Genomic DNA, 142,875 nt, shown 5'->3' on the forward strand with positions numbered 1-142,875 from the left:
TGACCACTGCAGACCAGGAACATCCCACAAGAGCTGCAGTTTTGGAGATGCTCTGACCCAGACGTCTAGACGTCACAACTTGTCAAACTCGCTCAAATCCTTACGCCCATTTTTCCTGCTTCTAACATCACCTTTGAGGACAAAATGTTCACTTGCTGCCTAATAAATAAATCCACACACTAACAGGTGCCATGATGAAGAGATCATGAGTTTACAAAATAACCACGACAAATCTTTGTTCTTATAAAGAAACTCCAAGAGCTACCTTTGACTGCCATATTCATCTATATCAGTATCTCAAAAGTTCTTCAGTTGTCCAATTGGAACAAAATATGAGATTCTGTTCATTACCCTAGGGTTCCTTATAAGAAAGAACCCTTATTCATCCAATGAAATCTTGAAGAACTCTTAAAAAAGTACCAACAGTTCGAAATTGCTGAGGCATTTTAGGAAAAATAAACTATTTTACCAATATTTTGCCATTTGAACAGGAACTCATAGGAAGCAGGCAGCTGGGGTCAGCAGTCTCTAACCACTCTTACCCTGGACACAGACTTTTTGAGTTAGTCCCCCCTGGCAGGAGACTGGGATTCATCAAGTCAAGTCAAGTTTATTTCTATAGCGCTTTTCACAACAGACATTGTCTCAAAGCAGCTTTACAGAAATCAACAGTGAAGGTGAATGGTGTGTGTTTATCCCTGATGAGCAGCCATGGCGACTGTGGCAAGGAAAAACTCCCTTAGATGTTATGAGGAAGAAACCTTGAAAGGAACCAGACTCAAAAGGGGAACCCATCCTCATTTGGGTGACATCAAGAGTTTGATCATAAATCTTTCAACAATACAGAACACTGGAGAGTGAGAACTAACATGAGTACTGGAGTATAAGATTATAAGTAAATGTTCTTTCTACAGTCTTTGGTATAAAAGTAGGAGCTACTGAGCTCAAAATTTGTGATCATCACAGATCCAGCATCAGCTTCTTCATGCCAGAGCCTTTAAACACTCCAGGAGGTCCAATGTCAAACTCCACACATGCAGTGGGATCCAATTGGCACTGGTACGTCTCTAGATGGTTCAGGATGTTTGCGAGTTTGGCATCTACTTCTTTAAAGTCCATAATTTTCATGAGGTGAGACGTGACTGGAGCTGGCCAAACCTCAGGAAGCCTCGGGATGGGGAGAGGAAGAGAAGTAGTGGAGAGGAATTAGCGTAGCTGCTGTTCATGATATTAACAGCACAAGTTGATAATGTGCATGTGATCAGATGTTCTGGAGCACAAGGTTATGATGTGATGGTCCAAAACCTCATGGCACAAAATAACCCAGCTCCTTTCCATCCGCAAATGACCTCATCAATAATACCCGGGACCTACCATCATCTCTGAGAAGCCTCAAAAAACACTGACATTACAGTGATGAAATCCCGACACTGTTCATTTAATATGGTTTACATTAACGCAATCAACAAGCAGTGGTGTACATTTTTTGACGCAACATTGACTCTCTACTCAACTACACTTATGATTTCAATATATGTACTTTTTACTCCACTCTATTTTAATTGACAATGAGCGATACAAATACTAATTTTGCACCTCTGTTGAAGATGTCATTAAGGCTCAGCACTTTCCTACGACATTTTTTTTAGCAATGCTGGCCTCATTTTCAGTCCAGAAAGAGCTCGAATAAATTATAAAAACTTTGAGAAACAGCATTTGTTGATATAATATAATAATATAATATTTTTAACACCACCCATGTGATAGAAGAGTGAAAAGGAAAGTTTATGGGACTGTGGTGAGACCTGAGATGATGTATTGTTTAGAGACAGTGGCATTGAGTAAAAGACAGGAGGTGGAGCTGGAGGTAGCAGAGCTAAAGATGTTGAGATGTTTGTTGGGAGTGACGACGATGGACAGGATTAAAAATGAGTTTATTAGAGGGACAGCGCATGTAGGACATTTTGGAGACAAAGTGGGGGAGGTTTGATTGAGATGGTTTGGACATGTGCAGTGGAGGGACATGGGATATATCAGTAGGAGAATGCTGAGGATGGAGCCACCAGGAAGGAGGAAAAGAGGAAGACCAAATAGGAGGTTTATGGATGTGGTGAGGGAGACATGCATGTAGTTGGTTTGAAAGAGGCAGATGTAGAGGACAGGGGGGTATGGAGACGGATTATCCGCTGTGGCGCCCCCTAATGGGAGAAGCCGAAAGAAGCAGGAAGAAGAAGAAGTATTCAGACATTAACTTTTGAACAAATCAGCATATTTGTTTCAGTTTATTTGAAAAGCAAACGTTCTGGGCTACACCTTTGTAATATTTTTAACATCACTCATATTATGTGTTTAAAATTTGTTCGCTCATTATTATTACTGAATCATAACAATAATAGTTGGAAATAAACTATATTGATCTATGTACCAAACAGGCATGTGCACGGACAGCTTAAAGCAAGCAGGAAACCCAAGTCAAGGACCCTTGGATTACTCTCAAAAGACTCTGTAGTAAACATATAGTGCACTATGTAGGGCGTGTAGGCTGATGATGTATACACACTATGTAGTGCACTTGTGCAGGAAAGTAGAGGCTATTTGGATTTCCGCCATTGGGTTGCTGGATAGGGGCCCTACTGAGGTGTTTTACATACACACACATTTAGGAAGGAAATATAGATATATACAATAACAAAGTAAACATTTTGTTTTGTATTTATGTCTCGTTTGTTGTTTGCGTTTAAAAGCTACACATGATATCCATACACTAGCCGGTTAATTTGCAGAAAATGGCAGACGAGGCTCTTTTTCAGTTCCTCCATAATGAACTATTGCAGTATGTGAACAACACAGAAGGAGGAGAAAATGTAAGTATTGTAAAGATTATATATATATACACACACACACACACACACACACACACAAATAATTTGTATATATATAAAATACAAATAATGTGTTCAATGTTATGTTGCAGTCTGATACTACAATCGTTTAAATTGATGTTGTGAAAACAATATTAGAAATGTTTGTCTTTATTTTTCAAATATCACATGTACATAATGATAATAATAATAATAATAATAATAATAATAAGTTTAATTTATATAGCGCCTTTCCCAAGCTCAAGGACGCTTTACAAGGTACAATATTTCAATATATCAAGATGAACATACATAAACATGAACATATTCGTCGGACATTTGCCCAGAATACATAAGTATTCAGACCCTATACAACACTTAATTTTATTTGCCTCCCAAGTCTTTTGATCATTGCTGAGATGTTTCCACAAATTGACTGCATCTACCTGTAAAAAAAAAAAAAAAAAGTTTTATTGATTAGACATGTATAATAATCATTTTGTATGTGTTTAGGAAAATGGACGGTGCGTTTCAAAGCTGGAGAACATGGGATTTCGGGTGGGACAAGGTCTCATTGAAAGGCAAGTGAAGATTGAAGGGACGGAGACGCCCAAACTAGGGTCTGAGGGCTAAAGTCGGCCCCTGGGGGACCTTTGATTTGGCCCTTTATGTCATAGATGAGGGGGCAACAATACTTGATACAATTATGGCAAACGCTATAATGCCAAAGACGCCCTGATTCAGGGCAATTTACAATTTCAAGGTGGCATTAAAAGGTTTAGAGTCTAACGGTGCTACCTGGAGGATGGACAGGATTAGAGGGACAGCGCATGTAGGACGTTTTGGAGACAAGGTGAGGGAGGTGAGATTGAGATGGTTTGGACATGTGCAGAGGAGGGACATGGGGTATATCAGTAGGAGAATGCTGAGGATGGAGCCACCAGGAAGAAGGAAAAGAGGAAGACCAAGGAGGAGGTTTATGGATGTGGTGAGGGAGAACATGCAGGTAGTTGGTGTGAAAGAGGCAGATGGAGAGAACATGGGGGGGTATGGAGATGAATGATCTGCTGTGGCGACCCCCGATGGGAGAAGCCAAAGTTTTTTTTTTTTTTAAACGACTGAAAACTCCGTCTCGGTGTGGACGAAAAGCAAAACAGAGAGAAAAATATGGGTTTTCCAATGAAAAGTATTAATGTGGACAAGGCCTAACATACAAACAACAACAACAACAACAAAAACGCTTCAAACTGCAAACCCTTGAATCCAATTCTATGTGATCACGGAGTTGGTTGACATCTCTACCTTCTCTGTAGGTTCACCAAAGAAACGGCGCGTTTTAAAGACGAGCTCGACGTCATGAAGTTCATTTGCAAAGATTTCTGGACCTGCGTGTTTAAGAAGCAGATTGATAACCTGAGAACAAATCACCAGGTGTGTGCAATCAGTTCGACTTAAATCATCATCATCATCATCATCGTTTCTTCTCACAGTTAACCAGTAGTGAAACTTGTATTGACACAGTAATATCTTATGTACATTCATATTACATCGAATACACGAGGAATTAGTGTTTAATTACACTCATTTTCAACTCTCTCTCTTCTTCTTCCCAGGGTATTTATGTCCTACAGGATAACAAGTTCCGGTTATTGTCCCAACTGTCTGCTGGTAAACAGTATCTGGAACATGCTCCAAAGGTACAGTTTTTTTCTTTTTTTTGTTACACTAAAATGAATGGATTTCACAAACCTTGACTGAAAACACACACCGTCTTATTTTCATGACTAAAAGTTGACGTTTGTTTCGTCCTGTGCAGTATTTGGCGTTTACCTGCGGCCTGGTGAGAGGCGGTCTCTACAACCTCGGTGTGAAGAGCATCGTCACGGCTGAGGTGTCCGTCATGCCTGCTTGTACGAAGAACAGTTTATATAGTTACACAAACACACACACACAGATATTCACACTGGCAAGAGACCGGAGAGCGAGAGAGACAGAAAGAGAGGATGGAGACATAAAGAGGGATAGACTGGAGACTGAGACAGATTGGAGATTGAGAGGGGGAGAGAGGGAGGGGATAATTTGTTTAAAGAGAAGCAGAGAGAGAATGGAGAGAGATTTTGACAGATATGGGGAGAGACACAAAGACAGGATGAATTTTGAGAGAGACAGAAAAAAAGGGATAGGGTGAAGACCAGTACAAGAATGAGACAGAGACAGGTTTCGAAGATTGTGTGTGTGTGTGTGTGTGTGTGTGTGTGTGTGTGTGTGTGTGTGTGTGTGTGTGTGTGTGTGTGTGTGAGAGAGCGAGAGAGAGAAGAAGAAGAAGAAGACGGGAGTGTTGTAGGGAGGGGAGGAAGAGAAAGAGAAAACAGATGGAGTCTAAGGGATAAAGAGAAAGAGGGAGATAAGATGTGGGGAGAGACACAAAAAAAAGGCAGGATGGAGATTGAGATAGTGTTGGAGAGAGAGAGAGACAGGATGGAGAGAAAGTTTTCAGTCAGATGTCAGAGTGCGATAGAGAAATATTAAGATGGAGAGAAACAGGATAGAAGCTGAGACACAAAGAGAAAGAAAGTGGCGGCTGAGACATAAATAAAGGAGAAGACAAGATAGAGAAAGAGGGTGACTTAGAAAAAGACAGAGAAGAAAAGAGACTGGATGGAGCCTGAGAGATAAAAAAAAAAAAAAGAGAGGATTGCGAGAGATGAACGGATGAGAAGGAGAGAAAATGAATATGTGAGATGAAGACAGAGGAACAGGATATAGACACAAGATGGAGAAGGAAATTGCGAGAGAGCGATAGAAAGACAGAGAGGCAGAGCAGAATTATAGATTTTTATTTATATTATATATCTTTTTTGAGAATTTGTGATCTCTGACTGAATATGATTTTTCTTGCAGCTTACTGTCACACACTAACATATGATTTTGTTCTTCTCATTTCAGGTAAATTCCAGGTGATGATCCAGAAGATGTAAAACACGGAGCATGAGAGCAAATTCCTTATAAATAATATATACTTTTCTGTCATTCTTTTTTTTTTATATACATTTAGATTTTATTGTACTGTTTTCATTTGGTTTTCAACTGAATCCTCTTAAATCCCTTGCATGCAATCTCCAGTATGTTGAGGTCACTGTGTTCACTTGTACCATAACCTTGATTTATTATTGGTTTTACACTTTATCTATAAAATCATATTTGCACATGATGTCATTAAAATGTGTCACGTTGGCGTTTTACATTGTGCTTTATTTAAATGTGGGATATAATATCACAGTTGGTTAAATTAGGTTTAATAAATGTTAAGCGGTGCCTCTGCAGGTTGTTTGTTTGGTTATCGTGTAATATTTTAGCTCACTAATGAGTGGTCTCCTGGAACAAAGTCACCAACCTGAACATTCAGACGACAAAACAATGAGCTGTTTTTTTATGGCTCCTTTTTTACAGCCAAACTTAAGGCATTTTCTACTAAAGCTCCATCATGTTATGGAGAGAATGCTGTTAATTGTCCAAAATGGCTTAGAATTTACAGTGTGTCCTCTTTTTGTACAAGGAGTTTATCTTTTAGCTCAGCTTGTTTTGACACCAAGTCAAGTCAAGAAGCTTTTATTGTCATTTCAACCATATATAGCTGATGCAGTACACAGTGAAATAAAACCACGATCCCCCAGAACCCTGATGCTACATACAACAACAATCGCAGAAAACAGAAAACACAGTGGCTAAGGCCTAGTAAGTGTCCTCGCCACATAAAGTGCATGTGTGCAACCTGGTGCAAACAGTGCAAAGACAACACAAGACAAATACACAAAATAGCTCCACCAGTAAACCTGTTGTAAAGAGACAAAGTGAACAAAAATGTAAACAAAATGTGCAAAGAGCAAATAGCAGCAATCCATAAGAGATGTGCAAAAACGGCATGTTAACAGTTTATGGTAATGAAGTGATGTAATGTGAGCAGTACTGAAGACCAAGGTCTCTATAAGTGTCTGCCATCTCAGCGTCCAGACCTATGATGCTAATGTGGCTGGTTGTGGTCCTCTTGGTCTTGAGGTTTATTGTACAATGTTGATCTGTAACCATAGGGGTCCATGTACTCTTCGTCTTGCTCAGTGGTGGACCATAATGAAGTAAATGTAATTTGTTACTTAAGTAGCACATTTTTTTGCTTATCTGTACTTCACTGAAGGGTTTCCATTTACGGAGACTTCACTACATTTTAAAGTCAAATATCGAACTTTTCACTCAACTACAGTTTGCGTTCCTTTTTGTTTATGAGTGGATAAAAACGTTAATTTTTAAGCACCCAGCAAGCCCCCAGTCAGGGTAGCAACACCTTTTAGAAGGTGATTTGTACGTCGCTCTGGATAAGGGCGTCTGCTAAATGCCACAAATGTAAATGTAAGGTGGCAGATCTGTACTGGGAAGTCTGCAGTGTAATGTTGAAAAGTGTGGTTGGGTTGGAAGCATTTGCAAGTTTCTAAACAAGTACTTGTGGTTATTAAGAATAAATAATACCAAGACTTATTTTGATAACAAGTTGGACGTCCCATTACAAATTTAGTCCCCTTTTTTCTAATAATAATCCTCAACTTTTCAGTCAAGGCTTTTCAGTAGATTTTGGAAGATGACTGCCTTTTAACCCCTAGAGGATTATTGAGATTGAGCACTCATTTCAGGAAAGAAGGCTTGATCTAGTTAGTATGGTTGTGGTCAGGGCTCTGTGTAGGGCCTCACATTGTTCACCACCAACCTTGCTGAAGATTTTTTTATCAGTAGTAAATTCTAACCCATATTTATTACTTAAATGGCACAAAAATGAGCTGGAAATAAATATATGACATAAACTATATAATGTGGCTTTTAGTTTCAGTGAAGGGATGTTGTAATTCTTCAGCATAGAAAGACATCGTAGGAAATTGAATGCTTCCAACTTTGTGGCAAAAGTCTGGGGGAAGGATCACAAAGTGTCGCCATTAATTTGATCTATCGATATTTGATGATTATCATAGATGTGCTTTCCATGTGTGTAAACAATCAGAGCAAGTTTTACTTAATATACAATAGTGTTATGATGAGGATCTGAGAACATTTTTACAAAGGATTCGATTTTGAACACATGATTGCATTTATAACGTTTTGGCTTTAATTCTTTCAGAAAAGTATAATGATTTATGTAATTGATTAATATTCCCTCTGGTGTGATATGATTTACTACCATTTAGATTTAGGAGGACCTACAAAAAAAGTAGGCCACAGAAGAAAAAAAAAAGCCTGCAAGTGACTGGTAAATATTATTCTTTATATATAATGTTATTCTTTTAACTTGTTTTGTTGCAGAAATAATTATAGCCAGCTTTTAAATAACTATTCAGGATAAACAACAACAACAAAAAATGCATAAAACGTGCCATAACATAACAACATTATTACCCCAATTGTGTTTTTTAAATACCCCGGAAGTAGGTAATCTTTAGTGGAGGAGCAAGAGGGAGATCACGTGATGCAAAGCGCTCATTTGACGTGACCAATAGGAACACGAGTTCACGCATTACGTCTTCGCCATTGGTTGATTTTTAAACGCGCAACCAACGGCGCTGATATTCAAACTCATTCGGACTGTTGGGTTTCGGACGCGGTCGTTGGCTCCAGTTGGTGCTGATTCGGTTTTGTGTTTTGTTTGCTGACACGATCCAGCAGTGATAGAAGATTATTTCGAGGGTAAGGAAACGATTGAATTGATTTCGGGATGATGGTGTATTTATACGCTTTAGTAATGTAGGTAGTTTGTAACGGCAGTTTGTGTGTGTATGTCCTCCATCTTCTGTTGTAACGCGGGGCTCGTGCACTAATTAGACACGCACGAGCGCGTTAATCCACCTTTTAACTATTGTTCTATAAATGTAGGAAAGACGACTGGTTCATTTTATTGTCATTTTATTTATTTTTTTTATTAAATTTTGTATTAGTTCGATAGCTATTTGAGTTAATTAGCTAACCCATCTGGTTTTGCAGACTCCTCGAGTTTAGAAGATGGACACCCAGCAGCCTGGAGACTCTGCTGATCCGTACTTATTCGACGCCCCGTCTCATGTAATGCACGATTTTAGCCCTGATTCTGAAGATAATGCAGATCAGTGGTTTGGTAAGTTAAATATATTATTTTTAGAAGATTAATGTCAATTTTATGCATCATGTCTCTCTTTTTGCCATCGAAAGTAACCTGGTCATTTTTCACAGCCTCCACAAATCTATTTATCTCTCTAAAATGCATTTAAAAAGGTTTAATTTTACTACATTTGGACACCCAGATGCCTTTTTTTTTATTTTTATTTTTTTTATCCAGAGCAACAGTTAAGGGCCTTACTTAAGGGCCCAGCAGTGGTAGCTTTAATAGTGGTGGAATTTGAACAGATGTCCAACATCTTCAAATGAAGTGTGTGTGTCTTCTTAAGGGAAGATTTCTCATATAATTAAAAAGCTGAAGTGAACATATAAATGGTTTGACATGCAGGATGCTTGAAAAAGAATGACTAAGTGGATTGTTTAATTGTTATAAAACCTATGATTTTTTTGTATGCAGTGTTTTTATGCCTGTAGAAGACACAAAGCTTATGTTGGGTTATGTAGTGCTTTCTAAAACACAAATGGCTCTACTGTAAATGTTGTGTATCAGCTTTTCTCCTTTTGTCCTCTTTTAGAAATAATGGCTGCCCCGATAAATGGGGAAATGGAGCAACTCATAACCCCCTTGAGGGGGCCAAAACCTTTTGATGGAATGCACAGTGAAGATCTGCCTAAAGCCATTGTCTCACCCATGGTCCATGTGGCTGTGACCAAGTCAGCAGGTAAAACTTGTATAGTGTGGATTCGATTCTATTTAAATGGAAATTGTACAAGAGTTTATCAAGTTTTTGAATGTTCACATTTAAACATGTGTAAATAAACACCGGGTGTTCTCTTTCCCTGACCCCCGCCAGATGATGTCCCTGAAAGGACTGCTCCAGAACCTACATCTAACATTGTGACGTCATGGGGAGACGGACGACCAGCTGGAGCTCCTAGTCAGGCTCAGAAGAAGAGTGTTCCAGCTCAGCCACGCAGGTACAAAGCATTTATTTTTATTATTTTTTTTAAACCAAGTATTCACTCAAGGTAATTGACACTTTCATGCTGGTGCGCACACACATGACGTAACTCAAATCAGGTGGTATTGAGGCCACGTGTTCTGAAGTATTCTGTTGATTTAACCGCCGTTCTAAAAATCTGCTTGCGTAGTCCAGTAGACTGACTGTCAGACTTAATTTCTGTTTATAATCCCCCCCCATTTCAGAGTATCGAAGCGTCCTGTGGTCAAAGACCGACCTCAAGCTCCTTCGACGCCTCCTGTGATGAAAAAGAGAAGGTAAGACCATCTCAGGAATAGAACGTTAGTGTGGCTTTATTTCAGTGTTCAGCTAGAGATGCTGTTGTTTACAGAGTTATTCCAAATCCAAGAAGAACCGTTCTCCGTCCACCGAGAAGGTAAAACTGAGTGCGTTGTAGGTGTGGTGCACAGGGTTAATGGTGACTGCAAAATGGGTTGTGATAAACGATGGTAGGCTTTTATAAATGCGTCACACGTTTTTGTGCATATATAAATACTTTTATGGCCAGCGTTATATTTTTATTTGTACATAATAAGGAAATATTGCTAAATATGTGGGTCTTTTTTCCCTCTGCAGGAGCTCAACGGGTACAAAGCAAGTTCGTCGTAGCACTGCTGCGGCCAGACGCAGCATCAGGCTGAAGAACAAGCCGCAGATGCCTTCAGCTGCTGTTCCTGCAGCTGCCCATGCAGCTACTGCCTCTTCCCACCAGTAAGTGGCAGCAATGTTAAGCTTTAATATTTGTCAAGCGACAGATACGATAGTCATTCACTCGCTTTACTTTCTGACCTGCAGGCAGAAGAGCACCGAGCAGCAGGAGCTGGAGCGCATCGAGGCTCTACAGAAAGAGGTGGCGGAGCAGCGCAAGAGGAATGAAGCCAGCTTCAGAGCTGCGCTGGCAGGAAGTGAGTATGCAACCATTTGCTGGTGTGAATTTATTTATTTTTAGTTAAACCTGACTTCTTCTTAACCGTCTTTCCGTAAAGGTCAGCCTCCTAAGAAACAAGTTCTTTCCTCCACCATTCCCAAAGAATTCAACTTTCGCTCCGATAACAGGCTGAAAAACCACACGGACGGTTCTGAGACTTCATATAAACAGTGTGACTTCACTTCACAACTGCGCAAGCACCCTTCCTCACCAGTGAGTATCTGATCTAAGAGTGGGATTGAACACCTAGGTCGGGTGTGTTAGGCTTAAAAAAAAAAAGTGAAGGTCCCTCTAAGCAGCTTATATGAAAAAAAAAAAAAAATTAAGAGGGCGATTAAAATGAGTGATGTGAAAACTCTAATTAGTAAATGCTATTTGATCTTAGTATTTTTTACTTTCATTGGTCAAAATAGATTCTGCTCCTGAATAATGTGCAGTAATTTAACCAGCAGCCACAAGTCTTAGGCAGACAGGGAGAGAAAATGATTCCTTAAAGCTGTAAACAGGACCGTGGCAACTCTTCAAACTTACAAGTTTATTTCTGATTGTGGTTTTTCAGTTAAAGGCTCATAAGGGCAGCACAGTCCCCAAGCCCTTCAATCTCTCCATCGGCAACAAGAGGAAGCTGGAGGAAACCAGTTCCTACGTGTCTATGGCTGAGCAGATCGAACTGTTTCAGAAGCGCACCCCAACCCGTTATCATCTGCGCAGCCGGCAGAGTCAGGAAAGGGGTGAGTCAAAACTATGGTTCTTTGTGCTGGTTAATGTATAATGTCTAACAAGCACTCGTCGTGTACAGGTTAGATTCTTTCTCCGGTATGTTCCCCACACTTTTATGCCACAGTAAAGAAGGGAAGATTTTATTTGCTTTGTCCTCAGGCCCATCACCAGTGAAGACCGAGAAGCCCAAGGTTACTCACCCTCATACCCCCCAGCTTTTGACCCGCCAGAGGAGCCGCCCTCCCACAGTGAAGAGCGCTGCTGAGCTCGAGGCAGAAGAAGCAGAAAAACTCCAGCAGTATGTATCTTTAAAGCCCATGCTATCAAAATACATCGATTTAATTTACATTTAGGAAACTTGTGTACCACCACACCTACAGAAGGTCCATCCTTGTCCGTTCTCAGGTTTAAGTTCAAAGCTTTAGAGCTCAATCGCAAAATCCTCGAAGGGGCCGTGGCTCCAAAGAAACCTGCTCCTAAAGAAGCAACTCGTCCCGAGGGTTTCCAGCTGGAGGTGGAGAAACGTTTGCAGGACCGACATGCCGCTAAGAAAAAAGAGGAACCGGAAGACCACACCTTCCATTCCAAACCTTTACCAACCCGTATCCTGGAGGAGGTTGTGGTAAGAGGGGAAAATTATTCATACCATATTTTTCTGTATACAGTTATAACGCTTTGGGCTGATAGCTTGTCTACAGGAAGTAGATTTTCTAGGTGGCCATTTGGCAATTGTTTTGTTTGTCTTTCAGTCTATTATATTCAAAAGGACTCTTTCTAAAAATGTATTTTACCATAGGGTGTTCCAGAGAAGAAAGTCCTGAAACCTACTGTCCCCGAATCTCCTGCTTTTGCACTGAGGAACCGAGTGCGTGTGGAACGCAAGACCGAAGAGGTACAACCCAGTTTTGGATTAACACAAGAATTTATAAGAACTGTTTCCTTTAATGTGTATGGACATGCATTCACAGGTGAAGGCACCAGTGCCTCTGAAGGCACTTCCTGTACCCCACTTCGTACCCTTCCACCTCAAACCTGCAGCAAAGAACCACGTAGAAACGTGTCCTTTCTCTTTCGAGCAGCGTGAGCAAGAACGCAGGGCTCAGAAGGAAAAAAAACTGGAAGAGTTGAGAAATGAAGAGGTAACATTTCCTTAACTGTGTATTGAGCTGTGGCCCTCTGCAGTGGACTCCTTTACCACTTCAAGAAAATAGAGATTACATGCCATGTATTTGAATAAACTTTTTTTTTTTTTTTTTCAGGCGCCTAAGTTTAAAGCTAGACTTCTGCCCCACTTCGATGAAGTGAACCTTCCAGAAAAGAAAGTAATTGAACCTACCAAACCTGCTCCGTTTAATCTGTTGGTGGATGAGCGCGGATCTGTGAAGAGCGGACGTTGGGAGCAAATGGTACTTTTTTCCTCGGTCCTTCGCATTCTGCCTTTCGTAGTTTCCGAACAGACATTCCCTAGAAGTGCTAAATCCAGTGCATGAAGGAGATGCCTGCTGAATTCAGGTGTTGGTAGAGGTCAACCGATTTTACCAATAGCTAGGTTGGATTATTCTCGCTGATAACCGATTAATCAACCAAAATGTATATATAACGCTCAATGGTAAATAGTACTGAATCATGATGGTGTGATAAATGAAATAAATCAGTCACACATTCACACGACATGTAGTGAAATGCTTTTCATGACTGCAGCATGTAATGTATTTTTTTATTACTTTATAAAGCATAACTATAAAATATGGGTCGTTATAAAATGTATACATAAATTGGACAGATGTTTGAATGACCGATATTGACAGTAGTCTAGTGTCCCAGAGTGATTGTCACTAAAGTGTTCATGTGCTGGTATTAAAGCACCAGTCCAGTGTTGGTGACAATTTTGCAAAAGGAAAGGTAGCGTAACACTTTAAATAGTTGCATTAAAAACTGAATAATAAAAGACTTGGGAAGCCCAAATTTGCAAAGCTGGTGTGCATGGTGTCCAGTGAGGCTGTTTCTCTTGGTATCATAAAGCATGTCCACAGAGTATGTGGTAATTGTGATTTGCCTCTAGAGGCCGCTCTCGTACTTTATAATGACTGCATACCTTTTTGGCCGCAACCTGGAAAAACTACCTGCATGGTTACCACATTTAATTTTTCTGGATTTTTCGGTAAAACCGCTGAATCTGTCAATCTCCACTAAAAGGTTTCCTTTTTTTTTTTGTCTTTTCTAGATGAAGGAGGAGTTGAAGCAGCAAGCAGATGCAGCCTGTTTCAAGGCAAAGCCGAACACAGTCGTTCACAAGAAACCTTTCATGCCCAAGAAAGAATCTCGTTCCATCTTGGGTATGTTGCATATGGAAATTGTATAGCAAAATGGTTCACAGCTGCCCGTTTTGATACTCGACACCTCGCTGCTGGTTCTGCTTCACTGTGGTTTTGTCTGTGCGGTCCATGCCGAGCTTGCTGCCCTAACTGTCCCCCTCTTCCAATTTCCCCCGACTATTCTCTATTTTTTCTTCTCTCTACTTTGCCAATCCGTTTGGTCATCTCTTATTTATTCTTAAGCCGATACTACCCATTCTGTAGTTGCCGAGGGTTTCCAGCTTTCGACGGAGCGGCGGGCCAAAGAGCGGCTGGAGTTTGAGAGGAATCTAAAGGAAGAGGCGGCTCTCAGGGCGCAGATGGCGGAGCAACAAGCCAGAGAGCAAGAGGAGCGCGAGAAGGACGAAATCGCCAGATTACGGAAAGAGCAGGTATGTCCCCATTTCCTGTAGTTTCCACTGTCCAGCAGAACGAACGTGATTCCATTTCTGTGTAACTAAGCTTGAATTCAAATTGAGTGCACTTGCCAACCATTATATTTTGTCTTACTTCGAAAGGTGCATAAAGCCCAGCCAATCCGACATTACAAGCCAGTTGAGCTGAAGCACAGCGAGGTGGCTCTCACTACGCCCCAGTCTCCAAACTTCTCCGACCGTTTTCGTCTATAAATTCGCAAAAGAACTGTACATAATTTTCTCTTTTTTATAAATTTTTTTTTATTTTTGCTTTTCTTTAACAGCTTTTTAAAGTTGTGGCCTTTTTTTTTAATCTGTTCCCTGCCCCATGGCAGTCGATTGTTCTACACTCAGACTTGGATGCTTGTTTACGACTGTGATCTATTAAATTGTGAACTATTGTACCATATTTTCTCTCAATACTCTGTTCGTGTAACCTGAACTCTTTGTCTTAGCATTTCCTCCTCTCTTTTTTTGTAATGTATTAAAGGTGTGCTAGAACATTTGTGTGGTCTTTATTTGAATCATTTTCTCTTCCCACATTCTTTTTGGAGAATGGTGTCGAATATAGTCTTATTTTAAAATAATTGTTTACAAATGACCGATTATTCATATTTGACGATTTAATCGCTATGCTTAGTTGATTGTGGCTGAAAAGGTCGACTTTGATTACGAGAGCGGCCTCTAGTGGGGAAGCATTGACTATACCTGCTGTTTGTACTACACGAAAAGCACTATTAGATTTATTTATTATAATTAGAATATTTATTTCTTTTAGCTCGTTTTCCTGACCCAGTCCTTCAATTGACTAATCGGTTATGGGCAAATGATACAAATTGGATAGCGGTAAAATCCACAATCGGTTGACTAAAAATTGCACTCTTAGTCTTTATACTCAAGGCATAATCCAGTTGAATGTATTGGAGTCTGTTCTGTCCTAAAGGACTGGTCTTCAGTTTGAAAACATCTGATAGTAAATTCAATTGAGTGAGTAATCTTTTATGAAAAAATCAGGAAAACTGCCTGAAAGGATTGTGAGAAACTTTATCCAGACTCGCACCAGCTAGTGCAATTTATTTTTTTATATATATATCGGTATATATATTTTTTTTCAGTAGTTTTTTTTATACAATCAAAATTGCAGTTTTGTCACCAGGAGATTTGATTAGACAGTTGATGAGACAGTTTAATCATGTCTCATGTTTAGCAAAAAAATCAGTAATTGTTCACTTAGACTTTGTAGTGTTAATGAAAATGTGTGCCTAGATTAAACAATAGTTCAGACTAAATCAAATCTGGGTTAAGTTTACAAGGTGATTCTAGTGCCTATTTATTTTTTTTGATAACCCAGAGGTTTGTGTATATTAAATCAAAATTTGTCACCTACACATGCATACAGAGTACGACATGCAGTGAAATGCTTTATCATCTTTCTACATTGTGTGTGGGGACCTGAGGTGAAAAGTGTAATAAAATATTCTACTCAAAAGTACTGTCACTTCAAAGAAATTTCAATTACGTATAAGTAAAGTTTCCGGTCTAAAAGGCTACTCAAGTAAAAGTAAAAATATATATTTTTTTGGTTTCTCCCATTAGGGGGCGCCACAGCGGATCATCCGTCTCCATACCCCCCTGTCCTCAACATCTGCCTCTTTCAAACCAACTACCTGCATGTCTTCCCTCACCACATCCATAACCTCCTCCTTGACCTTCCTCTTTTCCTCCTTCCTGGTGGCTTCATCCTCAGCATTCTCCTACTGATATACCCCATGTCCCTCCTCTACACATGTCCACCTCCCTCACCTCATCCTACATGTGCTGTCCTGCTAATAAACTAATTTCTAATACTGTCCATCGTCGTCACTCCCACCAAAAATCTCAACATCTTCAGCTCTGCTACCTCCAGCTCCACCTCCTGTCTTTTACTCAATGCCACTGTCTCTAAACCATACAACATCTCAGGTCTCACCACAGTCCAATAAACTTTCCCTTTCACTCTCACAGATACTCTTCTATCACAAATCACTCCTGCTATCACTCTTCTCCACTCACTCCACCCTGCCTGCACTCTTTTCTTCACTTCTCTAACACACTCTCCATTACTTTGCTTATTAAAAATGTATTAAGATTAAAATTTATTAAACACGTTTTAAGGTTGTTCTGATAACTACTGAAATCCAATAACAACAACAAAAAAAAACAGTCCATTACTTAAGTCTAATGTGCGTTATGCACTTTTGCAAATGAAGATTCAGAACTAAGACACTAAGCATGTGCATTGAACAACTTTGGATTTAACTGCATTTCACGTTCAGCTGAGTCTGCATTACTGGTGTCTGTCTTGTCCATCTCCATCTTTCATACTTGTGAATTTAGTGTGTTTGTTCTCCGCCCATCAATCAATCAGTGCACTAGATTTCGGGGTGTGCCCCCTCCCCCCCCACTTAATTAAACATAACGAAGTAAAAGTAAAAATACAGATTTTGAAAACTAGTTCAAAAGTAGAAGTACACAAAATATATTACAGAAACGTTACTAATACGTTGCAATATCATGATTAACAGAGAACTTTAACAGTAACCAGAGCTTTTAACCTTCACTGGTAATACTTTAGTTTGCTCAGTGGTTCATTTTAATTAGACGTGCATAGGTGTGTTTTCTTATCATTGTTCTACGTCTGTGTGGAAGATCAGGCTTCAGGAGTCAAGTGTGCCCCCTAGTTGAGCATGGCCAGCTTTACATACCTCATTTATCAGTTACTATTCGAAACTCCCCTCCAATCATGTCCTCTGCCTGGTCCGGCTATTTCTGGTGTGGTGGCCACTGGGCTCAGATAAAGGAAAAATCTGAAAGGTTGTTGCATTGGCAGGCTGAGGAGGGAAACCAGTATTTGTCCCTCTGAGTTTGAACTATGTTCCTGAAGACTTGATCATAGACTGCCATCTCAGTAGGTAAGCGAGTGTGTGTTTGGAGATTTGTCTTTCCTTTTTTGTCTTTATTTTATTCATACCTGCTCATTTTGTGTTCTGTCTTTGTGTGCGAACAGAGGGTTATGATTGTATTCAGAGAATGTATTTATGTAGAGTTGAAGGTCAAAGTGTCATCACTAGACCCATGCCAGTTAGGCTCCTACTGTATATGTATCTGAGGTTCAAAGGTTAGACGTTTTGTCACAAACACCTGTGTACTTTTCATCGCTTACAGTTGCCTTTATTGCAGCTTGTTGCCTGTTCCTGCTGACAGTTCACTTTGATGTTTAGTGAGTATGCTGTCTGTAAAGTGGCCTGCTTCTCCTGCCTGTGACCCAGCTACTGTGGAGGTCAAGATAGATGACCTGCACCGTAAACTAGACCAGCTTTTAGCACGCAGTTCCGGCGGAAGCTGCCCAATGTGTGGGGCCTGTACCCAACACAGCCGGGAGCAAGAGGCTACAGCCAGCCAGCTCTCAGCTCAGGCCAAGCTCCTCGAGAACCTGGAGAGGGAAGTCATTGACCTGAGGACATCACTGGAGGAATTAACACAAGGTAAGGTCATTGATATAATGTGACACTCTTTCTGCTATTGCTGTCTTTAAGAGCATAGTGAGATTTCTATTTTACTGAAGCATAAATGCCATTTGCTCATGTCCCTTAAACATTAAAGCACTAGAAGAAAAGTCATGTGACAAAATTCCTGTACCTTTGGCGGCTCTGCAAAGAAGGAAATCTTTGCCTGTACGGACATCAGTGGTAAGTAGTTTTGGATTTATTATTATTTTTTAAATTCTTAGTTCCCTGCATACTTGCTTCACAGTGTTAATGTGTAATAAATGCCATTATTTTTAGTATCTATATTATAATCTTTTAAATGGTGCTAGGTTTATTAGTTTTATGTGGCTGCTTCCTCCACAGGATGAAGTCTATGTACAGCTGGATAAACTTAGAGATCAAAATATAATCCAGCATACTTTTAATGCACCCTGTGGGAAAGGTCAGGAAGGTACCAAGCTTGTTTTCTATAACACTGTCTGTTAGATACCATTCACTTGGAAAGTTGGCATAGATCCATTTCTGTTCTGATGTGATACTATAAGAGTGATTCACTGGTATGTTTAACTATAGCCACCATGTCCCAGGACACACCTGTCAGGAGTATAAAAAGCAAATGAAATCACCGATAGCTAGCATACAGTGAGTTAGCATGATTGAATGTAAAAGGAAACTCCACTTGGCATGAATGTTGGATGCCCAATGCTTTTTTTGTTCTCTGTTCAGACATTCTGATGGAAGACATAGAAGCTGAGGGGCTAAGAGGTAGCAGATCTCCACTTAGAAAGGATTGTCCAGAAAACAAAGCTCTGCATGATCCTCACTTACACAAAGAGGTATGCTGGGCAACACCACAGCCTGGGACTATAACACAAAATGCAGCCAAGATCAGTGAAGCAAATTCACCACTGAGCCAAAATAGTTCCAATACAACACTGTCCTGCTGTACAGCTACAACAACCTCAAAGAAGATGACTACATTAAAACCAAACATGTGCACACCCAAAATGGAGACAAATACACCTTCACTAAAGGTGATCGCTCCACCACAAAAGGCTGTACCAACAATTTCAGCTACGAAAAGTACAACTGCTACAACACAAATACTACCACCAAAGACCACACATGTCCCTGTTTCCTTTAAGGCAACTGTGTCTTCACCTACCACAACAACCACAACAACTTCAGTAGCACGCTCTACAGCACTAGCAACAAATCAGAAGATCCCTGCTATATGGACCGCCCCAGGCAAAACATCTACAAATCTGATTACGGCCATGTCTAGAAATCAAACAAGACTTAATTTCACAGAAAATACTGCACCACCATCTACCATCCAAAGTCTTCAGAAGGCAAGTTTAGGAGTTCCTGATGTAATGTCGCAAGGAATGTCTTCGTTTAAATCCCTGCAGTCACCTGCGTTGGAAACGGTCGGCTCAAAAGTATCCCAGCCAAATGGTATTATCACAAAATCCTTATCCACAAAAGATGAATTGCTACCACCCAAGACAACCGGACCTCCTCTCACAAGTTTGGCCACCTCTATGCCCAAATCTGTTCCAGAATCCACAGCTACAGAGAACATGGAACCAGGCAATAAAGTTCCATTGAAGTTTAACACTTTGAACATTGGTGCTCCTCTAACAGCAACACCACAAAACATTGGCAAGCCTTCATCAGTTGCCCAAGCTACAAAAACTATAGCAACTAAATTGTCTACATTATCACCACCCACACCATCAGCAGCAACCTCCTTTCTCAAACACATCTACAGCTGTCCTGATTCCTTGCAAAGGTAAAGTGAGCAAGTAAGAATGAAACAGGCTTTCGCCATGTACTAAAGTTTGCATTCATCTGGCCAAAGCTATGCCTTTTACTGTTACCTAGCCTTCAGGCCACTGGAGGGAAGGCTGAGTCTGCTACCAGGGGAACAGCACCATTTGAGAAGCCGGGCAATGTATCGGCAGGATCCACATGCAGCAGGCCGCTAAAGACTGGAGGAATAGAGATCAAAATAAGTCCAGAGCCTGAGAGATATACAAATCAGACCAAAATCCCACCCAAAACCTGCTTCAAAGTTATAGGTAAGAAAAAAAAATGTGTGTAACAAAAATCTGAAACTAAGCCAATGAATAGTCATTAAGCCAAGACATAAGTGGTGTCCAACATTTGTTTCTTTGGTTTTGCTACTAGCATTATCTATTTAAATGGTCATGGGACCCCCCTTGAATCTGGAATCCCTTTCTTCTGCCCTGCACTTCTGACTCTGGTAGAAGGCATGGTAGACTTCAGTAAACTTCAGACTTTTAACACATGGTCCTTCCACAAACAGACCTTTGAAAGAAAAAAGATTAAATAAAACCAGACGTTAATTTCCTGTTCTGTCTCCCGGAAGATGCAGCTCTACCTCTGCCATGTTAATCTGTATTCTATGTGACTCTCAGGACACGCCTCGGTCTCCGTAGTAATGGATGCATCACATTGTTAACTTTTATACCGATGCATCAATGAGTGATTTAGTGAAATCCATGAATTCACTAAGAATTCATGGATTGATGGACCCTGAACTCAGGTTACTCTCTGAGTTTTCCATGTTCTCCCCATAAGTTACTTATAGGTTCTCTGTATTCCTCATGTTGTCCAAACCATTTAGGTACCATTTTACAAACCATGGAGCAGTGTCTAAAACTAAATTGCTCGTATGTGTGAATTAGTGTGTGAGACCAAGTATGATTATGGTGCCCATAACTGGCATGCAAACTGGTTTAGATTTTCTTGGCTTGTGTCTAGTGTTCCTGGGATATTCTCCATCTCTTTTGCATCCTTGACCTGGAAAAATTAGTGACTAAAGATAAAGTAGCTATATGGTTAAGGCTCTGGGTTACTGATCAGAAGGTCGCAGGCTTAATCCCCTGCACCACCACCTAGCTGACACTGTTGTCACTGTAACTATTTACTGTATGCTCTAGGGGCGCTGTATCATGGTTTGTTATGGTGTTATGAGCTTTGTGGAATTTTAAAGATCGCTAAATTGGAAAATTGACTCGATTTGTTGCGCTTCATGGAGCTTTTACCAAATAAACAAAATTATTTGCGTGTTTGTAGATTTGTGTCCTCATTAATATCAAGTAGATACACACCAAGCGGCAGTCAAAACAAGTTCTAAACAGAGCCCGTGCTCTACTCTGATTGGTGGCTTGCTGCGTGTTTGACCAGTTAAATTATTACCCACTAATAAATTAAAAGGAACGACAGATTTCAGATATTTGACTTTTAAATGTAGGGAAGTTACAGTCTGCACTAAATGGAGACACTTTAGTAAAATACATATGCCCAAAAAACTACTTAAGTACTGTAATTAATCACATTTAATTTGTTACTGTCCACCACTGATAATATCTGTAGACAAACAATTTTTTCGTTAGTTTTAGACATGTTTAAGATCATGGACTGAATGCAGGATAACAAGATGCTTATATAATTGTTAACATGCACACATTAAAATACATAAATCAAGTTTCTGAATTTGACCTTATGAGATGTGGGGTATCCAGAACAGTCTAATCCCTGCTTCATCGCAGCCCTGTAAACATTACCTGCAGCTGTTCAGACCCTGGTACAAAAGTGGGACAAATGGACATGGATTCGGGTGTCAGCATTCCCAGCATGCCTACTTTGTTGTGTTGCGTCATACAAAATATCTCTACAGCACTCAGACACTTAGTTATATTTATTAATATCTAATGTCACATTAAGTTAGTTAAGACAAACTGCTGACTCGTTATCTAACCTAATTATTCCTAATCATCTCAGACTTGTGACTTTGCTCAAACCTCAAACTAATGTTTCTCCTTTTTTACATAGATGATGTTCCACCGCACCCTGCCCCTTTCCCACATCGGTGTGTCTCTCTAAAGGCGAGTGCACCATCTGACTTCAGCATTCACACTCGAGAAGTTTTGGGAGGGTGAGCTCAAAATCCGACTAATTACAAAATCCTTATAGCAGCTATAGAACACTGTAATATACTATATCATCAGTAAAATGAGTCATATGAACATGAATTGAGAATTTCTCCATGTATTATTGTGTGATTACTCTGTATTATTTTAACACTTTTAAATTGTTTATAGTAAGACAGCGGTAGCTTAGTGGTTAAGGCATTGGATTTTGAATTTGAAGGTCGTGAGTTCAAATCCCAGGGCCCTAAACAAGGCCCTTAAGACCATAGCTGCCCAGTTGTATGAATAAGATAAATGTGTCGACCTGGAAAAGGGTGTCTGCCAAATGCTTTAAATTGAAGACATGTTTAACATCATTATGATTGAATTTATTTGACTTGAATCCCAAAAATACATCATTTACATATATAAATTCTAATTTTAGTGGTCGTTTTGGCAAAGTGCACAAATGCACAGAGAACAAAACCGGCCTGAGACTGGCAGCAAAGATTATTAGTTCAAGAAGTGCCAAAGAGAAGGTGAGTGCTTCATCTTCCTACGTCACCATCTTCCTTTTAGTTGTAAAAAAAACAATGAAATGAATGAAAGTTTGACATTTTCATGGCAGGAAATGGTGCTGAATGAGATTGAAGTAATGAACCAGCTGAATCACGCCAACATCCTTCAGATGTTTGATGCATTCGAGACTAAAAATCAAGTGGTTTTGGTAATAGAGTTGTAAGTATCAGCCGGGTTGTTGCCTATTTTTAATAGACTGAATGAGAGTAATTAACAGATACCTAATAAAAAAATATCGGAAATTCTCATCATCAATATCACCTTCTCCCATTAGAAACAAACATCAATGCTCCACACCTTTTTGTACCCTTTTATGGAGCATTTTCTTTTGCATTATGGCAGCCAACTCCGTGTTGATAGCTAGAATTCATTGTTGGTTGTCATGGTATTTATCAGAGGTAGCTACAGAATGCATGTAAATCCACTCATCTGACGCTCTGTCTCACTGCTTGCCCTGTTTTTATGAGATCACGAGCTAAAATCCCAGCGATTTAACAGCCATCCCTGGACGACAGCCAAGAGAACACAATTGGTGATGCTTTCACGGATGTCATACTTTGTCAATGCCCATCAATCACAGAAACATTAGCCGATCCACGGCACCTGTGAGCACATGTTTGTTATGAAGCCCTGTTTCAGCATGAGCAGCAGTTTAAAAAAGATGGGGTCTGCTGGAATTTAATGTTGGGTTTATAATATAATTTGATCAGCACTGATCAAATCAAATGAACAGTTGCTAAATTCTATGTGGTGTCAGGATGAACCAGAATTGGGATTGCATTGCACCTGTAATTCTACTGCTATATTGCTATGCCTCTTCAAATCTTGATGCTGTGTGGAATTTGACATTCCTTATCATGTCGGTATGGGTTTCCTCAGTGTTCTCTGGTTTCCTTCCACCTCCAAATACCGATAGCAGGGTTGGATCATTGCCGATAACCAATTAATCATCCGATTAAAAAATGGATGCTGGATAAAAAAACAAACACTCCATGTAAGATAGTACTGAACTTAATTGGGGAAAAAAAATAACAGTACTGAATTATGAAAATGTGGTAAAGAAAATAAATATAATTATATTTACTAATGGACATAATTATGTAATTGATAAATTATCAATAAAAAATGTAATATATAACGTCATGCAGCGTGCAGTCTCACATGTAAAAACCAAACAGCACGTGGTGTCAGTGACTCGCCCCTAGGGGCCACTCTCGTAATGACAGCGCACTGGTACCCGGAAAAGCTATCGGTATGGATTAATCACAAAACGGATTAATCAATCGATCCCTACTCTAAAAATCCCCAGTGTGTGTATGTGTGTGTGTACATAGTGCCCTAAGATGAACCATGTGATAAACACCAGAAATAGACTCACTATCCAATATTACCTTGACCAGGATAAAGTAAAGAAAAAGAATGAATGAAATAATGAATGAATTTGTTAATTTGCTAATTAATAGGAACTGCTGATCATGTTAAGAAATGGTAAAAATATCATGGCCTTTTATTGAACAACACAACGCATCAGAGCTTTAGAGGTTCAGCTCAGTGGTCATAAGGACCTTCTGAACGATCCACAGTGTGGAGGGAGGGGAGCTGTTCGAGAGGATTGTAGATGAGAGCTGTCCCCTGACTGAAGTGGACGCCATGGTGTTTGTGAAGCAGATCTGTGAGGGGGTCCATTACATGCACCAGATGTACGTCCTGCACCTCGACCTAAAGGTATGACCCGTCATCACGCGTTAAACAGAAGTAACACAAGTATTTCATCCTGGTTGTCTTATGAACTGCTTCACTTTCAGCCAGAGAACATTCTTTGTGTGAATCGGTCGAGTCATCAGATCAAGATCATCGATTTCGGTCTTGCCAGAAGGTAGAGTGTTATCACATGCTTGTAAATATCTGCCAGAGTGTTCGAAATCTGATATTGTTTCAATCTGAATAAATATTTTGCAAGGAGGATTCATGTGAAAATTCTAAAAGATTCCACTTTTGCAAACAAGTGGAATGATTTTATTAACTTTTAACACTGTGTGTTTCATTCACTTCAAAGATTTTTTCATATTAACCCACAACCAAGATTCTTATGGTTCTTCTTCAGCGGGACATCCGTCTCCATATCGCTCTGTCCTCTATGTCTGTCTCTTTCAAATCAACCACCAATTAACCATCCATAAACCTTCTCCTTGGCCTTTCTCTTTTTCACATGCTTGGTGGCTCCATCCTTAGCATTCTTCTATATCCCATGTACCTTCTCTGCACTTGACCAAACCATCTCAATCATGCCTCATTCACCATGTCTCCAAAACGTCCTACCTGCACTGTCCCTCTAATAAACTCATTACTAATCATGTATATCCTCGTGCCTTTTTAATGAAAATCTCAGCATCTTCATCTCGTCTTCGTCTTTTTATTAACACCACTGTCACTAAAAGTTTTTTTAACTATTACTTTTTACTATTTAATTTTAATAATTAATATTTTGAGTGCAGGCAGATGTAGAGGACAGAGTAGTATGGAGACTGTAATCCGCTGTAGCGACCCCTAACGGGAGCAGCCGAAAGAAGAAGAATATTTTGAGTGCAGAATATTTGCAAAACTTCTACCATTTATTGCAAATGTTAATATTCAGGTTCAACTTTTACACTATGAACTGTATTGAAGCTACTATTAAAAAAACAACAACAACAAAACAGATCAGGTTCTTAATGGAACTGAAAAGAGGACCTTTAAATCGTTTAAGAATTATTTACTGAAAGACTCTTTTAGGAACCAAAAACGGTTCCAGAAAGAACCTTTATTTTAGTCGTTCCTGCCACTGATTAAACCAATTAACTATTATAACTGTAGCTTCGGTTAGATTATATTTGGTCATTATTACCACCTGTTCTTTTCTCCTGCAGGTACAAACCACGAGAGAAGCTTCGAGTTTCATTCGGGACACCCGAGTTTCTGGCACCAGAGGTGGTCAACTTTGACTTTGTTTCGTTTCCTACAGATATGTGGACTCTAGGAGTTGTCACATACATGCTGTAGGTCACTCATATCAATTTCCATAATTTTATGTACTTTTGTGCATATGTGAAAATTAATGTGTGTAAAATTTGAACTGGTTGTGTAAGATTATAATAGAAAGCCCAGTAGATCTAGGAATTCTCATTATCCATGATACATGGTGGTGCAACTGAAGATGCCTGAGCTTGACATTATTCAGAGACTGTGAATGACAATAGGGTATATGTTCATACGGTGTGAAGTTATTAAGTCACTGAGAAATTGTGGAGAAACCTGGATAAATTGTGCCAAACTGTTTTTCTCTCATGCACAGATTAAGTGGTCTTTCTCCCTTTCTGGGTGATGATGACAGCGAAACCCTGAACAATGTATTAACAGTCAACTGGTACTTTTATCCTTAATTCTTTCACAGTACATTTTCAGCTTATTCTCTCTATACAGCCTCGGTAGAATATGTGCGTTTACATGTACAGTACATATATGTTAATAAGATTAACAAATTGAAAAATATCGTTAATGAAGTTAAACAGACAAACATTTATAAATATATTTTTAGAACATGTACCTACCAAACATTTGGAAACATCTAGTCTTTAGTGGTTTTCTCTGGTCCTTTTGTTAATATGCAACAAACTAGGTAATGCTATGATCATCTACTTTGACCAAACAAATATAAAATGTTCAGATGTTCCACTTTATTTTCACAAAACCCCCCAAAAAACATTCAGCTGAAATACTTTCCCATGCCTCTAATACAACTTGACAATAGTTTTTTACACTAGTTGGACATTTCTGTTTGACCTTGTGGTCCAGTTCATCCCAGAATAGTTCAATAAGAATTTCGGTGTGGTGATTGGGCTGGTCATTCCATGATATATAACTCCAGGCGAGTACATATGCTTCAGGTCTTGTTCTAAGGTGAAATTGAAGTATGGAATGGTTGCCATGTTGGTTCAATATCCCTTTCACTTGAAATAAGTCTCCAATCGTACCTGCTCCAAAACGACCCCAAACCATTAAGCTTCCACCTCCATATTTGACTTTGCAGACGAGACAATCTGATAACATCTTTTCTCCTGGTCTCTGTCTTACATGAGTTCAGCTGTTAGAGCCAATAATGTCAATAAAATGGACTCATCTGTGCACAGAAGTTTCTTCCAATCATTCACTGTCCAATTGTTGTGTGTTTTTGCCTTTTACTTTGTTTCATATAAACATGAGGAGCATGCATGTGTCTCGAAAGCCACTAGGTCTTTCCAAACCTTTGACAGGTTCTGAATATACAATATAGCTGAATAACATGCAGTTGTAATTTATGCTTTACAAGAGATCATTTATTCTTCCAGACATAAGACTACAGTATTAGTGAAACTTTCTCTCGACACCTTTAATGATTAAATCTAAGAGTTTTAACTGTTTTTATACGTGAATTTATTACGCAAAATTTACTGAGTGTTATTTCCCTGCACAGGTATTTTGACGAGGAGACCTTTGAGCATGTCTCAGCTGAGGCCAAAGAATTCATCTCCAATCTGCTCATCAAAGAGAGGGGGTGATTTTTAGCTTCAGAAGCTCTGATGCATTTATTAAAATTTGCAAATTGGAAGTTGGTGCTTGGAATGACATTAAATGGACAAAAGTATTGTGACACCCGTCTTTTACAGCCATATGTGGTTCTTTCACAAACGGTAACTTTGGATGCGGTAGCATTAAATTCTCCCTTCACTTGAACCAGGAGACCCAAATCTGTTCTAGCAATGCCTCTGTTCACAAAGCCAGCTTCATGAAGATATATTAACAAGGGTTGGAGTGGAAGATCTTGAGTGTAGTGCTATAGAATTTAGACCTTAACCCTGTTGAACACCTTTGGGATGAATTGGAACGCTGACTGCACCCCAGACCTCCTCACCTCACAAACATCAGTACCCTGACTTTACCAATACCCTTGTGGCTGAATGGGCACAAATCTCTACAAGCAGACTTTCAAATATAGTAGAACATCTTCCCGGATGAGTGGATGTACTTTTAACAGAAAATGGGAGCTAAATAGGAAATAGGACGTTCAACAAAAGCACATGTGCTTATTATAGACAGGTGTCCACCAACCTTTGCCCATATTGTGTTTGTAATTTCAACCTCCACCTTTCAAGCTACAAAGTGAGGGAAGAAAAACCTCACTGATGTCTTTATACAATCTTGTGTATTATTTGCTCTTTCTGGGCACTAAAAGCTTATGAACTAGCATCAAGCTAGGCAGTTAACATTATGGATAGTAGTAATTAATGGTAACTTTCATGTTATAGCATCTCAAAACAGAGAATTGATAAAGATTTAACAAACTACTAACAAAGTAACTTGACTCAGCTAAAGGTAATGCAACAATATAATCGGTTTAAAAAGAGTACAAGGAGTGCTAAAGATATAAGCTAATAATCATGTACAGTGGTCTTTTCTTGGAATGTCTAGACAGATCGATGTTTAGATGTCCAGAACGATGTCTAGATAGACGTCTAGACGTCTATCTAGACATCGTTCTGGACATCTAAACATCGATCTGTCTAGACATTACAAGTCCAGATAGATGTCTAGATGTCCAGATAGATGTCTTGATAGATGTCTAGATGTCCAAATATATATCTAGATGTCCAGATAGATGTCTAGATGTCCAAATATATATCTAGATGTCCAGATAGATGTCTAGATAGATGTCCAGATGTCTAGATGTCTAGATGTCTAGATAGATAGATAGATAGATAGATAGATAGATAGATAGATAGATAGATAGATAGATAGATAGATAGATAGATAGATAGATAGATAGATAGATATTACATTTTAGAATTTGCTAGTTGACCCCTCTGACTTGACTCATTTTTTCATGATGTGGAAAAATCGGGTCAGATTATGACATCTTTTACACCAGTCACCACACCAGTTTATATAACCATGAGCCCGACAGATCTAATTAATCTCACTCTTTCACTTCCTGCTTTCACAGTGGACGTCTTAGTGCTGCTCAGTGTCTTAAGCACCCCTGGCTGAATAATATATCAGAGAAAGCAAAGGGGAGTAATATCATCCTAAAGTCTCAAGTTCTCCTGAGGAAATACATGGCCAGACGGCTTTGGAAGGTAAAAAAAAAAAAAAAGTAATTATTCATACACATGAAATAATAATCAATACTAAAGTCTTTTTCTTCTTTTTTTTGCTCTCTATAGAAAAACTATATTGCTATAGCAGCAGCCAATAGGTTTAAGAAGATTAGCAGTTCAGGATCTCTTACGTCAATGGGATTTTGAAACCCAAAGAAAAGGCTTCAGAGACACCAAATCAGGATGCAAATCAGGTTTTAGGTCCGGTGCCTAAAAAGTAAACCTCAAACACACACAAAAAAGAAAAATGTTTCTGTGTAGCTTTTTTGTTTCCTTTTAGCTGCAATAAAAATAAAAAATACAACATCAGAATCTCTTTAGTATGAATATGAAAAGATACTTCATGTCTTGCTTAAGATTAAAATTAAACCAGGTCTTATAACATGTCTGTTTCTTTTGCACATCAAAAAGCTATTACTGTTTAATCAGAATTACATTTCTTTATATACTTTAGTTAATTTTTACCTATACAACCTATTAAAAAAATGGCACAGTAGACTACACAGTTGTAAAGTGGTCTTAGGTACAAATCTACAGCATCCACTTTTTTATTTCCCCGATCAGAATTTTAAATCACTACAACACGGCATTGTTTGTTTGTTGCCCCCTAACGACAAAGTCATTTAACGTATATTAGAAAGTATATACTGGAAGGTGGAAGGAAACCCGAGAAACCTCAGGAACCCTGAGCAATAAGTATTTGGTTTTACGGCACTCGTAATATCTATTCATTCTAGTTATATAATTATAATTATTAGATTTTTTTAAATTAGTTTTGCTTACATAGCAAATCAAAAGTATTGCTATTGCACATACTTATTTTTGTTATTTTGAATATGAGCAAACATGTGCTGTGCGATATGGTTCACACGGTTGAAAAGAGGTGTTTCATGAGCAATCAGATGAAGAAATTACACAATTTCTAAAGAATAAATGAGGAATCACGGTCAGGTGTTACAACTCCGACATCGTTTGTGACTTGCGGCGATGATGCGATGGCTGATATAATGCCTTCTACCTTTTACCCTTTTGCATCATCACATGTTTCTATCATGTTTGACACGTATCTTCATTCAATGAAGTGATTCATGTGAGATGAGATTCAGCATATTTGAAGCACCAGTATGTGAGCACAATTCTCTTGCTCTTAAGGGCTGTTTGATTGATTTGTCAGGAGTAATGAATGTGTCAGAAGAATAGATGGTCAGATTTTGAGGTGGCTTTCATTTAAAAGGCCATGAACAGTCTAGTGAAGGATGGGTTCTGCCTCTATAATTTCATTAAATTGGAAAGAATGTGGGTATTCAAAAATGGTGGTGGATGAGGTAATAGTTGGCAATAGAAAAAATGGGAGGGACTGTGTTTCTGTGTGCTTCCATGAAACTGATTGGCTTCGTTTCAGCTGAATAAAGTCCTTCTTCTCGGTCACCTCAACCCTGGATCCTTAACTTTGTTTGGTTCTTTTGCTTGGCATTTTGAGTTTGTTATTGAATTTGCTATTGTTATTTTGATATGAACTGGCCATGACAGTGACCATTCATTTTCATTGACTTTCAGCAAGATGACCTTTGGTAACCAAATTGTCGTCTTAGTTGACTGTTTTACTGGGCATGTCCCGAAATATAACAAATTTGATAAAAATGTAACTTTTATGCAAATATGGAGCAAACTAGTGCAGCGACTACCAATAGGCATGAAGCCTATATGAGTGCACTTGATCCATCTCCTGATTTGCTGTCAACACCTATTAGCAGCTTTATAGTACCGTAACTGGCAACTCCGGACAAACAATACCAATTTCTTTTCGATCAGATTCCAAGTATTTCCAAGACCAGTATCATCAATATTAATACTGATAGCAATACTTCTTCATTTGTGATTTGATAGTCTTATATAGATTTTACAAGTCATGATTATTAATATGTAATAATCTGCAATGTTCTTTAAACTGTCCTGCTTTTGAAAATATTCTCTGAAAAAGTACAGATGATGCGGATAAATGAAAAAACGCCACCCCAAAAATGCTTTTTTTTTTATTTATTAAGCTGTAAATCATCCTCCCACACACTTTAAACACACACAGAAAACATTTGCAAGAATACGGTAATTATATTTTTATTAAAAAAATTCATTATTTCAACATAAAACTCCATTAAAACAATTTCCTTTAAGTTTTTTTTGTTCTAAAATCCGCAAAAGACTGGGAAAACCTGTGAAACAAATAAGTTTTGTGGCAAACGCAATTCCGTGATAAACCGGGGGCGCCAGATTCGAACCGTGTTAAATTGGGGGATCACGATATAATTGTCAATGTGCAGCTTGTATAGCAGTACAGATTTACTGTCCCTTGAAAATAACTCAACATACAGCAATTATTGTCTAAAAAACTGCCAACAAAAGTGAGTACTACACTAAAATCCCCCACCCCACCCTCCACTGTCAATAAAAAGTACTAGTAAATTTGATGAGATACTTTTTAATTTTACTTGTGTAGAATATTTTATTACTTTTCCATCTCTAGTCTAGTGGACAGTAAACAGGCAAACAGAAACACTTGGAAATCTTCAGCACCCATTAGCTAGTCCCAAACAAACTCTACAAGCGCCCCCTACTGTCCGGCATGTGCAACTGCATGTCAGGGTCCTCATATGTTGCACACCCAAAAGCACCACTTGCACACGTTTTCATACAAAATAAAAATTCTACTTTTGCCATGATCTTTCTATGAAATCTTTCTGTGTATTTGTTCCTTCCCTCCTTGAATGCATGCTGATAAGCAACCAGTAATTCATGACATGAGCAGTATTTCTGTAGGATGAGGGTGGAGTGAGTGACCATTCCCCTTTAAAAGCAGGGCAAAGAAGCAAACCCTCATTTCTATTAACTCTTTGCTGCTTCTCAGTCCGTTTCTTAAGCTCAAGGTAAGTATTTGCAGTCTTGTCTGTTAGGATTGTGATTATTATCTATTTTATTAGGTATACACATTAATTGTTAATAGTTCAGGTGTTTTTCTGTGTGTGCTTTTTTTGTGTGTTAGATATTTTTTTCCATGCAGAATTAAATGTTATTTTGGTGTTGTGTTTTTTTGTTTGTTTAGTTTTTTATTACATTGAGTTCTGGAAAGACTACTGTTTGCTGAATTACGGTATTTTGCTTATGAATAGAAACCTTGTGTTGTTTGTGCTGCACCCAGCAGTCAGTAGGATACTTTTTTTTATTTTTTTTTTATAATAAAAATAAAACAAAAATAGGTCCACTATGTATAACATAAACTGGCATGAATTTGAAACTGGAGCTCAGATGATTTTTGTGCTCCAGTATTCTTGATTCCTGACCAAACCACGAGGGCTGGTGTGTAATGGAGGAGCTACTCCCTTTTTAACCCTTTATATAATTAATAACATTAAAATGCATGAGATAACGCCTATAAAACATGTAAAGTCACTACAGGGAGAGGCTGGTGGACTTGTATCTGTCCTTAGAACTATAAAAGCATTGAAAGCAATGTAAACAATGATCCATGTGTGTGAATTGAATGCCTGAGTTGAATACACATGCTCCCTGAAAATCGCGTTTTTCATCAATTGCACTCAAATGTATCGGAAGTAAACGTAAGGATTTGGAAATAAACCTCTATAATGGCGGTCGTCGTCATTTATACAAACAATTTTGTTATTTATTCAACGCAAGATAAGTTGAACCGATTCATTTAAACTGATTCAGTTGAACCGATTCAGTTGAACCGATTCCGTGGTACTTTATCAGTGTTGTACTTTATTTAGATGTTAGCCTGGAGAGGGTTGCCAAGTCGTCCCATAGCCATTTAGCCCACACATGTGGGACCTTATATAGCAAAGTGTGTGCCTTTCAAAATCATGTCCAATCAACTAAATTTAATACAGGTGGAGTTGTAGAAACATCTCAAGGATGTTCAGTGGAAACAGGATGCACCTGAGCACAATTTTAAATGTCATGACAAAGGCTGTGAATACTTATGTACATGTGATTTATTTTTAATTTTTTTTAACAAACTTCTTTTACTTGTTATTATGGGTTTTTGTATGTGGAATTCTGAGGAAAATACTTATTTTTATCCTTTTTTGGAATAAAGTTGTAACATAACAAAATGTGGAAAAAGTGAAGCGCTGTGAATACTTTCTGGATGCATACTTTTTCTTTTTTTGGCTGCTCCCATTAGTGGTCGCCACAGTGGATCATCTGTCTCCATACCCCCCTGTCCTCTACATCTGCTTCTTTCACCCAAACGACCTGCATGTCTTCCCTCATCACATCCATTAACCTCCTCCTTGGTCGTCCTCTTTTCCTCCATCCTGTTGGCTCCATCCTCAGCATTCTCCTACCGATATACACCAGGTCCCTCCTCTACACATGTCCAAACCATCTCAATCAGGCCTTTCTTTCTATGTCTCCAACACGTCCTACATGCGCTGTCCTTTTAATAAACTCATTTCTAATCCTTTCCACCGTTGTCACTCCTAATGAAAACCTCATTCATCTTCAGCTCTGCTGCCTCCAGCTCCACCTCCTGTCTTACTCAGTGCCACTGTCTCTAAACCATACAACATCGCAGGTCTGACTAAATCTAAATACTAAATCTAAAATCTAAATATCCACCTTCTCCACCTTTTCTCCCTTAAACCGCACCACTCCACTCCCCTCCCTCTTATTCACACACATGTACTCTGTCTTACTCCAACTGACTTTCATTCCCCTTCTCTCCAGCATGTACCTCCTCCTCTCCAGGCCCTTTTCAACCTACTCCCCACTTTTACCACAAATCACAATATCATCCACAAACATCATAGTCCACAGAGACTGACCTCGTCAGTCAACTTGTCCATCACCAATGCAAACAGGAAAGGGCTCAGTGCCGATCCTTGATGCAGTTCCACCTCCACCTTGAACCAGTCTGTCGTTCCTAATGCATACTTCACTGCTGTCACACTGTGCTCATACATGTCCTGCACCACCCTCACATACTTCTCTGACACACCTGAGTTTCTCATACAATACCACAACTCCTCTATCTGCACCCTGTCAAACGCTTTCTCTAAATCCACAAACACACAATGCAGCTCCTTCTGACCTTCTCTATACTTCTCCTTCAACATTCTCAAAGCACATAATGCTCTTCCTCGGCATGAAACCATAATGTTGCTCACAGATGGTCACCTCTTCTCTCCGCCTGGATTCTACTCTTTCCCATAACTTTATGGTGTGACTTATCAACTTAATTCCCCTGTAGTTACTGCAGGTCTGCAGTCTCCCTTATTCTTAAAGATCAGTACCAGGCATTAGGCATCCTATCACCTTCCAGAATCTTGTTAAACAATCTGGTAAAAAACTCCATCTCTCCTAAACATCTCCACACTTCTGGATGCACTGTATATATATATATATATATATATATATATATATATATATATATATATATATATATATATATATATATATATATATATACACAGTACAGACCAAAAGTTTGGACACACCTTCTTATTCAAAGAGTTTTCTTTATTTTCATGACTATGAAAATTGTAGATTCACACTGAAGGCATCAAAACTATGAATTAACACGTGGAATTATATATGGAATTATATACATAACAAAAAAATGTGAAACAACTGAAAAATGTCATATTCTAGGTTCTATAAAGTAGCCACCTTTTGCTTTCATTACTGCTTTGCACACTCTTGGCATTCTCTTGATGAGCTTTAAGAGGTAGTCACCTGAAATGGTCTTTCAACAGTCTTGAAGGAGTTCCCCGTGAGATGCTTGGCACTTGTTGGCCCTTTTGCCTTCACTCTGCGGTCCAGCTCACCCCTAAACCATGTCGATTGGGTTCAGGTCCGGTGACTGTGGAGGTCAGGTCATCTGGCGCAGCACCCCATCACTCTCCTTCTTGGTCAAATAGCCCTTGATGCCTTCAGTGTGACTCTACAATTTTCATAGTCATGAAAATAAAGAAAACTCTTTGAATGAGAAGGTGTGTCCAAACTTTTGGTCTGTACTGTATATGGTGCCACAAGCTTTAATTATAAACAAGATTCCTCTGCAGTGTATCGGCCTGTTTTACAACAATTTATTGTCCTATAGCAACACACTGTAAATTTCTTTCTCACATTTACATATCTGTCTAAAACAAAATGGTTACTGTAGTCTGAACAAAAGAGGTAGTGTTCAGGCCTACTCTATTTTACGTCCCAAAAAGTCATGCCTTGAAATGTTCCCATCAGGCCTTTGTTCTCAGTGGTAACCTGACTTCCCCTATGGAACTATTTTGCGGACTATTTTTAAAAACAAATTGCAAATACCTCCAAACGCCCCGCCCCTTTACTTTTCACAGACATAAAAACACTGAAAAATCAGCCACTGCCCTGTCTTTAATGAGGTTGTTTATGACAAATCATCTACCTTGGTAATGGATCTAAACATCCAGACATCACTGAAAATCACAGCACAACTATGAACAATTTTTTAATTTCTGATGTAACTTTCTTGCCTCTTTTCAGAATCTAAATTCAACACATTATGGCTGTCGAGGGAGGAATGAAGTTCATAAAATTCCTGATTTTTATCTTCAACGTTTTCTTCTGGGTAAGTCTTCATGTCATTGTAATGTCATTGTAGCATCACTGGGAATTAGACATCGCAACATCATTAGTTGCATTTCCTATGTTTGTTCTAATATCTGCCTGATTAGCTTATTTTCTCTGACTTTCTTGTGAAAAAAAAAGGGAAATATTCCTATAGACTTGGCAACCACTTTGAACCGTTTTATTGCTCGTAACTGCTGAGAAATTAGACACCGTCAAGTGATCACCATCTGGGATTCTCAGTGAACTTCCTGTAATATTTTTTAAAGCCAGACAGCTGAAATAAAACAGTGGATAATCATTCTTGTAATAACACTCCAAATTCAGTATCACAGACACATGTGACTTGCTCTAGAAGGAAAATAATCTGAATCAGGATAATGAGACATATTTTGTATTGTACTTTATTTAAATGTTATCCTGGAGGGTGTTTAGAGTTTTTTCAACTTAAGGACAAGTTTAATTGTCCTATTGTTAATGCTGTTATTACATGATTAGATTCTAGAGGTTATGAAGTAAGTACAGTGGTTAAACAACGCCAAATAGCCTTCCTTTGCCATGGCTTCTCTGGCAGGTCTAAGAGAAAAAACTAACTGCTGATTGTCAGTAGCCCAAAAAACAATGTGTTTAAAGTATTTGCTGACCAGAAATGAATTGAAATTAATTTTAATCAGGTTATTAAGATGTATTTACTGAATCAGTGTTGTACATTATTTAGATGTTACCCTGGAGGGTGTTGCTAATAGGTCATTGCAAACACGTTGCAAATGTACAGTTTGCCTGGTAATGTCCTATTGTTAATGCTGTTATTACATCTGGAAGTTGTGTGAATTGGTCTTAGGACCAGTCTAAAGTTTGTTCCAACTGTTCCAGGAAGTTGCCATGGCTTCTCTGTTAGTATAAGAGAAAAAACAAACTGCTGATTGTCAGTAGCTCTAAGAACAATGTGTTATATTGCATTCCAACACAGTCTCATGGCATGTTGTGATACAGTCATTATTAATTAATCTATTGATTCGTTTACATGGACACGAATTTCTCTCTTTCTTCGTGTCACTCAGCACGACTGGCTCTGTCTGGCTCCGTCTCCATGTCATCATTGTATCATGGGTAATGCTGACAGAAATGTGTTTGGGTTACGGTTATACTGTAATAAATGTGTTCGTGTCTAATTAACGCAGTCTCCTTAATTAACTAGTCGAATTTATTTACTGAATTCTGACAAAATTTAAGATTTTAACTGATTAAATGTTAAGTAATGGTGCTTGAAGATTAATAAATCAATAGCAAATGAGAAAGAAAAATAACACAGCACACCTAGTGGCGAAAAGAAAAAATACTTCTTATTGAAATACATTACCGGTACATGGAAAGTATAAATGTCATATTGTAGGTTCTTCAAAGTAGCCACCTTTTGCTTTGATTACTGCTTTGCACACTCTTGACATTCTCTTGATGAGCTTCAAGAGGTAGTCACCTGAAATGGTCTTCCAACAGTCTTGAAGGAGTTCCCCGAGAGATGCTTGGCACTTGTTGGCCCTTTTGCCTTCACTCTGCGGTCCAGCTCACCCCTAAACCATGTCGATTGGGTTCAGGTCCGGTGACTGTGGAGGCCAGGTCATCTGGCGCAGCACTCCATCACTCTCCTTCTTGGTCAAATAGCCCTTGATGCCTTCAGTGTGACTCCACAATTTTCATAGTCATGAAAATAAAGAGAACTCTTTGAATGAGAAGGTGTGTCCAAACTTTTGGTCTGTACTGTATATATTTCTATATCTATATACGTGACTATATTACGAAATGCCGTGAAACTGGGATCTGTATTCGCTGATCAGGGATTAAATTTGATTTGAAGGGACCCATGAATTCTTTTTCTTTTGATTCTGGTTCCTCTCAAGGTTTCTCAGGAAGCTTTTCCTTGCCAGGGTCAGCAACGACTTTCACATCCAGGGATAAGCTTTATCGACTAATTCATGAATTTAAAATGTAACTTTCTAATCTACTTATTTCTGCAAAGCTGCTTTGGGAATATGTGGATTATAAAAACAAATAAAGCTGAATTGAATTACACATGTTGAATGCATCTGATGTTAGGTGTGCTTTTTAAAGGTATGGATCGCTCCACACAACAGAAAGTACACTATAATCAGTTCAAAGCTATATTTGGCAGTGAATCCTTAGCCTTCCAGCTATTTTTAGACACAACATACAATATCTGCATGCTCGCTTTCTATTTTAAAGGGACGTGTCAGAAATGAAAACAAGATTGAGTAGTGCTGTTTTTGAATCATGTTTTGAACAGCGAACATTTCGCTTTAGCTTTCATTTTGACTAGTAGCAAAATGTTTTGTCTGATTTGAAATACAGCTTATATACAGTCATATACAATTTTTTCTGAAGCACTCCTGATTGTGAGTGAGTGAGACTGTAATGTCACCTCGTAACGAGGTTTTATCAGAAATCATGTGACATATGTCAGTATCGATATTCTTCTGCAGCCATTAATCAGAGGTTCTGGGTCTGGCAGAAGGCCTGGAAAAAGAGAAAGCTCCTGGGTTATTCAGGAAGCTGTGCAAAAAGTAGAAGGGGCTCGATTCCAGCAGCTTGATTCTTTGTCCGATCTGCTGCCTGCTTTTTACCCAGAATATAGTCTGGGAAAATATTCTGTTTGCATCTTTCAGGGATGACACAGCATGCTCTGTAGCGAGATGTCTTGGGCTGGATAATGAGGAAACTCATTCTAATTGCATATGCTCACTAGCTAATGGCATTATAAGGGAAGTGAAATAGCTTGCTGGGTAATTAGGAATGATTTTGCTTTGTAACTGAATTACAACATGGAGCAAATGGATTTCTGAAGCGAAAGAAATTATTTAACAGAGATAGACGTCCAGGAAAGTCCCTTTTTTTTTTTTTGTGAGGTAATGGAGCTTCTCTGCACTTGGTTTTGCAAAACAAATACAGACAGATTTAACATTTGAATTCGAATCTTCTTTGGCAAGAGTTCTTTTTATAGTCCATCATGTTGAAGTTCCAGCTGCTCGTTTGTTACTCTTGCAGATGAGTTATTTGATTCAAATTCAAAATTTTCCTACATTTTATTTAGGAAGAATTAGATTGATGTTAACTACATCTACATTTTGTTATCATTATTATGACTGCTCTGAATTAGCTGTGATAGGCCGGCAGTGCAATTTGGCCAAGCTAACACTATCTAATGGTGTATCTGTAGAAGATCCTTATGGCTTGGCATCGTGCCAGAGGCTAAATGATCCCAAACATTGGTTCAGTCTCCAGTGACTAGACATACAGTATGTCATTGAAACGTTTATACTGGACAGAAATTTAAGGGGTACGAGTCACACATTACATTGTGCGTTACAGTGCTCCCCGAAAGAGACGCTATAATAATGTTTCAGAAGCTGTTTAGATTGTAAGAGAGCTGTATGCAGAGCTGCATTAATAGGCATATTAGTGAGCTAGCAAGCGAAATATGTAAATAATGTGTCTTAAACAAACCAGCCAGGCTGCTGTTTGTGTAACTGTTTCTTCTGTAAGTGTAATTGATAATAGAGGCGATGCATTTATTTTAAATATTTAGTTCATTGTTGCTGTCTGTCTAGCTTTGTGGCCTGGCTGTCATCGTGGTTGGAGTTTTAGTAGGGTCGACCCTGAAGAGCCTCCCTGAGGTGGAACAGACTGCTAGCAAGGGCACCTCCGCTGTGATTATCGTCATCGGTGTCATCATCTTCTTAGTCGCGTTCTTTGGGTGCTGTGGAGCATGGAAAGAGAACTACTGCATGGTCACCACGGTAAGGCAAGAAGCACAAATGAAATGTTTACAGTGGTTAATGTATTGTAGGGGAAAAAATGAGACATTCTTGACCAGAATGGAGTGAACTGATATTTACAGACATAACACTATGGCATTATAACATTATGACTGGTGAGAAAATAACACTGATTATCTTTTCATCATGGCACCTGTTAGTGGGTGGGATTTATTAGGCAACAAGTGAACATTTTGTCGTTAATGTACAAATGGGCAAGCGTAAGGATTTGATTGAGTTTAGCAAGGACCAAATTGTGATGGCTAGGCGACTGGGTCAGAGCATCTCCAGAACTGCAGTTCTTGTGGGGATACTTTGGGAAATACTTATAGACAGAATAATGACCACTGTATTTTTAATTCAGTTTAATAAAATGTATACAAATTGTTATAAATTGTATTACGAATTAAAGAGCAGTCCCACATAGCGAGCTATAGAGATTCTTTCACAATAAGCTGAAAGGGATGTTTTTTAAGACTCAAGCTTTAAAAAGAAAGCCTTCTATGTGCTAAGGATAACCTCATACAGTGTCTCATGGTTTTGCTTCATGGTACACTCTTTAGGTCCAGCCAGATGCTTTACTAGGTTTATTGCTTCAGTATGAATAGATCCTGTTATAAGTTTTTACATAAAGCAGCTGCACATTGTAATGCATGTCTGAACAACAGCATTTGAAAAATGATTACTTCTTGTTTCTTCTCCAGTTTGTTGTCCTGCTTTCCCTTATCTTGATCGCTGAAATTTTGCTAGTCATCGGTGGCTATGTCTTAACTAACACGGTGAGATTTTTAACAATTTAATCCTATGATGTGCTTTTCTTTCATATTTTACCAAAAAACAATTTTTTAATTTTTTTTTCCAAACTACAAACACAATCCAGACAATCCCTTATTTTTCTTCTTACAGGTGACCATGGTAATGGACGAAGCTGTGAAGTCAATGATAAAGGAGTACAAAACAGACAAAGAGTTAAAGGAAAGCATGGACAATCTGAACCAAGAGGTTTGATTCATTTTCTATTGCAGCAGCTTTAAAAGTAGTTCCGACAGCAAGGCAAATTTCAGGATAAAATGAATGCACTCGTTCAAAAACAGTGGCAGGACAAACTATTTGCCCCTTTATGATTTTTTTGAAAACATTTTTTGTATATTTCTTACATTTCAACCTATGCAGAAATGCAATTTTAAACGGATCATTTCATTCACTAAAGGAATTAGCAGTAATTGACAGGAATTTTTCCAGCAATGTGAAATCATTTAAAACGACTAAACAATGGTGCCTATAGTCCATGCGACAATGGTCTTTTAAACCTTTGCTTTCGTCACTTACTCATCATAAACACTCGCATGGAAAACAGAACATGACACAACGGGAATCATGGTACCTTTCCACTGCAACCAAACTCAAGACAGCTTGCTCGAGGTAGTCTCAGTTTCGGCACTGTGGTCTGTAAGATAACTTTCACGTTGCCAATTTTTGATATGAACTGCCCACTGTTTCGGACTGAACTGTATGCTGAACTGAACAAAGCCCACTATGCCGGCATCCATAAAAATAGAAGGACTGTAATCAGAAATACAAATCAGTTTGAAAAATAAACTGGGAAAATAAACCTCAACCAAACCTTGTGATGAATCTCCTATGAAGTAAGCAGCCTACTAAAATTTACCCAAGAGCACATTCACAGCTCATGCAGGAATTGACCCATATGAACATCTAACATATGGCGGGTCTCACTTGCTTTAGCTAGGCTCAACAGTTTTCATTGCATTACTCAAAAGGTGAGTGGGCAAACTGGTTTCCATCTTAGAACTGCTAAACAAGAGGATCATAAAGGGTTTTTAAAGAACACCAACAGAACTGTATGGTACCATGAAATGGTAATGAAAAATGTAATTTGGTGTAAAAAAAAAATGCTTTTATTGAAAAAATCAGGTTGCTAAGTAAGTTTTCCTAAATAACACAAGGCGACCATGGAATGCTGACAATTGTTTGGAACCAGAGCGCCCTCATTTAGACCCCCTCGCCCTTAGTTTTAATAGAGCAGTGGAGTGGTGCACAATGAGCATTCACTGAAAAACCTTTTATAAGATTGGTGATAGTGTGAGTGCTGCGTAAAGGGAATTTCTGCATCATTGCCAGTAAGGACGCCATGATTGCTTCCCATCTGCTAATTTCGAAAAAATTAGATCAGCCTTAAAAAAGTCCAGGTGGTGTTTCGAATAGTCTACACACCAGAGAATATCGAGGCTGTTCGGGCTGCAATCGTGAGGAGCCCTCGCCACTCCTTTTCATGACGGCAAAAAACGAAAGCTTGAAGCACCTCTTGACACTCGTTATAAGCCAGTGCATTATAACTAGTGTCAAGGGGTTCTGAACAAGGTCTGCACTGGGTGCAAACAATTGCTGACGCCCCAGGATCGCCAACTCCTAGTTCCATAGTTTCCTGTTGCCTGTTTCTCCCTGTATTCTTATATAATTTATAACTTATATAATAACTTTTATAATAACTTCTATAATACTCATTTAACATACTGCAATTTATTGTAAATAGGCCATTATGCACTTCTGCTTAGATGCTAATGGCATTTCATTGGCTCTGTATATGTACTTTGCACAATGACAATAAAGTTGAATCCAATCGAGTCGATGAATTTGCTAATCATCAAGCCGTTTCTTTGTGTGCAAGTGTAGATGCAATGCTGTGGAGTAAAGAACGCTTCTGACTGGGTGGACTTTCAGCCTGACAATATATCTGTCCCCGACTCCTGCTGCAAGAACGTCACGCTGAACTGTGGAGCCAGAGCCATGAAGGACAGCAACAAAATCTACACCGAGGTGAACCCTCTACTTCTGAACCATTATTTTTCAGTTATTTTACTTTGTAAAAGGCACTAATGTTGATCCTGGCTTGTTGTGCTGTAGGGTTGTGGGACTGTTCTGCAGGATGTGCTCAAGGGAGTCATGCTCTGGGTTGGAGTTGTAGTTCTTGTCACTGGCTTCATAGAGGTAACAGTTTTCTTTTTCACTGCTATCCAAGTCTACAAAATTCCACTTCCTCTTCTCACCTCTCTTTTGTTTTCTTTTGTGTTTGCTTTAGATCTTGGGTATCGTGCTTGCCTGTACGTTGATGTATGGAATCCGCAAAGGCTTTGAGGTGAGGTGAATTTCAGAAGAATCTAATGTATTTTGTAACTGCAGAGTAAAAGGTGAAAATGTATTCCATTAAATCCAATACATATGAAGGTTAGTTTTCTTTATGAAACGTTATTTTAGAAAGGTTTTTTTTTTTTTTTTAAACCTGCCTGTATGTTAATTTCTTTTTAAAGTTTTAAGAGATTTCGGAATATGTAAGAAGTTGTCACTATATTATATATTTTTTAATTAACTTTTAATTAACTTTTTAACTTTTAAAATTTTTTAATAGATTTTTTATTTAACTTTTTAGTAACATATTAACCAGAGAACAATATAACTGGAAATATAGGAGAGAGGAAAATGCCATAAATGTAAAAGTTAATCTATGCCAATGCCAAAGTCTGCATATAATCTGTCAAATGCCAATACCAAATTTGCATAATGTCAGCCAAATGCCATAACTGTGAATGTAAAAAAACAAAACAATGAATAGACCTTGTACAGGCCGAATTTTATAACAATTATGACCACTGATTATCTCTTCATCATGGCACCTGTTAGTATGTGGGATACATTAGGCAGCAAGTGAACATTTTGCCTTCAAAATTGACGTGTTAGAAGCAGGAAAAATGGGCAAGCGAAAGGATTTGAGCAAGTTTGACAAGGGCCAAATTGTGATGTCTAGACAATTGGGTCAGAACATTTCCAAAACTGCAGCTCTTGTGGGATGTTCCTGGTCTGTAGTGGTCAGTATCAACCAAAAGTGCTCCAAGGAAGGAACAGTGGTGAACCAGTGACAGGGTTACGGGCGGCTGAGGTTCATTAATGCACGTAGGGAGAGAAGGCTGGTCCGCTTGGTCCGATCCAACAGACGAGCTCCTGTAGCTCAAAATGCTGAAGAAGTTCATGCTGTTAATGTTCGATGTGTCAGAACTGTTTTGTCATTAAAAAAATATCACTGAAAGGGATACTAATAAAGATAAGATGTTCAGGTACGATAAAAAGTTTCAGTCGAATGAATAACATGCTACAAATCCCAAAGATTTATAGACTTATACCAGCCTTTTAACGAAAGAAGGTTATCATTGACCAGATTAACAGTATATTTTTATGCAAGACAAATCTAGAATATAAAAAAACTAGCAAATGTATCTAGTAATTACCCGACTGATACCAAACTCAAAGACAAACGATCCAGATCTAGTTCAAATCCAAATATTCTTCTCATAGCACGAATGACCAATAAGTCTTAATGATGCCATATACAGTAAATAACTCCTACCTTAGCCTTACTTTTAGCGCATGCTAATGCTACTGATCAGTGTATTGTACCTTAATAGCTCTAGTAGTTTTACATATTAAGATCTTACATTTACATTTATGGCATTTGGCAGACGCTTTTATCCAGAACGACAGTCATTTATATATCCAACATCTTAACCACTAAGCTACCACCTCTCAGGCTCCCGTCATATTTTCCCCACACTTTCCTCCTCTGTTACGTTTATTTAAAGCTCCCTCTCCCATAGCCTTTTAAGGTCCTGCATTCCTGCTACCTCATGTAAACAAACGGACATTTGAAGAGAAAAAACTAAGGAGATTGTTGTAAGAGATGTTAAAAATGTAATCCTAATTTGGAAAAATCCCAAAAGGCAAATTTTTTTTTTTAAACCATTTTTTTTTTTAAACATGAGGAAACTTTTATTAAAGAGTCTACAGAGTTAGTGTGGCAGATTTTACATCCTGGATCTGAGATGTTCCACAGAAAGTTTTGGCAGAGTTGGTATGGATGTTATTGTGTCCTGAGGTACAACAGAGTGTGCCTTTAACATATTAAGCATAATCGGTTTTGCACAGAATGCTGCCATTTATTTGGGATTTCTCATAAACAGTAAATCTATATACAGTGAGGAAAATAAGTATTTGAACACCCCACTATTTTCTCCCACTTAGAAATCATTGAGGGGTCTAAAATTGTCATCGTAATTGCATGTCCACTGTGAGAGACATAATCTAAAAGAAAAAATCCAGAAATTACAATATATGTTTGTATGATACAGCTGCAAATAAGTATTTGAACACCTGTCTATCAGCTAGAATTCTAATCCTCAAAGACCTGTTAGTCTGCCTTTAAAATGTCCACCTCCACTACATTTATTATCCTAAATTAGATGCACCTGTTTGAGGTCGTTAGCTGCATAAAGACACCTGTCCACCCCATACAATCAGTAAGAATCCAACTACTAACATGGCCAAGACCAAAGAGCTGTCCAAAGACACTAGAGACAAAATTGTACACCTCCACAAGGCTGGAAAGGGCTACGGGGAAATTGCCAAGCAGCTTGGTGAAAAAAGGTCCACTGTTGGAGCAATCATTAGAAAATGGAAGAAGCTAAACATGACTGTCAATCTCCCTCGGACTGGGGCTCCTTGCAAGATCTCACAAGGAAGGTGAGAAATCAGCCCAGAACTACACGGGAGGAGCTGGTCAATGACCTGAAAAGAGCTGGGACCACCGTTTCCAAGGTTACTGTTGGTAATACACTAAGACGTCATGGTTTGAAATCATGCATGGCACGGAAGGTTCCCCTGCTTAAACCAGCACATGTCCAGGCACGTCTTAAGTTTGCCAATGACCATTTGGATGATCCAGAGGAGTCATGGGAGAAAGTCATGTGGTCAGATGAGACCAAAATAGAACTTTTGGGTCATAATTCCACTAAACGTGTTTGGAGGAAGAAGAATAATGAGTACCATCCCAAGAACACCATCCCTACTGTGAAGCATGGGGGTGGTAGCATCATGCTTTGGGGGTGTTTTTCTGCACATGGGACAGGGCGACTGCACTGTATTAAGGAGAGGATGACCGGGGCCATGTATTGCGAGATTTTGGGGAACAACCTCCTTCCCTCAGTTAGAGCATTGAAGATGGGTCGAGGCTGGGTCTTCCAACATGACAATGACCCGAAGCACACAGCCAGAATAACCAAGGAGTGGCTCTGTAAGAAGCATATCAAGGTTCTGGCGTGGCCTAGCCAGTCTCCAGACCTAAACCCAATAGAGAATCTTTGGAGAGAGCTCAAACTCCGTGTTTCTCAGCGACAGGCCAGAAACCTGACTGATCTAGAGAAGATCTGTGTGGAGGAGTGGGCCAAAATCCCTCCTGCAGTGTGTGCAAACCTGGTGAAAAACTACAGGAAACGTTTGACCTCTGTAATTGCAAACAAAGGCTCCTGTACCAAATATTAACATTGACTTTCTCAGGTGTTCAAATACTTATTTGCAGCTGTATCATTCAAATAAATAGTTAAAAAATCATACATTGTGATTTCTGGATTTTTTTTTTTTTATTATGTCTCTCACAATGGACATGCACCTACGATGACAATTTCAGACCCCTCCATGATTTCTAAGTGGGAGAACTTGCAAAATAGCAGGGTGTTCAAATACTTATTTTCCTCACTGTAGATCGAGCCAGATAGATTCAGGATGCTCTTCGTTTTTGTTTTTCACTCAAGCAACAATTCAGTCCTTTTATCACTTATTTTGGTAGCAAAATTAAACTAAAACTATAGGGTAATAAGAACCTTCCATTAAATGGTTAATCCTTTTATAAAAATACAAATATTTCTATTATCATTTATACTTCTAGGAACAACTGGAGAGAATCTTAGAAATATTGAATTATATGACTTTCAACATTTCTATCAGCATTTGGTGCTTGAGCTTATGTGGACTCTATATACCGATCGAAAGGTTGGGGTTTTAGGCCCTGGTATTGCCAAGCTGCCACTCTTGGGGCCCCTGAGCAAGGCCCTTAACCTAAATAAAACAGGCGGTGCTGTATCATGGCTGACCCTGCACTCTGACCCTAGCTTCCGAACATCACTGGGATATACAAAAGAAAGAATTGCACTGTCTTTATATTTCTTTCTTCAAGTGTGAAATCTCTGACCTTTTGTACAAAGAAGTTAAAGTGGTCAAATATTCAGAACATTTGTTCTTGGATTTAACTGATGGTCTGTAAACAGTGCAAAATTATTAATATTAAATTTCACATTCCGAGATCATTTCGACATTTTTTTCTAAATAATAAACCTTTCTGTTCAGTTATTTTGTTTCATTTGATTTTATATAGCTATCATTTCTGTGAGCATTCTAGACCATTAGGTGGCGCTAATATTTAACTACACTATTTACACCATTTTCGTATTTTTAAATGTACGTTCGAGTGACATGCACGTGGACATTCAAGTGCGACTTTTACAGTAGTGTGACTTTACTGCATTCAGAAACTGTCCAGGATTACAGCCATGAACTCCATTACCCATAAGCCCCTGCATGTAAATGTCTTTGTCACCATAATGAGCACATGTACAAGTCTGGCCTAGCACCACACCTTCCCCAAGCTTGGTCAGAATTACAATCAGGATAGTTTATTGAACCCACAAGAACATTTATTAGGTTGCTCACAGTACAATTAAAGTAAAATTAAATATTTATTAAGATATATATTAAGTATAGAGTCAATGCTGTGAGTCTTGTTCCATGGTTCAGGTTTATGTTATTTGTTTCTTTGTTGCATCGTTTAGTGTTCTTTTTTTTTACTTGAGTATATTCCGCCCTTATGTGCTTTCCTTCGTATCACATGACATTCTGTTGAACAAGTTACAGTTTTTCTTAGTTGCTTTGGATCATTTCTCAGATAAAAAATGAAATTCTCAAAACTACTTGTTTTTACAACCTGCGCATCATGTAGTCGCTTGTGCTCATCATGCAGGCAAATTTTTTGTTGCTTTGAACAAATTGTTAATGTTTTGGTTCATTCGTTTAATTGATTGTGTACAAGTGTCTGCTGTTTCCTACATTGTTTATGTCATATCGATGGTTAAACCAGTTGTCGTAATCTGTCAAGCTTACAGTTTTTCTCAGCTGCTTTGGAGCGTTTCTCTAATCATCCTTTATATTTATAAACCAGTAAGTGCATTTTGCAAAACAATTTGTACAAACAGCACAAAACATTGGATTTCTTGCAAAAGCCTGTACGTTTCTCAAAATACTTCATCTCTCAAAAGTAAGTATTTGTGTCAATGAACATCTCATTACCATCAGAATGAAAAGTCCCTTTTGTGATTGTTTACAAACAAGATCATCAAAATGTTTAGTCGTGTTGTCAGTATGATGCACAGTTTCAGGATTTCTTGATATAAATATGGTTTGGGTTATAATGATTAAAAATGCAGAAAATTTGACTTCCTTCTGTTTGGCATTTATGAATTTCAGCAGCACAAATTTATATATTTGATTGTATATTTGATTTATATTGATTGTAAGAGACCCGACAGGATTCACACTTTTACTGTACTGTAAGTGTTTGTTTGTTTCTTAGTTGTTCATCAATTTTTAGAATGTATAATTCTGTGTTTTGCTCTGTATTCACTCTCCAACTGAAGGTTCACAAGATTCACCTTTGACCTGTTTTAGAGAACTTGTTGATCATCGGTTGATCTGATGCCGTTCACTCGCCTTCATTAGTGACGTTCAAGATTCATCTGCACAATTCATCACTTCAACACATTTACAAAAAAATAAAAGTTTAATAGAAATGTTAGATGACAGATAATGACAACTGGTTTAACCATTTTGCATTCAATGACGTATACAATAAACTGATGCTGAGATGTTTTGGGGGTTAAAACTTTTCAGGTGAAACCAGTATAATATATTTTGATCAACATGAACATTAACAACTGATAATGTGGTGAGGGAAGACATGCAGGTAATTGGTTTGAAAGAGGCAGATGTAGAGGACAGGGGGGTGTATGGAGACGGATGATCCACTGTGGTGCCCCCTAATGGGAGAAGCTGAAAGAAGAAGAATGTAGGAAACATTGTCAGTTGTGTCTTGAATTGATCAATTGTGGAGATGAATCTTGAATGTTACTAATGATGGCGAGCGTAACAGAGACTTTCATAGATGCCAAACAGAAGAAATTCAGCCTTGTGCAATTATTCTATTCCAAACCTTAGTTTATATCAACAATGACACAAGGACTCGTTATTCTGACCCCAATGTCATGAGAGATGAACTAAGGACTTTGAGAAAAGTACAGATGTTTGCAAGAAATCTGTGTTGTGCTGTTTGTACTAATTGTTTTAAAGAATTGACTTACTGCTTTGAATATTAAGGATGATTCGATAAAGGCTCCAACGCAACTGAGAAATACTGTAAGAGAATTTGTATTAAGAAGTGGAAATGTGTAGGAAAAAAACATCAGTTTTATAGGGAAAAGTTTATGCATTCATTAATTTTTGCTTTATTCCTTCCTGAATTTTCTCCGTGCAGATTTAAGACTCCTCGGTGTACTAGGATGGTGCTGATACACACCAAAGAACGCGGCTTTGAAGAGACTCTGCTTTATTTCTGCTGTTGTCATGCACGTTGCCCGGCCAGTGCTGGGATCGTACAATGTAGCCTTCATCACAGTGTTGAGTAAATGACTGTTCTCACAATATGTAATGGAGATGATTACACCATTTATTTATTTTGTGTACATGCAATGTTGTGGTTTGTAGTTTTGCCCTTTTTGTTTCATGCTTATGAACATTCATAGTCCATCATATACTATTCAGAGCAGCCAGGACCCCTTGAAAACAAGCCAAATTCATGGTATACCTCAAAAACGTAGAGATCAGTAAAGTCCAGTTCATATCTGCCAATCTGCTTAAAATAACTTAAAATGTGACCCATCTAAAGCACGTCATTTTTACACGTGAAGTGTTTCTGAAATAAACATTTGAATGAAGCAGTAAAAACCATGTCATGGCTTAATATCAGATCATTTTGTAGCTTTGCGTCTATCCTAATAATCGAAACAATCCTCCAGGAGCTTCGCGTCTGCCCTAATAATCAAACACAAATGCATTTGTGAAGCAAGTAGACTGTGATTTGTACTGAATTTTAATCATAACTGCAGATCTTACATACTTCCACTGCCAACTGAAAGTTTATGAAGGATGGGGCATTTTAGAGCTTAAGCTAAATAAGCTAAATTTCATTCAAATAGCAAAATGTATGTATTCAAACACTTGTAGGTCATTTGTTCATCCACCAACGTTCAGACTCGAACTAAATGCTTTATCGAAGTGCATTTTGTTGTTTGTTGAAGCAGTCCCTAGAAGATAAATCTAGATGCTTAGATTTAAGATTGAGACTGCAAAACAAATATCTGTTCAATGCTGTAAGCTTCATTAGAGTGATCCAGGGCTGCCTTTACCATTTATAATAAATCTGGATCTTTCTTTTTCTTAATAAATAAAAAATAAATACTTTTTCCTGCATACTTACATTTTCTAATACTATAGTATTTAACATAAAGTGATTTCTTGAAATGTAACCCAAAGTCACCTCACACTGCTGATGTTTTCAAATGGTTGTACCACCACATATTGACCTCTTGTGTATTTTGTCCTATTCTTTATAGCATATCTTATATGAAGACTATCATACGTTATGTTAAAGTTCTGGGAAAATGTTGTGATTACACTGTAACATTTCTTTTGCATATGCCTGAGACCTGTGCACAATACTGTATACCTCTACACTTAGACACAAACTCGTGTAAATGAAGTCGACCTCACGAAGAAATCTTCTTAAAGCACTTATGTAGACAGAATGATTTGCTCCAGAATGTTGGGGTGTAAAGTAAATTTACAGTAAAGTAAACTCTGTCACTGTACTTGATATTATAAAGCCATGTTGGTTAATTCTGCTATATAAAGAATTGAACCATTTTTTTGTTTTACATTTAATGTGTGTGTTTATTTCGTTCAACTTTTATTTTTTTTTATAGATTTATAAAGAGATAGCAAAAGTACATACATCCTTCACTCAAGTAGAAGTACAGATACTTATGTTTTAAAAGACTCTGGTAAAAGTTGAAGTACTGACTATACTTTTTCACTCAAGTTATAGTAAAGTAGTTTGGGTTCTGACATGTACTTAAGTTAAAAATAGCTATTACTACTACCTGTTTTAGTGTCACGCTGGTTACTGGACCTCACATCATATTAATACAAAAAAAAATTCTAATTTTGTTATTTAATTATGTATCCAGGCTGAACATCCACCATATGGAACACAAGCTGAAAAAAGATGATGGTGATCAGGAATGTCTCTGTTCTTAGTCATGTTTACATCACTGACTCCCTCTGTCTCATCCACGTTAACCCCAGACTTCTTGTTGCCTTCTGTCTTGCTTGTTGTTAGCTTCATAAACTAGCCTACATCTGTGGTGTGTGAGAGCCAGGAAATAATACACCAGTTGTGGGTTGAAAAAGCTCCACAATGACAAGAAATCGGTTGATGGGCTGAAAATGGAGCTCAATGAGAAGAAGAAATATTGATCATGTCACCAAATAGAATAAAACTAAAGTTACGAGCCTGGATTGAAAATGTAAGGAGTAAGAAGAAAGTACAGATATTTGTGTCAAAATGTTATGAGTAAAAGTAAAAAGACAAAAAAATAAATAGTGAAGTAAAGTACTGATTCCAGAAAAAATCTACATACAGTGAGGAAAATAAGTATTTGAACACGCTGCTATTTTGCAAGTTCTCCCACTTAGAAATCATGGAGGGGTCTGAAATTGTCATCGTAGGTGCATGTCCACTGTGAGAGACATAATCTAAAAAAAAAATCCAGAAATCACAATGTATGATTTTTTAACTATTTATTTGTATGATACAGCTGCAAATAAGTATTTGAACACCTGAGAAAGTCAATGTTAATATTTGGTACAGGAGCCTTTGTTTGCAATTACAGAGGTCAAACGTTTCCTGTAGTTTTTCACCAGGTTTGCACACACTGCAGGAGGGATTTTGGCCCACTCCTCCACACAGATCTTCTCTAGATCAGTCAGGTTTCTGGCCTGTTGCTGAGAAACACAGAGTTTAAGCTCCCTCCAAAGATTCTCTATTGGGTTTAGGTCTGGAGACTGGCTAGGCCACGCCAGAACCTTGATATGCTTCTTACAGAGCCACTCCTTGGTTATCCTGGCTGTGTGCTTCGGGTCATTGTCATGTTGGAAGACCCAGCCTCGACCCATCTTCAATGCTCTAACTGAGGGAAGGAGGTTGTTCCCCAAAATCTCTCAATACATGGCCCCGGTCATCCTCTCCTTAATACAGTGCAGTCGCCCTGTCCCATGTGCAGAAAAACACCCCCAAAGCATAATGCTACCACCACCATGCTTCACAGTAGGGATGGTGTTCTTGGGATAGTACTCATCATTGTTTTTCCTCCAAACATGTTTACTGGAATTATGACCCAAAAGTTTTATTTTGGTCTCATCTGACCACATGACTTTCTCCCATGACTCCTCTGGATCATCCAAATGGTCATTGGCAAACTTAAGACGTGCCTGGACATGTCCTGGTTTAAGCAGGGGAACCTTTCGTGCCATGCATGATTTCAAACCATGACGTCTTAGTGTATTACCAACCGTAACCTTGGAAACGGTGGTCCCAGCTCTTTTCAGGTCATTGACCAGCCCCTCCCGTGTAGTTCTGGGCTGATTTCTCACCTTTGTTAGGATCATTGAGACCCCACGAGGTGAGATCTTGCATGGAGCCCCAGTCCGAGGGAGATTGACAGTCATGTTTAACTTCTTCCATTTTCTAATGATTGCTAGAACAGTCGACCTTTTTTCACCAAGCTGCTTGGCAATTTCCCCATAGCCCTTTCCAGCTTTGTGGAGGTGTACAGTATTGTCTCTAGTGTCTTTGGACAGCTCTTTGGTCTTGACCATGTTAGTAGTTGGATTCTTACTGATTGTATGGGGTGGACAGGTGTCTTTACGCAGCTAACGACCTCAAACAGGTGCATCTAATTTAGGATAATAAATGTAGTGGAGGTGGACATTTTAAAGGCAGACTAACAGGTCTTTGAGGGTCAGAATTCTAGCTGATAGACAGGTGTTCAAATACTTATTTGCAGCTGTATCATACAAATAAATAGTTCCAAAATCATATATTGTGATTTCTGTTTTTTTTTTTTTTAGATTATGTCTCTCACAGTGGACATGCACCTACGATGACCATTTCAGACCCCTCTATGATTTCTAGGTGGGAGAACTTGCAAAATAGCAGGGTGTTTAAATACTTATTTTCCTCACTGTAAGTGCAGTAACAAAGTATTTGTACTTCCCATCTCTTATTTATATATACTAATTTAATGCTAGGGTAATGCTAATTCCTTTTGATGGCGTTTATTTTAACGCGCGATTAATGAAGCACGTATTTTTGTTTGAACATCTTTTGTAGGCGAAATTAAAACCTTCAAAGGAACAAATTAATTCACAACATCCTTTCTTTACTTAGATATAATAAAATGTTTTTTAAAAAAAAGAGTAAAAACATTTTACCCACCAAATATATGTTTTACTGATGCGCCGAACCTCAAATCAAGCACTAAAATCCGCTATGATGCACACATCCGGTAAATAAAACGGTCAGTGTGGAAACAGCTAAAGTTCCGTTTAGTGTTTACAAAATATTTTGTCTTCATGCATAATGTTGAGTATGGTTTCACTAATAATAAACAGACATTTGCATAAAGCATTTCTATGTGTCCTTGCAAGCTACAAGCTTGAAGCTTAGCTTCAATCCAACGTCTTCTTACTGTAACTAATGTAATTTAAGATTATCGATGAACACTCCTAGAGGAATTATTACAGTTAATTAATACAAATAAATTTGCTTATAATAAAAGAAAATAGCTGTTCCAACTGTGATGACATGCACAGTATCTATCTATCTATCTATCTATCTATCTATCTATCTATCTATCTATCTATCTATCTATCTATCTATCTATCTATCTATCTATCTATCTATCTATCTATCTATATATATATATATACATATTCAAAACGAATCAAGGCTTAAACAATGCTTTATGCAAGAGCACTTTCACATTCAAATGATTCACAATTAGTTCTCAATCTGTTCTGTTTGATTTCCCACATTTGTTTTGTGCAAATTTATTTATTTAATTAGTGTAGTTTCTTCTGTGAAATCTAGTTAAGTTATCTAGAAGCTTAGTGGTATTTTGGTACCAACCTGGCAGACACATGATTTTAAATAGGTCTTATTTTACAAGACAGAATGATAACTAAACACATTTCCTTAATGTCAACTGATATGACTTTCCAAATAGAAAGCAATGCATTACCAGGCACAATTTCACAATTGTCAAGTGTCACAATTTCCAAGACTAAAAGGATTAACAAGTGTCTTGTGACTGTGTCAAAGGCTGCTAAGGAGGATAGCGACTGATGACAGTTTGGCTGAACTAACTGCATGGTTGGCTGAAATAACACAAAAATGTTCTGTGCAGCGTACCGCTTTGAAGCCAACTGGGGTCTTGATAGTTATTGTGGGTGATGTAGAGATACAGTTGTTTGCAAACAATGCTATCAAGGATATAAATAATAAAGGGGATTTACCGCTCAATGTTACAATGGAAATTGCACTGCACCAAGACCAGCACTGTAAAACAATAGACTTCCTATTTGACTTCCTTTTTGTCTAAATCAAGGGTCACCAACGTGGTGCACTTCACATTAATCGATACCCAAGAAGTAGCTTTCAGTTTCAAAAAGGTTGGTGACCCCTGGTCTATATGTTTTATCTCTATGAGCAGATGGCTTTAGAAAAAATATAAATTAATAAATAATCTGTTACATAGTCTCTTAAAGTGTCCTAGCTTCCATGGTATAATAGTTATTTTCCTACAAAGTCACATTTTACTTTTAATTTTATTCTACAAATAAGACTAAATGTTGCATTATTTACCGAATAATCTATCATTTCTCAGTATACTCCATAGATTGCATTATATTCTTCATTTTGAATCCTAACTTTATTATAATGAAATATGGATTCACAAGAACTTATAAGGTGAAAATTATGGTTTTGAATCTCCACTTTGGTCCTTCAGGGAAGTAAATGAGATCTGTAATGAACAATTTAACATTTCTGTTTATCTACTTTTGTTTCTGAGTAATATAAGAATCATGCAAATGCACATTCCTGATGCATGATAGAGCACACCAAAAGTACAAAATAAAATAAAATAAACCGCTTGAGGACTTGAGTAGAGAAAAACATTTGAAAGCGAATGACAATTAAAAAGGAGAACCAAGCAATACAATTTATTGTGTTTAATATGGGAAGTGTTAAAAATAGAGTACGTGAGAATAACTATACGGTACACCACTCTAAGAATATAAGAATATAAAGATTCCTGAGATACTACAAGGTTTGGCGAGTATGTCAGGCTAAAATAAATGGTCATCTGACGGTAAGTTAATGGTCACCTGTATGATCTTGAGGTGCCTATGAGTGCCAGGAAGGTGTTTCATTGTTAAATGTACAGAAGTCACACCTTGACCTCTCCTGTAGCCGCCATTTATCAATGAAACACATTCCTGGCCCCTCTTCCTGGCCAAAACAGGGGTACCATATCAGGATATGTATATAAGGGGTAAACTGCATTGTTGCCATCACATGCAACATGTCCCATTACAATTCACCATTTTAGTTCAGTTACCAATTAACTCAAATTGCCACTGGACAGACTAAAAAAGTTGAATATTAAAGAGTAAGGGTGCATTTGAACACTTGTAGGAAGGTTATACAGTTAACCCCCCCAATAATCTAGGGTCTGGAATTTGCAGCTTGGAAAATACACTGGTTCTCATTAGGAACCTAACTAACAACAAGTTACGGAATATCTTAAAATTCGCAGGAATCCGCAGCGGGACAGAATGTTCAGGAATGTTAGGAATAGCATTTTAATTTAATGTAATTTGGTCAAATACTGTACACTATTGCGTTTATAAAGTGACATAATGTCTAGATGATTTCACCAAGGTACCATAGGGGTTGCGGGGGTGCATCCAAATTTTGCGGATGTCACGTTCTAAGACCTTCCGTGAGTCCCGGGGGACTAATGTACCTTACTCAAGTAGTTTTATAGAAGGATTTTTTACAACTTATATTGCTTATTTGATAAACGCTGTTCTTCAAACTAACTGATACAACTCAAAAAATGTGATGGATCTTTTACTCATTAGGAAGGACAGTTCAATTTTGATAAATAGGTAAACAAGGTCAATCGTTATTGATGCCTACTTGTCTAACTGGCTAATTGACTAATTGTTACAAATTGTTTATTTGTGACTAATTATTCATTGTTTAATTTTTAATAATTGTTTGAAAATATTGTGACTAGTTGTTACTCTTAAAAGTAAGAGAATCTTAACCCATGGTGTTCCATTTCTATAATTTCAACAAGATTTTCTTGTTCTGTATTAATGCACTATTTTGCCAAAAGTCTGTGGACACCTGATCATCACTCTTTTGAACATCCCATTCTAGATTTCGTAACGTTTATAGGATTGTGTTAAAACCTGCGATGTTGTATGTTTTAGAGACAGTGGCATTGAGTAAAAGACAGGAGGTGGAGCTGGAGGTAGCAGAGCTGAAGATGTTGAGGTTTTCGTTGGGAGTGACGACGATGGACAGGATTAGAAATTAGTTCATTAGAGGGACAGCCCATGTAGGACGTTTTAGAGACAAGGTGAGGGAGGTGAGATTGAGATGGTTTGGACATGTGCAGAGGAGGGACATGGGGTATATCAATAGAAGAATGCTGAGCATGAAGCCACCAGGAGGGAGCAAAAGAGGAAGGCCTAGGAGGAGGTTTATGGATGTGGTGAGGGAGAACATGAAGGTAGTTGGGGTGAAAGAGGCAGATGTAGAGGACAGGGGGGTATGTAGACGGATGATCCGCTGTGGTGACCCCTAATGCGGGAAGCCGAAAGAAGAAGAAGAATTAGAATATAAATAGAATAATTATGAGTTAATACAATAAATTTTTAGTTGTCTTGATCCAAGGTTAAATATCTACAACATTTTAAAATATGTGGTGAATCACAGGGCACAGGGAATCTACTAATGTCTTGTAATAATGCTTTCAGTAGCCTCGTAACAGTTTGACTGAGTAAGACGGAAGATGCATTTGGACAGCAGTTATGGGAAATTAAATTGCCCAATTAGCTTACAGGAAGCTTTACTGGTCTCTTTGTCTATAATGGCCATATTAGCTGAGGTTATATTGATTGCCCAAATGGTCAGTGTAGAATTTGTTAAACTGAAAGCATGCACGGGTTTCAAAATGGCCTTGATGTCATGGTGAAAGATTTAGAAAATTCTTTTGTAACACTACTGTGAGCTTTAGCGAATCATCTTCTAAAGGCTTCTTTTTTTGTGTAGATGAACTATAGTTGATTTAAAGAGATGATGGATGTGGTTTAGCTTCAATCAGATCGAAATTTTATCAGTAATTTTGTTTAGTTTACACAATTACAATTTATGTTATGGTTAATGCATTGATTAATTTCTCTATGCTGAAAGCTTTATCCTGAACATATTCTAAGAAAATTCTTGGAACACTGTGTATGAGGAGGGAATGCATCTCTGGATAGGATGGTGGTCCATCATACGGTCTCACACACACAACCACATGCCCAATCATGGGTCAATTTATAGGCAGGTGAAAGGAAACTAGATGAACCGTGACTAAATCCCCCCCAACAACATGCACACAACTAGAGTATTTACTTCTATGACGTCTTTAGTTCTCCAGAAGTCAGAGAATAGCCTCTGAGGAACACGGTCAAGTGTTTTCTTGCTTTTCTTGCTGCGGACTGGTGCCATGATATGGTCTTTAAAAGACATTACAGCTGAAAGTTTTCTCTCGGTGTGTGATGTCAGAAGTGAGAAATTATGTAGGTTTCCCATGTACCAGACGACAGGCTGTGTGAAAAGATTTACCTTTATGACACTTATCTCCAGCAGTCAGAAAATAGCCTTTGACTAAATTTTACTGCATTTATGAGTTTCTTGATACAGTCAGGAGCCACAATTTGGTCTTTAGAAGGTTTTTCAGATCTTCCTTCTCAGTGTGTGTGTGTGTGTGTGTTTGTGTGTGTTGCAGAGAGGTTTCTTCATGAGACCTGCCTTCTAGCACAGTGACTATGCATTGTATAAAGTTGAGGGTGGAGTGAGTGACCATTTTAAAAGCAGAACAGGAGAGGATCATTTGAACTGCTAACTGCTCCTCAGGACATTTCTGAAGATTAAAAGGTAAGTGTTACAATTATAATTATAATTATTATGCCTGGATAATGATACAAATATATTTTATCGGAGGAAACTTAGGAGGTCTTTTCTATTCTCATTTTTATTCTGGATTTTTATTTATTTATTTTTTTTTTTAACTGCTTGGAGAGTTTTTCTTCTTTTTTTCTCCAGGGGAAAAAAATAACATTTTGCTTAGGCGTTAAATTAAATTATATGTTGATTAAATTAGTCGCAGTTGTCAGTGTAAACAGGAACATTGTGTATGTGCTCCGTTAGGGTGTTTTCCCCTCCCATTAAAAAAAATAAATACGTTCACTTGCTATTATAAATCAACAAATCGTAAAGAAGAACAGTTTTAAAAGTTAATAAAAAGTGAAAGAACATTTCAGCCGAGTTTTGTGGTCTTGGTGAGGAATGGTGGGGGTTTTCCGGAGGTACAGCAAAAACAAAGATTGTTCTAAGATGGAGGAACTAGTCTACTTTTTTTTAACCCTTAATAGCGTTATTATAGACTTTAAAGTGACACGAATGGAGTATAAACGCTGGATAATCATATGGATAATGGTTTATATCATGGTTATGATACACGTATGACACCATATGTTGAGTTCAGCGTTACAAATATGGAAAACACACAACTGTATACAACGAATTGATGGGTGAAAGAGTTAAATAGACGTGTTCACTGAAACGTGATCTTTTTTTTGTTTTTTTTTCACGGGAATTCAACACCAAATTAGTGAAAATAAACGTTTTAAAGAGTCGTCAACTTGTTTCCGGGGTCACCTTGGGATCTGTAGTTTGTACACTGATTCAGGAGTTCGTGTTTACACTCAACAGTTAATTCGGTGAATTCTTATTTAAAAAAAAAGACGAATTTAGGTGTTAATTTGATTGGTTTAGCTTTCTACAAGGATTTTACTTTGAGGGGTTAAAAAAAAAATCATATGGGATAAGTGTTACCTCCTTATATATTAGTTTGTCTGTTTAATAAATCGGTTTATTATCTATCAGAATATTATAACAATATTAGTATTTACCGCTATTTTCTTTTATTCTATGCCAGTTTCCAATGAATATCCCAAACCAACAGGTACAGAAAGTAGGTCATGTGACTTGTCATGTTTCATCATACACTTTGTTCACAATTGCAACATCATATCACATTGTCTACTGTCTGTTTTTTGAAACGATTATTAGGAAACGTTCGTACGGAAAAGCAAACTTGCGCCTTGTTTTTTTTTTTTTTTATCCCATTGCCATCAGGTACTTAGGTGAGCTCAGGTATGATAGGCGTGTTGTAAACATAGGTGTGTTTAGAGTTTTATTATTTGTTTACTGTGAATATGGCGTCTTCATTCCCTAAACCCGAATGCCCTGCCCCACTTTGAAGGCCCGTTATGGTTTTTGTATTACTAGTATAGAGGTTTTCCCCTTTATTCATACTCCAAAGGTCTTTTCTGGTTAAGGCAAAATGGGATCATTCATGAGGATCGGGTGATGTTCATTAAGCAGGGTGTAACATAGTGGGATTTGGGTTAATTCATTTAGCAGGTGCTGTTGATTCAAAGTGGCTTACAACTGAAACAAAATCCAGTCCAAACAGTTCAGGATTAAGGCTTGCTTTAAAGCCAGATAGTGGATCTCTTACTCTTTTTAAAAATTTGAGCTCATAGACTTTTGTTTATGAGTACAAAACATAAACTAGTATGTTGGTTAGGTCGTTTGTTAGTACACAGAATTCACAAGTAAAGTCCATGCAATGAAATAAAGTGCAACTAATTGTAGACCTCACAGTATAATCACATGGAAGCAGTTGACACATCTAATGTGTTGTTTTGTTTATTTTCAGAATCCAAATTAAAGCACAATGGAGGGAGCAATGAAATGTGTGAAGTTCCTGTTTTTTTTCTTCAACTTTATCTTCTGGGTAAGTCTTCAGTCTTTTTTTGTTTGGATGAAACTTGAAGTCACTAGTCATCGCAACTTGATTGAACATTTGTGTGGTTGTAATAAGATTATGAAATATTTATAGAATCATGTGTGGGAAAATTTTTTTGGGTTGCAATGTCAGTGAAAATGTTGACACACACACACACACACACACACACACACACACACACACACACACACACACACACACACACACACACACACACAGTTCTGTTTAAGTTTGCCAACACCCATATGTTTATCAGGAAAGAATGATTGCCATTAGATATCTTGAACTAGTGGGTAAAATAGTACTCTGCTAGTAATTACTGGTTCCTGGAAGAATACTTTGAAGACACAGACATTTCTTTAATTCGTCTAGACATATTTAAATTGAAGGTATTTAAGTTGAATGAATGTAAATACATTTTTACACAGTTGTTGAGGAAACTAATGAGTGTTTTTTTTTTGTTTGTGAAAATGTTTAGCAGGATTTCACTTGTGTCTAATCTTAAAAGAGCTGGTTAGATAGTTGTAGTCAGACACTTCCAATCATTTCAATTGGTTATGATTTGAGTAGTATTACATGTATGAGTTTTACTGTCATGTGATTCACTTATTCATATTTTGGAGAAGTTGGAGTTTGTTTACCGTGAGCCTTTGAGACGTGCATTTTGGATGCTAAACAGGCCTTGATCAGGTTGTTCCTAATGTAGAAGGAATTTCAAATACAATTTCTAGGCTAGACAATGCATCATTGCTTTCTGATAAGGGTCAAATGCTGTTTCTTTGCAAAAGTCAAGAGTAACACAAGTATTGTCTATTAAAAATAGCATTGGTTTGTTTACTTGTTTAATTTCATCTAATCTGTAGATGAAGGTAAACTTGGTAACTAGTCGATAATAAAATCATGAATCATGGCTTCATTAACTTAATTGAAATCTGCTAAACAAACACAAACATGTTTTCCTGGTCATTATGGCTCAATGAGTTTGCTTAATATTGGCTTGTTAATGGAGCCACAATGTAATCTATGTATGTTATTGTTAAAGCAGGTCAGTTTGCTAATCTCTAATGAGATTTAATTGAAAGCGTTGAAACTTCCTTCCCTTTTACTAAACCAGTATCTAAATTTAGTATATCAAAGCCTTCCTAGGCGTGTATATACTACAAAAATAAGTGGGGTTTGGAAGTTGCCTTGGTTGCAAATGAACTTTTCCTCAGAAGAGTAATGCTTCTATTATTATAATGGTCATTTGTATAAGAGCTAGTCAGCTGACAAACACGTAGGGGAACAAACGTATAAGCGCCCACTCATGATCAAACAGAGGCTTGCATTTCCTTTGGTGTTTGTGGTGTCATGATATATTTTCTGAAAATCCTTGTTATGAAATTTTCACTATTTTAAAAAGTGCCTGCCTTAGTTTCTAGTGTCAGATTGATTTGAATTAACTATGAAATGTATCCAGCCCAGTATTCTGTATGCCATACACTTTAACAGTCCTCATTTCTACTATTGGACACGTATTGTTTCTGTTCTTTTGAATTGAAAAGGGAGGTGAAAAGCTACTGAACGATTTTACGATTTCCCCCCTGCGGCATTAGCGATTGTGAGTAAGCGAGAGCGTGAGGCAACCATGTGACTAAGTTTCCTAAGGTGACGGCATCATGTGAGTGTGTCATGTGAGGGTTTTTCCACTCTTTGTAATCCGTAATGCTGTATCCAGCGAAAAAAACATGGAAAAATAGAAAACCCTACAGCTTTTTAGGAAGCTGTGTAAAGCTGAGAGGGCTGACTTGCAACAGATTTGCCTCCATCTGCGACCTACTGTCATTAATTCAACACTTAAATATTTACACTGGTGTTGCTGTGTGTGCCCACAGATGAGGATGTGAGGAATGGCAGTACACTGTGTTTTTTTTTTTTCCCTCTTTGAATTCACATGTCAAGGTTAATGTAACATTAACTGTAAATATGGTGGATCTGAATATAAGGTGTTCTGTAGTAGTTTACAAATTAATTGGCATATCTCAGCCACAGGGTGTGACTAGGCATGATATATATATATATAGAGAGAGAGAGAGAGAGAGAGAGAGAGAGAGAGAGACACAAGGCAGTGTGTGTGTTTGTGTGTGTGACTGTGGTGAGTGTATCACAAGCCTTAGCATTTTGCAACCAAACCACAGTGAAATTCTTATAAAACATCGATGAACTTCCTATCACATCACATCAACTCGGAGAAACATGTGTTACTATTGAAAGGAACAGTGAAAAGAGTCTCCAGCGTCAGGCGGTTTCTGCCGTACAAAAGTTTTCAGGGCTTTCTGGTGCTTTTGCATTCTGTCTGTGAGCAACAAATGTAGAATTGTTTTGACAAAGTTGGTGAGGAAATGACTATGTAGCCTAAGTCACCTAAGTGTGAAGAGGAAGGAACTTGTTTTACATACATTCTGTTTTTAATGTGTAAATGCTGTATATGAATAAAATCTAATAAAAAATAGATGTGAAAAATTAGTAAGTAAGTAAATATAAAGAAGAAAAAAAATACAATATTTATACATTATTTTCTTAACACATATCTATCTATCTATCTATCTATCTATCTATCTATCTATCTATCTATCTATCTATCTATCTATCTATCTATCTATCTATCTATCTATCTGTGCCGTCAATTGATTTAATTTTTTTAATCGTGATTAATCGCATGATTGTTAGGAGTTTACTTGTGATTAATCACAACTTAATCGCACATTTTTATCTGTTCTAAATGTACCATGAATTAATAGTTTTTTAAAGTTTTTAAACATGGCCATAGACAAATATGGGTGCTTTATTCAAATGTATGTTCATTATTAGTGAATCCAAACTCAACATAGAGCATGAAGACAAAATAGTCTTGTAATTGTTGTGTTTTAAATTATGTAAATCATCAGGACACCAAACAGAACTTTTGCTGTTTCCACACGGACGGTTTTAATTGCCGGATGTGTGCACCATGGCAGATTTTGGTGCTTGAATTGAAATAATTGGTGCATCATTTAAACAAATTTTCTGTGGAGTTTTTATTTTTAAATCTTAGTAAAGAAAGTGTTGCAGGTTTTAATGTCACCTCTTTTAAATGTATAAATATTTTTAATAAAAACAGAAATGCACGCTGCATTAATTGGGTGTTAATAACATTTGTGAATTTGCTTTAACGATTTCATTTTAACTATATACTGTATATATAATCTAAAATATTATCTAAAATATTTACCAAATTTTGTATCATATTACACTCCCTTTCTTCCTAATAGTTTTAACTGTGAGTCTAGTTTATATATACATACTCCTAAGGTGTGTATTTTACAGCCGTCTAGATGTTCTGTGTTTGTGCCAAGGCGTGTCAGGCAGAGCTTTCCTGATTACCTCCAGTGTATTTACATGGCCGTGATGCCCTTCTGAAACACAACCCCTTTAGCAAATACAGATATTAGGAAAGTTATATAAAAAAAAAAATATATACACTTGACATTTTCAAGGCCTCCGGATATAATGTGGTTTGAAAGCATGCGAGGTCTATATGTAACACGTCATACATGGATATATATACAACATTTCACAACGTGACCATGTAAGTATTGAGTATTCTCACACTTGAGAAATGTGAGAAGGTGCAGAAGAACTGGTATCAATTAAACACATTGTGTCATTAGGTAAATAATATGAAGTTGTGTAAAAATAAATGACTCATGGCATAATAGTGTAAACAAAATAATAATTAAAAGTGTAAATGTTTACGTAAAGCTTTAATTAGAATAGAATAGAATAGAATCGAATAGAGTAGAGTAGAGTAGAGTAGCCTTTATTTGTCACATATCATTACAGCAGAGTGAAATTCTTTCTTCACATATCCTAGATTGCTTAGAAGCTGGAGTCAGAGTGTAGGATCAGCCATACGGTGTCCCTGGAGCACAGATGGTTAAGGGCCTTTCTCAAGGGCCCAAGAGTGGCAGCTTGGTGATACTGGGGTTTAAACCCCTGACCTCCCGATCAGTAACCCAGAGCCTAAACCACTCCCTCGAAAATGATTTGTATGTGTCAGTTGGTCATGTGGTTATGAGAAAGTTTCATGTTTAATGATAAAACAGGACTGTCTGGTTTACTGCCTGCAGGAGATTATAAAAGCTCATGGCAATGGTACTAGACATTAATCAGCGATGTGAGATTAATGATGATCTACATTAAACGTATTACCTCTTTCACCAAGGAGCACTGGAAACATGACCTAAGTCTAACCAGGGACAGCTAGTTAGGTATACTTTCTTATATAATACATTTGTTAGGAATTTAAATCTTCATAAATATCTGATTATATAGAAACACAGTTTGGTGAGAAGAAAGTAGAGTTTTCTTTTGGAATAGAATATTTTCATTGTCACTTTATTGAAACTGGGATGGCAACTTCCTTTCTAGATGTCAACTATAATATCAAATATAATCCAAGAAAAAAAAAAAAAAAGAATAAAAAGAATTTTTGATCCCACAGGGAAATTTGTGGGTTGCAGTTGCTCACATTAAAATTTAAGTAAAGTATTAGGTACAGATCAAAGTAAAATAAAATCTAAGAAATGTATAATAATCTATATATTAAGTATAGATTATTATACATTTCTTAGATTTCATTTTACTTTGATCTGTACCTAATACTTTACTTTAATTTTAAAGTAAAGTAAAGTATTAGGTACAGATCAAAGTAAAATAAAATCTAAGAAATGCATAATAATCTATATATTAAGTATAGATGCTGAACATTGAATAAATGTCCAATCTTATTTAAGATATATATATATATATATATATATATATATATATATATATATATATATATATATATATATATATATAGTATAAAATTTGTATCAGCACTGAAACAGATGGCAGAATATAGAAGATATAGAATATGTTATACAAGTTATAGCACATGTAACTATGATGATTATTATTATTGCACATAATTGCTCAAGATATTAAGATTATATAAGTGATCAATTTTCATGTCACACTTATATATCACTATATTTATATCGTGGACCAGCTGCTTAACACTCATAAGAATTAGTTATGTAGTTTGTTGGCCACAGGCAGAAATATATCTCTGTGGTGAATCTTCAATTTTTGAGTCTGAACGTTTCATGTAGTGGGTAGAAAGAGTTGGAATGTACTTTGGACAGCAATCTCTTTCCGGACACTATCGTCTGAGAGTCCAACTTCTCCCCAACAACATCGCTGCCCTTGCAGATCATTAAATCTGTTAAGAATACAGCAATCAATACCATCGACTGGGGGTAAAGAACAGACAGGGGTTTTGGTTTAATCGCACGGCAAAATTTCAGGTCCCTGCTTCTCAGCGATAGTGATTTAGTCATTAAAACCCTTCTCTTTGGTCACGTCTGCTTCTGCTAGGGGTGTGGCAGATCCTACATAACACCCAATGAAAGGAACCAGCACCTGCAAGCAAAACGACAGGGAGACACAAGGAAAAAAATAGCAAACAAACATATACATGCTTTTGTGGCATGTAACAGTAACATTAATTATATTCTTACAATTGCACCAGTCGAAGGGTATCAGGTGAACGGGCAGTTCTCGAAGTTGATTGTTGGAAGCAGGAATAATGGGTAGCCAGTAGGATCTAAATGACTTTGACATGTTCTAAGCTGTGTTGGCTAGACAAAGCGTCAGGTCATGTGGGGTATTCCCATTCTGCAGAGCTTAGTATCTACCAAAAGTGGACCAAGGTAGAACAAGCAGTGAAACCAGTGAAAGGGTCAGTGGGCAACCAAAGCTTGGAGTCCTGCCTGGGGAGCGAAGGCTAGTCTGTGTTGTCAGGATATCAGGCTGAACTGTGGTCTAAACGAAAGCACCTACAATAAGCATATGAGCAGAACTGGAGCGACGGAGCAACGTGGCTTGGTCTGATGAATCACTTTTTTTTTTTTTACATCATGTGGATGACTGTGTATGTTGTGTGCTTAAGGAAGAGATGGCACCAGGATGCACTATTGGATAAAGGCAAACTGAGCAGTCTAAGGCTACATCTACACTAATCCAGATAGATTTGAAAACAGCGTTAAAAAAACAAAAAGGCTCCAGGTCCACACTTTCGTTTTAAATCGTTTCCTAAAAATTGCTCATCCACACTGAAACGTCTGGAAACGTTTTTATTTACTTTACGTTTATTTACGTTTTTATTTACTTTCTGGTTCTTTGAAAATGTTGACATAGCAATGAATAATAATGCGACATCGTATTTAAAAGCCTCTGTTTAACACGTTAGAGAGTGTTTTCAAAAAGCTACGTTTTTGTTGACCGAAAAACCAAAACAGAGAGAAATATATGCATTTTCAAACCAATACTTATTTGTGGACATGGCCTGATGCTCTGGGCAATGTTCTGCTGGGAAACCTTGGGTCTTAGCATTTATTTATATGGTTACTTTAACACCTAAACTACCTAAACTTTGTTGCTGACAAAATACACCTCTTAATGGTAATCTTCTAACGGCAATGGACTCTTCCAGCAGTATGATGATCCCTGACGCCTTGAAAACTTTGTTGAGTGGTTTGAGGATCATGACTAATAGTTCAAGGTGTTGACTCGTCTTGGTGCCAGACACCTTAGCACACCCTCAGAGATTTTGTAGATTCCATGCCTTGACTGGCCAGGGCTGCTACACAGTATTATGACAGATGGATATTGTAATGTGTTACTTTTCTCCTTTGCTTATGATACCGAAACATGATACCGCTTATGAAACCGGGTTTGCTAAGCAACTCTTTTGTTCCTTATACACCGCCACCATAAATGTCCTTTTACTCGGTTCCTCATTTTTGCACATATTTGTTTTGTATTGTTTGTTTCACACGCACTGTACATCTCTTTCGAAAGTATTGGAACGGCAAGGCAACATTTTTTTTTTTTTTTTCTGTGCACTAAAACCAATTGGGTTTGCGCTCAATAGGTGAACATCAAGTCAAGTAGGCTTTGGTAGTCACTTCAGCTATGCAGAGTACAGTGCAGAGTGAAACGAAACAATGTTCTCCTCAGACCAGAGCTACACAAACCTGGTAGACAGAGTCACACTGCAGCATCGACCAGTACAATAGGTTAATGGTAGTGCAAATGATTTGCCTGTATATTAAATACTGTACACTGAATGTTTTGTCAGCAATTTGGTAGCAAACAGTTAAGAAGTTTATTCTGTGTGTGTCTCAGTCAGATGACTTGGGGGAAAAATAGTTTCACAGTCCACCATTGTTTGGAATTTGCATCTTGATGTGAGAAAGAGATTAGAACTCACACATTTTTCATGGGAACATGTGACTTACATGTGACTCTTCATGGAGCCGTTTGCTTCTCACATGATACCTTCGGAGCACCTGAATTTCGTTCTGATGTTTTCTTCTCTCGGGTTCTCTGTCTAGTTGTGCGGCCTGGCTCTCATCATAGTGGGCGTTTTGGCAAAGACGGCACTCAACAACATCCCCGGGATTGAGCAGGTGGCCAACAGTGCGTCGCCCATTGTAATAATCGTGGTAGGAGCCGTGATCTTCTTCATCGCTTTCTTCGGCTGCTGTGGAGCGTGGAAAGACAACTACTGCATGGTCACTACGGTAAGGCGGTGTGCACATCAAGGGAAGCGGAGATATTTTTTCTAATCTAAGAGACCTGAATCATTTATTAATATGAAGACTGAATTATTATTCCTTATTACAGTAGAGTAATCCCACGCTTTACCGCAGTTTATCGTGGAATCGCCTTTGCCACATAACTACCGTAATTTCCGGACTATTAAGCACACCATTATATAAGCCGCACCCACTGAATTTGACAAAGATTTTTATTTTGAACATAAATAAGCCGCACCTGTATATAAGCCGCATCTACACTGAAACTAATGAACTTTACACAGGCTTTAACGAAAGGCAGTGTCTGTTACATGGCTTGTATCTAAACAGTAGCCTACCAAGAAAGTCATTGTTCACTGTCTTCCTCCTTCCTTTCACAACTATTTCTCTAGAGAGTTTATCTTTTGGCATCGTCATGCGTTTAAAAATCAAGCTTTTCTCCCGATGCCGTGCAGCTCAGAACACAGGTGAAGTGTGTTTTCATGCCCGGTTGTTTTCAGCGTGACGAATGATTCCAGTCCTGTAGACAGTCCGAGTGAGCGGCAGGTCAAACGTTAGAGGAACATCATCCATATTTATAATGTGGTGCGGCCCGATTCAGTGGGAGCGCATCTGATTTAATATAAAGAGTTTCATTATTTCACCTGAACCAGTTCTGCAATTTCATTGGTCTAATGTTATGGGGTTCAGTTTTTTCAGCTTGAAGTTTGTGAAACCGGAAAAAACCCAGGAAAAATCCATAAATTAGCCGCTTCGTTGTTTAAGACACGGGGTTCAAAGCGTGGGGAAAAAAATTGCGGCTTATAGTACGGAAAATACGGTAATTTGTTTGGCTGGTTTTCCCGGTCTCTCACGGATAACACCATAGACCAAAAAAACTTGTTTTTAATAGAGTTTTATATTATTGAAAAAATGAAATATATGAATAAAAATATCAATATTAATTATAAAATAAAGTAAAATGTTAATACAGTACCGTATACGTAAAATAGCATTTTTTGGGTAATTATTTTTAAATATTATTATTACTATTATTATTATAACTGAAATTGTGAAAGCTGTAATAACCCATTAGAATATAGATGCTTGATTATTATAAAAAATTTTAACTACTTACAATTTTTGGGATGTTAATTAAAAAAAAACAACAAAACAACAACTGTAGATTAAAGGCATTTTGTTTTTGGAGAATTAAGTACGTTTAAAAATGTAACAATACTTTTTCTGTAATATTCTATTTTAATAACTCGTAGGATTTGGTCTGATTTTTCTTCGACATAACTGTTTTTTAGTTTTAGATTGAAATGAGCCACAGTAAAATCGAATTGCGTGTCGTGCTTCTGTTTTTTCCAGCGTAAGTTTCCAGTAAAACTCGAATCCCAAACGAACAAGTCCGACCAGATACTTGTTTAGATTTGTGTTGATCTGTAAACAGAGATGATGCAGTTTATTCCTGGGTACTTCTCTGTGTTAATGTGAGTGCATAACTGCACACTGATCCTCCTGCTGTTTTTTCCCTCAGTTTGCCGTCCTGCTCTCCATCATCATCATCGTTGAAATTGGAATAGCCATTGCTGCATATGTCTTCAGAAACAAGGTAAGATTGTACGTTTGTTTCGGTCAAATCGAGAAATAAACTGCATTATAACTACACAGAAATAAAAATGCTCATGTATTTTTCTCATTTGCCAAGAATTCGCCTATTATTTATTTTTACATTTTTACGAAACCTTGGCATGATGTTGCATTTAGTGAAGGCTCTTGTTTCTTCATGCAGCTGGAGAATCTGGTGGAAAAGGGCATTAAGGACGCGATCCAAGAGTACAACAAAAATGCAGATATTAAGAAAGAACTGGACATTTCTCAGCAACAGGTTCGATTTCCACATCATCAGCTATGAGCTTTGACTGGCTTTCATGAATTCTTGTTTTTTTATAAACGGTGCTGCTTGATTCTGATTGGTCAGAAGATATTTAATACTATTAAGTCATAGCAGCTGTAAGCTGGAAGGTAACATGGGGGTCGTATTATGGACGCACAACATAAACGGATGAACAACCGTGTGTAGCTTTAATTTCCACTGATGAGAATGTTTTTAGGTTTTAGGTATTTTGTAAATGTTTTTGTGTTAATAAATAAAGAAAGCTTGGTGATGTATAGGACTGTTTTCAGCTACTGGAAAGTTAGTTATAAACATATGTGAAGATATGAAATGTAACTGAAACATTATTAATGGTAAATATTTTAATAACTCCATGCAGCGACTAGCAGGTCCAAGCACCACAGGTAAAGCAGTTAGTTCATTTGCATTAAGTGGAGCCAAAGTGCAAGCTTAGTGGTTAAAGCATTGCACTTTGGCTTGGAAGGTCTTGAGTTCAAATCCCAGCTACAATAAGCTGCCAATTCTGGGCCCTTGAGCAAGGCCCTTAACCCTATATCTGCTCAGATGTATGAATGAGGTAAAAGTAAGTCGCTCTGGATAAGGGTGTCTGCCGAATGCTATAAATAAAGTCTTTCTCATATTTATTCTCTTATTCCTTATATAGAAAAATATATATATTTCTGTCATTTTAAAGGCATCCTGTCTTGTGTGTAGTTTAAATGCTGCGGAGCAGTGAATTTTACCGACTGGGCGAGCATTATGCCTAACAACTCCGTCCCTGATTCCTGCTGCAAGAACGTCACAAAGGGCTGTGGATTTAATGCCCTGTCTAACTCTAACAAGATCTACACAGAGGTAAGCCGGAGAAGGAGAAGCACTGTGCTCTGGAGAGGCATTTCAGACCACCGTGCATCAACAAACAAACAAACAAAAAAAAAGTTAACTCGATCAATTCAAACATAATCCTGTAATTACGATGACGCCGACTTGTTGCTCTCGTTTTAGGGTTGTGCAAAGGCTGTGGAGGCTTTAGTCAAGCAAAACATTCTGTGGGTCGGAATAGCGGCGCTCGTCATCGCGTTCATCGAGGTAACACACAGTTTTTTTTGTTCACTGCCAGTCGATCATACAGATTATTCCGGAATACTCCATACGTCACCTCTTCTCACCTCTCTGGTTCTCGTTCGTGTTTGCTTTAGATCTTGGGCGTCGTGTTCGCCTGTACGCTGATGAAGGGGATCCGCAGCGGCTACGAAGTCATGTGATCACGTTTGTAAAGCTTCAGCAAATTCACTTTCACACTGCAGTTAAACACTTTGGATTTGTAAATGGATTCCTGCAAGGCCTGATGTTCTACACAGACAAATCTTTTTCTCTATATACAGATATGAACATTTCAATCTTTCACTGTTTTTTTTTTCATCACAGATGTTGAGTTTATTTTCTGTCTGGTCTTATCTCATATATTTGTACTTTAGAATTCTTCACCGACTTCATCTTGTAGAGATAAAGATTGTACTTTTTTACTCTCAATTTTCTTGTATTTTAGTATCAACATTTTAAAGTAAAAATACTTCATTCTGAATTTTAAAACAAATAAACTTTTACAGTTTCCCCCCAACATCGGTGTCTGACGTTTTTTTTTTTTTTTGGGCAATTTTTTGTTTAGATATTTTCGTGCAAATATGATTTGGAAACCGACGATCTCCACAAGCACACTTTAAAATCCAATAGAAACATCTTTCCAGAACAGTGGAGGTTATTAAAGTTTTTCTTAGTCGCTTCGGATCGTTTCTCAGATCGGAAATGAAATTCTCAAAACTACCTGTTCAACCTCCACATCATGTAGTCACTTCAACAAATCACGTTGCTTTGATCACATTTCGAATGCTTTTCTACATTCATTTAATCGATTGTGTACGAGTGTCTGCTGTTTTCTACATTATCAGTTGTTTATGTTCATGTTGATTAAAATATATGATACTGGTTTCACCTGAAACGTTTTAACCCCCAAAACATCTCAGCATCAGTTCATTGTATACGTCATTGAACGCAAAATGGTCAAACCAGTTGTCATCATGTGAAGCTAAAATTTACTTTTCTTTTGTAAATGTTTCTTGAATTGATGAATCTTGAATGTCACTAATGAAGGCGAGTGAACGACATCAGATCAACCAATGATTCACTAATTCTCCAAAACAGGTAAAAAGTGATTCTTGTGACCCTTTAATTGGCAACAGAGAAAAACACGGAATAACAATTTCTGAAAATGGACGAACAAACGGGAAACGAACGAACGCAGTACAGTAAAAGTGTGAATCCTGTCCGGCCTCTTGCAATCAACATCCCACATACAGTAATGTGTACATTTGTGCTGTTGAAATTCATAGATGCCAATCAAGAAATTCAGCCTTGTGCATTTGGAAAAAGGAAGAGAATTAGATTAGATATGTGCACTTCCAAGCTAAAAAGCTCAACAGAGGGGGAAAAAAATTCAGAGGCTTTCAATGATAATATCAACAAATTGTTGGTCGGGAAATAAGCAAAAACGAAACAAAAAGATGAAGCACGTTAGTATGTTATGGGGTTTCACTTTGACATCTTGTAGCCTTTGTGGGCAAACCCTAAGCCTGCTTTTTATAGAAAGACGAAGAGGTGTTGAAAGTATTTTCGAACGCAGCCTGTGTTGAATTTTGCATACAAGAAGACTGTAGAAGTGAATTTCTCTGTTCTTAGCTTCTCCTCATGCAGTTACAAAGTGAAGAAGTACATGAGCAAATAGTGGCACAGGAGGGTTTCAGGAGTGCATTTTTTTCCATTCTTCTCCAACCAATGATTTGTTGTAAAGCTTTATATTTTATCGTTCTTTTGCCCAGGAGTGTAAACTGCCAATCAAAATTGTCTGATAGAAAAGCTGTCTGATATCCACTGTAAAACTGGTGGCAATGTACACAATAAAATACCTTAACAAAATAGTTAATTGAACAGCACACCTCAATAATGATGGAACTATAATTACTGGACATCAGGTGCCAATGAGATGAGGTTCCTCTTTAAATCTGGTTCCCATAAAGGTTTCCTACTGTTGCCGTTTCAGTGTTTTTTCCATTGCCACAGTCGCCACTGGCTCGCTCGTTAGGGATAAACGTACAATTATAAGGAACAAATTTGTAGGCATTAAAACGTATACACTCTTTTATACAACTTCATAACGTTTTATCTCTGTAAAGCTGCTTTCAGACAATGTTCGTTGTTTACAGCGCTATACAAATCAAAATAAATCAAATAAAACGTTCTTTTTTTTTTCTTTCGGAAGTTTCAATCCGATTGAAAGCTTGTGTCATGATCTGAATACTTCTAGGCTCAAACATTCTCCATCTAATTTATGTTAGGTTTAAAGGAAAACCAAAAAAAGTGCAACGTTCTTCGAAAAAATAAAAAACGTACAAAGCTCATAGATAAACAGCCGAGACGAGTCTAATCTGGAATTGATTCGAAAGGATAGTGTGCACAGTGGAGGTGTGTGATCAATGAAGCTGTATTTAGCTTTTTGAATAAAAATAATAATAAAAAATCTGAGCACACAATAAATACATTAATATTTTTGTAGCAAGTAACTTTGTGAAAGCACTAAAAAAAAATCTAATATAATCTAAACAAACTCATATTCCATTTTATTTTATTTAGCAGTGCACTGCATATGATTAAATTAGTATATCAATGTCAATTAATATGAAGTACAAATAATAAATGACTTGTAAATACATTGTGGTGTATAATTATACCGATATATAAGAAAATTAAACACTACACCACAAAAGTATTTTATGATGTTGCTTCATGTTCATTTCAATTATAAATGAAGTTGCATATATTGTTTTATTTTATCTTTATGCTTTTGGCTTCTTTTTTGAGGACCTGGCAACCCTTAAAAGGTCCTCATGATTCAAATGATGAAATCAGTCGGGTTCCAGAGTACAGATGGATTGTGTGCATGGTAGCAAATGTATGCAGAGGGGGGAAAGAAAAAAGCAGCAAAGAACATGCTGAATTGGAAAGAAACACTAATTTGTGGTACAAAAACCACACCAGTCCATGTAAACAGATGGGTTTTTTTTTCTATACACATATTCATGCTCAGGATTGGCCGAAAATATTTGTGTTTCTGAGGTACATTCTGTGTTTGTGTGTACGTAAATGTGGCATGGGATTCAATTCCCCCATTTACAGAAGTCTGAAAGGCCCGACTTCCGCTAGCTTGTTGTTTCTACCCTACCGCTTTCATTGCGATTCCCTGCCGAACTCTAATCACTTCGCTCATGTAAACAAAAGTCTGAAGATAAGTAAAAGATTGCCATCATTCCCTTTCATATTCACTCAACACTGTAATTGGGAAGCAAGTTTGATCCTGATGCTGGCCTTGGCACATCGCTGATAACGGTACTCGCTGACTCAATCAGTCTTCCTTCTCCGTCAGAGTTTCTGTATACTTTACTGCTGGTCACCGAGTCTGAGAACCCCAGGGATTGGGGTCAGCTGCGTGGTGGGTTTTGTGGGTAGTTCATTGTCAGGAGCATCATGCCATGCAAATACAGCGAGGTCTCGGATTCTGCGAAGAGGAAAATGAGGAAGGAACAGGGTATGTTAGGGAGAAGTCAATAGTCATGCACAGTTTACCAATAGGAGGTAAGAATGAGGTCAGAAATGCACTGCAATGCAATATGTAAAGTGTCACATGACCACGTGGATCATCAGGCATCTTTCACTTCCTGTAAAAAAAAAATTCAGAAAGAAAAAAATAAAGGTTCCTGAAAGCCTCCCTCGTCTCAACCCGGGATAAAATCCTTTACTTTACTAGATGGTTCATTTTCCGTTTTAATCAGTTTATGTATATTCACGGAGTCGTGACATTTCTGCATACGGGGAAGTAATCGAGTGGCAAAAAAATAAAAGGTTTACCACACAACCTTCATGGTGGAGAAAACCTCAACCAACAGTGACAACAGTGTTGATAAACCCTGAGGAGTAGGAGCTCAGTGGTTAAGGCTCTGGGTTACTGATCGGAAGGTCAGGGGTTCAAGCCCTGGTATCGCCAAGCTGAGACCTTGAGCAAGGCCCTCAACCCTTTGTGCTCCAGGGGCACCATATCATGGCTGACCCTGCGCTTTGACCCCAGCTTCTGAGCAAGCTGGGATATGCGAAGAACAAGTTTTACTGTGCTTTAATGTATATGTGACAAATAAAGGCTATATGATAAAATTATAAAATATAGAAATAGAAAAAATTGCATAGAAGAAGGTGGTGGCTAGAAGGGGTGGTTAAGGACTTCCAAACACAAAAAGGTTATGAGTTTAATTCCTCAACACCACCAAGGAGCCACTGCTGGGCCATTGAGCAAGGCCCTTAGCCCTAACCTACTCAGTTTTAAAAACAAGGATAAAAGCAGGTGCAAAATGGAAACCCTAAACTGGTCTTCCTGACTGCTTATGGTGCGCTTTACCCTGCGCATTCGTTATTACTGAACGTTTTTTCCCCCTCGCTCTGATGTAAAACGCATCTGCATTGCGCTGCACGGCGAAAGCAAACAAAAGCGAGTGCACCTGCTCCACATCCTGATTTGTTTCCTCTTAAGTGGACTGGCTTTTTGCCAATTTTACTGCGCAAGAGCAAACAAAAACAAGCAAAGAATGAATGGTTTTAAACATAAAACTTTTCAACATTTTATACTGTGCACAATATTTGAGAACCTTCAGGTTATTAAATAAGTGAATACATTTAAAAAGTCATCTAACCTTTAAGATGCACCGAGAACTGAAGCCACTCTGACAGCCAGTCTCGGCTCTGTGCGGGACTCAGAAGCTCCACGTTGAGCCCTCTCATGTAACACGCCTGCAAACAAACACCACGTGATCGCACTACTGTGAAGCTCACCCACGTCTAACACTTAAATAAGCGGTGCATTCAGTCAGGAATAAAAACACATTTGGGGCTGTGCTGTTACTGGAAAGAAATCAGGGGTGGTGGGGGGGGGGGGATTGATGTGCGTGGAGCAGAGTTCAACATTTTCCAATATCAGCACGTCGTAACGTCTTTAATTCCCCTCACGAAATGTCAGTTTATACAAATTTATCATCAATATGATACGTTTTTTTGCTGTTTGGAGTCGCAGCTCTTGTGCAGAATGCCCATGAAACAATTTCTGACTAACAGTATAGCAGCTAGACGGAGTTGTTTATTACACCAGACTCTATTTCCTCTCTCTATGGTAAATAAATGAACAAATAAATCAATTTTACATTAATCGAACTGATACTGAACTAAACATCCGACTTCAAATGTTAGCTCATATTCAAAATAGAAGTTTCATGTAGAATCAAAGACGTATCAGAACAAGCCGATTTAAATAGTCCTGCCATTGGAATCACGTCAGAGCCGAGTTTTATCAGCGATGGACGTGTGATGGAAGTTATAGAGAGAAACTCCAGGAAAATTAATGTTACTCCAGTAAAAGTGCCCCTTTAAACTTTCACTTGAGTAAAAGAACAAAAGTATTTGTCTTGAAATGTACTTAAATATCCAAAGTACTATGATTTATTATGGCTGTAATGTTCCTCCTATCATTTTTGTCACAGGACAAAAATTACTTAATTACATAATTTATAAATAAAATGAGCCCAAAATCTTTTAAACAACTCGCAAAAGGTGTTGTGGCGAGTGAGAGTGAGGAGTTTATGATGGCTATGTAATCGAGTCACACCTCTTTGAGCTCTGTGTCATCGAGCTGGTGGAGGCCCATGTTGATGATGGCACGGTCCAGGTGCATTAACTCGAGGGCGTGACTATTCAAGCGCTGGCCAATCCAGAAAGCCGGGAGGCGGGGTGTTAGGAAGAGCAACGGGCAAAGGTGCCTCTAAAAGAAGCGATTAACAAGCATGTGATCAACTCAGACGAAAAATACGAACCTTGAGAGTGATTCAAGCAGTGAACTCAGCATTGCTATAATAAAATATATACACGGACAAAAGTATTAACACGTTTCCAGCCATATGTGCCTTCTGTTCAATCTGTGACCACAAAGTTAGAGCCACACACTTGTATGAAGACATCTCAGAAGCTTTAGGATTACTATTTCCTTTGAACTAGAAGACCTGAATGACTGACCGTGTCCTTTGGCACAAAACGACGTCCACACACACACACACACACACACACACACACACACACACACACACACACACACACACACACACACACACACACACACACACACACACACACACACACACGCCTATTTATACACGTCACATATATTAACTGGAACTACAAGTCAAATATGTAAACATAATCCTTCAAAAAAATTAGGTGAGAATCTAATGATTGCTATGAGCACAAAAAAAGGTTGAACCGATCGAATGAAGTCATGCAATGCTCTCATGTAAAAAAGACGTTTGTTCTTTATCCGAAACTGTTACGAGCAATGATTCAGTTTAGCCAGAAACCATGTTCATGACTTGCACAGCCTTTTGTTCTCTTCCATAACCATGACATGACATGATACATGCACATCATGCACGTCTAACTGGCTAAAACGTTTCTTAACTAATTCATTAGAAGTCGTCATGTGAATATGGACCATTAGCAATAATGTTAATTGCTGCCTGCTTAAATACTGTGTATTAACTATTAAATGGCTTATTGAGCAAAAAAGATGTTTCAAGCCTTTGGTTTCTACAGCATACAAAAATATTTTCTGTGTCTTATCCATTATCAGACACACACAGAAAGCTAAAGACAGCTAACTCCACTTATGTATGATGAGGAGACCATGTCGGATGACGTATGGTCAACATTCTTAACCGTTTTCTGAAGTAGCTGAAGTTATTAGACTCTGGATGGGAAGGTGAAAAGTTTAAATCCCAGCACCACCAAGCTGCAACTGTTGGGCCCTTGAGCACCACTGCTCAGTTGTAAGTCGCTCTGGATAAGGGCGTTTGCCAAATCTAAGAAATGTAAATTAAATTTGATTGATATACAGAGTGCAGTCATTGACCAGATGACAGAAGATGAGGACTTGTTTCTTTTAAGGAATATGTATTTAAATACAAGTACAGATGGTCCTAGAGTTACAATGGTTCGACTTCCACTCCGCCCTCCACTGTAATTATGTACTGTAGTTTGTAAAATTATTAACAACTGACCTTCCCCTACCCCATACTGATCTCTATTCTTTACAACTCCTTAGTAGGCAGGGCCACGTCTCGACAAGCCAAACATCAAACACACACATCAAACAATATCTTACATTTATAATTGCTCAAGCAATTTTGAAAAATCATTTCTGGCTGTTAGTTTTGCTTTAAAAGGACTAACCATCTGATCTGCACTCATCCTTCTGATACCCAGTGGAGGCCCTGAGAATAAAGCTCTCACTGCGTGGAGATCAGATACAGCCGGCTGAGCGCCACTCTGGACCTGGAAAATATGATTACTTAATATGATTACATTACTTATTACATCAGAAAGTCTGAATGTGATTAAATATGCTGTGCAGAGGGACTCACTTTCCTGCACAGCTCCATCAGTCGGCTCTTCAGTTGCTCATGTGTGATGTGCGACGCTGTGGTTTTTAACCCGCTGAGCAGTGGCAGGTGATGCTGCGCTCTCTGAGCGTGATACACTCCCTGAAACTCCAAGAGCTGCTGCGGCGTCCAGAATTGACGGATCAGAAGCTGGCGGGGATAGAGGTACCTGGGGTAGTAGTAGGAGGCGGGGATGAGACGTGTGGCATGAGAGCAGATGGATGGATGGTGGGTATTACGCAATAACGAGAAGGGTTTTAAAAAAGCTTCGAGACTAGTTTTGTGACATGCGAGCACAGTCACAAGGAGCACCGACCTTTATAAGTCAATGTGCCATAGACCCCATCCTGTGTACATCTGGATCAGTGCAAATGGTGTTATTCTGAACACGTGCATTACCAAGATGAAGATCCAACTCGAAGGTCGCCGTCTTGACACCTTGGCGAACACTAATCCCAACGTTTGGGGCGCTGTATTGCTGTGCAAGGGTGTATTTTGAAGGTGAGTGTGTGAAATATATATAGTTCTTTCTTGTAAACAAAGCAAATCTCGAAACATTTTGATACCACCGCAAAAACACAAAGATACACTGGAGTATCAAAATACCAGATCTGCTGTAGTATCAGAGGAACAAAACACTGGGAACTAAAAAACTTTTATTGTGGTGTGACACACCATCAGTTTATTTCCTCCACCTGAGAGTTTTCTTACTTGCTTGTCCATGCAGTTGCTGGTGTCATGGTGAGTTTCACTGAACAATAGGATTCTGGAAACACGATATTGCCAAAAGTATTGGGTCACCTGGTCATAAATACGGTATGTGATTTTTGAGCATCGCATTCCACATTTAGTCCCAATTTGCTATTATAATTCCCTCCACTCTTCTGGGAAGATGTTCCACCAGATTTTGGAGTGTGCTAATGGATATTTGTGTACATCAGCCACAAGGGTGTTATAAAAGGCAGGTGCTGATGTAGGTGATGAGACCTGGGGTGCAGTCAGCGTTCACATTCATCCCAAAGGTGTTCAGTAGGGATGAGATCAGAGCTCTATAGCAGCAAGATCTTCCCCTCCAAAGCATGTAAACCAGATCTTCAAGGAGCTCACTTTGTGCACAGGGGCATCACCATGCTGGAACAGGTTTTGGGTTTCCAAGTTCCAAGTGAATGCAAAATGTTATTATGGCGCATCTATAGACACAATTAGGCGCCTCCAGAATTGTGGTAACAGTTTGAAAAAGAATCACATATAGCAGGAAAGGGCAGGTGTCCCAATACTTTTGTCAACATAGTGTAGAAATATAAAATGCGCAAATACGAGTTAGGATTTTCTTAACTGTCAATTGGATCGCGTGTAATATGCTGCCATACAAAAGATTTATTTTTTGAAAAAAGGATTTGAAAAAGTTCAAAGTTCCTTTGGTTTAAAATGATAAAATAACTGATTAATAATGACAGTGGGGCATAAATTTTATTCGGTACTCACATTAAAAGGAACACCAGGTAGTTGGCAAAAGGAGGAATGGAGATGATCACCAGAGGGACGGCTTTAATCATGTCTCTGTGAAACTGTCAGAAGAAACATAGTATTTAGGTCACATATTACGCAAAGAATCTTCATCGAATGCCGCCTCAATTTCAGTCATGATTTTTTCATAAAAGAAATAAATACTAAAGAATTTTTTTATATCTTGTATTCACTCAAGGTTCTATTATACCATGTTAAATTCAAGCTGCACTTTTGACTTGAATGGCCGACATCTGGTTGGTCCGAACTTCATATGCAGATGTTCTTATGAAAAGTAACAGGCTATGCATTATCGTTTTCTTTCTCTCTTCATTTCTCATGATCACGTCTTTATAAGAGTACGTTCCAGATGCAGCATCGTCGATGATCGCATTAGACTTTACTTTGCATCAGACTTTACTTTGCATCAGGGACTCAAATCTGACACTTGAGAAGGAGGCTGTCAGGTCTGCAACTTTAACGGTGAAGACGATATAGAGACTCTGAATGTGGTATTTCATTGCCAGTCAATTCGAGGGACCGGGGCGTCTGCACGGCTACCGAATGATGCATGAAAGATGCTGTTTGAATGGTTTGCAGCACAGACACAGAGCTCTTTCAGTTTCCGTGAGTCCCTGATCAAAGTAAAAGCGAATGCAATCATCCATGATGCTGCCTCTGGAACAGGTTCTTATTCCGAACACACCCGAAAATCACAAGAAAACGATGTTTGTTATGTCAAGATTACAAGAAAACAGGAAAGGGAAAAAAATATTATTATGCATGGCATAAGTCTTCAGACTTCTATAGAATACTGATGTTTCAGGCCAGTGATTGTTTTTGATGTTTCTATAAATGAACTTATTTTTCTTTTAGCTTCTCCCATTAGGGGGTGCCACGGCGGATCATCCGTCTCCATACCCCCCTGTTCTCTACATCTGCCTCTTTCAAACCAACTACCTGCATGTCTTCCCTCACCACATCCATAAACCTCTTCCTTGGTCTTCCTCTTTTTCTGCCTCCTGGTGGCTCCATCCTCAGCATTCTCCTACTGATATACCCCATGTCCCTCCTCTGAACATGTCCGAAACATCTCAATCTCACCTCCCTCACCTTGTTTTCAAAACGTCCTACATGCGCTGTCCCTCTAATAAACTCATTTCTAATCCTGTCCATCGTCGTCACTCCCAACGAAAACATCAGCATCTTCAGCTCTGCTACCTCCAGCTCCACCTCCTGTCTTTTACGCAAATTGAACTTAAATTATATTCCGCTTGCTAAACCAAGAAACAATCTTTCTTTTCTATGGTGGATTTGAATATGAGAAAATATATTTATGCAGGTTTTAATTTTAAATGCACTTCAATTACAGCAAAGTAAAAAAATTGATTTATCGTCACTATCGCCCTCTAGCGTTCATCCTCATGTACTGATGGCAAAACTTTCCAACACCAGTCTGTTTGAATAAAATGAACTGAAAAGTGACATGTCCTTTTTAATAGACCCTGTAATCGTGATGTTTGAACCTGAGAACACTATTAGCTGGAAGTGCAAACTGCTGACAGAATGCAAATATTAGTTGACCCCCGAGGCTTTTTACAACTAACATAATTTGACTACCTCAAGCCTTGTGGTTTCTAGGAACATTTTAGTTAGAATTGTGTATAAAACAATTTCATCGTTTCTCAACATCATTATGACCATCTATCAGCTGGGATTTCAAATATAGGCAATTTTTTTTTTTTGCATTCTCCAGAAAAGAAAATGCAAAAGTATTCTAAGCCTCAAAGCAGATTTCTTTGACCCTGGGAGCATGTGATGTGAAGTGATGGCTGAAATCTGATTGGACGGAAACTTCAACGTAAACGGGCACTGCGAAATAAAGAGTATTGGGAATAATTTAAAAAGATATTCATGGACAGAAATATATGAAGTCAGTGGTTCTGATAGGGTTTACTCCAGCAGAGAAGACCTGGTTGGCTCTAACCACTGATATAAACAATGGTTCGAATGATCTCACCTGTCTGAGCTTCTCCATTTCACGGTAGGGCAACTTCTTGGGATCGATGTTGTTCTTGATCATCCGAATTCTAATCCTATGCACTTCTAGGGCATCCTCGAATAAGAGTCGAAACCCTTCCAGGAAATAGACAGAAAGTCAGAACCGATGCTACTGAATAAATATTATATTATACAAACCAGAAATTATTCGAACCTCACCTCGTATGAATGTGGAATAGAGGACGTAAAACCTAGGGAAGCGTCTCTGAAGGAACCTCCTGTACTTTTCATTTGCCCATTTCAATCCTGAAGCGACGCTCTGGCCGAGGCCGTACCTCGCTTGAGAAGATGAATACTGCCTTACTGGACATAACCTGTTAGAAATGGAGATGAGACAGTTGACTAAGATGACACTTTGTGATGTTAAAGAATTAGCGTCGTCTCCTGACAGCTCCAGAATCCCTGGATCGATCCGGAGTTAGTTTCTACATGAGGTGCCTTCTGAAGCTTTCTCATGGGTTTCTTTTGGGTTCTACGCATGCATCCCATGCCCTGAAATGGATCTTTAACTCACATAATTCCACAGATTATGTGAGTTAAAAATGAGAAAAGATTATTGAAGACAAATGATGTTATGACTATGACAAAACTGATCATGGTCCTATTTGTCTAAATCTGGAGATGAAACTCTAAAGGCAGCTCTAGATGAATCCAAACTAAGATCCAAAATCCTCTTAAAAACCCCAAACAACTAAATGAATGGTTTTGCATGGGCATTGCAGCAAAATGCCATATTTCATGCCTTCTGTCCTTTCTTAAAGACAATAATCGTGGCATAGAAATATAAAATGTATGTAAAATAACATTTTTAATGCCTCTGTCACCTGGATACCTGTCAGTCCCTGGCCTGGGAATAGTTAATAAACATACAACATGACTTTTACAGCCTCGACAGCATGAAAGTGACTATTGATCAATTAAAAATATGTCACCTGAGTTGCGTGGAGGATATTTTAGTCCTGCACAATCCTGCGGTGACCCCCGTGTACCGAATTCCGCATAGAAAAGTCCTCGAAGCACCGCAGCACATCCGCACATAGGACGCCGCCATTTTGAAAGAAAACCCCGCTGTCAACTCAGAGGGGGCGTGACCTAGAGGCGGGGCGTAGCCTAGAGGCGTGGCGTTGGTCTAGAGGCGGGGCGTGGCCCACGTGCCCTTATATGAGGCATACCCATGCCACCTTAACTTCCTCCAATAATAATATAATAAATCAAGTATAAATAATATAATAAACGTTATTTCGATTCAGAGCAATGCTTAATTTATATAGAGGAAATTACTTTACAAGGTATAGAGTTATTCATGAGATAAAAACAAGTGGTTTTTAATGTGTGTTAAATGTGTTATATTGATTAATTCAATATAGATTAATAATATTTGATAAAATGATATCTTTGGTTAAAAAAAACAATATTTCTTTGTATAATAGTGCACCATATGTAATACAATTAAAAGTCAGTCATTTTCTGAGTCAATCAAATTGCATGAATGAGCAATTTAGAGTACATTAAAATTATAAAAAAGATCAGTGGTGAAGACCCAGCTACAAGATAGAGACGACAAAGACTCCATCCTACTTGTAACTTGTAATGAAGACTCCATCTAACTTGTAACTTGTAATGAAGACTCCATCCTACTTGTAACTTGCATTGGAGACTCCATCCTACTTGTAACTTGTAATGAAGACTCCATCCTACTTGTAACTTGTAATGAAGACTCCATCTAACTTGTAACTTGTAATGAAGACTCCATCCTACTTGTAACTTGTAATGAAGACTCCATCTAACTTGTAACTTTGTAATGAAGACTCCATCCTACTTGTAACTTGTAATGAAGACTCCATCTAACTTGTAACTTGTAATGAAGACTCCATCCTACTTGTAACTTCAATGAAGACTCCATCCTACTTGTAACTTGTAATGAAGACTCCATCCTACTTGTAACTTGTAATGAAGACTCCATCCTACTTGTAACTTGTAATGAAGACTCCATCTAACTTGTAACTTGTAATGAAGACTCCATCCTACTTGTAACTTCAATGAAGACTCCATCCTACTTGTAACTTGTAATGAAGACTCCATCCTACTTGTAACTTGTAATGACTACTCCATCCTACTTGTAACTTGTAATGAAGACTCCATCCTACTTGTAACTTGTAATGACTACTCCATCTTACTTGTAACTTGTAACTCAGACTCCATCTTACTTGTAACTTGTAATTCAGACTCCATCCTACTTGTAACTTCAATGAAGACTCCATCCTACTTGTAACTTGTAATGCAGACTCCATCCAACTTGTAACTCAGGCTCCATTTAACTTGTAACTTGTAATGAATACTCCATCTAACTTGTAACTTGTAATGAAGACTCCATCCAACTTGTAACTTCAATGAAGACTTCATCTAACTTGTAATTTTAGCGTAGTAGACATTTTCTCATTTTCGTGTGTAATGTTGAAGTCCTAAACTGTGTATCTGTCTCATGTTCAGAAATCATTACTATAATTTTGCTCTTCAACACTAAACATTTTAGATTTGTTTAGAATGTTGGACAATGTAAAAATTTTTTTATTATTATTTCTGTATTTTCTTTTTAAGAAAGAAATGTAGATTAAATTGAATAAGAACCATGTTTTGGAAGCAGGACAAGCCTTACAAAAAAAAAAAATCTCATGTACCTAATGTAGGATGTTCTCCAGGACCAGGATGGTGAAGCTGGGATAGAGGTGGGTTCGTGTGGGCGTGGCTTAAACAACTTCCCACGTGACTCAGGAGTTGATTTATAAGGCCTGGTTGAACCCGTTACAGTTTGATTGTGTTTTTATTCATACACGAGGAAGGGAAAGGTGAGTTTATGGAGTGATTTCTTTCTCGGGATCTTATTAATACTGTAACTAAAACAAAAATCTTGCTGGTGTATAGGTTTTTCCTTGATGTAAAAGTACGCCGTTCTTTTTTTTTTCCTGATATTATTTTTATATTTATTATTATCCTCTATAACTATGACCTTTTAATTATGTAATTGATTTATAAATCGTGAACTTCTTCAAAAGATCATCCACGCCGTGAACTCCAGGGGAAGACAATGTCCACCTTCAGGTATGGATCCAGTGTTGGTTCTTCAAGGTTTACAGGAAACGCTCAGGGGTTCCAGGAGGAGGATGAAGGTGAGAACTCTATCAGATCTCTTAACTTTTGTGATGATTTGTACTGTGCCATTGTACTGCAGTTTGCCAGGTTTGTCCTAATGTGTCTTCTGTATTGGTTTGACCGCCGGGTTCAAATTTACACCCCGCGATCAACTTCCGGTCTAAGACCTGATTAAACTCGTGTTTCCACTTGCATTAAGTCGTAAAAAACTGTTCTGTTTACATTCCAACTCGTTCTTGTAAAATATGAAGAAATTCCTGAACAGACAGACCGACAGAGACACAAACAGACAGAGACACAAACAGACAGAGACACAGACCGACAGAGAGACAGACAGACAGCGTTCTAACATAATTAAGATCTAATGTGAAAGATATACAATGTGGCAGGTGATCAAAGTAAAAAAAGTTCTGACCAGCTCCAAGCACTCATTCTGCAAGAACGAGCTGCCATCAGTCAGGATGTGCCCCAGAATTTGACTGACCGCATACCAGGGTGAATTCTTAAAAAAGAGAAGGGTCGAAACACTTTACATAAATTTGCAGTTGTGGATAAAATCCTGTTGGTAATTGTGCTTCGGTGTACCTTCATGACATCTGGCGAAAAGATCTGAAAATGCTGATGCGGCAGATATTAATATTTTGTGTCTGGAGATACAGGACAATATGCACCAGAACCAGCAGGTTCAGGGCCGGCTTTTTTCCGTCTACCATCACCATACTGAACTTTACACTACACCGTTAGATCACTGTATAAACACTGTATATAACCTCTGTACAGTTGTGCATATTGGTTTCTATACACATATTGTGCCTTGCATACATCTGCACTGTGTGTGTGTGTGTGTGTGTGTGTGTGTGTGTATATATATTACACACACACACACAGTGAGGAAAATAAGTATTTGAACACGCTGCTATTTTGCAAGTTCTCCCACTTAGAAATCATGGAGGGGTCTGAAATTGTCATCGTAGGTGCATGTCCACTGTGAGAGACATAATCTAAAAAAAAAAATCCAGAAATCACAATATATGATTTTTAAACTATTTATTTGTATGATACAGCTGCAAATAAGTATTTGAACACCTGAGAAAGTCAATGTTAATATTTGGTACAGGAGCCTTTGTTTGCAATTACAGAGGTCAAATGTTTCCTGTAGTTTTTCACCAGGTTTGCACACACTGCAGGAGGGATTTTGGCCCACTGCTCCACACAGATCTTCTCTAGATCAGTCAGGTTTCTGGCCTGTCGCTGAGAAACACGGAGTTTGAGCTCCCTCCAAAGATTCTCTATTGGGTTTAGGTCTGGAGACTGGCTAGGCCACGCCAGAACCTTGATATGATTCTTACAGAGCCACTCCTTGGTTATCCTGGCTGTGTGCTTCGGGTCATTGTCATGTTGGAAGACCCAGCCTCGACCCATCTTCAATGCTCTAACTGAGGGAAGGAGGTTGTTCCCCAAAATCTCGCAATACATGGCCCCGGTCATTGTCTCCTTAATACAGTGCAGTCGCCCTGTCCCATGTGCAGAAAAACACCCCCAAAGCATGATGCTACCACCCCCATGCTTCACAGTAGGGATGGTGTTCTTGGGATGGTACTCATCATTCTTCTTCCTCCAAACACGTTTAGTGGAATTATGACCCAAAAGTTCTATTTTGGTCTCATCTGACCACATGACTTTCTCCCATGACTCCTCTGGATCATCCAAATGGTCATTGGCAAACTTAAGACGTGCCTGGACATGTGCTGGTTTAAGCAGGGGAACCTTCCGTGCCATGCATGATTTCAAACCATGACGTCTTAGTGTATTACCAACAGTAACCTTGGAAACGGTGGTCCCAGCTCTTTTCAGGTCATTGACCAGCTCCTCCCGTGTAGTTCTGGGCTGATTTCTCACCTTCCTTAGGATCATTGAGACCCCACGAGGTGAGATCTTGCATGGAGCCCCAGTCCGAGGGAGATTGACGGTCATGTTTAGCTTCTTCCATTTTCTAATGATTGCTCCAACAGTGGACCTTTTTTCACCAAGCTGCTTGGCAATTTCCCCGTAGCCCTTTCCAGCCTTGTGGAGGTGTACAATTTTGTCTCTAGTGTCTTTGGACAGCTCTTTGGTCTTGGCCATGTTAGTGGTTGGATTCTTACTGATTGTATGGGGTGGACAGGTGTTTTTATGCAGCTAACGACCTCAAACAGGTGCATCTAATTTAGGATAATAAATGTAGTGGACGTGGACATTTTAAAGGCAGACTAACAGGTCTTTGAGGGTCAGAATTCTAGCTGATAGACAGGTGTTCAAATACTTAATTGCAGCTGTATCATACAAATAAATCATACATTGTGATTTCTGGATTTTTTTTTTAGATTATGTCTCTCACAGTGGACATGCACCTACGATGACCATTTCAGACCCGTCCATGATTTCTAAGTGGGAGAACTTGCAAAATAGAAGGGTGTTCAAATACTTATTTTCCTCACTGTATATATAATATATATACATACATATAATGTGTATGTATGTGTATGAATATTACATGCTGTACATATACTTACATAATTACTGCACGATTGCTACTATTTGCACTTCTGGTAGATGCTAAACTGCATTTTGTTGCTGTGTACCTGTACTATGCAATGACAATAAAGGTCTATCTATCCTCAAAACCTTTGGCCACAGATGTAGAGAGGCAAACAGCCAGAAAGAGATGGGTATAGAGAGAGTTAGAGAGCTAGACATATAACACAAAATAAATATATTCCATGTACTCTCTCAGTACATATGATTTTCTGTATTTAATTCAGCCATTCATATATTAGACTGATAATTCTTTGCTGTTCTTGAAGATTAAATATACTGTAACCAAAAAACCAAACCCACCACAAGCCCCAAGGCTTTGTCTAACCTGTATGTTTAAAAAAAAAAAAAAAAAAAAAAAAAAAAGGTTTAATAGGGAAAATGCAATGAGCTGAAAGCTATTCTAGCGGTTCTTAATTGTGATTGCTCAGCAGGTCATTGTATTTTTGTGCACCAGCACTGCTTAGACTGTAGTTTTGGCTTTATTGTTAAAGACGTGTGTCTAGTTCTTATGCATTAGTGTGACTAATAGCACACAACTTAATCACAGGGTCCACATAAGCTACTGATCTACATAATAGGCTTAATAATAGATTGTTTAGCAAATCAAAACATTAAAGTGAACCTTTTTGTTTGAGGAGACATTTGGCGTTTATGGAAGGAGTCTCCAGTGCTGGAGTACTTGTAACAGTTAGGGGTTGTGATTTACAGTTTCTTGTTAATGACCTTCTGCGAAAAAGCTGTTTATACTAAATATAAATGGTGTTCTTGTATTTAGATTTTTTTTATTTTTTTTTATTTAGCGCATTCATCGTATGTCATTCTTTTACAGACAAACCGGTCGATGATGCCGATCCAAATGCAATAATTCAGTGCCCTTATGATAAGAACCATCAGATTCGGGAGTGTCGCTTCCCCTTTCATATTGTCAAGTGTGCCAAGGTTTGTGCTTGTTTTTAATATTTCAGTGGTGAATTTCTGTGGTTATTTTTTATAAAAAAAATTTTTTTTTACACCTCTTTCTCCTGTTCAGAATCACCCCGAACTAGCACGCAAGCTTAAGACGTGCCCCTTCAATGCCAAGCACATGGTTCCCAGGGATGAACTGGCAAATCATATTGCGCACTGTGTGAATAAGCAACCGCTTACTCCTGAAAGTGGTAAGGACTTCGATAGTAATGTCTCTCTCTCTCTTGTGCTCTCTCTTTCTCTCTCGCCCTCGCGGTCTCGCGCCCTTTCTCTCTCGCGCCCTTTCTCTCTCGCGCCCTTTCTCTCTCGCGCCCTTTCTCTCTCGCGCCCTTTCTCTCTCGCGCCCTCGCCCTCTATCTCGCCCTCGCCCTCTATCTCGCCCTCGCCCTCTATCTCTCGCCCTCGCCCTCTATCTCTCGCCCTCGCCCTCTATCTCTCGCCCTCGCCCTCTATCTCTCGCCCTCGCCCTCTATCTGTCGCCCTCGCCCTCGCCCTCTATCTGTCGCCCTCGCCCTCGCCCTCTATCTGTCGCCCTCGCCCTCGCCCTCTATCTCTCGCCCTCGCTCTCGCCCTCTATCTCTCGCCCTCGCTCTCGCTCTCTATCTCTCGCCCTCGCTCTCGCTCTCTATCTCTCGCCCTCGCTCTCGCTCTCTATCTCTCGCCCTCGCTCTCGCTCTCTATCTCTCGCCCTCGCTCTCGCTCTCTATCTCTCGCCCTCGCCCTCGCTCTCTAGCCCTCGCTCTCTAGCCCTCGCCCTCGCTCTCTAGCCCTCGCCCTCTAGCCCTCGCCCTCGCTCGCCCTCTCTCTCTAGCTCTCGCACTCGCTCGCCCTCTCTCTCTCGCCCTCGCTCTCATATTTATATATATATATATATAATAATTTGTAATGAGAAATAAATCAGACCAAAGCTGATGTGCCATTTGTTGCTTTTTTAAAAGTACAGTTAACTTGAACTTTTTTGTCTTTAAACCCACATTGCCTTATTAGCTGTAAATCTATCTCTGTGTAGAGGGGATCACAAAAATGGACCCAAAGTTTCACGTGCCTATGAAGTGGACAGCCCCTGATTGTGAGGAGGACTGGGAAACGGGTCAGTACAGGGTTGACTATTGCTTGCATTAGTGTCTGTAAATGTTCTGTATTAATAGGTTCAGCATAAGCAAAGATTTCATCGGCTTTATGAGCACATTGCTTTAGGTTGTTTCTGATCAGAGTGGGTTCCCCCCCCCCCCCCTGTGAATACAAACACCTTCTAACGAGGCAAATCTTGAAAGGGGGTCCACAAGTACCAAATATAAATTTAGTTTTTAGGTTGTTTGCTGTTAATGGCACAAAAATGGATGGTATGAGTGCTTAATTGTTGTTCACAAGAGTGCCGTATCTGGTGTACGACGCAGGAAATGCTAGAAACCTTTCAAATAGTGTGCCGTAAGAAATAGGTCTACCGATAGCTTGGTTGGATCGTACTTGCCCGATACTTAACTTATTAATCAGCTAATAGCTTTTAAAATGGATTAAAAAAATTAAATACTCCATGTAAAATAGTATTGACTTATGAAAAAACGTGCTAAATGAAGGAGTATATTAATTAAATATTTATTTTATGAATAAAAAATATTATATAGCACATGTAAAAGAATGTGGTGTCACTGATTCGCCTCTGGAGGCCGCTCTTGTAATGACTGCTTACCGGATGGCGGAAAAACTATCGTTATGGATTTTTGCTTATACCCGATAGTTCCAGCAATCAACTGTCGGTGTAGTTAAAAAAAAAAAAAAAACAACCTAAAATTTAGCAAGATGGATGAAATTCAGGCTTGTGTTTTGTTTATTCTGCAGTTACTCTCCTGGATAACCCAGTTTGTGTAAATAAATGCAATAAATGAAAAAGTCCAACTTCTTAATGGATCCATTGATATTTTTGTGAACTGGGGTGCAGGTTTGCGTTGTAGTTTTGAGTCCGTCTCTTGGTTGTTGCAGAGACTGATGATAATGCTGCTACGTTTGTGTGGGGCGTGTCCAAAAATCTACTGTCCGTAAATAAGTAAGTCCGAAACCGGAAAGAAAATGTTTTATCTAACCCTAACCCTAGAGTTTTTATATACTCAAACCTGATTTGCAATTGCATGTTCTTAGGCCCGAGCCACGAGCCACAAACATCTTGAATCCTGGAGTCCGTGCACCTCGAACTCTCCCCTGGAAGTCCTGTGAGTTCTGATCTCAAATCCTCACTCCAGTTTATTTCTGTATTGACCAAATCCATATAAACCAAATAGCTTTTTTTTTTTTTTTTCTCTCCTCCCTGAAAGCATTTTCAGTGTGCAGATTGTCATTATGCCATAGTTGCTCTAGGTGGCAGCAATGATCCTGGCTAACTGTAAGGCTGGGGGCACCTTCAGAGTGGTTCTCAAACTTTTTCTGACAATCCGCACTTTAGCGTGTCCTCAATCACCCAAAAAAATGGCTAATTTAATGAAATCACGTTCTTAATCAATAACATCAAATCAGGTTAAAGTTGAAAACTAGAGAAAATAGTTGTTAGGTACCCTAACTGAAGATTTAATTTGCTTTGATTTATAACCCAATTGTTTATTTTCTTTGAGTGTATTTTTTTTTTTTTTTTTTTTTTTTTTAAATCAAAGATTACAGAACCCAATAAATATATATAAATCCTGCCTTTCATCATAAATAGGCCATGAAACAGTTACTGACACACTTTACTACAGAATCTTAATTTACAGTAATTGTTTTTGAGTTTACTAATTAAATAATAAGAAAAATGATCCCTTACACACACACACACACACACACACACACACACACATTTTTTCTGTCATTTTTGACTTGGAAAATGCAGATAAACAAAGTTTTAATCTCAAATTTGCAGAATTCTCATCTTTGTTTTCTAGCAGCCTAAAAAAAAAAAGACTTATTTATTTATAAAAACAAAAACAAAAAACATAGCATATCTCCTGCTTGTAGTGGAAAAAAAAAGAAGAGGAACGCAGTAAGTTTAGTGAAAGAGAAAATGATTAATCAGCATGAAAGACCGTCAGTCATAGCACTATTTTTTATATTTTTGACTTGGGATGGAGACAAGTTACGACGACCCCCTCGTATCTCCAATGTAAGTAGAGGACGACCTGTACATTTTATGGTTCTAACTTGAGGCTAAAATTTAAGTCTGGTATTCCTGAATTCTTAATTTTTTTTTTTTTTATTTTAAACCAAATCCCTTTGAATCCTCAAGTGATCAGAATCATCTTTATTGTCTGGTATAATTGGTTGCATGTACGTGGTGGTGCATTGCTTAGGCACCAGTTGTATCTTGTTTGTGAATAGATTTTGTGTAGTTGGACCCCCCCCCCCCCCCCCCAAGTTTTTGTTTTTTTATTTCAAAAGAGGACAATAAATGTTGGTTGGTAACGAGAGGAATAAAAGAATTTGCACTTATAGGACAGTTTGAACCTTTATGGTTGTAGCATTAACTCCACGTCAGCCCTCATCCCACCATGAGCTTTTTCTCAATACAGTTTGTCATGTTTCACTCCCTGCTTTAAGAGAAACTTTATGTAAATATTTTCTCATCCTTTCCACAGGAAAAATCCCTTCCTCGTGTTTTGGTCTGCGTATTCAGCCAGCATTGATGCAACTGAAGAACGATTTTAGTGAACTTTTAAAATCGCATCGCATGCTTTTCTATATGTTTCTTAAACTGTATTTTATTTGATTATGTGGGGTTTTTGTCTGTTTGGTTTTTTTTTGGGTTTTTTCCCTACTTTTCCTTGAATGAATATTTTTTTTAAACCTGGTTAAAACTGACCCTTGTTCCCTAGGTTTGAATTAACACACCAATTTGGCTTCTGTTCAAATGTCTTGCTCCTGTTCATAAGATCTGAAAGGGGGAACTGTAATCAGTTGTTCTTATTAATAAATGCAAAACTATTTAAAACGTCTCCTTTTTTTGATGGTATTTAATTCTGAGTTTTTTTTTTTTTTTTTTTTTTTCTTTTCCCAGAGGCAGGATTTTACTTGCAAATGTCAGAAAGTGAGAACACGTCCATTACATACACAGCAATGATGCAGATGCTCTTATTCAGATCGACATAAAGTGATTTGAAGTGAAATAATAAATAAATCAACACTGGTTCACCAGGTTTCAAACTTGGATATCATCAGCTGAAGACTGTTGGAGGGAATTATAACACGCAAGCTTTAAAAAAAAAAAAAAAAAAAAAAACAATGCTAGTTTTATTGTTTCAGGAAGAGGTCCGGTCTTCACCCAGCGCAGTGCCCAGCTGTTTGGACGTAAAGGTGTAGTTAATTCCTTGGGAGTTTTAATGTGTATATCTCCCTCTTACCCTGCTAGAAGATCTGAGAGGGCCTGGTGCAGTGTAAGGAGTGATCAGAGATAAGAGGTAAGAGGGTGCTGCTCCATTTTTGGCTTTGGATCTGCTGGGTTTTGGATCATTTGACGATGACTGACTAATTGCGTTCAGACGTAAACCTGCCAGCAGAGTGTTTCATTAGTCCGGTCTTGAAATAAAGAGTGTGAATAAGCACCTGAGCAGCAACAGGTCCAACAATAAAGCATTTAAGCTGCTTGATCTGATCTTTAATCCCTTTTTACATATATTATAATTTTTTTTATTTATTTTTATTACTACTAAACACAAGTATGGAATAACTTGTGTTATTTTGTACTTCCTTACTATAGTAACTGCTTATCTGACCGGTACAAGTGCACAATCTCAGACTAATAGACAAAAAAAAAAAAGCCATTGTTGTGGAAATTTGACTATTAAAATTTTTATGGACGGAGTCTCCAGCATTATGGTTTAATCATTTAGTAGTTGAGTTGCTCTGGATAAGGGTGTCTACCAAATGCCATTAATATATAAGTGTAAATAAATAAAAAATTCTAACCAAATCGGTAACTTTTCACAAATACACCACAACTTAAAAAAAAATTTAAATACTCTTTAATAAAAAAACAAGACAAAAAGAAAATTGAGGTTTATAAAGATTAAAACACTCCTGGATGGTTTGTTATTGGAATGTGATCTGCTTTTACATTTACATGAATGGCATTTGGTAGACACCCTTATCCAGAGCAACTTACAACTGAGCAATTGAGGGTTAAAGGCCTTGCTCTGGTGCCCAGCAGTGGCAACTTGCTGGTGCTGGGATTTAAACTTGAGTCCAATGTCTTTACCACTTCCACCTCCCTATGGAGATTATTTTTCTATCACCACAAGTGTTTATCAATTACCCAAATGTGTTCTCACCAATTCTGCTGCTTGAGGGGGAAAAATATGAATTCAAGTCTCTTCCTCTTCTCCATCACTCTGGTGTCAACTCGGGCTGCAGGCAGGATGCACAATGCACAATGTACCCTGTTAATGTTGAAATGATTGGAGTGCTAGTTGGTGTGGCAGTGCCACAGGTCTGCCCTCTTTTTCTTCCTCTCCACTGCCTCATTTATCCCATGCAGACAGCTGGACGCAGCAGATGGTCCCTGCTGGCGCTGCTTCCAACATTTTCCTGCAAGTGTGTACTATTCTAAAGCATTCAGCAGTTCTTTGAGCGTGAAGGTTCCTCAGTGTTTACTGATGGTCGGTAAATGCATTCAGGTTTATAATATATATATACAGTCTACTACAGTGGTTTAGGACCACAGGTTGCATTTAATCACACGTCAGTGCACACCTTAACAATAATGGAACTGTAATAAATTGACATTCAGTGTAACCCAGATAAGGGGTAAGGTTCCCTTGTGAGTCTGGTTCCTCTCAAGTTTTCTTCCTCATCCACTCTCAGGGAGGTTTTTCTTTCCATAGTTGCCACTGACTCACTCCTCAGAGACAAACTTGTACGTTTTTTATTACTGCTTTGTATTTTCTGTTGAATATGCAGGTAATTCATTTTACTTTAAGGACCATTTCACATTTTATAATGACCCACGTCTACCTTAAAGCTGTAAAAGAATGTGACACAACTGCGGATGAAATGCTGTTTAAAAAAATAATAATGCTAATATATTGTATAATATATTATATAGTATATTGTGTATAAATTCATAAACTACACTTATAAATAAATTTTCTGATAAAGTTGAGTCCGAATCCCACCTAATCCAATCTGCCACTGCAGGGCTTGTGAGCAAGGTCCTTAACCCTCGCCTGCTCAGGGGTATAAATAAGATCATTCTAACTTTCTCTGGATGAGGGCGTCTGCCGAATTCCTTAAATGTCTAGAGACGGTATATGAGGAAGAAATTGTAATTTGTTGTCAAACAATCCCAATTCATTTTTATTTGTAGAGCACTTTAACAATGGACATTGTCTCAAAGCAGCTTTACAAAGATAAAGCGATTATAAAGTTGCATAAAAGAATGTATAACTTTAGTGTCAGTCAGTGTAAATTTGTTCCTTATAATTTTTAGTTTATCCCCAATGAGTGAGTCCGTGGCGACTGTGGCAAAAAACCTAGAGAGAAACCAGACTCCTCACTGATATTTGCAGAACTGTTCAACGGTGCAACCTCCTAAACCATTGTAGAAGACTGTTGATATTAATTAGTGTCCAAATCCATTCTTAAAGCTTTTGAGTTGCTCAGATCTTTAGGCTGTTGATGTTAGGCTCTTAGTTCCTGACCAGAAGATTAGGGGTTCAAGCCCCAGCACTGCCAAGCTGGCCTTGAGCAGTGCCCTAAACCCTCTTTGCTCCAGGGGTGCTCTATCATGACTGACCCTGTGCTCTGATTCCAGCTTCCTAATAAGCTGAGATACTGTGCAATAATCTCGTTCTCTCTCTCTCTCTCTCTCTCTCTCTCTCTCTCTCTCTCTCTCTCTCTCTCTCTCTCTCTCTCTCTCTCTCTCACTCTCTCTCACTCTCTCTTTCTCTCTAATCCAGATTCAATAAGATTTTGATTTATCCTTATCTGGGTGACAGAATGTCCATTCATTATTGTTCCATCATTGTGAAAGTTATCAACTGTTCAATGATGGATACTTGAATGCAAAGCACTGTTGAAATTGTCGTCCTAAACTATTGCAAGCTCTTTTAATTGCTGTCCGAATGTATCTTTATGGTTCTTAAATGGAAACCATACACAGTATTCTGTATAATAGAGAATACATTTCACAGGGTGTGAAAATCTCTATAGAAGGGATTTGAATTGCATTTTCCATAAACACAAATTCAAATCTCTTCCTATAGAAGAGAGATGATTAAGATGATTAATGGGATCATTTAGTTAAATAGGGTCAGTAGAAAATTGGAAGAGGGAACATAGAAAGCACATGATACACCACACCACACTCTTGTTGGATTTATGAACAAATTAAAATGTGTATATTTACTATTACTTAGTACTACTGAATACTTGGTAGCATTTGGTAATAGTTATTACTCCCTATGCAAGTCTTGTGACACTTCCTGACAAATAGAGAAAAAGCATCCCCTAATGTTTTCACACAGGATATAAAATGCTTGTTATGCACATAATTTATTTGAAGGCTCAGGAAAGTTGGGGGGGGGAGGTAAAAATCTGTGACTGAGACTTCTCAAGGTTTTATAAATCTCGCCGGACTTCAGGTTGACAGTATTTTTGTTTTCGTAGCAGATGTCTGGTTGGAGGCAGCTGCATTCGGTGACCTTTTTCCCCCAGTTTTTTTCCTCAGGGTAGTACCGAAAAAAACCCAGTGAACGGACGGCTCAGTGTAGCTTGTTTGTTCTATAGGTCTATAGAATTATATCAGATCAGATCAAATATGTCCATGATGAGAATCTGTCCTCCTGTGAAACTGTAAACACTAGTTTATGGCATGATGTTGATTCATATTGCGTTTGTATACTTTTACATTTGTGGCATTTAGGAGACGCCCTTATCAAGAGTGACTTACAGCTAAACAGTTGAGGATTAGGGTCCTTGCTCAAGAGCTCAGCAGTAGCAGCTTGATGGTGGTGGGATTTGAACCTACGATCTTCTGATCCAAAATCCAATACCTTAACCACTGAGCTACAACCTTCCCCTGTATACAGTTTTAATAGTTTGCAGCATAGTTATAGACTTGTTTATTTTTTATTTCTCCTATTTCAACATTGTATGCTTTTACAAATGATATATATATTTTTTAACAATTCAATTTGTTTGGGTTAGTTTTTACATTTGTGTGGAAATTTGTGTTTGCACTTTCACTGTTTTTTTAATTTATGAATAAAATTCATTTTCTTTTTTCTTTTTTCTAGTTCAGTGTTTAATGATGGGCGGAATTGAGTTTTTTTTTAAAATAAATGTTTTGTGTTTGTTTGTCTCTCAAAAGACTATGAGGAAAAAGTGTGCAGTCAACCCCCGATAATTCGCGTCTCGGAAAATTCACGGGTTCTCATTTGGAACCTAACTAACAGCAAGTTAGCGGATTATTTTAAAGGAAAAAGTGTGCAGTCATTTGCTGGAATCCGCAGCGGGACCGAATGTTCAGGAAACTTAGAAGTAACATTTTAAATGATGTTTTTGTTCAAATACTGTTCACTATAACATTTATAAAGTGACATAATGTTTTACTGAGTGTATCTCTACTTCAATTCAAGTCCAGTACATGTACTTTGTCTGCCACGGGTTTTTTGCGCAAGTGCTAATAGGAACTATTTTTCTTGTATGTTCCACACCATTATAAATAGCTCTTAATGCAGAAGCAAATTATGGTGTGTTCTTCAATGAATTAAACGAGCAGTTGCTGGAGATGGTAATGGGTCCCTGTGTGTCTCACAGTGCTGTCTTAAAACCATGCATTTATCACCTCACACACACGGCCTTCTATGTGTCTTTTGGGATGTGTCAGTGCAAAAGAGTTTTTGATGGATTCAGAAAACGGTGCAAAATAAACACACATACACAGTGGAACATAAGGACCCCCTATCCACTCTTACATTCGCTGATCATTACACCCTCTAATATGTCTATACACTCTCCTCTTATTCTTCTTCTCTGAGTTTGTTACATTCTAAAGACTCCCCTTACACCTAACACCTCTCTCCACACCCTTACATCCCCCTTGTTCCCATAACAAGGCAATCCACAGAGTGAAGGATTCATGACCGTGAAGCATACAAATTTGTGGAATCACGCCAACTTCCCTCAAGCTGAAAAAGCTGCTCTGATGAGTAGTGAAACCTTTCAATCAAACCAAATAGTAGTTAACACTCTTGACTTTTTTTGTAATTTCCAGACTGGACTCTCTGCTGGCAGGATGACCTCTGGATGCTAATCGTCCACTGCAAATGATCCCAAACCCAGCTGCGAGTGTTCAACCTGCCCAAGTTCTCTCACATCACCCCACTGCTGCTCCCTCTACTGGCTTCCGGTAGCTGCACGCATTAGATTCAAATCACTGATGTTTGCCTACAAAGGCCAAAAATGGACCAGCACTCCACTACCTCAGAGACCTCATCACTCCTCGCACTGCACCACGCTGCCTGAGATCCTTCAGCACTGCTCGACTGGTACCACCTTCTCTCAAGGTAAGAGATTAGCATACGTCAAGGCTCTGCTCTGTTCTGGCACCAAGGTGGTGGAATGAACTTCAACTAGATGTCCAAACAGCGGAGTCCCTTCAAGCAACAGGTAAAGACCTTCCTCTTCCTGAAACACTTAAACTAACATTTGCTTTGTTAAGTTAAAATGTAAGGTCTAGTCTGGATTCTGACTGATCAGAAGGTGTTTGAGATTTTAGCGTGTGGTTGTGGAGATTTGTGCTCATTCAGAAACAAGGTACTGATGTTGGTGAGGTGAGGAGGCCTGGGGTGCAGTCAGTGTTCCAATTCATCCCAATGCTGTTCAATGGGGTTTATAGCATTATCACATGTAAAGCATATCTTCATGGAACTGGCTTTGTACACAGGGGCATTGTCATGTTGGATCAGGTTGGTGTCTCCTACTGCAATGATGACCAAAGTTTAATGGGACCAAATTCTATCCTATACAATTTTGCGCCTCCATGGAGAAACCACGCATAGCCGGAAAAGTTGGGTGTCACAATACTTATGGCCAAATCGTGTGACTATTTTTATGATTTCCTAATTTCATGTAAGTCTAATTTCATGTGCTTTGATGAGAACGGAAGAGTGACAGCATACACGAAAATATTTAGTCTCTTATGTATATCATACATCATCACTGTCACTGCACAAAGTTTCCCAATAAGTGGGAGAAAAAGAGGAAGCTTGTTATTGTAATATTCAGCCTGTAGCTCAGAGCGTCAATTCCCATTACGGTCTCATTACGCAATATTTTTGTCTGTTGCACAAGCACTAGGGACGTGCTCCAGTGCAGTGGTGCTTTCAAATGCCTTTTGCTATCAATCATCGGTTAGAAACGCTGCGCTGAACAAAAAAGGAAGGGACGGGGTAAAAGCGGCTGTCACTTCCTTTTCCTCGCAGACCACTGAATCAAGGGGACAGTCTGTCCTACGAGTGATAGAACGGCGCTGCAGCTGTTTCTCCCAACTGGGACACAAGAGGAGTCCAGGGAACATGCACACGCATACACACGGTTCGCCCTAAAAACGAGGAATTTATAAACAACTGATTTAACAGTGTGAGTTCATTAGGGCAAGAATAAATAAATATACATTTTGGAGGGACAGAGTGAGCCATCTTGTCTTGGCTTTCTCTCGATACATCTCCGATGCGTAGAAAATCATCAGTTTCCAATCTTATCACCTAAGAACAGGAATCTGGGGATAAACAGACCAGGGAAAGATTCAAGTCAAGTTTATTTCTATTGCACTTTTCACAGTAGACATTGTCTCAAAGCAGCTTTTACAGAAATCAACAATTAAGGTGAACAATGTGTGTTTATCCCTGATGAGCAGCCGTGGTGACTGTGAGAAGGAAAAACTCCCTTAGATGTTATGAGGAAGAAACCTTGAGAGGAACCAGACTCAAAAGCGGAACCTCATCATCATTTGTGTGACATCAAGAGTGTGATTATAATCTTTAAACAATACAGAACACTGGAGAGTGAGAACTAACACGAGAGTGTAAGATTATGAGTAATGATTTTTCTACAGTCTTTTACAGTCATTGTGGTTATAAAACTAGGAGCTACTGAACAACTCATAAAATAGCTCGACATTTGTGATCATCACAGATCCAACACCAGCTTCTTCATGCCAGAGCCTTTAAACACTCCAGGAGGTCCAGTGTCAAAACTCCACATGAAGTGGTATCTATTTGGCACTGGTACGTCTCTAGCTGGTTCGAGATGTTTGCGGGTTCGGCATCTACTTCTTTTAAGGTCCACCATCTTCACGAGTTGGGACGTGACTGGAGCTGGAGCAACCTCAGGAAGCCTCGGGATGGGGAGAGAAAGAGAAGCAGTGCAGAGGAATTAGCGTAGCTGCTGTTCATGAAATTAACAGCACAAGTTGATGATGTGCATGTGATCAGATGTTCTGGAGCACAAGGTTATGATGTGACGTGTGTTATGTGTAGGCTTTGCTAAAAAGATACGTTTTTAATCTGCACTTAAACTGGGAGAGTGTATCTGAGCCATGAACACTGTCAGGAAGACTATTCCAGAGTTTAGGAACTAGGAGTCTTACACAGTTTCCCAGAGTGTTTCCAGTATCATCTCAGTTGCTTATTCGTGGCGAATGGTACAAAAGCCCAGTGTGGTTATTTGCTGTTGTAGCCGATTCACATCCAGGTTCACTGTGCTTTTTTGAAATGCTTCTCTGTAGCTCACTACTGTACAGAGTGGCTATTTGAGTTACAGTATCCTTCTTGTCAGCTCAAACCAACCTGGTACTTCTTCTCAGATCTCGTTCATCAGTTTTTAACGAGCAGAACTGCTGCTCACTAGATGTTTTTTGTCTTTTTGTTTGCTGGTTCCTCTGTGCTTTTTGCTGCACAGTAGATATTTTTGCCAGCTCGCTGGAAGGCCATGCATTAATATATTTTTCTTTCTTGTATTCTCGTGATAGTTCAATTTTCTCGAGATAAGTTTTTTCTTGTTATGACAAATTAATTTTCTCATGATCTTGACATAAACATTGTTTCCTCCTGATCACGATCACTTTTTTCTGTGCATTCGGGATAAGAGCACGTTCTAGAATCAGTATTATCGCAGCATCATAGATGAACTGAAATAGTTCTGTCTCTGTCTGTGATTGACAATTTACACATTAGTGTCTGACACTTGAGAAGGAGGCTGTCAGGTCTGCAACTTTATCGTTGAAGAAGATATAGAAACCCTGAATGTGTTTGTTTCATTGCCAGGCAACTTGAGTTACCGAGACGTCTGCACTGCTACCGAATGATGCATGAAAGATGCCGTTTGAATGGTTTGCGGCACAGACACAGAGCTCTTTCAGTTTGAGCGAGTCCCTGATCAAAGTAAAAGCGAATGCAATCATCCATGATGTTGCGATGATGCTGCCTCTAAAACTTTCTTATTATTACACAGAAAAACTGATTACACACAACTACTGATTACAATGCCATGTCAAGATCACAAGAAAATTAATTTGTGATAACGAGAAAACAACTTATGTTGAGATCAGGAGCAATCAAGATAGAAAGAAATCGTATAATGCATGTCCTCTTAGGACTTCCATAAGTGTTTCTGTACTAGATATTTTTAGATTTTTTGCATTAGATGTTTAACTATTAGAATTCAACAAAACTGAAAGAACATTCAACCAATTACTATACATCTTTTACTTGCTACAGTTTTTCTTGCATCTGGGCAAATGATTAAAATAAGCAAAAAGATTTTTTAATAAATCGAGACTACATCAAGGTTTTAAATCAATGTCTTATAACTGGTTTCATCTCGTCAAATCAAGTCAATCTTCAATTAAATCAATCATTACCTAATCTTATCCTAGGAAATACTGTAATGGACTTTATTCACAAGATGGTATTGTTTTAGCTGTGAAGTTTTGGAAATAATCAGACCATGCCAAAATCTAAGTTAATAAATTCCGGAGCTTCATCTGTATCCTCATGTTTTTATGATTTCTTTGCTTTTGTATGCATATAATCAATATATATATATATATATATATATATATATATATATATATATATATATATATATATATATATAAATAATATAATAAATAGCTAAAAAAACATTGTACATTTAAATGATTTAAGGTTATGTTTATAAACCTGCTCTTATCCATGAGGCATCAGCTTTACCAAATCATTCCCTCTAATGGCTGGGCGTTTGAGATATGGATCAATCTGCACTTCCTGTTTCGTGTTTGACCTGCAGGTTTCATCGCTTAGTGACGTTAGTCTGCAGTTCTCGTGATGTAATCGACCAGGCTGATGTTATGTTTTGTTTCTTGGAAAAAAAAAGATGAGAAGAAAAATCTGTCTAGGAAAAAGGCTTGTCTTACATCATCACAGTTTAGAGTAAATCATTTCCATATGAACTCCGATAAAGAACATGAGCAGCTTTTTTCAAATAGAAATACATCCTGCTGAAAAAGAAAAGAAAGAAAGCTGCTTTATACTTGTCACATGTACATTTACAGCACAGTGAAATTCTTTCTTCGAATATCCCAGTGATGTTAGGAAGCTGGGGTCAGAGCACAGGGTCAGCCATGATACATAGAGGATTAAGGGTTAAGGGTCTTGCTCAGGGGCCCCGAGATTGGCAGCTTGGTGATACCAGGGATTGAACCCCCAAGATTCAACATTCCAATCGGTAAACCAAAGCCTTAAACACTGAGTTTTAAGATAGTTCCTTGCGCTGAAAAAAGAAACAACGTAAAATTAAAGATGTTTATTTAATCCTGAACTAAATTTCACTTTTAAAGCATTTTTATTTCAAAATTATTCTGTGTCTTGGTAAATAGTTTAATTACTTAGATCCTTTGCAGTCATGAATCCATTTCAGCGTAAAAAAATCCCTTATAATGCATAAAGCAAATCTATACTAATATCAATCTTATCAGAGTTTTTTAAATCTTTGAACGTTTGAACTTTCCACTGGTAAAACCCAGTCACTACATTCGGTTTGCATCATATTAACAGGAAATTCCCTCCTTTTGTTATCATTGCAGGTCAATTCCTGTATCGTTATTCGTAGTTGTTGTTCAGGGTTGGATTAGCAAATGAGCAACTTCTTGTGTGAAACTGTTTAATATCACTTGATGGATATAAATTAATAAAAAAAAACAACTGAAGTGGATTTGCCTTAACTTTGATAGTTAAAAATAGTCCTTCTCTACATGAGTATTTCTGAATTAATAGTCAAATTAACTCAGATTCTGAACAAAGTTAATAAAATAACAATGGGAGTATCGTATCATATCGTATCGTATCGTATCGTATCAATCCACATCAATAGGCTGAAGATCCATGAAGTTACTGAGCAACTCAAGAAATTTAAGGATGGATTTGGACTGCTACTGTCTACTTACAACAGCTGAAGACCACAGCACTGACTCACTTATTAGGGATCAACAATTATTAGGATTAAACTTATACATTATTTTATAACTGCTTTCTCTCTGTATAGACAATTTCCATTAAAAACGCTGTACCAATAAAAATAAATTAAAAAGATTCGAAAATGAAGAGAGTTTTATGTTTTTGTCAAATACCAGATTCTTAAATTCTGTATTAATATATCATATATTGTGATATTATATCATGTCATGTGGAAGCCTGAGTTGTACAGCTTCCTGTAAAGAAAGGAAAGGATGGAAGGGAAGGAAGGAAGAAAAGGGTGTTGAGGACTAGTGCATCTTTAAGCCTGCATTCAATATGAGTCAAATACTTAAGTCCTGATCAAATCAGATACTTAGACTCTTGTAATGAAGTAAGTTTTGCAGTAAGGTCTCTATATTTTTACTGAAGTCTGATTTTCAGGTACTCTTCTGGTAACTTTTTACAACTATGCAGTCGAGATCCTTTAGCTGAGAATTTATAGATTGTGCTGCTGCCATGTGATTGGCTAATTAGATAGCTGGTGTACAGCTGTTTCTAATAACCTAGTCAGCGAGTATGTAATTGCTCGTGCTTCATTTTCTTTGTGTTTATAAAAGTGTTAAAGCCGTATCTCTTCATTGCGTGACTCTTGCTGTTTGGACAGGGACGTCCGACCGAGTTTTGGTTTCTTCTCTTCTCTTCTTGACTGTCATGCTAGCATTTATGCATGTGTGTGTTTGTACTCTCGCCCTGACATTTCCTCTCGTCCAGTGCCTTTCTGCAGCTCCGTCAGCTCCTAATACCACATCACTCCTCAGCAGCGTGTCGCTCCCTGACAGCCCCGCCACCAAGAGTGACCTTTTCCTCCATCATCTCTTTTTCTCGCTCCCTCTTTTCTCAGAATTGAAGCCGTCGCCTCATCTCGCTCAGCAGGGAGGGGGCACTCTGTAGCATTCTGTGGTACTGCCCTCTCCCCGGACCATTGCTTCCTTTTCACTCTCCATCTTGATTACACAGCTATTCTCAGACGAACCTTTTCCTCCACAAAACATGTTCTCTCCCACTAACTGTAGCTTTTATACCACCCGTGACATTTATAGAGCTGATTTATAGATATATTTATGCCAGACCTCACAGCTGAGCCATTCAAACCAAGCCTTTGCTTTGATCGCAGACGTGGATCTTTGCGGTAACGCAGAAGGAGGTCAATGCAGGACAGACGTCTGCGGACTTTTCAAGTTACAGAAGCTGAACAGAGAAGCACGTTTGATTGTGTTTGTGATTATAATCATCATGCATATGTTTATAGCTTGTTCATGTAAGTGTTTATGTTGTATGTATGATCTGGCCCAGGATTAGGGTCAGTGATAGCCAGCAGCATTTAACTCTAATCTCTCATTTGGATTACTTTCTCTTCTATCACATATGTCTCCTTCACCATCTGTTTTACCCCTGATTAAGGGTGAGTCACGTTTGACGATGTCACATGACTAATACTGGCTTAGTCTTGTACAAAACTGATGTCCAGATTCTCCACGTTTTTCTCCCCTCGATTTGAGCTTTCAGTGATTTCATAAACAAACAAACAAATAAATAAATAAACCTGAAGGTGGGGTAAAAAGCCCTTACTGTACAATTAACCCTTCGATCACCAAAAGTATAACAGGTTTTGCTATTAGGTAACAATTATCTTATCATTAGACATTTGGATCCAGACTGTTCATCATGTTTATTGTTAAAGTTAAATATTTGATCAGTCATATAGATATTTGCTCATATAAATAGACAGTGTTGTCAGTTGCAAAGCAGATTCCTGAAGTTTTGGTAACAACACTTCTCATCTTATATGGTGTTTTATTTCTCTTGATCACACATTATACTTTACTCATATATAATTATATTTATTCAGGTGTAATGTTCTTAAAACATCTGAAGTCATATGCATAGTTTGCTTCATCTCTCTGTGCTGAAAAAGCTTAAAGCTACAGCTTTATCTCTGACTTGAGCCTGCTCAATAAATCAATGCTCAATAAATGCACTTTATAGAGAAAAGCTTGTTAACTGTTATATTAACTTTTTTCTGGGAAGATGTTCCACTAGATTTTGAAGTGTGCTTGTGGAGATTTGTGATCATTCAGCCAAATTGGTAAAGTCAGGTACTGATGTAGGTGAGGTGAGGAGGCCTGGGGTGCAGTCAACATTCACATTCATCCCAAAGGCATTCAGTAGGGTTGAGTTCAGAGTTTTATAGCAGGAGATCTTCCACTCCAAACCATGTAAAGCAGATCTTCATGGATCTGGCTTTGTGCACAGGAGGTGTATTGTCATGGTAGGACTGGTTTGGGTTTCCTAGTTTAAGTGAAGTGAAAATTGAATGCTACTGCATCTAAAGTCATTCAATGCAATTGTGTGTCTCTAACTGTGTGGTAACAGGTTGGGGAGGAAGCACATAAACAGTGGTGTGAAATAGTGTTGCACCAATGAATTGCTGAAGAAAAACAAAATGAAGACTGGAGTGGCCTAGTCAAAGTCCTGACCTGAATCCTATTGAGATGCTTTGGCATAAAAAGGCGGTTCATGCTCGAAAACCCTTCATTGTGTATAAATTACAAAAATTCTGCGTAGATGAGTGGAGCAAAATTCCTCCACAGCGCAGTAACAGACTCAGTGCAAGTTATTACAAACGCTCGATTGCAGTTGTTGCTGCTGAGGGCGGCCCAACCAGTTATTAGGTTCAGGGGGCAAACACTTTTTCACACAGGGCCATGTTGTTTTGGATTTTGTTTTCCCTCAATAATAAAAACCTTCATTTAAATAATGCATGGTGTGTTCACTTGTGTTCTCTTTTACTAATATTTATATTAGTTTGATGATCTAAAACATTAAAGTGTGACAAACATTCTAAAAAGTTAAGAAATCAGGAGGGGGGCAAACACTTTTTCACACCACTGTAAATGGAAAAAGTCCGAAGTCCCAATACTTTTGTCTATATCTTGTATCTATTATAGTGACATGTTAGACAGCGCTCTAATCTGTCATCGCCTTTTTTTTTTCTTCATAACTTCAGTTCAGATGAGTTAAAAAGCCCAAAATGGCAGAATATTAATTCTGGTCAAATGATTGTTCAGGAAATGAGCAAGAATGAAACAAATCGATAAAATACGTTATAACGTGTCCTTCTTTAAATGTTTCAGTCTGGTTGGTAAACCTGCAGAAAGCGTTTCATAGAAAGAAGAATCAATGTTGTTCCATTTAATGTTATTGGCTTCTAAAAAATCTATTCAATTTGATATGTATAATGCTTTTAAAATTGTATATTGTCACAAAGCAGCCTTACAGAAATAAACTGATTGAGAATATAGTTTTTTAATCCATATATTACTCAGTTTATAGGACTGTGGTGAGACCTGAGATGTTGTATGGTTTAGAGACAGTGAGTAAAAGACAGGAGGTGAAGCTGGAGGTAGCAGAGCTGAAGATGTTGAGGTTTTCGTTGGGAGTGACGACGATGGACAGGATTAGAAATGAGTTTATTAGAGGGACAGCGCATGTAGGACGTTTTGGAGACAAGGTGAGGGAGGTGAGATTGAGATGGTTTGGACATGTGCAGAGGAGGGACATGGGGTATATCAGTAGGAGAATGCTGAGGATGGAGCCACCAGGAAGGAGGAAAAGAGGAAGAACAAGGAGGAGGTTTATGGATGTGGTGAGGGAGAACATGCAGGTAGTTGGTATGACAGAGGCAGATGTAGAGTACAGGGGGTTGTGGAGACGGATGATCCGCTGTGGTGAGAACATGCGAGAAGCCGAAAGAAGAAGAAGAAGAAAAATCCATATGTTAGTCACTATACATTTAACCCTAATGAGTAATGAGCACGCCAGTGGTTATGACGTCCCTGAAATGTTATTATGAAGAAACCCTGAAAGGAACCAGACTCTGAAGGAAACCCATCCCCATCTAGGTGTTGCTGAATTGTTGGAAAATGTTTCCTTGTTAATGTGAGAGAGCGTTTTTGTATTATCCATAGGATTTAAATTAGATCAGGACCAGACTTTTCACGGTGAAGCAGCTCACAATTACATCAAAAATTTTACATCAAACATTTGAAGCATTATTGTAATTTTACTTTTGCATGAAAGAAGACTATAGAAGTACATTTCAAACAGTTCACTGCAGTTAAGCCACATTTTTTTTTTTTTTTTTTTTACATTTTGTGTTTTATCCATTATTTTTATACCCAGGAGTGTATACATATACATGAATGTATTATTTATTTATTTCTTTTGGATCGATTTTTACCTTACAGATGAAACATGGTATCAACATTAACATGATAGTGTAGGGATAGTGTTTGATGGCACTGTCATCAGATCCTCAGGACACCCTGTGTTCGGGCATCTGTAGTAAATATGTGGTTCTTAATCATGGTCTAAAGTTTTGTCCCTCACAATGTTACAGCTAAGGTATCTCCTCAACTCTTTTAATGTGTAGAGTGTATTTTGAGGTTGCCAGAGTGGGGTGGTTCTTTTTATTGCACGCATGACTGCATGAAAAATGCATAAAAGAATAAATGCATGAAAACAGCTCAGACCGAACGTGTCAAGCTTGAACATATAAATGACAATCAACAATTAAAAAAAAAAGAATAGCACGTATTCTATTACTCTACCTTTTCTACATTTGTGTGTGTGTGTGTGTGTGTGTGTGTGTGTGTGTGTGTGTGTGTCTGTCTGTCTGTCTGTGCTCTTTACACACACTTTCCACTAAAGCTCTTTCTGATTTCTGATTTAATTCAGTTGTGTTATAAAAAGAAAGTCCTTCAGAACTTGGTGTGAAATGATGTATTCCCCTACATATATATGTAGTTACAAATAAATAATTAATTACTGCATTACTTACCATTTTGTTAATATAATAACAACAACATCATCATCAACAACAACAACAACAACATTAATAATAATAGGTATATTATTATTCTTTTATTTTATTTCTAAACTATACATATCAATTAATTTTTTCTGACATGAGATTATATTTTATATATATATATGTGTGTGTGTGTGTGTGTGTGTGTGTGTGTGTGTGTGTGTGTGTGTATTATTTTAGCATGCTTTATTCTGCAGTCTTAACTCATGTGCACGATTCTAAAAGGAAGAAGAGGCAGAAGTTCAACTCAGAATCAGAAATCTGTGAAAGTCTAGACAGCGCGCGTTACGCGGCGGTGATCATCTCCGCGTCTTTGGAAGGTCTGCGCTCCTCCGTCAGCAGGTTCATCATGCTCTCGGACTTGATGAGGAGGTTGCAGCCGAGGAAGAAGACGCCGAAGACCACGGTGAGCGAGAGCACGCAGAGCACGGCGATCTGCACGAGACGCGCCACGAACGGCTCGCGATCGTGGTGCATGAGCGCCTCGGTGACGGACGTGGCCGCGGCGGCGGCGGAGGCGGAGGTGAAGCTGCAGCAGCCCCTCGCTTCCTCCAGCCGCTCCTGCGTCCGGTTCAGGACTCCCAGTCCCTCAGACGCGTTCATGGCGTTTCAATGTCCGAGTGCGCACCTGGAGTGGAGAATGAACATAAGACCCCAGACATCAAAAAAGGGTCCAAACGTGACTTGGAGTCATCCAGATGGTGACCAGAGACTCCTCATCACAACTAAGTGAACTCAATGCGAATCTTCTACAATCCAGAGACCCATCCAGATGTATTTGCTCTGGCTACAGCTCCAACCTAATGGATGAAAATGGGGTTAAATCTTAAAGATTCATGCTCTGAAGGAAACACTCCAGGATTAAAAAAAAAGAAGCATGCTGGCAAGATTAGATCCAACCTCTTTTTTCATGACATCAAAACAGCTTTTCAGCCTATTCAATCCTGCAGAAGCATCAGGGCTGTCAAAGCAAGAGCAGATACCTTCTCTCAACCACTGTGGACTCTTTAGCCTTAAACCCAGTGCACACATTACTGCTGCTTATATATACCACATTCTAATATACTGCATGTAATAATGTACATGGTGGGGAGGGGGAGCAACAAGGGTCGCTTAAATGTTTGCCATGTCTATCCTTGCTCCCCACCTACTCTGTGTGCATTTTGCACGTTCTTCCTGTGCTTTAGGATTTCCTTCTGGTAATCTGGTTTCCTTCTCTGATCAAAAGACTCACTTTCTAGATTGATTGGCATTTTAAAAATTGTCCCTAATGTGTGTGAATGTGTGTAAACCGTCCAATGGGATGGCACCCCGTCCTGGGTGTCCCACACCTTATTCCCTAAGTTACCTGGAATTAGGGTTGTTAAGATTCACAGAACCATCGGTTCGTTGGCATAAAATATAACAACGTGATGCATCGATTTGAAAAAGTTTGCATTGGATAAAAGTTGGCATTTGTATTGTGATGCATGGTTTTTTAATTATTTGCACCAGTAAAAGTTTTAACTGAAATAAACTGATAGCCGATGCACGATTTCTTTACTGTTTAGAAAGTGACCAATAATTTCAGACCAATATTTGGTATGTAGAACGAACTGTTTCTCAGCAACGCTGCTGCTTCGTAAATATGACGTATCACAACACTACATAGACGAGGCGTGTCCTGAGAGTTGCATAGAATACAGATTAACATGGCAGAGGTAGAGCTGTAACTTCCTGGAGACAGAACAGGAAAAGAACGCCTGGTTTGATTGAATCGTTTTTCCTTTTTTTAAGGCCTGTTTGTGAAAAGGTTAGAAGTCAGAAGGCACTAAAGTACATTTCTGATTTGCTGTCTGTCTGAAACGTAGAAATAACAGCTAACTATCTGGACCATATTGAATTGTATAGAATTATATTTTTCAAATCAAATCAAATTTTATTTGTCACATCAAACAAAATTTGATTTGATTCGAAAAATATAATTCTATACAATTGCATAGAGAGTTGCATAGAATACAGATTAACATGGCAGAGGTAGAGCTGTAACTTCCTGGAGACACAACAGGAAAAGAACGTCTGGTTTTACCGAATCGCTTTTTTTAAGGCCTGTTTGTGAAAAGGTTAGAAGTCAGAAGGCACTTAAGTACATTTCTGATTTGCTGTCTGTCTGAAACGTAGAAATAACAGCGAACTATCTGGACCATATTGAATTGTATAGAATTATATTTTTCCAACTAATCGCATTGTGTTTAATCAAATGGAAATCGGATCACACTGCGTCGTAATGGGGTGGATCGTATTGCATCACATGATATGTGATATGTGTTGTGATATGTGATATGTTGATACGTGTCTTTAATGTATCGTCTCGTCGGCTATACATCGAGATGCGAATCGCATCGGCCTCAGTTATGGAGGTTATGGAGGTGCACATCCCTACCTGGAATGCACCAGCCTCTCCTGTGTAGAAAAAAGTCGTATAGAACATAAATAAATAATATTTTTTAAATTCTCAATTCTGATCAAAGGTGTTGCATATAGTTTTCAATATAAGCAGCTCTGAAAGTAATTCCAGCTGCAAGGAAAACGACCTGTTTATCGTATAAGCACTCGTTGAAAAGAAATATATGTTATGGGTTCAGGAAATTAAGAAGATACACTGGGACGTGAATTGCGCATACACCGATTAAAGAATATTGTGACAACAGTGATTTGCAAGCAATCAGAGGTAAAGTTGTTTTCAGACCAGGGAATGTCTTCCAGGTGAAAGGCTTTCTGTTATCGGAATATCTTTTTTTTTCATGAGAGAATAAAAGAAAGAGGAAAAATATTTATGGCTGCTACTATATCAAATAAAAAACAGGATAAACACTGTATTTTATATTTTATGCAGCTATAAATGTATAAATAACAGCATGTTTATTACAAAACAAAAATGGGTAACCTGCTGTAGTTTAAGCGAAATAGTTATAATTGTTCTAATCCTCCCTCTGTTAATACTTTGGCAAAATGACACATTGGTGAAAAAATGGTGAAACTATATACAATTTATAACATTATGACTGGTGAACCGAAGAACACTGATTATCTCTTCGTAATGGCACCTGTTAACGGGGTATATTAGGCAGCGAGTGAACATTTTGTCCCCAAAGTTGACGTGTTAGAAGCAGGAAAAATGGGCAAGTGTAAGGATTTGAGCGAGTTCAACAAGGGCCAAGTTGTAATGGTTAGACTGTCTGCGGTGGTATCTATGAAAAGTGGTCCAAGGAAGGAGCAGTGGTGTACCGGTGACAGGGTCATGGCCGAACAAGGCCATGACCCAACAGACAAGCAACTGTAGCTCAAATTGCTGAAGAAGTTAATGCTCGACGTGTCAGGACTGTTTTAGCAGCAAAAAGTAAGACCAGCACAATATTAGGCAGGTGGTCATAACGTTATGTCTGATTGGTGGCCATAAAGTTATGTCAGGTCTGTGTATATGTACAGAGAAAGACAGACAGCAAGCAGATTGCATTTTTGTCACTAGATGTCGCTGTTGTGTAATTTATGTTACACTCGAACACATTCGACGTTTGTTCCTTATAAAAAAAATGGCTCCTAATCCCAATTTTCTACAAGCAGCTTTGTGGGTTAAGTGTACTTTGTATCACCAAGAGTAAATAATGAGGCTTTGGATGGATGCAAAAAAAAAAAAATAAACGTTCAAAGTTGTGTATTAGATAATGCATAAAGCTGTTTACTATACAAAAATAAAATACTGGAGATGTTTCAGGTATGCAGGTCAGTCATTTTTAATACCAGAATGAGACATATTCATTAGTAGAGTAGCAGAGTATCTTTAATTTTGTAAGAGTGTGAGCTGGGTGTTAATTGAATTGCAAGATAAAAGCATTGTGAATGCTAATTTGCTGTGTTTCCCCTTTATGTGTCAGTGTGTCCCTGTGAGTAAGACTGTTGTCTGCTGAGGGGTTTTCCTGAGCCTGCAGGTGGGAGAGAGGGTGTCAGTTACACCTGCCATGTGGTGTGATAATCTCAGGGCAGAGTGTCCTTGCCAACACACACACATTCTCTCACATCCAAGTGGCATTATGGGTTTCATGTGGGGAGTGGACAGATATTTTTAAACCCAAAGCTAAAGTTCAAGTCACTGCTGTCCAGGCGTCTTCAGCCTAACAGCCCCAAATCGAACATCGTCAGAACATTGTGGTACAAAGATATTATTCATTACTCATGCCTGGTTCATTTGACTGTTTCCATAGTAACAGCAAGAAACAAGCTGATGAAGATGCTCGTTTTGAACAGGCACGTCATGCAAAGCGCATTTTCACACACAGCAGATCTGCTCTCGTTTATATACGATTTGATCACCTGATACAGAGTACAATAAAGAATGACGAGATGGTCGAGCCAGAAATATTGCAATATGTAAGAAGGAATATGTCTGTTATGTATAAAATAGAAAGGATGAGTGAAATAATCATTCAAATTAATGAGGCTTTTGAGACAAATTAGAAAATGATCCATTGCTAAAGCCGTTCTGTGCCAGATGAGACGTTGGAGGATGATCATTTAATATTCAGGAAAAAAACAACAACAGTGGAAGAATGAATGTGAAGCCATGAGAAAAGAGTAACATTGATTAACTTGATGCTATCAAGAAGCAGATCAGGCAGCAGATCAGTTGATCTGTTGGAAGCAGGAAAAAATGAGCACGAGTAAGGATCTGAACAACGTAGTCAGAACCTCTCCAAAATGGGAGGTCCTGTGGGGTGTTCCTGGTATGCAGTGGTTAATATCTATTAAAAGTGGACCAAGAAAGGACAACTGGTGAACCTGTAAAGTCATAGGCACCAAATATCATTGATGAGCGTAAGGAGCAAAAAGCTAGCCCATAAGATTCCACAGATCTGTAAAATAAACTTCTAAAAAAATAAATCCTGGCTATGAAAGAATGGCACTGAAACTACCAAAGCAGCACAGCTTCCTGAGTATGGAGCTTCATAGCCGGTCTGAGTGCCCATGCCAATTCCTGTCCATTGCTGAAACCATTGAACAATAGAAGAAAGTAGACTGGTCTGATGGATTGTATGTTCCTTTGCATCATATGGACGACTCGGTGTGTGTGCACCACTTACCTGGGGAAGAGATGGCACCAGGATGCCCAATTGGAAGAAAGCAAGCCGGTGGAGAAAATGTGATGCTCTGGGCAATGCACCTGGCTTTCATATGAATGTTAGCTTGACAACAAGTACACTCCTTTATGCCTACAGTATTCCCTAATGGCGTAGGTGTCTTCCAGCAGCTTACTGCAAACATTGTTCAGAGGAACTTGACAAAGAGTTCAAGCTTTTGATTCGCCCTTTAAATTCCCCAATCCGCAAGTCTGATCTATGGAGGTGCCATCTTGCAACTTACAAGACTTAAAGAATCTGCTTCCAATTTCGTGGTGCCAGATACCATAACACATCTTCATAGAATCAGCTCAGGACTGTTTTGGTGTCACAAGGGGTGGGGGTGGGGGTTATGCAATATTAGGCAGGTGGTTTTACTACAGGTTGCATAAACAGTTCTGCATTTAACCACTGATTCGATTCGATTCGATAAAATGAATCTTTATGGTCTTTGTGCAAAGTACCTGTTCAGAGCCAATACATAGCAATATGATAAATTAGGGTATGGGTCAATATTTACAGAGGTGAAAGTGATTGATAGAGGGATGTACAGAAGGTGCAGAAGGTATAGGATATGGTGTGTGTATATATATATATATATATATATATATATATATATATATATATATATATATATATATATATATATAAATATACACTTTAACTGTATTACCATAAACCTCAACTATGGAACTGCAATGGATGAACATTCGGTGCCACAAGATGAGGGCAGTGACAGTTGGAAGAGGTGCTTCAGACACAGCATTAGGTTATCTCATCTGTAAGACTGTAGTTTGATTTTGGGTTTACATCATTTATTAAATCATAGACAAAATGAGATTTGAGATTTTCTTTGTGCCACAGCATTATTTTGCAATAACATCATATCCTGGAGTGTTTCATTTATATTATTGCATAACAATTTCTCAACACTAACATTATTTCATTTATTAAAGAAGGACACATTGTACAATATATCATTCATAGTTTCATTCATAGTTTTTTCAACAGCCTCAATATGATCCATTTCTCAAAAACAGACTGATTTTAAAAATTTCTATCAGAAAAAAATGTTTTTGCTTTCTGTGATTTAAAGTGCAGAAGTTTTGATAGTCAATAAAAAAAAAGGTGTATAAAAGAAATGACAAATTATGATGACAGTAGCACCTTACATTGTGTGCGTCCCAACCACAATACAACCTGTTTGGCGTGTTTGTAACAATTAGCTTACAATGACAGGATCATACAGAATTAATTTATCATGTATGCAGACTTTTAATGTAACTAAAATTGGAGAGAAAACTTCGGAGAATTGCTGTAGGACACATAAAAAACAGAAAGGTACAACTGGAACCAAGCGACTGGTGTAAATGGGCTTTGCTATAAGAAGAATGTGTAATAAATATAAGGTTGAATTTGTGGCATACATGTAATGTTTTGCTGAAGCTAAAATGCTTGCAGTGCATTATTCTTTTGTTGAATTAAGAAAAACAGAATCACAAGTGATTTCAGGAAAAAAAGGACTATGTAAATAGTCCCTGTGAAAAATAGGCTTGGGGCTGATTTCTTTCCAGCACAGACTGTACATTCTTACAGCCTGAGATTGTTAGTTGTGTGAAAGTGCTACATGTTTGGTGTCAACTATGGCTAATTTATTTAAGCCCGCTTTAGTGTCATATCCAGATGTCTGTCTATCTGTCTAACTACCTACTTTTCTACAGATTACTAACTACTTTTAATTATCTGTTTATTTCTTTCTGTTTCTGTCTGTCTGTCTGTCTGTCTGTCTGTCTGTCTGTCTGTCTGTCTGTCTGAAAATTAGCAGTATATATTAAATCTGTCTGTCGGTGTCTACCTACCTAACTAATCTCTCTGTCTGTTTTTTTTTAGACAGTTTACACTAAATATATACACAATAATATGCACACACAATCATTCAGTGGTTTGCATCCGACTACACAGACTAAGTGTATTTTTTAGTCTGCAGGACAGAGAACTTCTTTTACAGGCTTTTCTGCAGCACTAAAAGTAAAGTATCTTACAAAAATTAATACACCGTTCAAATTTCAGCTACCGTTTTTTTTTATGTATTTTGAAGGGACAATACTATAGAAATTAAACTTGTATATACTTTAGAGTAGTCAACATTCAGCCAGTTATTTAAATAACTGGCAGCAAAAGTGAGTAAACCTTAAAAGAACATGTCAAAACTGTGTCTAAAGTGGAAATGTTTTGTGTGAGCACCACTGTTATCCAACCCTGTCTTAATCTTCCTGGGTATGGAATTCACCAGAGCTGCACAGGTTGTTGCCTCCATAATGACATCACAGGGCTGCTGAATGTTAGACACATGGCACTTCACCACCTTCCGCTTGAGGACATCCCACAGGTGCTCAACAGTGTTCAGGTCTGGAGATAGATAATTGGCCACTTAATCACTTTCACCTTCAGGTTCCTCAGCAATGCAGATGTCATCTTGGCTGTGTGTTTGGGGTCGTTATTATTTTGGAAAAAGTGCCGTTTTGCCCAGTTTCTGAAGCGAGGGCATCATGTTCTGCTTCAGAATGCCACAGTACATGTTGAAATCAATCTTTTCCTCAATAAACCGCAGCTCCCTAGTACCAGCAGCACTCAGGCAGCCCCAGACCATGATGCTACCACCACCATGCTTGACTGTAGGCAAGACACAATTTTCTTGGTCATCCTCACCAGGGCATCACCACCCATGCTGGACACCATCTGAGCCAAACAAGCTTATCTTAGTCTCATCAGACCACAGGACATGGTTCCTGTAATTCATGCTCTTGGACAGGTTCTTTAGCAAACTGTTTGAAGGCTTTCTTATGAGCAGCTTCAGAAGAGGCTTCATTCTGGGACGACGGCCTGCAAACCGACTTGCTGCAGTGTACGGCGTATAGTCTGAGCACTGACAAGCGGACCTTCCGCTTCTGCAACCTCTAAAGCAATGCTACAGCATTCAGGCGTCTGTTTTTTGAAGGAGCTTCTGCACCTGACACACAGCACGAGGATTTAACCTCTTTGATGGACTCTTGTGAAGTCTGTCTCGAGTGGAACCCGTCTTGGAAAACCTCTGTATGACCCTGACCACTGTACTGTAACTCAGCTTCAGGGTGATACTGATCTTCTTATAGCCTTTGCATCATAGTGGAGAGCAGCGATTCTTATTCTCTCTTTAACATGAGGGGCCATGTTGAACATCCAGTGGTCAGTATGAGAGAATTAGACTCAAAGCACCAAATTTTAACTGCTCCAATACAAAATACACACTGTGTAGCGGTCCTGTCAAGCAGACAAAAACATGAACATGATGAATAGATCATGTGGTTTTGCACGGTTAAACCACATACAGCTGTTATCACTGAGGGTGTACTCACTTTTGTTGCCAGCTATTTTGTAATAGATGTATGTTTTGTTAGTTTAAGAGGACAATAAATCTGTACTGCTATAAAAAACTGCACTTTGACTACTGTAAAATATATCCAAGTTTCATTTCTACAGTATTGTCCCTTGAGAAGGTACTAAAATGGTTGCTGAAATGTGAGGGGTGTACTCACTTTTGTGAAATACTCAATGTTTTTGATGTTTTTTTATAAATAATCGTTGCCAAAATGTCTATGGTACGAGAGTAATAAAACGATTCAGGTTGAGTAGCCTCATACTCTGTCATGCTTTATTTATTACAATTATTACACACCATAATTTTCAAATAAGGAGCAGCTCATTGTGTATCACAACTGTTTCAAGAGTTCAAGATGAACAGGTTTTTTTTTTCTGAACAGGTTTTTTCTTTTGTTTGTTTCTCAGAGACTTCAATGCATTTGTCTAAAAGAACAATTAATTGTGATGAAACACAAAAAGTCTTGTTTGTCTTTGGTTGAGGGAAAAATGTGATTGCGTGAGTGGCACCTGGCAGTACGTGTCTTGCAGGAGCTCCGGCTCGTCGTCTCACTGCCTCTGAACGTAGCGACAAACAGGTTTCAAATCCACAGCCAAGATTTGTGTCCTGACTAGCCGGGCCGTCCTGTCACTCTCTTTTATTATCCTTGCATTCTCATCCCCTCATGTCCTGACAGCCATTGCGAGAGCTTTTGACCGTCGGTTGGTGTGTGGTGGCGGTCGGAGTTTAGAGCGGCTTCCCGCTCTGTAATATTATCTCCTTTCAAAGGGCAAATCCTGCTCATTTCTTGCATGTACAGTGTGCTTTTAGGCAGGATGGCTGCACAGCACAGTGTGGCCCAGGCATGGGGTTATTTTCAGACGCTGCTTTCACATAACAGCTGTAATTGGAGTGAAACTGACTTTATCCAGTTACATCCTTCTGGATGAGCCAAGGCTTTTTTACTAAAGCATCTCCATGTCCTTCAGCTGCACTTATTGGGTTCCCATACCAGACTGAATATTTCATAAAAGGCCGTCATCTCAGCTAACAATTCTAGGTTAGGAGAATATGTTACGAATGTTAAACTTTTAATGGCTTTACGCAAAAAAATTGTAGAAAAAAATTATTTCCAATGCTTTTATATAATAATAATAATAATTACAGAATGTTTATTTCTATGCAGGAAAGTTACATTATAACGTCATGGAAATGTTTTCTGAACATTCTAAACACGTTATCTTTAGAACATTATCGCTTTAACCTCAGCCTTAACCTTGGAACATGTCGATTCTCATTAACGCCCTGGAGATCCATGAAATTACGGAGTAATAACAGGAACTCTGTGGATTTGAACTGTAGTTAATGCCAACAGTCTGCTACACTGACTCGGGACTACAGTCTGCATCTGATCACCATCACTGCACACCTCAACATTGTTTATCTGTAATAAATGGACATTCGGTGCAACCCAGATGAGGATGGGTTCCCTCTTGAGTCTGGTTCCTCTCAAGGTTTCTTCCTTATGCCGTCTCGGGGGGGGGTTCCCTTCACCACAGTCGCTCATCAGGGACAAACTCACACTTATAAAGAACATATTCATTCTTTATCACTACATTATCTGTGTAAAGCTGCTTTAAGACAATGTTAAAAACGCAACACAAATAAAAGTGAATTGAATAATATTAGTTGGAATGTTCTGTAGCCCAGAGTTCAGAATATCATTCTTATAAAAGTATTTATTTAATTATTCACTCATTAAATACTCTGTTGGTATTGTATTCTTTCTGCACACGTTCTGTATGTATTAACATTTGAATTTTGCTCATAAAAATCTCACTCCTCTGGCAAGGATTTTTTTTTATTACATTGGAGGCTTGATATAGCGAACGTTCCCTGTCAGAGTACTTCTTTGTTTGCTTCAGAAAGCAGCTGATCGAGTTACTCAACCACAATGATGAGCTATTTATATCCGCCGTAGGATTTTCTCTGTCACTCAACATCTGTGCGTTCAGGTCTCGTATGAAAGCGAGAGGGTGGAAACTTCAACTGGTTCATATTTACAAAGAAAAAAAAAATCTGCATAGCTTCTGCATACCTTCTATTGTGTTGTGCATAATTATCTAACGCTTTAATGCAGACCGATGGTTCTTCAACAACAAATGGTTATAACATGCTCAATGACGATTTCTACACTTCATGCAGTTCTCCGTGTGAGAGCATTTGTATTCTGGAATATTTTTCACTGCTTCAATGAGTTGCATTGTCCAAATCCTTTCTGCGAAGTCAATAGAAGATTCTGTACTGGTTTCATATTTCATATTCATATTTATATGTGTGTGTATTGTAGATGCTATTATCAGACTGGTCTTTTTCTGTCTAGTTTCAGTGAGTGGAACTCAATGTGCTCTTCCTCTGTTCTAGCTGTTCTAGCTCAAGCTTAGACATGAGATGATTTTATGCTCACCACGGTTGTCAAGAGTGCGTATTTGAATCACTGTAGCCCACCTTGCCCTTTTGTATCTGTCATCTCCCATCAAAGATTCTGTGTAGCATCCAGCAAAATTTCTTGAATACTCAAAGCAGCCCATTTGGCATCATCAACCAAGCCACTGTCAAAGTTGCTGAGATGACTTGTTTGACATGCTCTTGACCTGTGTTTGTCTCTTCTTCATACCATTCTGTGTATTTTTACCTATGGCGGCGCTATTGTTCATGCGTCCATAAAAAACAATACATTTAAAAAGCTTTGCTTGATGTTGATTGTCATGTACTGACCTCGTTACATCTTATCTTGGGAGAGATTTGGCACCACTTTGCTTCTAGTACGACTGAAATTACATTTACACATGTTACTGTAATGTAGTTTTATTGTCTACTAGACTAGTAGTTTAAAGTAGTTTTTAAAATCTGTTATTTTACTCTCATTTAAGTATGTGTTGTTTGAAGTATTGCATTTTACTACATTTGAAATAATATTTATTACTTGTATTACTAATTTATATTTATTGTTCACCGCGTGAGCTCGCTATTTAAATTCTGAATCTGCATTTGCGATTTCTTTCATTTTCATAAATGACATAACAGGAGACATTATATAATAATAATAATAATAATAATAATAATAATAATAATAATAATAATAATAATAATAATAATATTAATAAGTGCATAACTCACATTAGACTCAAGTTTGTAGTTAGTTTTAATTTGTTTTATTGCACTTTAATTAATAAAGGTGTTCCTTTCATTAAAAACAACTAGTTAGAGGTTTATATCCCCTTTCCCTTTTAACACTACAATAGAATTCCCACCCCCGCTGTTTAAAAAAAAAAAACACAAAACATGGTACATTTTACTTTGAGAACATTTAAACGAGCTACATTTTATTTTTACTTGCGTAGATTTCAGACCGATTTCTTTACTTGTACTTAAATATTATTTTATTGAAGTAACAGTACAGGTAGTCCCCGAGTTACGACAGTTCGACAGATGTTACAAACTAAAAAAACTTTCTTTCGGCTTCTCCCATTAGGGGGCGCCACAGCGGATCCTCCGCATGTTTGATTTGGCACATGTTTTTACGCTGGATGCCCTTCCTAACGCAACCCTCCCCATTTATCCGGGCTTGGGACCGGCACTAAGAGTGGCTGGGGTTGGTTCCCTGACTGGGGATCGAACCTGGGCCGCAGCGGTGAGAGCGCTGCATCCTAACCACTAGACCACCAGGGACCCTTTGAACATGTTACAATTTATTTTTATCACAATTTGCACACAGTATTTACATTTTTGTATGGTACATTAGAACTCTGCCAGGATGTTTGTATCTCCCACCTCGTGAGACGCCTTACTCTCGCCAAGCGGTCGGTTGTCTCAGTGTTAGAGCGCATATTTCTTTCTGTGTTTTTGGTGTTTCAAAGCCCAACTTTAGCTCTTGTCTCTTTCCTTTTTATCCATGGAACATGGTCCTCCACTCGTGAACTGGCGTTCGTCCATGCCACATATATATACCGTATATTTTATATAATACTGTAGTGTAAATTGCTCTGTTTTGTTAAATTATGTGCTGTCATTTGTTAAATTATTAATAAATCACATACCTCCCCATACCGATCACCATGCTTTAGGACTACTGGGCAGGCCAGGCCACGTCTCGACCTTGTTATTAAGTTATATTGGGGTCATCAAAGCGCAAAGCCATTGTGATTGGGGGATATCTGTACTCTTAATTGAGTAGATTATTTTATTACTCTGTCCAAGAATTTGTTCCTTGCATAACAGTCCCCCTCTATCATATCTCACTGTCTATGGCTTGGACTGAATGTACTCTCTGGGGAGTCAACACTTGTTCCACCCAGCTGTAGTTCACTTACAGGTAACATTTGGAACATTTCCGACGCCCCTCATCAGATATGTAATCAAGTTACACTAGCCCAAAATTAGCCAACAGTGTTCTGTGATCCCCAGGGGGGAACATGTAACACAGGGTGAGGCATGTGGCAAAACATGACCAATGGCATCTGCTTTGACTGACTGGATCTTGGTGGGATTGTTAAAAAAAAAAAAAAAAAATATATATATATATATATATATATATATATATATATATATATATATATATATATATATATATATATATATATATATATAAAAACTTTCTTCAGCTTCTCCCATTAGGGGTCGCCACAGCGGATCCTCCGCATGTTTGATTTGGCACATGTTTTGATGCTGGATGCCCTTCCTAACGCAACCCTCCCCATTTAGCCCATTTAGGGCTTGAGACTGGCACTAAGAGTGGCTGGGGTTGGTTCCCTGACCCTGGCCGCAGCAGTGAGAGCGCCGCATCCTAACCACTAGACCACCAGGGGAAATAATTATATTCTTTTTCTTCTTTTTCTTTCGGCTGCTTCTATTGGGGGTCATCACAGCACATCTTCAGTCTCCACACTACTCTGTCCTTCACTACATCCATAAACCTCCTCTTTGGTCTTCCTCTTTTCATTATTCCTGGTGGCTCCATCCTCATCATTCTCCTACCGATATACCCCATGTCCCTGCTCTTCACATGTCCAAACCATCATGCACTTTGTCCCCAAAATGCCCTACATGCGCTGTCCCTCTAATAAACTTATTTCCAATCCTGTCCATCCTCATCAATCACAATGAAAATCAGTATCTTCAGCTCTGCCACCTGTCTTTTCGTTAATGCCACTGTCTAAAATAAAAAAAAATGTAAACAAAAATATTAATAATCTTAAGGAATTACTTTCACTGGAGTCATATAGGAGTGGTCAAGGAGAAATAAAGCACTTCTGCGGGTGCTGTTATTGTGAAAAGAAAATGGTTACAGTAATAATGAACTTTATTACAGCAGGTCCTTGAAAATCCTATACAGTATATATCATTATATAAATACTATAAAACTGCTCTGGGATGAACTGGATCGCAAAGCCAGAAAGAAATGTCCAACTGAAGTGGAGAGTGAAGTGGAGAGTGTTTTTATGATGTGAGTAAAGTAAAGTTTTTCTTGTATAACTTCTGTATATCATGAAGTGGAGAGTGATGATGTGAGTGAAATAATGCTTCCATGTATGATACTGTATGTATTTTATGACCTTTTGTAAATGTAACATCTGTAGGGACAGCAGGTGGAAATTAGCATTTTTTTTGCCATAACCTGGCACATGACATCTCTTCTTTTTTAGACTAATGTTTTCTGTGCATTGTCCCTGGTTAAGTATAAATGATTAAGTATAAATAAACTCATTAATTCATTTAACTAGCAAAGAACAACTTCGGCAGGTTTTACAAGAAGCACAGCAAAGTATTTCAGCTGAATGTTTGGAGAAACGAACTGATTGGGTACCCAGAGTGTGGAAAGCTGTTCAGGCTAAAGGAGGATTTTTCTGTACATTTAGAACTTTGTTTGGTCAAAGTAAATCTTCAAAGCGTTAAATTGCATAGTTTGCTGCATATAAAATGCATGTGATTTTCAAAAATGTTTTTCTATGGTACAGCCATTGAATACACATACTGTATATTGGAATAGTATTTTTTTGCACGATATCATAATATACATTTCAGATTAATTTGTACATACTATACTGTTTATACTTTACTTGGTTTAGAGACAGTGGCATTGAGTAAAAGACAGGAGGTGGAGCTGGAGGTAGCAGAGCTGAAGATGTTGAGGTTTTCGTTGGGAGTGACGACGATAGACAGGATTAGAAATGAGTTTATTAGAGGGACAGCGCATGTAGGACATTTTGGAGACAAGGTGAGGAAGGTGTTATTGAGATGGTTTGGACATGTGCAGAGGAGGGACATGGGGTATATCAGTGGGAGAAAGCTGAGGATGGAGCCACCAGGAAGGAGGAAAAGAGGAAGACCAAGGAGGAGGTTTATGGATGTGGTGAGGGAGAACATGCAGGTAGTTGGTGTGAAAGAGGGAGCTGTAGGAGACAGGGTGGTATGGAGACGAATGATCCGCTCCCTAACGTGAGAAGCCGAAAGAAGAAGATAGAAGAAGAAGACACTGTTTATACTTTACTGAACATATGAAGCATTTTAAAATGGTTTCCCTTCAACCGTTTCATTTCATTATTTAATTTCATGTTTAATTTTTTAACAAACTGTGCAAAAATCTGTACAAACGTATATTTGTCTCCTTATTCATTTGTATTCTTGCTGGAAGTAAAAAACATCCATCAAATTGATTGTTCATATTCGTTTAATGTATAGTGCTGAACAATAGTGGTAATGAAAGATAGCAAACATCTAAGAATATCAAAAATATTATATATAAAAAAAACACCATAATGCCCAGACATTTTCACTATGCCAGTATAAAGACAAAATATATAGCATAATATTTAGCCATTTCTATACATACAGTACATCCAAATATGTATAAGTCTGGCTGGCACACTAAACAAATTCTTCAGTCCGTAATAATACTCAGAATTAAATGGCTTGCAAAAAAAAAAACAAAAAAAAAAAAACATGGACATCTTTAGAAATGTTGGGATGGAAATTGATTATTATCGCTGCTTAGAGATGTGAATATGTATGGCAAAAAAAACTCCCCAAACAGGATTCGAATGATGTGTAAACTTTTGTTGTCTGGTGAAGAAAAGTCTAGACGGCATAAACATCAAGCAAGTGATTTTTCCCCCCTTTTCTCTTTCTCTCTATTGCATTCACATTCATTTTGTACTCCTAAGTCTTGTGGAGATATATGGCTTTATTTAGTCATTTTGTGCAACCAAGTAAACAATATCAGTTTTGGTCCATGGCCTTTTCATTTTCAAATAAACCACAGGGGTGTTATTAAAGCACCATCGATGTTGTCTGGATGTTGATGACATCGGTATTGTCATATCGTGTACGTCCTGAAGTTATAAAGCTCTAATACTGTTTAAGTGATAGGTTGTGATTCCTCTCAAACACACACACATACAAACACACCACGTAATCATTGATCGTGTATCAATCGATAAGCTGCAAAAAATTACAGATTTTTGTTGTTTAAGTTCAGAAAAACAAAAAAAGCCACGATTCCGGAGTAGGAAAACTGAATTAGGGGAACATGAGGCAAGTTTTTTTTCCAGAATGATCATTTTTCTCCTTTTGATAAGATTGTATTAAAATTTTTTTTATAAAAATAGGAAATAAAATAAACAGCTGCCAGGCTTTGACAAGTGCTTCCAAATATCTTCTCTGCCACGTTCACATTTGTTCATGTCATCACAATCTTTTGTTGAAAACCGTGTCTGAAAATAGCATTGCAGTCAGATTTAAAAAGGCATCGTTTCCATGAAGATCTTCTCCAAGATCGGAGGAGGTGGGACAAGGTCTTCTAGTTTAAGGTAGAGGATGCGGTGAAAGCCTTGAGTACCAAGGGTCCTGAGCTCAGGCAGTTTCCCCAGCAGCCGGGACAGGTAGTTGGGACGTGCCAGTTCGGAGACACTCGTGGTGACATGGTCTTTGAGGCACGTTATGAGATGATTTTGTAAATCTTCCACCCGTTTGAGCCCCTTCAAGCCGTGGCGATCTGTGATGAAGAGAGAACAGTGTAAGGGTAGGAGGTTCTATGCTGCTTCTATAATCTATAGGCTCTTATAATTGATAGTAATGAATGAATAATTACAGCTTCTCAAATCTATTATTTTTGCCTAACAAAATATTGTGGGTAAATCAGATCTTTGACTCTTTTTTTATGAAATTTATTGTCCAAAGGTTTGCGCAGAAAGCTCAAACATTCCAAAAGCCATCCTATAATAATTTAATTCTTCATTCTTGATCATTTCCTGCACAATGATTTGATGTTAAAACCATGAATGAAAAGCTCAAGACTACATAATTTTGCCAATTATTTTAATATTATCATTAACAATATAAACAATAAAAATAGAAATAAGTGACGAAGGCGCTTCCAGAGAAGCAGGATGTTTGACATAAAAGTCCTTCATCAGCTTTTTAAAAAAGGACGCTTTCATCTGATGAAGAACTTTTGTCAGAGACGCCCTGTTTCATGGAAATTTTCTTCATTGTACCACACTTTAATTTCACTTCCTTCACCAATATCTGTCCTGCAGTCACTTAAACGGAGAATACGTTAATATAGTGCACAAACGCTCCACAGAAACGGTTTAGCATTCTCGGTATGCTGAGGGCATAGACACGCATTTGTAACTATATATTCTTTTTTGTTTAATTGTTATTTCAATCTATAATCATATGGAGGTCTTTATATGGGGAAATTTAGTACTTTTTCTACTGAAATGTGTTTCTCTATTTCTGTATCTCTAACTTGACCATTTTTTTTAAATCTGGTTCATTATTTAAATGTAAAAAAATGTAAGTATGAACAATGATATAATATAAATAAACATTCTATCATTAACAGTGTCTTTGTAGAACAGCCTAGTCAATGTAACAAAAAGGCACAAAGATCAGTGTAGAACTCACCTGTTATAATGACTAGTGTGGCGAGACAGCAGAACGACGCCACGTCCAAGTTTAGACGATGCAAACTCTGTGAGAACTTCATAATGGAGTCGATCCACTCGCCGAATCCACGCACACACTGCGTGCGGTGAAGGACCACCCCGTTGCAGAAGATCAGTTTGTCCGTATCGGGCTGCAATCTAAAATGGAAAAAACGCAACTTTTTTATTAATGAAAAACAACACGTAATTTTTCTTTTCTTGTTGTGGTTTCAATGAATGTCATGAAACATCCACAAAACAAATGACTTTCTGTTCCCAATGACAGCAGCCATAAACAACATCCTCCCACAAATGTGTCTGTTTATTTTCTGTCTTGAAGGTAAATAGATTTAAAAAAGCACAGTTTGACTTGTTGCTAATAAATCACAAAGTGCAAAGACACTCCAGTGTAAAAGCACTAATACATAAACATTGTCCATAAATATGAAATCATCAGAAACCTTGTCCATATTAACGGTTATATTGTTTTCATTGTTAAAATACTTTTTTCGGTTTGTTTATTATTGTCCTTAGATCATTTCTGACCAGTTCCTGATTTGAGTATTCAGTTACATTACGATCATTATCGTAGTGAGATACCTGTAAGCCAGTCGTAATATGAAGAGCTCGACGAAGGCTGATTCGAAAAGCAAATCCTGATCCTCCTTTGAGAACGTGGTGAATCCTGGGATGCTTTCGGCCCACTTTCTGATCACGCTCATGGAGCCGGTCAGCAGGTCGTAAAACTGCTGGATGTCATGGGCATCCTCTTTTTCAGACATGCTAACCATGGTCTCCTGATACTGACAAGAAAACAGGAACAGGTATCATCAGCAACTGGACTTTTTTACTTCATGAGCTGCATAAAGATCATAAAAGCAATGTAGGAAAAAAAAATGCTTGCCAAAGGAAAAACCCACAAAAGGATGACTTGATTACTAGCATGAGGTCTTGATTTTGTTAGTTTTTTTTTTTTTCCTTTCGCCTTGATTATAGTTTTTGTTACATTACACACAACGCCATTTACCATAATTTCCAGACTATAAAGCGCATATATAATCCGCACCCACTGAATTTTACAAATATTTTTATTTTTACCATAAATAAGCCGCAGGTGTCTACACTAATGTACTTTACACAGGCTTTAACGAAAGACACGTTACACACGGTGTAACGGGTGAAATATGTTGCGCTTCCTTTAAGAGCATAGCGGTATTTTGGGAATAGCATGGCACTGCATTCTTCCGGTATTACTGCGTGTGTTCAAGACGAGGAACATGTCCTTATTATTTTCTGATGTTAATTTCTAAGTTTCTTTGACTAACTTGTAACGCTGTTGCCAAGAAAAATAAAAAAGTAAGAGTTTTGGAAACCTGTCTGTGCTTATATGATTTCTGTTGCAACTGGAGTTAGTGAGCTCTTCCCTTCACCCAGACTCAACGCGTTACAACGGCTTGTATCTAAACAGTAGCCGACCAAGAAAGTCATTGTTCACTGTCTTCCTCCTTCCTTTCACAACTATTTTATCTTTTGGCATCGTCATGCGTTTAAAAATCACCCGATGGAAGTTTTTCCCCCGATGCCGTGCAGCTCAGAACACAGGTGAGGTGCGTTTTTTGGTTTCCGTTCGGAAATTTTATTGGTCTAATGTTATGGGGTTCAGTTTTTTGGGGGAAAACCCCAGGAAAAATTCATAAATTAGCCACTTCGTTGTTTAAGCCGCGGGGTTCAAAAACATGGGAAAAAAGTAGCGGCTTATAGTCCGGAAAATACGGTAATTACCTACTAATAGAGGTGGGGTAAGATTTAGACCCCTAACTCCAAACAAATTAGCTTCCTAAGTTTTAACATTCATGCTAATTCCATATAGCTTACTAATAACTTGCTCTTAGTTTCTGTTTTCTGGAACTTTCAGCCCAAAGTCGGCAACTTCTACATTGGGTTTCTCATTCAAATGACAGGGAAAATAGTGAGTGAGAAATAAAACTTTATCTCCCCTATATTTAAGAAGCTAACAGCATAACTGTATTACTTAAGTTTGAGATTATTCTCTTATTAAATGCTCACCCTTGTGTAGTCCAGTTTTGTTGTGTCTGGGTTGAATTCCATGTGAGCATTCACAAGGGAGGTGATGATGTTCCCAGGGAACACTGATTCTGTGACTGGTTTGGGTTTAGAAGGCAACCGACCCCTTCTGCCCTTTAGGCTGTCTGTCCTTACGACTGAACAGGAAGTAGAAAATCACAAGCATTACAACAAATATAAAAGAAATACCATAAAAAAATAAATAAAAAAAAAGATAATTGAATTCATCCATCTGTTGTGCGTAGGAGGTGACACTTGCTAAGGCTTTTCTCACCTTCTTTCACCATTCCCACTGCCAGGCACTTCTGAAAGCGACAGAACTGGCACCTGTTCCGTCGTCGCTTGTCCACTGGGCATTGTTTATTAGCTAGGCATACATACTTGGAATTTTTCTGTACTGTACGCTACAAAAAGAAATGAGAGCAACAAACATATGTTCAATTTGCGTGGTCAAAGCGGTCAAAGATGCAATAAGGTTAAAAAAATATTGAAGGTGACACATAGTTCTACTTTATATTATACAATGTGTATAGCATATCATAGTCTTCTTGTTTTTGGGGTTCTGTTTCAAGTTTTCTGGCCCATAAATAATCTCTGCCCCAAAATAGGCCTACTAAGGTATGAGAGATTGGCCTTAAAATAACCTACAAGGCATACAGAGTTTCAAGTTAGAAGGTGGGGTCAGTTTGAAGAGAAGGCACTCTAAAAATGGTCTCTAAAAAATTCAGACTGCCCCTTTAAAATTGAGCTCGATATTCACCTTAAAGAAGCCCTTGCAGCCCTCGCAGGTGCGCACTCCATAGTGCTGGCAGGAGGCGTTGTCCCCGCACACTGCACAGCACCCTTCGTTTCCCGTTGGACTCTTGAGTTTGGGGGACAGCTGATTGTCCACCAAAACCGAACTGTCCCTGCTGCTGGGATCCAACCTGAGTGGACTGAAGCTGTTCTGATGGCTTTGAGAAAATGGATCTTGATCAGGAAGCTGATGTTGCTGCATCTGCCCCAGAGGAGACATGTCCTCTCCTGAGAAAGGTCCAAAAGTGAAAAAGGAAGAGGCCTGAGGAAGAGGAGTCTTCTCCGAACCCCAGCAGCTTGCATCAGGAGAGCAGGACCCATACGCTCCATCCCAGGAAGGCACTGACTGGAAACCTGGGGTCGAGGGTGAAGGAGCCGAAACGGGGCTGCCGAAACAGTTCGAGCCACCTGATGTTGACAGCGCATCATCCATGTAGCTCAAGGTAAACATGCCGGGATAGCAGCCGTGAACCTGCAGGTCGTCCAGCTTGAAGAAGTCCTGTCCTGACGTGGCGCCGATGCAGGTTGAAGCAGTGGCAGAAGCACTAGAAAGCTGACAGGAGTAGGCATCGAATTCTCCCCCGTAGCCTCCCACCAGAGACGTGATGCTTGGCAGAGAGGAGGTGGAGAGCTGCTCGCGCTGTTCGCGCTGTTCGCTCACGTCCATGGCCAACCTGGAGGTGAAGTCAGGGTTCATAAGCTCTGAGCTGAAGAGAATGCTCTCATAAGGCTGGATTCCATGTTGGCTTTGAACACAAGTCATGTCTGTAGAGCAGAACCACAAGAGCTACTTTTCAGTATCGCAAAATGCTTTCTTGTTTTCTTGTCCTGCTTATTTTAAATGATACTTGTGTTAAAAAATAAATGAAAACCCTTTCTAGACTGCAGCATGCATATTATCTCAGAGTAAACAGAGCAAGAACTTGATGAGTAATGTAATCACCACTACATGAACTGACTTCGAGTAGACGTTTCTGAGAAAGCCTGGAAAGCAGCGTAAGGGCTATTTATATATCACCCATACGAGTATATATATATATATATATATATATATATATATATATATATATATATATATATATATATATATATATATATAAAACTGTAGAAACTCTAGAACTGGCTTTCACATGTGCACCAGTGAACAGGACAACAGTGAAATGTCCTGAATGCAAAACACAAAGTCTCAGGTCTCAGGTTTAAATTAAAGTCTGTGGAATTGTCATTGGGAATAAGAAGGGAATTGTCAATGGGAAGAGAACACACCTACAATCTCAGTTTTGGAACCTATACACATAGAAGCTCTTCGATGCTCAAAACCACAAACACAATACGGTCTTTGAGGTGCAACTTGACAGTCTGGAATGTAACGAGAAGCAAAAATGGATGCACGAGCATGTCAGATAGGACTATTTAAAGCCCAGGAAGGTCTTGTCCCTGCACAGATTATCGCCTAGCCTCGTCTAACACACTGACCTTAAGATGATCTACGAGCCGAATCAGATCAGGTGCCTGAGATGCATCTACCCTCCTGTTCGAAATGTTTACAGCTCATCAGCATGACCATAATATAAAAACTCCTGGCTATAATTCCATTCAAATCGATTTCATCAATTAGTCTTTTAACATCTCAGAAGATACTGATGACAACCTGGTAAACAAATGCAGCTCTTTTGTCTTGCAAAGAAATCTTATTTTTCGTTGTTTGCATGTTGTTGAGATTTAAAAGCCAAATCCGAGCTTTGCATGAAGATCTGTCTGGTACAGTCTGAAGAGATTTTAGATACCCTGAGAGGTGAGGTTGAATTTGCTTTCTTCTGGTCTTAGGTATCTAATCTTTCAGTAATGAGAAACAGCTGAAAGAGAATTCTATGCCTTAACGAACAAGCTTTAAAACTTTTTAGGGGGTGTTTCAGACTTTTTTTTTTTCACACTGTTGTTATATTCTGTTATGAAGCCATGTGGAGCAGCTTTTGGAGTTTCATCACTGTTTCTGATCATCAGCTAAACTATAATAAGCCCAACATTTACTCAGGCTGTAGAATGTGGTTATTACATAACATCGTTGCTTACAAGTTGAATAAAGAAATCAAAAGAAGTCAAATGAATCGATTCATGAAATCAGTTGATTAGTTTATGAGCAGCATTGGAAGTAAAATAAATCGACTGATGAAATTGAATGCATCGGTTTATAGACAACAATATTATAAAAGTGCATTAAACATTGCCCATGTTTACAAATCTTTTTTTGATTATACAGTGTCTTTAAACTGAAGACAGGTGCCACATACAAACGCAAAACTGCAATCCCTAACCCTAACCCTAACCCAATCCGGACCGGAAATCAATCTTCCTTAATGGTTCTCTCAGTCACTTAATAAAACTATTTTATGAAGCCACATCTGAACCCTCTCTCTCTTTCTTTCTCTCTCTCTCTCTCTCTCTCTCTCTCTCTCTCTCTCTCTCTCTATATATATATATATATATATATATATATATATATATATATATATATATATATATATATATATATATTTATATATATATATATATATATATATATATATATATATATATATATATATATATATATATATATATATATATATATATAAAGTTCTGTTTAAAGATGTTCTGTATCTATTAAGTAAGGAATAAAGAACGCCGCTTACCTGATTGTTTTTGCGACTCAGTGTTTCCCCTGGACTCGTTTGTAAATGTCCGTAGTGCGAACTAAGCTCGCGCATCACCACCACCGCCGCTGCTCTGCGCGCGCTCTGCCCGGCTCTGAGACGGACGCGTCGGAGCGCCCGGGTCCGCTCGGGATATTTATCCGGGGGACCACCGTGACGTCGCAGGTTCCACTCGCCAATACGCGCGCGCAAGGGGGGCGGCGGAGAAAATCTTTCCGGCCGTCGGGCCAATCAGCGCGCGCGAGCTCTGTTGGCGTGACGCACGCTCGGGATTCCATTGACGCAAAACGAGCCGGGAGCGTCTGCAGAGCTAAATATAGTAGCGCGCTCGGAGGGGGGCAAGTGAGCGGCGACAAAACTCGCAGAAATCGGTTAAAAATAGAGATATAGAGAAGAGAGAGAGAGAGAGAGAGAGAGAGAGAGAGAGAGAGAGAGAGAGAGAGAGAGAGAGAGATCAGACGGAGTGGCGTAAAATCCCCTCTGTTCGCCGTTTGAAAAAAAATCTATCTATCTATCTATCTATCTGTCTGTCTGTCTGTCTGTCTGTCTGTCTGTCTATATATCTATCTGTCTATATATCTATCTGTCTATCTATAATTTTTTATGCACATGGTGTGATTGCTAAATAAACATTAAACTTTATTTATTTTTTATTTAAATTATTTAATGTTAATGGAATGACCACTTTATTATAGATAGATAGATAGATAGATAGATAGATAGATAGATAGATAGATAGATAGATAGATAGATAGATAGATAGATAGAGCGCGCGAGAGAGCGCAATCGTGTTTTCTTTCTTTCTTTCTTTCTTTCTTTCTTTCTTTCTTTCTTTCTTTCTTTCTTTCTTTCTTTTATTCAGTTCATATTGTTTTTCATTCCCTTTTTCTTTTTCTGATTAGCATTTGAAGTGATATATATAAGACCGGATGTGCTTTTCATTAAACTTCCCTTTAGATACGAGAGAGAGAGAGAGAGAGAGAGAGAGAGAGAGAGAGAGAGAGAGAGAGAGAGAGAGAGAGAGAGAGAGAAATGACTGATTGGCCAGCAAACGAACACTCATAGTATGTTTAAGACAGGATGTGCAGTTCATTGTACTTCCTTGTACCTATGAGAGAGAGAGAGAGAGAGAGAGAGAGAGAGAGAGAGAGAGAGAGAGAGAGAGAGAGAGAGAAAATAATATTTTGCCTTATATACTTTATTATAAAGTGATGTTTAGTCAATGCTTATGGTAGGATCTGTTGATTACCATTGCTCATTATACCTACTCTAGTGTATGTGTGTGTGTGTGTGTGTGTGTGTGTGTGTGTGTGTGTGTGTGTGTGTGTGTGTGTGTGTGTTTGTGTTTTGTATGTGTGTGTTTCACTCCATATCATGGAAATTCTTCATAATTACATGCAAACTAAATCATGGTTTATTTAGAAACACTGTAGTTCTTTTTAAAGTTACACTATGCACCTTTCTAGGAAAACCTTCATATACACACAGATGGTACAATATTTGTTCACTTGAAGGCAAAAACAACAACTGATCCGGTTTAGTACATTTTCTCCCCCCCGATATGTTCCGTACTGTATATTTGAGTGTAGATCATTTCAGCAGGCTGGGACTCTCCAAGCCTCCTTTTAAAAAGAAAAATCATAACATGAAGACTCAAGACTAGTTGCACTGCACACACTGAGCCACACTGAGCAGAAGTCTAATTCTCATAATCAGGAGTAGTGTTAGTTTCAAGCATTGTAAATAGAAACACGCAGGAGTTATTGTCACTCTCATACGTGTTCCACGTGAATGAGACAGCCTGTTAGATGTTGAAAGCAGGAGCTATTAACAGAGCCACAGAGGAATCCTCCTGCTTTTAATAGTCTCCTATCACCTCCTTTGGATTTCACTTTCGACACACACACACACACACACACACACACACACACACACACACACACACACACACACACACACACACACACACACACACACATATTCCCATGACAGGCCCTCTTTCTGCCACATGATACGGGTTCTCACCATACCCACAACATGGCTGCTCACATGACTGCATGTAATGTCCCTCAAATGTTTATGTAAGAAGCAGGATAATGATGTGTTGATGAACGATTTTACTTTAAAACCATATATTATTTACATCTGCTGGTCCAGACCCTGATCGAGATCAGCTTGAAGATTACTTCTGTGGATTCTTTACACAGAACTATTTTTAGCCTTAGGATTGAAAGTTGCAGGTTTTAATTTTTTTTTTTTAAAGGAAACTTTTACACAATTTTTTTCAAGTGTAAGTTTAATTTTTCATCCGAAAGATGTGAACTTCTTCTGAAAAAAGATCTTCATGGGATCTATCTACCATTTAATATCAACATCTTTCTTTCTTCCTTTCTTCTTATCTTTTCATTGACATCGTTTTTTTTTTATGCTCTAATTCTCTCTCTCGTCTCCTTGAGTCAAAGCCCCGCCCACTTCCGCTTGCTGTTTATCAGGCCTTCTCGAACAGGCCCAACTTCACTCTAGTTCACTTCCATTTAGAACGGAGAAAAGTAAGATGAGCAGGTCTGATGACGTGTCTAACTGACGTCGAAGGAATCCTCGAAATGGGGAAGCCCAGCGGAGCAGAGCAGACACCAGGCCCCTGTCCACCTCACATCACACACACCGAGAAATGACGTGTCGATTTTCCTGCAGCAGCACCGCAGCATTAAAGACACCACACAGTGCTTCTTAGCATCCTGTAGAGTAACAGGTGAAAAGGCCTGCTTCCTGATCTACAACATGAGCAGGGGGAAATAGAGGCCTCTGGCCTGAGCTTTGAATATGTATAATTAAGCTTTAAACAGTTGAAACAGTTATATATATATATATATATATATATATATATATATATATATATATATATATATATATATATATATATATATATATATATATATGTTTTATATATTTATGTTTTATATATATATATATATATATATATATATATATATATATATATATAAAACATTCGAGATACCCTACAACTTATATCATTTAGCCAAAGAAGAATCAAAGAAGGTGAGTCCACATGCTGTCCATCAGGTGCAGAAGCTGGCTTTAAAAAACAGACGCATGAGTGCTGCCAGCATTGTTTTAGAGCAGTGGTCCCCAACCCCCAGGCCGTGGACCGGCACCGGTCCGTGGGTCAATTGGTACCGGGCCGCACAGAAAGAATACATAACTTACATTATTTCCGTTTTATTTATTATCTGATTCTGAACGATGTTTTTTTTTGGAAAATGACCGGATTCTCCTTACCACATCTGTCTATGACTCACTCTTGATGCATGTCATGATGCCCCGGTCACATGTCTTACCTCCATCCGCTACCTTCTTAAAGGTTTTTTTTTAGTTGTATTTATCCGCCACACCTTAAATGCCGGTCCGTGACGCAAAACAGGTTGGGGATCACTGCTTTAGAGGTTGCAGAAGCAGAAGGCCGCTTGTCAGTGCAACAAGACGAAGTAAGCCTCTTCTGAATCTGGCTCATAAGAAAGCCTGCAAACAGTTTGCAGAAGACGACCTGTCCAAGAGCATGAATTACTGGAACCATGTCCTGTGGTATGATGAGACTAAGATAAACTTGTTAGGCTCAGATGGTGTCCAGCATGTGTGGCGACGGCCTGGTGAGGAGGACCAAGAAAATTGTGTCTTGACTACAGTCAAGCATGGTGGTGGCAGCATCATGGTCTGGGGCTGCATTAGTGCTGTTGGTACTGGGGAGCTACGGTTCATTGAGGGAAAAATGTATTCAGAAACCAACTGTTTTCATAATGTGTACACTGTATGTATATATAATTTAAACACAAACACACACACACACACACACACACACACACACACACACACACGCACGCACACACACACACACAAAACAATCCTATCACCCGAGTTTGCTTTATCACAACAGTGGTTTCTGATCTACAATTCAATGCCACTTCTGACTTGCTTGGTCATCGCACCAAATGCCATGTGCTAACTGAGGAAGGAATTGATCTGCCTTTTATATTTTTTATTTTAATCTCATTTTTTGTTTCTAACTGTCACCATCCTGTCCATTTCAATGAATTGCTGTGTCAGAAACCGCATAACATTCGAGATACCCTACAACTCATTTAGTCTTTCACCCACGCTAACATGGTAGTTACATTCCCCAAGGTACCTTCCAAGCTAAACTAAAGGAGCAATGTCTTGTTTGTCATGGCTGATTTACCACATTTTTGGGTAAAGGAAAAACTGTGTAAATTCCAAATCCTCCCTTTAAGGATACATGGCAAAAGTTAACCAGTTTAAAACAAAGTTGTGTGAGAAATATATAGATGTGTTATGTATTAAGTAATATATTATGTGTTCTATACATAAATTACATGGCAATAAATACATTTACATAAATGTACAATGAAAGAGATGAAAGAGAGTGAACATGGACATGAAAGGTTAAGTGTGAGTGTTTATTATGTTTGAAACAACCTGACCTTGTCAATGACTTTATAAAAAAGCATTCCGTTAGCACGCAGTAACAGTTATAGTTAGAGTGAAAGAGTGTGGGATCATATTACAACTCTTCTGCGACGGTATGAGCAGGATAGGATGTTCACAGCTCACGCACACACACACACACACACACACACACACACACACTCCCACATTGTGGTTGAGCAAAGTATCAACCAGCTGGCTTTGAAACCCAATGATTTACCCCCTGTGTAGACTGCAGCCCAACGCTGTAACCGTCTTTTTCATTTTGACAAATATATGACCATGTTCATCAGCCTACAGCATACAGGACAACCATGAGCTTTTGCACCAAATACAACATGTAATAACTGCCTACAATGTAATCTGCTCTCTGAGTAGATTTGCTGCATAGACATATGGTTGGTTAAGCTTTAAATCAACAGGCCACTGACAACTCGTTGTCAAACGTCACTCTTACGATGGTGCAAATAATACAAAATAGTATATAAAATACAAAATTGAATCTTTTGCCTTGAAAATTGCACCATGTTCTACCTGTATGTTTTTGAGAAAAACCACTTCCTGCTTCTCTATTGTTTTATAAATACATGCTATGCTATACCTTTTATACAGCCTTTTTGTTTTTAGTCTTCAGACTATATTTTGATATTTTTTTCCATCTGTTGTCTCTATCCATATACTCCTTCTCCCTTGTACATGACATGCTCTAGCTTATGGGTTACACTTTGTTAACTATCGTATTAGCTCAGCTGTGGTGATTTTTATGCTAATAGTTATAGGAGTGGCTTTAAATCTAGTTCTGCTGGTTCTAAAATGTATCTTCCCTGTTTTTAATCTTATTTATTAAAGTCTGAGGCAATTTCTGCATGTTTTTCACAGTTTAGGACACATTATTACTTTAGTTAGTCAGGCTACACAGCTCACCTATGGAGCCTAGATAATGTTAGCTATGCCCTTATATGAACTTTTTGCTAGCTATGTTATGCAGATGACCCTTTTTTGGGTCTCCTTTAATGATTGAATCATAATATTTATTACTGTGTTTTTTTTTTTTTGTTTGTTTAGTATAAGACAGAAATGAAATAAGAATGCAGCTAGGGTGCTAGTTATTCAACACGTCCACTGAGGTGACATTGGTGGTTATTTTCCAACAAGATCTACGGCTTGTTTTTATATATGGAAGCCGCAAGTCGATATAAAAAAAGCCATTCGTTTTATTAATGTTTCTTTGGGTCTATATTATTACAAAGAAATACCTTCCTAAACAAATAAATTGAGTTTTTGTAGCGAAACACAGAAACCTAGTCATTGGAGGTGAGGGCGATATTATTAAACCTTTGTCAGCTCACAGAAATTCTCAAAATAAATAGATTATAGTGCATTTTATTGCTGTTACTGACTGAGCACATATTAAGGTTTATTTATTTGTTCACAACATGTCAAGCTCACACAATTACCCAAATTGTGGATACAAACCTTTTTGTTGCATTGTAATATTAATTTGTGGGCTCATTATGTTATTTTGTAGCTGCACTTTATTTTAAGAATACCCATGTTACCTTTAAGGGTCTGTAGTAATTGTTGTTTGTAAAATACTTTTTCTCCTGTAATAAGAGTCTGGTGATGTATTTTGCATACAGTGTAATTCACATATTATATACAGTTTCATATAATAGTTTTTTCATATTTTATTTAAGGTGATTTAAGGACTGTAGGTGTCGCATGCAGTTTTGAAGTTACTGCTGTTAACTTGCTGTCAGACAGACAAAGTACAAAGTTCTAAAGTACAAAGTACAGTTCTAAAGTTCTAAAGTACAAAGTACAGTTCTAAAGTTCTAAAGTACAAAGTATAGTTCTAAAGTTCTAAAATACAAAGTACAGTTCTAAAGTTCTAAAGTACAAAGTACAGTTCTAAAGTTCTAAAGTTCTAAAGTACAAAGTACAGTTCTAAAGTTCTAAAATACAAAGTACAATTCTAAAGTTCTAAAGTACAAAGTACAGTTCTAAAGTTCTAAAGTTCTAAAGTACAAAGTACAGTTCTAAAGTTCTAAAGTACAAAGTACAGTTCTAAAGTTCTAAAGTTCTAAAGTGCAAAGTTCTAAAGTAACTCTTTACCGTGCCTGACGCACAATAGTGTCATTTGCACTACCATGCACTCTCACACTTTATGTACATTACTGATCTGTCACATAATCTTTATCCATGTTTAATACTAATAGTGTATCTATTGTCTCACATTGTTTTATTTATGTCTGTATTTGAGTAACTTACAGCTGGAACCAAATTCTTTGTGTGTGTCAACACACTTGGCCAATTAACCTGATTCTGGTTCTGATTCTGACAGAACAAAAAAATTGTAAATTGGACTTGTGATTAAAGACTGAATCATATTTATCTGAACTATATCACATTATATTTCCCATGAATATTGAAATATTGAGAATATTGCCTGGATGTACAGTGTTACAAGTCATGACAGGAGTTATAAAAGATTTGTCAAAGATCTTTGCCTGTATGCCAGCAGCCACTATACTACTCTAGAGTTTCATTGTGTGACCAAGCCTAGTCAAATCCAATATTGGAGAAGTATTGCTGCAACATGTTCAAAGATCACATGTTCACACAATGCCACTGCGTCTCATCACTACCCTGTTTTGGGGAACAGTCTACTTCACATCATTTCATGCTGTGTGTAATCAATACTTTAAATTTGTTGTAATGGAAATATCAACTTCACGATTCCATAGTGAAACCTAGAAGTGACTTGTTTCACAGTTCTTGTTAAACTGTTTAGAAATGAGGTGTTTTTTAAATGAATTGAGTAGTGATGATAAAATTGGACACAGGAGAGATTGTAAGAAACAAATCTGAAAGGACTTCATGTAGTCAGTTGAGATAATATGAAATGCAGTGGTGGCCAGTAACAAAGTAAATGTAATTAATTACTGTACTTAAGTAGCTTTTTGTGTGTATTTGTACTTTAGTATTTTCCTTTGAGGAGAATTTAACTTTATCTTCACTACATTTCAAAGTCAATTTTTTTTTTTTACTCAACTACATTTTGTTGAATCAGTCGTTCCTTTTTATTTATGAGTGGATAAAACGTAACTGGTGAAACACACAGCAAGCCACCAAACAGGGTAGAGTGTGTTCTCTGTTTTGAACTTGTATTGATTGCCACTTGGGAACCCAGCCATTATTGTTGCACAAGCCGGTGCACTCTTAGTGCCAGTCCCAAGCCCAGATCAAATGGGGAGGGTTGTGTTAGGAAGGGCATCCAGCGTAAAACATGTGATCACAAACCAGAATTTCATACCAGAACGGTCGACCGCTTCAGGTACCATTAGCCAACAGGGTACTGGTGGAAATTGGGCTAGTGTTGGCCAAATAAGGAGAAGGAAAGGAGGAAGACATCTACAGAGACAGCAGGGAAAGGAGAAGTGGAGGAGAGTGAAGGTTATAGTGGGTACACTACACATTGAGATAGTTGATATGATGGAAAGGAGAAAGGTAGATATGTTGTGTGTTCAGGAGACCAAGTGGAAAGGGAGTAAGGCCATTAACATTGGAGGTGTTTAAACTGTTCTATCATGGTGTGGATTGGAAGAGAAATGGTGTAGGGGTGATTCTGAAGGATGAGTACAGTAAGAGTGTAGTAAAGATTAAGAGTTTTTCTATTGAACGTGAAGCTGGAAGTTGAAGTGGCGATGATACAAGTGAATGTCATCAAGGCCTATGCTCTACAAGTGGGTTGTGAGATGGAGGAGAAGGAAAGAGTTAGATGAAGTGGTGGAGAGTGTACCTAGGAAAGAAAGATTGGTGATTGGGGCAGATTTTAATGGGCACGTAGGTGAAGAGAACAGAGGTGATGAGGAGGTGATGGGTAGGTGTGGTCTTAGGGAGAGGAATGTGGAAGGGCAGATGGTGGTAGATTTTGCTAACAGGATGTAGGACGTTTTGGAGGCAAGGTGAGAGAGGAACAATTGAGATGGTTTGGACATGTACAAAGGAGGGACAAGGAGTATATCAGTAGGAGAATGCTGAGGATGGAGCCGCCAGGAAGGAGGAAAAGAGGAAGGCCAAGGAGAAGGTTTATGGATGTAGTGAGGGAAGACATGCAGGCAGTTGGTTTGAAAGAGGCAGATGTAGAGGACAGGGAGCTATGGAGATGTATGATTTGCTGTGGCGTCCCCTAATGGGAGAAGCCGAAAGAAGATTAATTGCCACTTGTTTGTATCAACTTAGCATGAACATACATTTCAGCGTAAGTTACCAAGCAAGTAGAACATTTTGAGAGAAAGAAATGATGGAAGAAACTCCTGACTTGCCTCAACACCAGTGGCCTAATTTATGCAATTTTTTTAAGTAGTGGAAAAGATGGTTTTGGGCTCATGATGTTTTGATTAGATATCAATCCAAGTTTGATTTATTAATATAATTTTATTAATAGATCAGTGTGCTGAGTAACATTGGAGTCTTCTCACATAAACTGAGCTGATTAAGCAAAAGACAAAAATGACAAGTCCATTTTAGGCAAATACTTTTGTACTTTTACTCAAGTGAATTATAAATGGACACTTTTATTGTAGTAATATTTTACCAAGTGTACCTCTACTTTAACTCACGTACGTGGTTTGTGTAAATCCACCACTGATAAAATGAAAGTGAACATTGTGGTTATAGTACGCATGTTGCGCAAGCTGCTTCCCCTTAAGCCAAAATCTGCTGAAAATGAAAAAAAGGAAAATGGTTTTAATAACTGTACTGCGGCCTTTTTTGAGTATCATAACCAATAATATTTCATAATCGACAGTTTTCCATGTGTCAGAAATGATGCTACTAGTTATTACATCACAGGCGATGTCAGACAAATGTCATGGACACATCATAGATCAGCTGACTGTTGAGAGAAGAAGGAAATGTAATGAATGAACTAGATGTATAAACGATTATATCATGTCCTTCTAAGAAATCGAAATCTGAAACAGTCAATGATTCTGAGAGGTATACAATATACAATATATAAGAACATTTTCAATTAAAACCCATTTAGATAAAAGTCCTCAGGCCAATTACACTTCATGCAGAAATTACATTTGATGCTTTTTTGAAAGTACAACATAATTGTGGAGTGACCGTAGCAGCTAAGCAAACTCCATACCCTGGCCTGTGCTTGATAACGTCAAGAGAAATGCTCCCACACTGATTAATTCCAGCATTGATGATTTTAAAGATTGGCTGCCAGAACAGGTATGTTTTAGCACTTCCTAAAGGAATTGCCCCTGAAATGTTTTATAGTGCACTTTTAGAACTAGAGGACATACTGGAAACTGCAGAGAGTATGTGAACTTGAAAATATGTGAAGGTGGTTTTGTTTTTTCCATAACCCTCTTACAGGTGTCTGTCTTTATATGATAAGTCAATTAGTAAAATCAGAAAGGAAACAAAGAAATCAAGTATTTTGCAAGTTTTTAAATTAGTGCTTTTTTTAATTAGTGCTTGCATAAAAGTGCACATGACTTACTGCTTAACTTTCTCTATTACAGGTTAAAAGTCAACAATTCCAATATGACTTGAATAAAAGTCTTAGAGTAGCTGAATTCAAAAGTACTTGAGGATTTCAATCGTATTGAAAATAGGCTTGAAGATGCACTAGTCCTCAACAACAAGATACGTGTTAGTGAAAAGTCAAAAACAGTTGATTTGTGAGGTTTTATTTCCTAAAATGAAAATCAAGTTGTAGAACTCAACACTGCATTAACCATCAACACAACAACCTCTTCAACATACCAGAATGAAAAAAAGATCAAGCAATTCTGTCAAAAAAAAGAAGACAAAGAAGTAAAGCAATCTTTCCAAAAGGGGTTTTTTAAATTCACAAATGAAATCACAGCATCATGTCACAAAGTAAAAGAACCATTAGACAAATCCAATTAAATAGTTTTAGAAAAAGTCAAACCAAATATTCAGAGCTGACTGTCTGATTGCAAAATGTAATTGTCATTGTCAATTAAAATAAAGTGTAAAAATTTCGTATATTAAATCATAAATGTTTTTGAGTCGAGAGTAAAAGTTGCTTATACCTTTAATACTCAGTAAAACTAAAAAAAAAAAGCCAAAAATGTATCAAATACAGTAAAGAAATGTGTAAAGAGGCAGAGGAAAGAAAGTAGTACTGCAGGATTGTGTATCTAAAGAGACAGTGGGTCCAGTCAAGCTGAAGCTGAAGCTCGAAGGGAATATGGTGCAGAACTTTTGATGGTAGATGGGACCTGGTAAATCTTTTTTGGCTTTATGGCAAGCATGAGTGTTTGAGCAGGTGGAGGAAATCCAGCAATAGAATGAGGTGGAAGAACTTGTATTCTTGATCAGTTGCCTTTTACTTCCTCTTTTTTATAAAGCCCTAATCGCCCTAGGTCAACTAGGAATGGGTAAAAGAATCTAAAAAAAAAAACCCTCTATGAAATAACACCAGCTGAATAAAATATTAGTCCATTCCAAAAACAAATCTGCTGGTAGCACCTTCGGATCCACAGTGTCTAAAATCAGTGGTTGTCAGATAGCGCAACATTTCAGTGTTCATTTCAGTCCTTTCCAAATTACATCAGCTATGCAGGGGCACAACAGTGAAGGTTTCTGTAATTTCCAAGGTAATAGGATCCTTCTGCAGGCCAGCAAAAAAACAAATGCAATAACCTGTCTGGGTGTTCACTGTATGGCATCAGCTTTAATGCCAAAAATAGAGATCTGTACAGATGGCACAAGTCTATTCCTAAAATCTCATGTAGTGCTTTGGAGAAACTTTGCTACAGTCTTGCATTCTCTTGCACCGTTGCTGCTGTATGTTATGTCAGGTTCAATATGCAAAAGAAATGAGCATGCTTTTAAAAGCGTGTGTAAAAGTTATTCAGTCCTGTGGATTAAGAGCCTGAAATGCCACATGCCAGGCAACAGCGCTTAAGAGGAGAAACTGTTGTTACCTAAATGCAATAATGTTTTATGAGGTGGTTGACACAGCAGACTGTTTACAACAGAAGGCTCTGGTGACAGTGCTGTAAATAAAGCATAGACTGCACGATCCAGAGAAGATGAATATCCAGAGATGATCACCAAGTCCCTGCTGTTCACCTGCCTGTATGTTGAATGTTATTGGTCTACCAGAAGACATTTCAAGCAGTGAAGGTCTGTCGATTTATTTCTAAAGCACATTTTAAAACAACTAGAACTTGAGCTATTCAAACAACAAAAAATACAGTACAAACGATTATATTTATCTATACAGTACATTCCAGAGAAGACATGATTTTTTAGCTCAGATTTAAAATCTGAAAGTGGAAAGCAATTCCAGCCCATAGTGGAGTTCCACAGTTTTAGTGCAGCTAATGGGGAAGGCAATCCTCCTTCCAGTTTTAGTCTCACCCTAGGAATGGTCAACAATCTCTGATCTGTTGACGATATTTCTAAGGATGGTGCATTGACAGAAGGTCAATGTAAGAAGGTGCTATTAATTTTAAGGATTTTAAAACAAATAATAGACTCTAAAATCAATTCTGTAGTGGACTAGAAGCCAATGAAGCATGAATGATCCATCATGTTTGTGTGCACCCAAAAAAAGCTAGCCGCTGCATTCTGTATTATTTGGAGTTGTGAAAAAAAAAAAACTGGTGGGTAATTGTGGTGGAATTGCAGTTATCAAGTCAAATAGAAGTAAAGATATGAATTACCTTTTCAAAATCTTTAAAATAGAGCCAGGGCTTAATTTTATCCAGGTGTTTTAGACTGTAAAAACTAGCTTTTATAAATAAATGTATCTGCTTATCAAACACCTATGGTTTTTATTGGACGGGTTATAAAAGCAGGACGATTAATAAAGATTAAGATGTTGGGTATCATATAGAGATCCTACTCCACACAAGTCTTTCCAGATAACACCTTGAGCTGCGATTGAAGAACTGTAAAAGGTGCAGGCTCTTAAGTACTTGTCACCTTTAGCATTGAGTTTTAGTCTTAGCTAGTGGTCATTTAATAATTAAAGTAAAGAGTAAAGAGATTCTTGGGCCAATGAGGAGGTGGTGGGTGCAAGACGTAAC

The 142,875-nt window shown here is 38.2% G+C and overlaps 9 protein-coding genes across 16 annotated transcripts; 6 read left to right on the forward strand and 3 right to left on the reverse strand.

Moving 5' to 3' along the window:
- The first annotated feature begins 1,973 nt into the window (after positions 1 to 1,973).
- trappc6b (trafficking protein particle complex subunit 6B) lies at positions 1,974 to 6,182 on the forward strand. The gene is made up of 6 exons (XM_083521040.1): positions 1,974 to 2,864; positions 3,375 to 3,442; positions 4,175 to 4,292; positions 4,475 to 4,558; positions 4,678 to 4,771; positions 5,808 to 6,182. The coding sequence occupies exons 1-6, from the start codon at positions 2,787 to 2,789 to the stop codon at positions 5,837 to 5,839; spliced, it is 474 nt and encodes a 157-aa protein (XP_083377166.1). The 5' UTR covers positions 1,974 to 2,786; the 3' UTR covers positions 5,840 to 6,182.
- A 2,160-nt stretch (positions 6,183 to 8,342) lies between these two features.
- On the forward strand, positions 8,343 to 14,933 carry tpx2 (TPX2 microtubule nucleation factor). Of its 4 annotated transcripts, none has more exons than XM_083520895.1 (18): positions 8,343 to 8,585; positions 8,880 to 9,009; positions 9,566 to 9,712; positions 9,845 to 9,968; positions 10,198 to 10,269; positions 10,344 to 10,388; positions 10,589 to 10,723; positions 10,808 to 10,917; positions 10,999 to 11,153; positions 11,500 to 11,671; positions 11,820 to 11,958; positions 12,066 to 12,282; positions 12,457 to 12,552; positions 12,629 to 12,799; positions 12,920 to 13,066; positions 13,885 to 13,996; positions 14,219 to 14,406; positions 14,533 to 14,933. In XM_083520895.1, the coding sequence occupies exons 2-18, from the start codon at positions 8,898 to 8,900 to the stop codon at positions 14,641 to 14,643; spliced, it is 2,253 nt and encodes a 750-aa protein (XP_083377021.1). In that variant the 5' UTR covers positions 8,343 to 8,585; positions 8,880 to 8,897; the 3' UTR covers positions 14,644 to 14,933. The 4 variants fall into 4 exon arrangements, with proteins under 4 accessions (XP_083377021.1, XP_083377022.1, XP_083377023.1 ...); XM_083520896.1 differs by having other exon boundaries at positions 14,240 to 14,406; XM_083520897.1 differs by lacking the exon at positions 10,344 to 10,388.
- Positions 14,934 to 17,226: 2,293 nt separating this feature from the next.
- Positions 17,227 to 28,959, forward strand: mylk2 (myosin light chain kinase 2). Of its 2 annotated transcripts, XM_083520868.1 has the most exons (16): positions 17,227 to 17,381; positions 17,650 to 17,954; positions 18,073 to 18,158; positions 18,321 to 18,408; positions 18,684 to 19,752; positions 19,845 to 20,041; positions 21,822 to 21,924; positions 22,344 to 22,437; positions 22,527 to 22,636; positions 24,061 to 24,202; positions 24,283 to 24,353; positions 25,384 to 25,512; positions 25,809 to 25,880; positions 26,967 to 27,047; positions 28,494 to 28,626; positions 28,714 to 28,959. In XM_083520868.1, exons 2-16 carry the CDS (start codon positions 17,696 to 17,698, stop codon positions 28,792 to 28,794), a joined length of 2,715 nt encoding a protein of 904 aa, XP_083376994.1. In that variant the 5' UTR covers positions 17,227 to 17,381; positions 17,650 to 17,695; the 3' UTR covers positions 28,795 to 28,959. The 2 variants fall into 2 exon arrangements, with proteins under 2 accessions (XP_083376994.1, XP_083376995.1); XM_083520869.1 differs by lacking the exons at positions 26,967 to 27,047; positions 28,494 to 28,626; positions 28,714 to 28,959 and adding an exon at positions 25,937 to 26,204 and having other exon boundaries at positions 17,227 to 17,377; positions 17,691 to 17,954; positions 25,809 to 25,906.
- A 2,367-nt stretch (positions 28,960 to 31,326) lies between these two features.
- Positions 31,327 to 50,027, forward strand: LOC310714929 (CD63 antigen-like). 2 transcript variants are annotated; one of them, XM_083521017.1, is made up of 9 exons: positions 31,327 to 31,568; positions 35,182 to 35,266; positions 38,889 to 39,077; positions 39,800 to 39,874; positions 40,002 to 40,097; positions 41,790 to 41,933; positions 42,021 to 42,104; positions 42,196 to 42,252; positions 48,580 to 50,027. In XM_083521017.1, the coding sequence occupies exons 2-9, from the start codon at positions 35,201 to 35,203 to the stop codon at positions 48,583 to 48,585; spliced, it is 717 nt and encodes a 238-aa protein (XP_083377143.1). In that variant the 5' UTR covers positions 31,327 to 31,568; positions 35,182 to 35,200; the 3' UTR covers positions 48,586 to 50,027. The 2 variants fall into 2 exon arrangements, with proteins under 2 accessions (XP_083377143.1, XP_083377144.1); XM_083521018.1 differs by lacking the exon at positions 31,327 to 31,568 and adding an exon at positions 35,014 to 35,087.
- A 5,661-nt stretch (positions 50,028 to 55,688) lies between these two features.
- Positions 55,689 to 70,550, forward strand: LOC310714932 (CD63 antigen-like). The gene is made up of 9 exons (XM_083521021.1): positions 55,689 to 57,086; positions 57,296 to 57,444; positions 59,294 to 59,371; positions 66,844 to 67,032; positions 68,570 to 68,644; positions 68,825 to 68,920; positions 69,644 to 69,784; positions 69,935 to 70,018; positions 70,129 to 70,550. Exons 3-9 carry the CDS (start codon positions 59,312 to 59,314, stop codon positions 70,192 to 70,194), a joined length of 711 nt encoding a protein of 236 aa, XP_083377147.1. The 5' UTR covers positions 55,689 to 57,086; positions 57,296 to 57,444; positions 59,294 to 59,311; the 3' UTR covers positions 70,195 to 70,550.
- Positions 70,551 to 72,106: 1,556 nt separating this feature from the next.
- letmd1 (LETM1 domain containing 1) lies at positions 72,107 to 82,174 on the reverse strand. Its single transcript, XM_083521033.1, has 9 exons — positions 82,008 to 82,174; positions 81,235 to 81,389; positions 81,035 to 81,150; positions 78,994 to 79,076; positions 77,491 to 77,677; positions 77,300 to 77,401; positions 75,687 to 75,839; positions 74,722 to 74,818; positions 72,107 to 73,538 (listed from the first exon to the last, which is right to left on the reverse strand). Exons 1-9 carry the CDS (start codon positions 82,124 to 82,126, stop codon positions 73,462 to 73,464), a joined length of 1,089 nt encoding a protein of 362 aa, XP_083377159.1. The 5' UTR covers positions 82,127 to 82,174; the 3' UTR covers positions 72,107 to 73,461.
- A 1,627-nt stretch (positions 82,175 to 83,801) lies between these two features.
- gtsf1 (gametocyte specific factor 1) lies at positions 83,802 to 91,720 on the forward strand. The gene is made up of 8 exons (XM_083521655.1): positions 83,802 to 83,921; positions 84,129 to 84,242; positions 87,632 to 87,741; positions 87,833 to 87,959; positions 88,778 to 88,858; positions 89,749 to 89,812; positions 89,905 to 89,975; positions 91,368 to 91,720. Coding segments are annotated over exons 2-8 (537 nt in total). The 5' UTR covers positions 83,802 to 83,921; positions 84,129 to 84,160; the 3' UTR covers positions 91,370 to 91,720.
- A 15,560-nt stretch (positions 91,721 to 107,280) lies between these two features.
- On the reverse strand, positions 107,281 to 116,424 carry rprm3 (reprimo, TP53 dependent G2 arrest mediator homolog 3). 2 transcript variants are annotated; one of them, XM_083521060.1, is made up of 2 exons: positions 116,232 to 116,424; positions 107,281 to 107,951 (listed from the first exon to the last, which is right to left on the reverse strand). In XM_083521060.1, the coding sequence occupies exon 2, from the start codon at positions 107,752 to 107,754 to the stop codon at positions 107,437 to 107,439; it is 318 nt and encodes a 105-aa protein (XP_083377186.1). In that variant the 5' UTR covers positions 107,755 to 107,951; positions 116,232 to 116,424; the 3' UTR covers positions 107,281 to 107,436. The 2 variants fall into 2 exon arrangements, with proteins under 2 accessions (XP_083377186.1, XP_083377187.1); XM_083521061.1 differs by lacking the exon at positions 116,232 to 116,424 and adding an exon at positions 108,052 to 108,300.
- Positions 116,425 to 122,413: 5,989 nt separating this feature from the next.
- Positions 122,414 to 130,374, reverse strand: nr4a1 (nuclear receptor subfamily 4, group A, member 1). 2 transcript variants are annotated; one of them, XM_083520940.1, is made up of 7 exons: positions 130,244 to 130,374; positions 127,537 to 128,245; positions 127,051 to 127,180; positions 126,759 to 126,913; positions 125,292 to 125,494; positions 124,672 to 124,850; positions 122,414 to 123,754 (listed from the first exon to the last, which is right to left on the reverse strand). In XM_083520940.1, the coding sequence occupies exons 2-7, from the start codon at positions 128,236 to 128,238 to the stop codon at positions 123,498 to 123,500; spliced, it is 1,626 nt and encodes a 541-aa protein (XP_083377066.1). In that variant the 5' UTR covers positions 128,239 to 128,245; positions 130,244 to 130,374; the 3' UTR covers positions 122,414 to 123,497. The 2 variants fall into 2 exon arrangements, with proteins under 2 accessions (XP_083377066.1, XP_083377065.1); XM_083520939.1 differs by having other exon boundaries at positions 127,537 to 128,336.
- Between the last annotated feature and the right edge of the window lie 12,501 nt (positions 130,375 to 142,875).

Source organism: Silurus aristotelis, assembly GCF_946808225.1.
Source record: "Silurus aristotelis genome assembly, chromosome: 19".
NCBI lineage: Eukaryota > Metazoa > Chordata > Actinopteri > Siluriformes > Siluridae > Silurus > Silurus aristotelis.

What these genes read in the sequence shown, in the direction of transcription:
- trappc6b (XM_083521040.1), top strand. Translation starts at nt 2,787, where the DNA reads ATGGCAGACGAGGCTCTTTTTCAGTTCCTCCATAATGAACTATTGCAG. An exon ending in ACCTGAGAACAAATCACCAG is followed by an intron (nt 4,293 to 4,474) that starts GTGTGTGCAATC and finishes TCTTCTTCCCAG; the next exon opens with GGTATTTATGTCCTACAGGA. An exon ending in GGTGTCCGTCATGCCTGCTT is followed by an intron (nt 4,772 to 5,807) that starts GTACGAAGAACA and finishes TTCTCATTTCAG; the next exon opens with GTAAATTCCAGGTGATGATC.
- tpx2 (XM_083520895.1), top strand. Translation starts at nt 8,898, where the DNA reads ATGGACACCCAGCAGCCTGGAGACTCTGCTGATCCGTACTTATTCGAC. An exon ending in TGGAACGCAAGACCGAAGAG is followed by an intron (nt 12,553 to 12,628) that starts GTACAACCCAGT and finishes ATGCATTCACAG; the next exon opens with GTGAAGGCACCAGTGCCTCT. An exon ending in AAGAGTTGAGAAATGAAGAG is followed by an intron (nt 12,800 to 12,919) that starts GTAACATTTCCT and finishes TTTTTTTTTCAG; the next exon opens with GCGCCTAAGTTTAAAGCTAG.
- mylk2 (XM_083520868.1), top strand. Translation starts at nt 17,696, where the DNA reads ATGCTGTCTGTAAAGTGGCCTGCTTCTCCTGCCTGTGACCCAGCTACT. An exon ending in TGTCCTGATTCCTTGCAAAG is followed by an intron (nt 19,753 to 19,844) that starts GTAAAGTGAGCA and finishes ACTGTTACCTAG; the next exon opens with CCTTCAGGCCACTGGAGGGA. An exon ending in GGAGTTGTCACATACATGCT is followed by an intron (nt 25,513 to 25,808) that starts GTAGGTCACTCA and finishes TCTCATGCACAG; the next exon opens with ATTAAGTGGTCTTTCTCCCT.
- LOC310714929 (XM_083521017.1), top strand. Translation starts at nt 35,201, where the DNA reads ATGGCTGTCGAGGGAGGAATGAAGTTCATAAAATTCCTGATTTTTATC. An exon ending in TCTTCAACGTTTTCTTCTGG is followed by an intron (nt 35,267 to 38,888) that starts GTAAGTCTTCAT and finishes CTGTCTGTCTAG; the next exon opens with CTTTGTGGCCTGGCTGTCAT. An exon ending in TTGTCACTGGCTTCATAGAG is followed by an intron (nt 42,105 to 42,195) that starts GTAACAGTTTTC and finishes TGTTTGCTTTAG; the next exon opens with ATCTTGGGTATCGTGCTTGC.
- LOC310714932 (XM_083521021.1), top strand. Translation starts at nt 59,312, where the DNA reads ATGGAGGGAGCAATGAAATGTGTGAAGTTCCTGTTTTTTTTCTTCAAC. An exon ending in CTAACAAGATCTACACAGAG is followed by an intron (nt 69,785 to 69,934) that starts GTAAGCCGGAGA and finishes CTCTCGTTTTAG; the next exon opens with GGTTGTGCAAAGGCTGTGGA. An exon ending in TCGTCATCGCGTTCATCGAG is followed by an intron (nt 70,019 to 70,128) that starts GTAACACACAGT and finishes TGTTTGCTTTAG; the next exon opens with ATCTTGGGCGTCGTGTTCGC.
- letmd1 (XM_083521033.1), bottom strand. Translation starts at nt 82,126, where the DNA reads ATGGCGGCGTCCTATGTGCGGATGTGCTGCGGTGCTTCGAGGACTTTT. An exon ending in ATATCCTCCACGCAACTCAG is followed by an intron (nt 81,390 to 82,007) that starts GTGACATATTTT and finishes CATTTCTAACAG; the next exon opens with GTTATGTCCAGTAAGGCAGT. An exon ending in TGATGGAGCTGTGCAGGAAA is followed by an intron (nt 77,402 to 77,490) that starts GTGAGTCCCTCT and finishes CATATTTTCCAG; the next exon opens with GTCCAGAGTGGCGCTCAGCC.
- gtsf1 (XM_083521655.1), top strand. Translation starts at nt 84,161, where the DNA reads ATGTCCACCTTCAGGTATGGATCCAGTGTTGGTTCTTCAAGGTTTACA. An exon ending in ATATTGTCAAGTGTGCCAAG is followed by an intron (nt 87,742 to 87,832) that starts GTTTGTGCTTGT and finishes TCTCCTGTTCAG; the next exon opens with AATCACCCCGAACTAGCACG. An exon ending in AATCTACTGTCCGTAAATAA is followed by an intron (nt 89,813 to 89,904) that starts GTAAGTCCGAAA and finishes GCATGTTCTTAG; the next exon opens with GCCCGAGCCACGAGCCACAA.
- rprm3 (XM_083521060.1), bottom strand. Translation starts at nt 107,754, where the DNA reads ATGAACGCGTCTGAGGGACTGGGAGTCCTGAACCGGACGCAGGAGCGG.
- nr4a1 (XM_083520939.1), bottom strand. Translation starts at nt 128,334, where the DNA reads ATGACTTGTGTTCAAAGCCAACATGGAATCCAGCCTTATGAGAGCATT. An exon ending in GCTGCAAGGGCTTCTTTAAG is followed by an intron (nt 127,181 to 127,536) that starts GTGAATATCGAG and finishes TTCTTTTTGTAG; the next exon opens with CGTACAGTACAGAAAAATTC. An exon ending in ATATTACGACTGGCTTACAG is followed by an intron (nt 124,851 to 125,291) that starts GTATCTCACTAC and finishes TTTCCATTTTAG; the next exon opens with ATTGCAGCCCGATACGGACA.